Genomic DNA, 130767 nt, shown 5'->3' on the forward strand with positions numbered 1-130767 from the left:
CTTCCAGAAATGCACAACTACTACACTTAATGTATGCTTCATGTACACGCTTTTGCTACGTATATACGTAATAGCAAAATAAGTGGGCCTACATTGGCTGCCTGGCAGAAAGCCAACTGGCAGTGGAAGATCTGAAAGAAAAGTTGAGTGAAAAACGCTTTTGCCTTCCAGCAGAGCAAGGACATGTGTGTTCAAGCATTCTCTAGGTGTTCTCATAGGGACCGTGCTGTTTCCTACAGGTCACAAACATGGAGTGTCTCCTTAATTTATCATAGACAAGATAGTTCCCATACCTGAGAACTTTTCCCTTGCTCTATTTTACTACTTCAGATACAGCATCTAAATCAAAATCTAGCCACCTTCTCTGATGGAACAGGCATACCCAATCCTAGAAATACTATGTATACTACAAGTGCTATAGCACTAAGATAGTGAAAGAACAGATTTACTTCATGGAACAAAGCAGATTAGTACTTATTTTCACACAGTTAAGCTCAAATAGACCCACGTTGTGAAAGAAGCCTGGTCTTGGTTTAGTAGTGCCCACCTTTTTTGCTACAAATTGTAATCATCCTGTTTTCATTATGACTCACTTTCTAAGGATAACTACAGGCACTACAGACTTACTTTCATCATCAGTACTGAATTCATTAGTAGTATTTTATTCAATAGTCATTTCTGGTTGTAGTTGAGATAAGCAAGGCCAAACTGGCCAGTATGCTTGGAGCTGCTGGTCTCATCGTAAGCACAGCATTGTGAGAAAAAAAAGAGAACAGGAATGTGTGTGTGCTGGCAAGGAAGCACATGAGGGCAGAGGGAGTGAATCAGCTGCTCCAGATGCCAAACCAAAGCTTTAACCACTGGCTGTCACTGAGGATTCTATGATAACTTTCACAAGAACAGTTCAATGCATTTCACTCAGTTGTCACTTCTTTCAAAAACACTCTTGTGCAATGGTGTTTGTGTGGAATAGAAGTTGAATTTCACTGTGGAGATAGCTACATTTCAGTGGTGGGTGAAGTGATCCCAGCAGACTTTGTAAAGCACTTTGGGATTCTTACAGATGAAAGGTGCTTTACAAATGTCAGGTATTGTTATACACCACTTAGGAGAAATGTTCCCATTTATTCCCCTGAATTTACTGTTGAGCGTTTTGAGATAATCGCCATTGCTGATAATAACAGTAAGAATAGAACACTGAAAGCTGCAGACTGACTGTGTAGATTTTTCTGTATTCTGCTCGTCTGTAATAGGAGGTTGCATACTGATAAGGAATTTTTTGACAGTGCAATTATGGAGAACTAGCAATTTTTCTCATTATGTGGTCAAGGTGCAACTGTCTTATTTACATGGCTGCACCATTTTCAGCCCAGGGTTATTGAAAAGATTCAGCAAAAGGTAAAGTGCTTTCATGATGATATTCAAATCAGGATGGCCCTCTATTTGGGCCATTTTTTTTATTGTATTATCTCTCTATATTTGTCTAAGTTCTATTCACCTCATTTTATCAATAGTCTATTCAAATGCAAGACAGATTTCTAGCAATGCTTATCCAAGCACCTGTTAGAATTTCTTGGAGGGATTTCACTGTTTATCTCACCACAGGTACATATAGTTTTACTTTTTTACTTTATTTAGCACAACAGATTCATAACATAGTCCAATACTGACTATAATAGGAATGTGAAAGGCTGTTTTGCCAGGTAGATTAGTAAGCTGAAGTTGCTTATGTTCTCTTTTATATCACTTACTGCTATGCTTTAGCAAACCAAATGGTCCTTTTAACACTGGAAAACTATCCTATGCCAGCAGTTCTCTCAACTGTATAATACCTGAACATAAAGACTAACATTTCCTCTTCATCATCTGCTTCCCAAGTCTCATGTTTCTACCTTCCAGTTGGTTTATCTCACTAACCTATGGCTCTGTCCCTTTCTCATCATCTTCTCCTGAACACTGGGGAGAGAAAGAAGTAAAGTCTGTATTAACCCACTAGTTGATGCTGACAAACTGGTGCCTAGGAGTCCTTTTGGAGGTAGTTTTTGGCTGAGTAAAAGTGGGTGGAAGACAGAATGCCCAATAAGAAATCATGTCATCTAATGTGGGACTCATTTTTTCAATACCTTGCAAAAAATGTATGTGCAAGGGAGCTGAATCTATCTCTAAGGAAGTCATACAAGCCTCCCTCCTGTTTTAAGTATGTTTTAGTACCTTTAGAGAAAATGTAAAAGTGTTAAAATGTGTAGGACTACCTTCTCTCCTAGCTAGCTAACAAGGACACTTTCCTGGCTAATCCAAAAAGTCTAGCTCCAGGGGAAAGTGTTAAATGCTTAAGAAAATCTTAAGTGTTGCTGAGGTCCATTTTATTGTTCCATTTCCTTTTCAAGAATTCTGAGAGTGAGCTCAGTGCAGTGGAGAACTTTGCCCACTGCACTTGTGTACAGGATTGTGGCTATGGCTATATGTATCCTACGTAAATTCCCATAAATCCTTTCTTCCTAGAGTACTGACCTATCTTTTACCTTCAGCAGCTCTGGTCAAAATTACCATAAAAGATCAGAGTGCAGCTTGCAGGTCACTGTGACCATAATTTGGCCATGCTAGTATATTTACTCTTGTTAATAGAGTTTAATTCTTCCTATTCTTCCTTATTGCTGCTTTTGCCTTGTTCTCTCCCTATGGAAGTTTAACCCCTGAGTGTCCTTGAAGGAAGAAAAAACTCAGAATTCTGGGAACAGTTGATAGATTTGTCACACACGGAAGGAAGAAAGAAGCACACACAGATCTACAGATTTAGGCACAGAGGAGTAACAGAAGTTGATACGGTTTTGTGGGCTAACCAACAATCTGTGTAAAGGACTTAAATAAAAAGAAGGCACTTTTTAGTAAGAAAACTAAAGAAACCAGTGAAGCAATCAGAGTTAGTCAGATATGTGATTTAAGACGCAAGGAAAGGACTTTCTGAAACCTCCTGCAAAAGGAATTTTAAAGATAAAGATTTCCTAATGTCCAGACTTAGCACAGCAAAAACTAAATGCATGAAATGTCTTTCAAATACCAACACTTCAAGTAATACAATATTCTTGAGTGTTTAGTTGAATAAGCAAGTAAGCATAAGAAGACTCATGTTCATGATATGATAGATGGTGGATTCGCCTAACTCTTCCCAGAGATTTCTTTATGGAAACCACCAAAGAACCTCTGTAATTTAATCACCAGCCACTGCAATTGGCTGACTGCCTGTTAATTGCTCAGATGATTCCCAAATTGTCAGACCAACAGTCCATCCAGTGATTCATTGGGCTGTCACTCTATATAATGAAAACAACAAATATAAGAAGCAGTGGCTAGAATGAATCTTCCCTTGTAATGTCATCCCCAATTTTTTCTCAGGATCCAATCCATTAAAATTGTTCAACCTCTTTAAAAGTTAAAAATCTCATTGTTGCTTGTCTCACACTCCTAAAGAGCAGTTTTAAGTTATACTCCAAGGTGATTCTGCAAAAAAGTCACCAAGGAAATACATGCTTTGATGGATAAGCCTAAAAAGTTTGGGCAGGGATTTATCAACGTTTTATTGAGTATTTTTTGTTTTATATTTTACTGACAATATGCAGTGACCACCCATCCACCCTTTCAAAACAGCAAGGTTGTGCCTTGTCACTATTTCTATTCTGCAAAGTACAGATACACAACTTTTTTTGCAGTCAGTGTTTAAAAAGTATTTCCTAACACAAGGAACTAACATCCTCACACTTTTTTTCTTTTTTAGTGACAATTTTTCCTCTGTGCCCTATCAGTGAATACTTCCAGTCACACTTGTAACAACTGCTTTTACTTCCCAGGGCCTAAGGATGATCCCACAAAGCCTCCCTGAGGTTTCAGCCGATGCTGCAAAGAGACAGAGGCTGTAAAGACAAATTTGATTCCGGGTCTCTGCTTCGTGGCTTCTCTTTCAAAACCTCTCTGTACTTCTTAGGCAAAGCAAATGTCAGAGCGCAGACAATTCTGTACAATTAGAGATATTTGTACCACAAAATGTACTCTTTCAGGATATTCTTGATATTTTTATGAGGTACTACAATTAGCAGAGCCTACAGCACAAAATCCTACATTGTGCATTCCACTACCTTTCTCTGCATTTCCCATGAACAAGAATGCTCTGACAACACTACCTGCTAGCTGCTTCTCATTCTGCAGGGAAACCTATATATCTTGGCAACTCTTAACATTTTTGGATCTTCAGAAACGTTGCATGTCCTAAACCTAACACAGTAAAAAAAAATAGTGGCAATTTAATTTACAGAAAGAAAATGTCATAATGGACAAAGAACAAACTGTGACAGCTATATTCGCAGGCAGATAAAATACCTTGCCTTTTAAAAATTGACTTCATGATGTTACAGGCTTGTTTAAGAGTACATGTAACTAACCTGATATCCATCTTAAAAATAATCTTACTTTCAGTTCATTTATGACAATAATATTCTTAAGCATGGAGATATGGAATAAGCTCACTGGTGTGAATTTCAAGGCTTGAGTGCTGCTGCCATCTACATGGCAGGAAGACTATGAACCGAAACAAACAACAATACGTTTGCTGCATTTTACTTGGCACACTGTTTGCCAGTGTGGCTATAGAAAATCAAGTTATGAAACTGGACAGAATATTTGATTGCCTTAAGTTTCTGTGTGTGTGGGAAATTTGTAGTGACTTAAGAGTTCTCCAGATCCGTATTAGTAAGAAGTTTACAAATTATTTATATAAAATCTGAGAATAAATAGGAAAAATACAATTATTTTACTAGTTCTGGATACTGTTAATATTTTTCTGCTGAGTATTAAGCTTCCAAATGCTAAAAATAAATACAAAAATAATTCTCTCAGTTGCTGTAAAAATGGAGGGAGTGATGTACTTAATTAAACGACATATATTACTTGAGTGATGGTACTTTTCCTGGCTATCTTACTGACTATATTGCCAGAGGAAGAAAAATAGCTTTTAGCTCTACATTGTGAGACACTTAACGGGAAATCAGGCTGCAAAGCTCTGGTCTTTAGCTGAAGTTTCTAGAACTACATAAAAAGATAAGTGCAATTAAATTAGTACTGTGTAACAATTTCATCATGTATACAGTCCACCCTAAAAGGAAACAGCAGGTATTTAGATATCCTAACGTTTAATATTGTTTAAGAACTTGTGCTGCTTCACTTTGGCAGGTATATTTGTACTTACTGATCATACTGTAGCCAGGACTCCCATATTCATCAGAAGGTGGAGAAGGCAGTGTTTACACGAGGTACCTTTGTCCTGCAGCACAGCTCCTGGTCACCCTTCAGACTATCCAGCAGCTGCCATTCGAGAGATAAACTTCCCATGGTCCTCGATTAGACAATTCTGAGTTATTATTTTTTTTACTTTGGTTGCATCCACAGATCCATCTCAATCCATCTCAAATAATATTGTTGAAGGATCTGTAATAATAATTACTTGGGGATCAGTGGACTCAAATCATAAATCAATGGAGTCTGTAGTAATACTACCAAGAACTCTGCCAAGCACTTCATACTGGCTTTTCCGTGAGTGAGGGAAAAGGTAAAGATCAATTCTCTAAATTCCTCTGCATGCTTATATCATACAAGAATGGCCTGTAAAAATCAACAGAAATATCTGAAACAGGAGGAGCAGGACTTTTTCCTCATAGAACTGACATCTATTAGCTGTTCAGTGTTGGCACAGTGACTTTGAGATTTATGCTCTAGCTCATTCCCCTAACTTGCTTTCAGAAAACATACTCTTTCAAAAGGAGTAAAAATCTGAAGTGATGCTCTTCGTTACACCCTTTCCCATTTTGTTTCCAGAATTTTCAACACCTTTAGCTCAGTCAGATATGCAAAATCATTTCCATTTACAGATTCCTGGTGCTTTTTGGAGCTTGTGGCTCTGTTACACAGTAGTCTTATTGAAAAGTTTCACTCTCTTCTCTCTGAATCTCGTATAAGTATTTCAAGCTCTACGCCAATGTACTTTAAGGGCATTTTCCACTGTACTGGGGAAGAGCCTTGTTTAATAAAATACAAAAAAAAATACAACCCAGGAATGGAAGTACATGAGATTTCAAAATGTAATGGCTTGTATTTAGAGCTATAAATGAATGGTTCAGTATTTAGGGATGTTTTCAGGCAGAAATCTCCATCAGTGATCATTTAACAAGTATGAATCATTTGGAAAATTCAAAATCCATCAGATTAAAGAGATGTCAATGACTTTAGGCTTGGGCTTATAATAAAGAATCAGTGGATACTTATTTTTTTTTAATATAACATATTATAAGCATAACTATAGATATAACATATATAGCTTATATATAAATATAACTAAACGATTTGAAAGCCAAATGTCTATTTTCAAGAAACACCCTTTCATAAAGCATACTAAAGCTCCAATTTTGTGCTGAGATAATATTGGTGTAACTGTGGCTTGCCACCATCTTACATGATATCTCACCTATCCTCCTGGCCTGAGCTGCTTGTTACTCCTCTGTTCCATGCACTGAGACTGGTGTTCGTGTTGACACAGCCTAGTCATATGAGTGCAAACATAAGTGAGGAGACATAAAAACATAGGCTGAAGTGGGGAGAAGCTGCTCTGTTTAGTGGTAGGATGTCCTAATGTTGCTTAAAACACTACGAATTGATCATTTGACTTAAAAGACCCTATGACTTCCGGAGGAAGCAAAAAGTAAAGCCTTGCTCCCCAAGCAGTGTAGGCTTTCATTAAACTTTTATCCCATACCTAAAATTTGGATGGGTATTCTAAAATATTATTATGTGACTTCTTTTGGTAGGAGTCTTCCAATGTAACACAACAGAGAGATACATTCATAATTACCTTGCAACTTTGTTGTAAAATCAATCTCCATAACAGTGAACAGAATGGTACATCAGAGTGCATTAGAACATAAATATTTCTTCAGTTATTACGGCTCATGAGAAACAATTGCAGGGGGTTAGTATGTGTTTTTCTACAGAGATCTAAAATCATCACTTTGATATACAAAGATTTTTCGAAGCAAGAGTTTATCCTGAGCACATACTGTATAGCTCTTGCTTGAAAGGCATCCAGAGCACACTGGAAATAGGTTCATTTTACTGGGACATAAATGTACCTAATAGGAAGAATTCTTGTCTTCCTGTGGTGGCTTAACAACCGATAGGCAGCTCAGCACCGCCACACCTCTCTCACTCCCCCTCCTTAGAAACACAGGGGGAGAAAATACAATGAAAGGAAAGAAAAGCTTGTGGGTTGAGATAAGGAGCAGTTTAATGAAAAGGGAAAAAAAAACGCAAAGGTCATGTGGAAGCAAAAGGAGAAAAATTATTCATCCAGTTCTTGGAAAGCAAGGCCTAAGTACACTCAAAAAGGCCAACGCTTTCACAGAGTTCCCCCTTTCACCTTCTTTCAGCCAGATTTTATTGCTGAGCATTACATCACACAGTACGGAATATCCTTCGGTGAGTTTAGTTCAGCTGGCCTGGCTCTTTTTCTCCCCACCTTCAGCCCATCCCCAGCCTGCTGGCCTTTGAGGCAGCAGACCTGGAGATACAAGTCCAGAGCACAGCTAACTCCATCCTAACCAGACACAGTACACGTACCTCGCTGATACCGCAATTGTAATTAGCGCAAAGCACACACAAGCACGTAGCAAACACCAATCGTCATCGCACAACCCGTTCCAAGGGCTGTCTGTATTGGCAGTCTGCTGATGTGCACTGCTTTAATGAATTAAAGACAAGCAATCAAATATTGTGCTGCACAAATGTAACTGCTGCCACAGCAATACTGGGTGTTATGGACAAAGCCAGTACCTTGAGCTCTGACACCTTTTTGAACACACAGTTATTTTTAAGAATACCTTGTAGAAATGGCTTTAGGAGATTTGCTGCTCTTGTACTAACAACATGCAAGTCAGTAGATACTGATAAAGCAATAAAGTTGGTAGTGAAGGGAGACGGATGTTTCAGTGCCAGTGGAAGATTACTTAAGCAAAATAGAGATGACTGCTGATGAGGGTGTGTGGTGAAGAAGATAGCAAGGTTCAAGCTTTTGGTACATTTGGTTTACTGTCTGCAGATTTTTTGTAGTAAGTTCCTGTAATCATACTTGTAACTTTATTTTCACTTTCTTTATATTTTGATCTTTGATTTTAGCATAAAGTTTGAGATGGGGGTATATGTCAGCTGAAGGCTTGTACTGCTCTTGGCTGTGTAGAACTTGCATTATGCAAGTATAAATATGTCAGTGAAATTACTACAGACATCCAGCATGATAAATGAAAGACTGAAGCCATACCACTCCATGTCTAGATTGTTTAGTCACCATAATTCAAATATAAGCCTGTATAAACAAAAGGCATGGTTTATCTATGAAATTGACCCCTAAGAATAAGGAAAGCTTATGGTGTGATTTTTGGGTGGTCCTGTATGGATCCAGGAGTTGGATTCAATGATCCTTACGAATTCCTTCTATCTCAGGGCATTCTGTGATTCTATGAAAGCTCCTCCTGAAACATACCAAATATGTAAAACACATTGACTTTTCTATAAAAGATGTCATTTTATGCATGGTATACATAATTCCAAAGAAAGAAAATTAAATATCTTTATCTGCCCTGGGCTTCAACCTATTTTAATTGCTGTATTTTCAGTGGAATGAAATTCAAATACTATTTCTTACGATGTTGCAGTCAAATTCAAGCCATAGTAATAACAGCAACCTGGTTTGGTCACACCTACAGCCACGACATTTCCCCACAAAGAGGACAAGGATTCATTGCCAGAGGATCTTGTTGCACTAAAGAAATCCAATTTTCTAGATAAGGCAGATTATGGCTAACGTAACAGGAAGCATAATATCAGGCTATGATTTCCACCATCATACAAATCCAAACAATGCCATCTTCAAGTCTCTTTGACTTCATTAGCCCTCCTACTATTGATAATACAGAAAGCAAATGTGCTGCTCAGAGAAGCAGACCAGCAGAAATCCCTCAGAACTCTACGTGATATATGAGTCTCATGAACCGCAAATATTTTCCAAACACATTCTTTTTTTTTTAAAGGACAAAGATATGTATCTTCTTTTCCCCCTGAGCACAAACAGCAATTCAACAAAGTGCATCAGTTGAGAACTCAGATTGGCTTCTCCCACTTTCATACCAGAGGACCTTTATTCAGATTATACTGCTGGCAGTATAAAAGGAAAGTTCAGATGCTAGACATGACCAGACTTAAAATCAATTTCCCATGCAGACCTGTGAGCACAAAGTTGTTTATATTTTATTGTTTCTAAATATTCCAGTGCATTTTCATTTAAATAATAATAAAAAAAAAATCTCTATTTTTTCAAATTAGCCAAATGCTTTCTATTAGTGTCAAAATGCTATTGGCAGTAAAAGTGAGAAGAAAGGAGAGAAAAAAATAAGTTTGATTATTTAAATTAGTTGCATTCAAAAGAATATTCAAACTGAAGCAAGTTTACAGTCAATCAGTACTTGGAATCACTGCTGTAGCTAATGAAAAACATCTAAAATAAGGACTCAGTATTTTCTATGTTAGAAATATCAAATTAAATTGAATAACTAAATCTATTAGTGAGAGAAGTGTGAATTGAATTCAGTAAATCAGCAGAGAGCAGCTGACATTATGGAAGATATTTCTTCTGAAAATGAAGGTATAAAATAATAACCACAGTAAGCCACCCCATGTCCATTCCACCTTTATCTTATGTCTTGGCTGCTCTTGTGCATCTTCGTATTCTTTCAGCTAAGTGGGGTCTTCTAACACACCTTACAGGAGCACACCTTAGATATCCAGGGATGTGCCTTCATGTCATCTGGAAAAGAAAGAAACATATTTTGTTAAAAAAAAAAAGAAAAAAGTTATTTGAAAATCTTTTTGTAGATTTAGAATCTATATTTTTGTAATGAAATTAAGACAGCATCAGCACAGTGGTGTTAAAAAACCAAAAAATCGACATCCAGAAGATTTCTATTCTTTTCACATCATAATTGCAATTTACATGAGGAAATATGGAATCCAAAGTAGCTTAAGAGCATGCATAGCCTTCCTCAGAGTTTTTCTGTGAAACAGTCCTCCTCTCGTCTTCTTCACCTTTTCGTTTTGAATGAAACACTTTCTAATAGAAACACAAAAAATAATTTCAGTTTATATCTAATAGAGGATTTGCATTTCCTATGGAAAAAGCATTTTCAAATTATATATATATATATTTCAACAGAAACAATCCAGTGTTAGCTGTAAACAGTAGTAGTAAGAAGCTTTATTAATAAGGCATTAATAGCTAAATTTGTAAGGAGTAATCTCAGTCATCAGTTTTTAGCTTCATGACTTTCTCCCATTTAATTCATACATATTTATGTATTTACAACCTGAATTTAAAGTATTACTTAAATTAGAATCACTGCTTATATACATTCAGCACTCTTTATGAGTACATGAAACACGCTGTTCTTTCCCAGCCTAATGGCTATCTTCTCAGTTTGTCCTATTGTCTGTCATCTATCTGCCTATCTATGTCTTAGACATAAAGAGAGACACATTTTCCTGTTGTCAACTATATAATCTTCTGGTTTTACAGTTTCATTTACAAGGTCAAACCAAACCAAACAAACAAATACTAGCAATGCTGAATGATGATGGGACACAGCAACACATTCAATACAGTGAAATTCTTATGGGCCTAATTTCTGCAATTATCTCCAGACACTAGCATTTCATACTCAGCTAATCAGTATCTGATCTTGTTATATCTCCACATTTTCATTTCTATTTCCTGCAGTTCAGCCTCCAAAAGATTGTACTTTGGGAGCAGTCAAAGATCTCTCCCATCTCTGTGTCAAGGTCTACCTAGGACATGCAACTATGGCAGACTGTGAAAACTGTTTGTATTTTCACTGTTATCTGTCATATGATCAGAATCACATTCTGTCCTGAAAGAAGAAGGAAAAAATTAATATCTACGATGTTATTGCAGTGAAGATATCACAGAGAGCAATCACGAGCTGCAGAAGGGACCAGCTGACTCAGCCAAACTTCCTGCCTACTGAAGGCCATACATACATTCTTACTGTTTACACGGTTTTCATCCAAAAGATAGAAAAAAATTTAATTCCTACAGCTTTCAGTTGTTGCTTTGTTTTGCTTGATCAAGCTGAATTTTCCTCCATTACCAAAGAAAGCAACAACCTATTGCTTGATCTACTGCAATATCTCCGTTGGGGGAAAAAAGAGGTAAGGGGCATCTGTGCCTATATTGTTCCTTCTGACTTCCACTCAAATCTGTTTTTTTAATCTCATGAGTGCTATGCTTGCAGAAGCTTCTTTAATGGGACTGCAGCACATATGAAAACTAAAACATCTGCAATTGTGTAAACTCCTGCTATGTTCCTCTCAGATTGAGACTGACAAAATTCAGAGCACTTTCAATACCCTTAACTCTTAAGCAATGCCCTACGAATAGGATTATCTGCCTTCTAGGGTTAGGAATTTTCCATCACTGTTTACATAAGAATATTTGGGTGAATAGCTCAGACATAGAACTCAGACATCTAAGTTTGATCAGCTTCAGATTCTTTCCAGGTTTCTGTAAGAGCAGAAAAAATGACTGCTGAAATGGAAAACAATGCTATGAATATTTATTTCTACTGAAGAACCATTCTAAGGTGCAGTGAATTCTTTGCAGCAGTTTAATGTGATTAAAAGTTCTACAAAATTCTGTTGCAATTCCTATTTGATTATTATGTTCAAGGCCAGAGCAGAGTTTGAAAAGCCAAGGCTTTGCATATCAAACAGAAGTAGTCCTCAGCATGTAGGGAAAATGGCAGTGATAAACCTACTATTAGGCATTTGAGAGAGAAGCCCAGTATCTCCTCTGTGTGAGGGCTAAATAGACGTGAGCCACTATCACAGATAATGGCAGCTTGTAGGCACATGAAGGGAGAAACTAAAATCTATTTCACTTAGACAAGAAACTGCAGTCTGACATTTACCTTTGTCCACCACACATGAAAAGTGTTTGCTGTGAATTATCCAAGAGAAAAGTGCAGGTTGAGGGGTTTCATTTCCTACCTAAGTGTAGCTTGGATCACACACTGAATACAAGAAATCACAGGTAAATCTCAGATTGGGCTTTTGGTTAGTCAGATGGATTCCTGCCATCTGAGTATAGGCCTTTTTTTCCATGACTGCTGGAGGCCTATCTCTGGAGCAGTAAGAACATGTACAGGAATATAAAGAGTGTGAAAGTAAAATAAGCAGAGTACTCTTTATGTGATTTAGAAAATTTAGATCACTTTGAAAATAACTTTCACTCTTATGTCAAGGTTAGAGGCTGCACTTTTCACCGGTAGAAAGCACAGTAAACAGATATGTCTACTAATGGCTATGTACTCCAGCCTCACTGATGCTGGTAGGAGATGCAACAAGGAACCGTGTCTAGAAATATTTGGAGTTCCTTTCTGGTATGCTGTTATACTTTCATCTTTTCCTCATCAGAAGAGATAATAAAGTGAAGATATTTCTTAACATCACTTTTGCACATATAATAACATATTCTAAATGCAACAGAGTCTGCAAAACAAACATAATGACAGCTCTTTAGTTAAAGTTTATAAATGATTGTCAGTTGCCCTGACACTGAATATGAGAGAGAGCTAAATTCACAGGTTTCACCAAATCAAACACCAACCTTCCAGGCACTCTTAAATTCCAAGATCCATTTCAAAGTCAAAACACCTGAGAAACACTAGAGAAAATCTTACCCAACTGAATGCCATATTATTGTTTCAATGTTTGCTACTAAAAGTAAGTAGTAAGTTTTAAGTGAATGTAGTCTGTTATCAAATCTCTCCTTTCAAACAAGCACTTCGGTCAGAAGTGTCTTAATTTCTTATCACAGAATTTCATCCGCACAAGGAGCAATAAATAATTCATGTTCCTGGCTCTTTGTTGTGTGTCCCTGAACTGCACAGAGCTGGAAGGCTGACAGCTGTGTCAGGACAAGCACCAAAGATCTGACATGACAAGTGACTAACAAGTTTCTTTCAGTCTATAGTGAAAGAAGACAATGGCATAAAGTGCAAAAACGAAATCCTGAAACAAAATGAAACTGTTTCTTTCTCTTTACCTAAGTGTTTGCTATGAGCTTATTTCCGACCCATAACCTCTGGTCATTTTATAGTACTGCCCAACCCCCTTTACTCCTCACATTCGCCTGGCCATTTACGCCTGTCCACGGATCAATATGAGCAATTCTTGGAGAAATACGATGTCTCCATGACAACCAAGCCACAAATTCTCAGTGGAAAGCAGTGAGACCAGTAGTGAAATCTCCTGAGGTTTTCAGACCTATAAGACAAGATGTCTTAAAATGCAGGAATGGACAGAAACAAAAGCCAGAGTAATTCATTGTTTATTACCAGTTTAATGATGTCAGATGGACCGCACGGAACTCAGTTTTTAAGTTTAGATGCTTTATCAACACGTATTTTTGCTAGCCAACATTCACCTCCTGATAGTTTTTTATCCTTTCCATTACTTCACATAGACATGCAGAATGTAGAATTGGTATTCAAGTTCCCATCCAAATGTGTGCACTTTGCTACGCATAATAATTTAAATCAAGGTTCAAATTAATGTTATCTTTAATGTACATTAATTCTCACCTCAACACTTTCACATCACATTGCTGAAATTCTTTTTCACCTTAGAACAGACCTTGGAACAGATCTTGGGCAACACACACTTTCACACAGAATCATTGTAGAAACCATTGTACAGATGGTTTCTGAAGGATGCACCATGCACCAGAAATAGCTTGAGGTGGTCATGGCAAAGAAATTACATGTCTCTCCTTCCCAAGTAGATTACATATTTCTTTCTAAATCTCATACTGCCTTCTGCTGTACAGCAGTGAGTTCAAGCCAACGTGGCTTTAAAATGAATACAAATTTACAATTCATTGGTTTCAATTATTCTAACGTATACTTGTGTTCATTTCTGTGGAAAAGATGAAAAAGGAATGTAGTTCAAATCAGGTATATGACGGCAGTTGAACTCCCAAGGAATCTTGGAGGAGTGGAGTGTGCTGAAATATAATCCCCCAGACAGGGGTCCTTTCTGGGTTCTGAGATGACTTAGGGGACCTGACATGGATTTCAGACTGCACCCTTTGACTGAAAATTAAATCTCAGCAGTGTTCCTTGGGGAAGGATCAGGGGACTGTTGGCAGCTGCCCCCTGTCAGCACAGGCTGCAAGATTTGGAAATCTCTTAACTAAGCTGACAGGCCACAGAGACGATGAATCAAAAATATGATACACGGATCAGCACACAAAGATGCAAGAGGGTACACAGAAACCAGATAAAGCAGGGGAGGAAAATACTGAGTGAAGAAAGATGTTTAACTCTTTCGTTAATGAGTACTATGTGCAGGTTTCATATATGGTGTATGTGGATCAAGCCCATAGACTATTTGTAAGATTTTAATATTTAGTTGCATAGAATGTTTTAATCAGCTGTGATTGGATGTACTTCATACTTGTTTCCCCTTGGGTTTCATTTAATGAATTTCTTAGATATTCCATAACTAGGAAGATAATGATAGTACATGAAGATAAATCTTTTAGACACCAAAAATAATGCACTTTATGGATGTTCTTGTATTTAACTGAATCAATGTTAAGAGTCATTAAAATGAAATAATGGTTGTGAACTGATTTAGAGAAAAGAATCAAGCTATTTAAAACTACCAATTTGCTTTCCTCCAGAGATACAGTATTTGAATGCCCACTGCTAAGTTTAACTGCAGCATATACAGTGCTTCTAATTTTTCATAACCTCATTCTACCTTCAAAGGGTCAGACATCGCATATATATTAAATAAGAAGTGTAGTCCAAAACTAATTATAATGAACTAGTTGTGTCAGCTTTCTTTTTGGTCATAAAGACCTTATCCTTTCTAAGACCTGAATTCTTGATGAAAGAGGAAAGGATAACACTGTGACCCCTAGAGGTGACCGTTAATTTGACACTGCAGCTGCTAAAAAGGAAACAGCATTACAGTGTGCCTTTTTTACTGACCCAAAAGCTGTGTCAGATTTATCACATGATACTTGGTAACTGCCTTGAAATGGTTCTCACCTGGAGTCTCAGATTCTTCTAAGACACATCTGTCAGGTGCACCCTCTGCATCTTGGAAGTTTGCCGAGTTTGAGCTCTTGTCATGCTTCAGCACACTAACTGGAGCAATGAAGAATGAAAACAGAGAGGGAGAGACGTAATTTATATTTAGAAACAAAAACTTCCTGATATTCTGCAGACCATTCAATGTTGAAGATGTATTTTATAAATACAAGTGATAGACTGAAATAAAACCCAAACTCAAAATACTTATAGGCAGCCATAACACTGTTGAAAAGTCTATAGACAAGAATTCATCTGAGGAGAAGTTTGAGGCACTGGCTCAATCCTAAAATAAGAACATAATCTCATAACCATAAAAAGTGCTATCCTGTTTCATGAAAGAACGCAGTATACAATATCAAAGACTAGTTAGCTGGTTTAGTAATGGCTGGAGACAATCAGTAGGAAGAAAAAAATATGTTAAGATGAAAATATGTTGAATATAACAAGCTAGAATGTGCAATAAAATCAGTTGTAACTCAACATGCAGTAGGATACAGGTGGAAATCCAGTTTAGAGATGGTCAAATTTGATTCTTTTCATTAATTGCTAAAAATATTTTCATTTTTGAGTAGGGAAATATTTTCACGGAAATAATTATTTGTCAATATACAACTTGTAGCCTTCCTAGCTTTCAAACAAATTCCACATAGGTTTTCCTGAAAAGCTTAGGGGTATTTCTCTTGACAGTGTTCATTTCTTTCTCTTCTGCTTTTATGAACCCAGAGCTACATTACAGAAAAGCAGACTAAGGACTAAATCTCGAATATTCAGTGCCCTTGAAACTTTCATTTCTTAAGGAAACATTTCTTAAGGCATTAATAAAGACATTTTTTCTAATATCTTTAAAAGTAAGCAATGTCCTAGACTTCAAGCTAGACCATGTGGATGAGGAGCACAGTGGCTACAATTCCAGTTCTGTCCTGTATTCAAAACAAGAAATGTATTCCCTTTTTGCATTTGATGGATTTTTTTTTTTATCAGATGAATATTTGCTGAACAATTAATTTCAAAGCCCATTTAAATTTTCCAAAAATTTGAGTGAATTAAAAAAGCCTCAGTGTACTATTCAGATAGGAAGATGTCAAAATGCACACATTCCACTTTGTTATTTTGTACATTCCTTTGGTTTGCAGCTATTGACCCCAGGTCATCAAAACTTCCCATAATTCTCAACTCTGACATTTACCCAGAATCCATGTGAATCAATCATGCTTCAGCATGACTGTGGAGGCAGATCCTTGAAAATACAACATTACGACATAATAAAATAATAAAATCTATGACACTGTACATTTCATCTGGAAAAAAAAAAAAAAAAAGCAAATTAAAAGAAGTTTAAAAGTAGATTTTGCTAAGAATAGCTGCCAGAGATGGTAAGCACACAGCATACAAACTGCCTAGGAATAGCAGGAACACAGGTTACATTTCTAAGATTACAAGAAATGACAGTGGACTTGGATCAGTGGTCAACCTCTCCACATAAGGAATAACATTAGTTCATAACTCTGCCATGGAAGTGTTGACAATACAACCTGCATTAGGAAAACCGACACTGAAGAATAACTTACAATAAATATGTTCTTTTCCATGAAAAACTATGATGTGCAGGAAAAAAAAGTCTTCAAAGATTTTTGTGTTTTCCTCGGATTTTTACAACATCTAAACAATTTTCCATACCATCTGAAGGCTGGCATTCCCACTTCAAAAAGAAAAACTGGAAACCACGAGTTTGCATATTATATTTAGACATTTGTTTTGTTCCCAATTTATTACAACACTTTTTCTAAAACAGTTCATTCTATCAAGTACTCAGCTCTGTTGTGCTGAGTGATAGATTGAGCCATTACAGCAGCATGAATTTATAAGACAGAACTCTTCTGAAGCAGAGCAATAGGAAAATTTCCAACAGAGAACTTTGTGGTAAAAGGGCGAAAACAAAGCATACAGCAGCACCTCTAGAGAGAAGGAAAAATCACAAAATCACCTCTCTAAAAAACTAACACTGACCAAAAATTCAGAATCAGCCTTTTGAAATGGAAACCTCCCAGTTTCAGGATGAACTGCGAATAATGTTTTCATTCAGCAAGTGACTCTGAGTTTCTCTTGGGTCTACTTATAAGAAGCAATATAATTTGAGCTTAGTTAAGATAAGGGATTCCAGTGGAAGAACAACAACAACAACAAAAAACTGGCTTGGTGTTTAATTTAATATGTAATGTGGTGCTGAAGCAAAATATACACCTCAGAAACAGATCTTTGATGGGGACAGACCAAACAGTATAAACTCATTATCATATATAACACATTTTTGATTCAGTTCAGCTCATTCTGTTAACTAAAAGAATTGAAATGCTTAAAGCAGGGCTACTGGGTGCACAGTTTTCTAGGCATCCCCACAACCAGACATGAAATCACATCTCTCTGCTGAGATACATGCGGAACATGCACCAAGATTGACACAAAATGTGTCTAAAAGTTTAGCAGAGTAAAGGCTTTGGCTGAGGCCTGGGCCAAACATGCAAAAGTGACATATAGAAGGGTCTGTTAAAATACTGATGTAGGGTTGTGGAAAGAGCTTTCAGTTAAACACGACTTAGAGGTATAAGGAGCAGATAGCTGTAAATCAGAAAGTAGTGGGAAGGCTTGGAAGAGATAACGAAGAGATCTGATCTAGTTCTTTATTCTAATGCCAGAAGAAACACCAGATAGGCTGAGAACTGGTAATGATGAGATGACAGCTGACATAGACGACATCAGAAGGACACTATGAAGTGATGGGAGATACCAGAGAAGATGGAGTTATAGAAGCCCAAGAAGGACAGAAGTGAGATGAGAAAAAGGGATCAGGAGCAGAGCTAATATAACCTGATGTGATGGAAAACAATGATGAAACTTTCACTGATGGCAGGTAGGAAAGGAGTTACAGGAAGAGTTTAAAAGGAAGGAGAAAACAGAGATGGAAAGGGCTTTTGCAGAGACAGAAAAGCAAACCTCAATTAGCTATAGCTAAAGTAGAAAGAGCTGATGGAGAATGGTGGTCATCAGGTGAAAATGAGGCTGGCAAGAGGACCTTTCAGAAATTCAGGCTAGGACCACTTGTGCAAGTGAGGCAATGTATCTTAACCTTGTCACTTACCCCAGTGTATGCATATCTTCCTACATAAAACTCAGGCAGATACACTTCACAGTACCCTAGTTTATGATGTTACATAACAGTGTAGTGAGAAAGAAAGGGATTTAGGCAGATGCCTCCAGGTCTTTTTTTTTTTTTTTTTTTAAACATCAAGTTACATGCTCAATTTGAAGAGGAAAGTACCTTAAAAATATCATAGAAGATGGAAGAACAAAGGGAATTGAGAAGTTAAAAATAAGAAAAGAACAGTGTGGCCCAAATAAAGTATGAAAGTTTAAAAAAGCATTATATAATTTTTGAAAAAAATATTTTAAAAATTCCATTAAATAGATATCTACTTTACTGTGTTATAGAATTTTATGCTCAAATGTCAGTAGTGGAAAGATAGTTCTGAATTTCTCATTCCCAGGACATTGGTGGAATTTCAGAACTAATGGAACCATTGACAGTACAATCTTTACTTGTTCTGAGGATACCCTGTCCTATACTGGGTTTAAATGAATCCTAACATTACTTTTGATTCCATTTGAAAGATAATTTGTATAGCTCAAGTGATGTAAATATCTAGAGTGTAAATAAGCCCCAAATCTGCAAGTCAGAGAAAAAAGTTAAGCATCAGCCATTTCTGATAAAACGACCCCAATTATTTTTTAGCTCAGTGAGATGTAATTTAAGTTGCTACATAGATAATAGAAATTACTCTTGTTAAGTAAAGTAAAAGGAGAAATTTCATGGAGTCAAATTACATCAAACAGCCTGTTAAAATGAGGTACATCTTCCTTGTACGGAATCAGTCCTGAGAACTGCAGTAATTTTTTCCTGATACATATTAATAAGCTCTTAAGAATTGTTTACTGAACTTGATTGTCTTATGTTCTAGCACTAAAAAGAAAAAGACAGGCAAAATAGGTGTAAAATTTAGAATAGCAAATGAATGATATCTAAGTACTCAATGAAACATTCATGTAAACAGTTTCCAAATATTTCAAATGCAAAAAAGAAACGCAAACAAATTATTTCCATAAAAATATAATGAACTCATCTGTGATAAGTCTATGAAAGAATGGCCTTTATGTGAGAGTGCTGCAAAATGATAAGCTCTTCTTTGTGAATTTGTACTAATCATGGCAACAGCCAATCACTACCTTATTTCTTCATGTTATGTTTGAAGCCCTGAAAGCCTTGTTCCACTCAGAAATGAATTATCACATACCAAACTCCAAGAAACCTGTTCTTTATACCAACTTGCATAGGGCAGACATATTGGAGAAAGCTTGCAGAACACAGGTGAATCAACAAATAAACATTTCTTTCTAACAAGATGCTTTGTGTATTCATCAGAGGGATTAATAATTTGAAGAGAAATTATTTAAAAAAATCTATAAAAATATTAAAAACAAAAAACAAACTGTTGATAAGTATTCATTTCCAAAGGGCTTTAAACCAACTCTGCTGCAATGCTGCAATGGCAGTTCCAGGATGCCCTAGGCCTACAGTTACCATATTACACCCAAGGAGCTGGGCTGACAGCTGGGAAATGCTTAGGGTACCATTTTAAAAAGGGCGTTTCTTAGTAAAACTTCATCAGAAATGTCTCCAAAACTTCAAACTGAAACTCAGGTTCCAAAACTAGTCTTCTTTTATTATTTGTTTTGTTTTATATTTCTGTTCCACAAATTTTTCCCACTTTCCCTCAAAGGTCTAGAATTTTTGCACCCTACATCCTGACTTGCTTTAACATGGGAGGCTCTATGTTATACACATAGGGAAGCATCTCCTTTTGTCTGTTCGGATAAGTTCCTGATAGCTTCATGTCAACCCCTCCAGCTCTGGTATGAGAAAAGGTGCACCAGCGCTGTGCATCTCCATGACATCTGTGATTAACAGTCCTTTGTTGCTTCCTCTTTCAACAGCTAAGGATTAGTGGGCTACATTGTTTTTTTTTCCCGTGTATTTTGATACTAACCTAAAAGGAAATAATTATTTCACTAATACAAAAAATGCAAAAGGTACTCATGTGAAATAGTATGGTGAAATAGCAGGTGAAATAGTAGCAGTACTTACTACAATCAGCTAGAAGCAAGAAAATAATGAATCAACTCCAGACTGCAAGGAGCACCTTCCCTTACAGCGGGATGAGAGCAGTGCAATGGAGCAGTGTAGCAGCAGCCTGGGGCTGTCGCCTAGGTGTTACCAATGCTGAATAGAGCACACGGATGACCTCACAGCTTTTGCAGGTGATACTCCTGTTCACAGAGCCTGCTATGGGGTTTGCCTTTGTTGCCACAGTGTGAACACTGTTGAATCATTCTCAGTTGGTATCCAGATCGTTTTCTGAAAAACTGTTGCCTTGCTCTTACCTCCCATCCTGCCTGTATGCAAACTAACCCAAGTCCACCTAGAAACCTTGCTTTCCAAATTGAATTCAACTTTGGTGTTTTTTTCCCAAATCATTTCTCAGGCCATATAACTACTAATTCACTCGAGGGATGAAGGACATCAGTTGTTGGTCCTTTCATAGTCTTTAGTCCCATTAAAAATAAACAAACAAGAAATAAAGAAAGCATTCTACTGACGTATTTAGTCAACACCTAATTGCTGATGGCATGTCATTTTCTGATGTTTGAATGCCACACTCTCTATGTCTCCATTATATTTAAATTTTAAAAATAGAGATTAGGAAAGTAACCCTGCAAAATGTGTAATTCTAAAGTGAATGTAGCATCACACGAGAGCTGGAACAGTTTCTGAAATAACAAAGCATGGAGCTAGTCACATCGGAAGCTAAAGTAATTTAAATCCTTGCATTAAATGCAGTAACAGGTCCAAACACTGACGTGTATTACATGCACAGCTCATTCTGCAAAAATATGAACCACGCACCCAGAGGAGCAGGAGCCAACTGCTGCACTCTGTGTGCAAACGAAGTTCATTCCACTCCCTTCTTGAATTGCAACCAAATAACTTATCTCTTAGAAAAAGTCTAAAATCTGTTTTAAGATTTTTCTAGATTTTAAATTAAAACACATAAACAAAACAAAAACACACTAGAAACTCTATTTTCCATCCCTCTCTATAACTATGAGGACAGAATTACCTCAGACAGGAAAACGAAAATTTTCAGTGATTTTTTCCCCAATATACCTTGCAGTTTTATTCACCCGGAGGGACTTCCCTTCTTCTCGCAACTAAAATATGGCACTGTGTAACAAATTACATTCTCAAAGGACATCCGTTTTTGTTTCATTAGTGCAATGAAACATTCATTCAATTTTAAAGCAGTTGTCTCCATCTTAGTTATGATTTACACCAGAATGTGCCCATGTATTCTATGTACTGTATATAATAAAATACCCAACTAGTTAAATTTGTCTCAGTGGGTTCTGCTACAAGAAATAAAATTATTTCCCATAAAATCCCACAAAGCGTTTATTGCAAAGCTCAGAGCATATGCTTCTGTAAAACTTAGGAGGATTATGAAAAGGAAAACGTAACCTCGAGCCATCCTTAACTCTTCTACCACTACATACTGCTTTTTCTTCTCCATATCCTCTCTAGCCAGAAAGCCCACATGTCTTTTTGACAAAACATGATGTAGGACTGAGTCGTTTAATCAGTTGATTATCATTATTAGCACCTCTCTTTTTTTAATTATTAAATACATTTTTTTCTTATAGGAATTAGGAAAGAAGGCCTCACTGCAGTTCTGGTAGTTACTAAATAAATGTCATCTCCTATCCTGTCTGTACTTCTAAAAAATATGAAGCATATTAGAACAATGGTATTGGATAGTCCATACTGTAGATATAACTGCCTATCAGTACATCAATGTCTTCTCCAAAAACAACAAACAAATTGGGAAATCCATACTTCATATTTTTAAAATTACATTATTGCTAGTTTTTTTCATGAAAGATTTTTTTGGTATTCAACTGTAAAATGTTTTTAATTACTTCTTTTACACACAAGAATTCTAGTTGTTGATTTCTTCAATTTTCTTTCAAAAACCAAAACGAAACAACAATGTGCAGCACTTTATGACACTCACATATCCCTCTGCATAATGTGGATCTTATCACTTGCATATCCTTTCTGTCTCTTGATCAAAGCTTTCCAAAAGGCTTAATCCACAGGGAAAAAAATATACAGAGAATCTTTATTAACCTCTTCTGTCCAGATTATTGTTATTATTTTGCATTATGGCCTTGAAGATGCATTACTGATAGGGAGGTAAAGCCAACTCAGCACAGCATGAAGCTCCTGAATGGCTGCTGTATGAAAGTGGAAGTACTTATTTCCAGGACATTTCTGTGATGCTCCCTACTGTTAAAATGTTATCCGACTTTAAAAGATTTTCAGTTCAATTGTAAGCAGTAAGTAAACTCAGGCAGTACAGTACTGTATACTGAAGAGTTTCACAAACTGGTCAAACAGGCGTTATTCCAAGAAACTAATGTTGTATAGGACTGCTTCCTGGTGGCTGAGACCTCTGATTGGCAAAAGACAGCAGACTTTTCAGTCAGCAAGCTAGTTACCCATGGATGTGGCTTGAGGCTGACACACAGATTGACTGGTTCACACTAATTTACTTCACACAGATTCCATTTATCTCCTAGAAGATCCCCTGGCAGCAGCTTATAATGGCATATCCTAGGATGCCTGCCTGCATGAGTTTTTAAAGCGGCAGAGCTTGATGAATCTAAGTCCAGAAAACAGTTCACAGATTGAGGACTAGGTGCAATCAAAAAACATCAAGTAGCACAGCTGGGACTTGCTAGCTTGCTTGACTGGTTTGAGCAGCTGAGCATTAACTACGCTTGCTTTCCTGCTGGCAGCCCTGTGTCACTAGGACAAATAGGAGCACTACCTGACAAAGAAAAAGGGGGGGGGGGGGGAAAGAAAAAGAAAAAAAGAAAAAGAAAAAAAAAGAAAAAATAATAAAAGAAAAAAGCAAAAAAAAAAAAAAAAGAAAAAAAAATCAAAAGGAAGAGAAGAGGGAAGAGGATTATGGCATTACACAGAACACTATTAACAAAAGCAGGGAAAACTCATTAGAACATTTAATCTTTACGCAACTTGAGGATTATCAAGCTAAATAACAATCTAGTAAGCAAATTTTGAGGCTAGGAATCTATGAAATTTCTTTTGGCCATGCTAAAAGTTGGTAAGAAAAAAAAAAGACCGGAAAAAATCTAAAGCTGTTGCCATTTATTTCCTATTGAAAATAAAATTACATTCAAGCTGGTAACACACGTACTGTGAATAACAGTTACCAGTACGCTGCGTTTTACAGTATAACAGTGAGATATGGGTCGATGTAATTCCTCACCTCCACAGAGAACAACAGACTTCAATAGGAGCAGGCTTATATTTTTAAAAAGACTAAAAACATAAGCTTACACTGTAGCTCTCCAAACTCAGGTAGACAGAGGGTATTTTTTAAAGTCCCTATCAGAAAGGAAACAAAATTAATATTATTGGACAGCAACATTTCACAGCAAATGTACTGTGAGAGATACAAAGCACATTTAGTACTTAGGAGGTTAAAGACTCAGCTGTAGTGCTAGTTGATGAAAAAGTAGGATTAAGGCTTTAGTTTGAGTCTTGACATGATCATGTTGTCTGCCTGCTGTCTTAAGCTTTGAAAAACAGCTGGGATCATCTTCTTCTAAGCTCCAACTCAAAGATGTTTAAGCAGTTCCCAATCCAATTAAACAGAGGTAAATGTAAGGAAGGGCCCTACTGAGCCCAATCATCTTATTTCTTTAATGAAAAACGGCACAATTGTAGGTTACACAACTCCTTAATCTCACTTTAAACCTAACAGACTGCTGCCTTAAAGTGCACATGGCAGGCCCAGTTAACCCAAGCATTCTGTATTGGTGTGCTTAATTTTGGTCATTATCCGTTATTATGTTACTTGTAATCCTAAAAGCCTATGATTGTGTCCAGATATTTGGCAAGGATTGTACCTGGATATGTAGGGATTCCTCTTCTAAAGAGTAATGGATTAATTGGATACTTCTGTATGAGTAGTAGTTGGTTTTGTAGTGAAACTGCTATGCAATTTTTAATTTGTGAACACCGCTTGCTTTCTCTTCTGTCCTTTAAACAAGTTGTCTTTTTGAACATTAGCCACGCTGCTGTAGGAACCTATATTCTCACCACGAACATGATGGCACTACAAAAATAGCACTGCTGTTCATAGTGGACTGTTTACTAAAATCCTTGTCATAAAAATAGAAGAAAGATACAGAAATCCTGCTTTTCATATGGAATTTCATGTTCAATTGAGAAGTAGTTATTTCACACACACAGCCATGTTATAGTATTATTACCTAAAGGCTTGGTGCATTAGGCCACTTATTTTCCATCCAGTCTAAAAAATTTTGAGGTATGCATATGTAGTCATGCAATGCAGTGTAGGAAATATTTGCTAAGGTATTTTTTCAGTGATTAGACTTAATACTATAAAAGCAAAAATCCACATATGTAATCGTTCTGCATTATCCTACAAATACACAACGGGACATTCTCCAACAACATAAAATCAAAATCTTAAGAGGGACTACTTCACATACTGGCTCCTCATCTCTGTAGAAGCAAGAAGAAAATGTAAATGAGCAGGAGTGGACATTTTGCAGTAGCTGTTACATTATGCATGATTCCTGGCTGCACAAGATTTAATTAATGATTTTCAGTTACATGCTTAAATTTTGCAGTGAACTGGTGTTTAGGGCAGCAAACTAGCATCTGACACATTTGTATTATTTTGTGCTTGTTCCCAAACAAAAACTGCTCCAATTAACCGTCCCTTTTCTCATATTGTTGGAAACCTGTTTTGCATAAGAGGACAATGATTCTGGCCTCTGTTACAGAAGCATGACTCTAAATTAATTCAAATAGAGTTACACTTGTGATGCAATTGAGAACAAAATCTGGACATTGCTGATCTGTAAATTAATTATATTAATAATGAATTTTCACCATCACTATCAGCAACAAGAGACATAAATTTGGAAAACAGACCCTTTCACTTCAAGCTCTAGAAAAATGAGAGGACAGGCAAGTAATGCTGAAAGAGTGGGTAGAAGAGAACCTCTCTCTAATACTGCATCCTAACACCATTCGCACGTGTTTGACTTCATACTTCAACCATCAGCAACAATATCTGTAAGTGGAAATAAGGGCCTGGATCCTCTGCTTTGAGATGTGTAATAAATAGGTAAAAAAGACACTATGGACACTGGCAAGGACAAAGGCATCTAAGAAGGTGACTTCCAGTATCACTGTGGTTCAGAGGCTGTGTGAAACCACACGTGAAGAACTGAAAAGCACTGTTCTAAAAACGCAGATGATCTTTCTGTTGATACGTGAAACACGGTACAAGACTATGCTCTTACTGCAGTTAAGTTTCACAGGGAGATGAAGAGCTGACGAGTTACACGAGTACCAGCTCTTCCTAGCTCTTTTTTTTTTTCCCCAAGTATTCAGTCTCTCCAGTTTTTGAGCCCTAATTATTCTTCAGGAATGCTATTCTTCTGTTTTCATTTTTTCTTTTCTTTCTTACGTGCGTTTGTGTGTTTGCTTGGACTTTCAGAAAAGAAACACACGCTGTAGCCAGAGGCTGGCCATAAAATGGTGAAAGTTAGTGAAGTTACATTACGTTCATGGTAACTTCTCTTATCATGTTAGCCAAGTCAGTGTTTAGAGTCTGATTTTTCGTTCATATCTGATAATTAGTTTCTTGTTAATTCTGAAATCAAAGGTTTACCTTAGGGTCTATACAGTGAGAAATTCTCTCTCTTGAACTTAAAATCAACATTAAAAAAAAAGAAGCAGTTATCATAGACAATGTTAAATCAAATTGGCTCCATTGTGGAAACGTGCTCAGTAAAGAAACTATCTTTGTCTCCTAAATAAAACAAATATATCATTTCATGCAACCTCTGATTTTCTGATTCTAAAAGTGGCTGTTTTGTTGCTCAAGTGATTTTCAGCTCCTGCATTAACACCAGCAGGAGTCTGTATATAAAACTCAAAATACTGGAAATATATTTAGGTTTTCTGAAACCTAATTCTTCCATAGTGATGCTTATTTATGCACATTCCTGTGTTTTAAAGGTAAGCATATACTGACTATTTGGAAATGATCCAGCTATCAACAAGAAATTCCATGTGGAAGTGCCCTACCTGTTCCAAATTGTAAATCCTGTTACTCTTCTCTCTTTTACTGGTTAATTTGCTTCTGCTCCTATACGCTTTCAGCCGATCTACAGAGTCAGAGGTGAATCTAGGGACAGTCACATATATCCCTCTACATATTGAAGGATAAAAACAAATTTAGTATTTCAGGAAACAAAACTGCCTGTTCAGGAGAGCTCTAAAGGTTGCACACCAGCTTGTAAGATGAGTGAAGTGGAAAAGCCAAAAGGGCTCTTGCACAAAAAAAAGGTACAAATGTGCAGCACGACCTTGATTGCAGTTTTCAAAGACACAGTGCAATGACTGTAGCATTGCTAACAGAGAACAGATAGTTCTCATAAAGTGTATCACAAAATGCTCACTCCCTGCCCGGGGTACTGAGTTCACACCTGTGTTATCTAGATGCACTTTAACAAGAGCCCCATGGAACTGTTTTTGTTTAATTACAACCTGAATTTGGCCAAGCAAGTAGTGCTTTTTATGTACCCAAATTCTGGGTACGTAAAAAAGAGAAGAACAGATACAGTACGTAAAACAACTTTCCATAATTATGTTCAGAAGAGCTTGCCATCACCAGAATATAACTGGCCCTCTAGATTCCTTCTAATCCTTTCCTAGATATAGTGAAATCCAGACCCAAATCTGAAAGAAAGCTTCAGTTTTCTTAGTCCAAAAATTTGAGAATACGCAGCAGTAGCACAGCTATATGCCCAGTTTCAATGATGATTAGTTAAATGCAAGAGCCCACTGAGGCTCTTGGACATTTCAGTCTTTGCACAACCAAATTCACGGGTAAATGACAAACGCAGGTGAACTTCTAGCTACAGACTGCTCCCAAGGCCTGATGCTTTTTACAGAAGAGAAATGCCTTGCTCTGCCAAGAGAGCTCCACTTACATTTCTACATTTTCAGACCCCATCTCTCGTCTCTCTCAGCCCCTTCCTTGTAAGAGAAACTCAAAAACTGAAACGTCCTTGGTCTTTGCAGCACTGCTCAGCAACCACCAAAAAACATTGGTGCATTATCGACACTGTTTTTTCCCCTAAAGGCAAAACATAGCATTATACCAGACACTATGAAAAAAATCAACGCTGTCCCAGCTGGAAACAGTACATAGACGTAGGATAAAGAACAATTTAAAGGAATTCTATCAATGTGGAGAGTTAAATTCAAATTTACACATTTGGGTTCACAGTGGTATTACCATATTATATTATTATCAAACACTTTATCTCTGTTTATCTGACACTTTTAGTTCCAACCACCACTTCAGGTTTTACTTCAAGGGAATCGCTCCATTATTCAGAGCTAAAGAAAGGTGCAAAGGGGTTTTTGGGAAACAAGCACTTGTTTTGTCTTAGTCCATGAGGAAAGCTATTGAGTGCAAATGAATAGGGGTTACTTTCCTCATCTCATTTTTTTTATTCTTACAATGACATCTAAAAATCAGATGTTATTTTATGGCTTCACTGGGACTATGAACTCTACTGGATGTTTATACACGCTATTTCCTTTAATTTTCAGTATTTAAGAAGTCCAGTTTCACTTAATGCTTTATGTAAAGATCCATCTATCCATTTTCTTACTATTTTTGTTAGTTTACTTTTTGTTTGACTGTTTTTTTTTGTATTAATTCCTGCCTGTTCTAGCCAAATCAGCAAAGCTCTATATACGTAAATCATGTTCCTTTAAAAGATGACGTAACAGTATCTTATGGAAACACCAGCAATAGCTCACGTTAGCTATTCACAGAAACCGATCATGACTGGAAAGATTACTAATGATGTGTTTAAGATGAGTTTTGAATTGGGAATTGTTCCACTATGGTAAACACTGCCCAGCTATCTTGCTATCCTTAAATGAAATAATTCACACTGCAGTTCCAACTAATTTACCCGCTGTCATCTCTTTACGGGAAACAGATGTATAATACTAAACACAGCTCGTTGAAGATCCAAAAAGCCCACAATGAGAGAACACATTTTTTTCTTTAAAAGCAGGTGCATGCATGAAAAATATGTCTATGACAAAGATTAGACAAGAAAAAAAGAGCAATATGTACAGTTCACCTAAAGATTTACACAATATGTAATTATAGGAACAATGATGGATCCCCAGGAAGGCATGAAAATTTGTGAGCAGATAACCATTTGCTAAAATATGAAATAAAACCTTTTCATTAACCTACTTTTATGTCTTCTATATATTTTTCTTTTCATTTAATCCTATGAAATTTGCTCTCGACCTCTCTTGCAGATACACATCCCACAAAGTGTATTTCATGGACATGCAACATTCGTAATATAGACAAAAGAATGACAAATGCCTTTTTTCACGTTGTAAAGTACACCAGTATATGTGCTAGGATGTTTCACAAGTGAAGGCATTTCTCAGACTCTGTGACACAGTGTGAATATTCATTGCAGCACAGCTGTACACAGCATAATAAAAGTGGTAGTAGAACCTGGAGTTAACTCACAGGCGATAGTACTTGGTGACTTCTCTAAAAGATTCAGAAAGAAAACTAACATTAATGGTTTGTTTATACTAGACACAGCTTACCTGTTTGGGAGTGTGGTACACAGCTATACAGCTAAAGCAAATGAAAATGATACACAGAAAAAATACTTGCAAGATACAGATATTACTGATGAATGAGTGAAATGCTGTACTTCAAAATGTCCTGCACGGGACCAAGTAACAGCCTAGAAAGTTAGCCTGCATTTCAGTATCACGCATTAGCTTTACTTAATTTTCAGTGAACAAACAAACCAACAAACCACATCAAGAGAGCTGTAACAGATAAAAAACTGCTTTTAAAGGTAAATAATTTGATCAAAAGGACTATTACGTCATGTTATAATTCTTTCCAGAACAACAAATCTCCTAGCTTCCCATTCTTACTAGAAAACCCCTTGTTCCAACCAGCTATAACGTATGCTTTGAATTCATACTTGTATGCAGTCGTTTTTCTTTACTGCAAGAGAGCAGCTCATAATTTCATTGAATACTGATTTATGATAGAGCTGCACCTACAAAGACAATTGACTGCAAGATATTTAGAAGACAAAAACTCTTCACAACAATGTAGGTCTCTCTCTGAATACAGAGGTTCAGGTATTCTACATATTCTTAACCCAGTGTTTAAAGTACTTCTCTTACCCCTATCCTCTAAACTGGGTTGGCCACATTTCAGGTATGTATCAATTATGATACTTCAAGAATATGTAGTTTACAGCAATTTTTAACTAACTTTAGATTTACTACAGTATTACTAGAGGAAATTCATTTCTATGAAAGCTGTATATTCACAGTACATTGTCAAAGTATTATATATTACATTAATACTTCACTGTGCTTATAAACGTTAATATAGGTTATTTGTTTATTACTATGTCAAGGTTATTCATCATATGCAGTGTCAGAAAACACACGCTGACATCTCATATCGTCTGCTTCAAGGGCAAGAACCAATGTGACCTTTGACACCTTCTTTTAAAAAGGATGAAATCATTCCACAGGAATAATGCTATACTGCACAGCTCCCTTTAGGAATCAATCTGACATATATAGTTTCCAATTTTCCATACTGTAGCATGGCTTGTTAAGCTAATTTTGGCTAATTTTCTCCTCCAAGTTTAGACCAGTAAAACTTCAAAATATTTTTTCTTATTTGGATATTATTTATAATTATATTATTTATTATTCCTACCTATTCACTACAAAATGAAAATTTTGAATAATTGGTTCTTCATTTATTTCACTAGAGACAATCTTAGTTCTGCTTTAGCAGGGAAATCATGCCTACCAGTGATTTTCTGCATCTGTACTGCATCTGTAATCAGGAGATATTTTAAAACTATTTGGGGCTGTCACTGTTTTTCCTTCCAAAGTCTACTAAAATCTCCAGGAAATCCCCCTTCATTTTTATTCGTGTTTCTTGCTTTACAGTTCTCTTAGCACTCCCGTTGTCAGTGGGTAAACATATGTGCAACCGAAATCGGAGGTACAGTTTCTACTGAAGAATACAGTGAATATGTATATTGAAATAAAAAACGCTGGAAAGTAATCTAAAAGAATGGCAGTGATAAAAATGAGAGATTATCTGTGAGCAACAGAGCTCTGCTTTCAGCTGTTTCAGTACCACCATAGTGGAAACCAGATGCACAATTTGAAGGACGAATTTAGATGCAAAGCTACATGTGTTATGACAAGGTATACACATGCTCTTGAAGCATATGTGCATTTGTACAGGTAACTAAATGAACTTCATCAGTCTCAAAGTGAGTACATTTTAGGAGAGAGAGGGATGAGATTCACATGAATTGGTAATTATATTATCTGCACATGATACTGATTTCACTATAAAATTCAACCAAGGAGAATGCAGCATACTTTGACCTAGCTGATAAAAGGTCAGAAAGCAATTTTGAATAATAAATGAGACCTGCTGACCTCATGACCCAAGTCTGGCAGGGTCAGCAGCAGTCCTCTCACCAGATGCTGATGGCAGATATACAGACGCAGACAGCTCAACTAATGAGCTTCCTGCATAAGGGTTTCATATCCAGTGACATTTAAGTGCTACGCAGTATATAAAATAAACTTCCAGATAATCTACACCATAAAAAATTAAAGTGATACTTACAGAGAGGTGTAATACAACATTGTAATCCCCGCTACAGCAATTATTTTACTGCTTCATCTAGATTGCCTTTAGCCACAAAGTATAATACCTTACTAACATTTCCTATGAGGTCTATTCTCTTCATATGTATACAATTCCCATTTGGTGGATGTACTTAGAAGAGGCATAAGTTTGATAGTACCTCCTGTAATATGAGTCAGCAAAAATCCGTTATAAGATATATTCAGTTTTATTCCATTTAAATTTTTTATTTAGGGGGTAAAAGAGAGGCCTAAAGTATGTAAGGCCAACAATGATTTTCTCCTGACCACTTCGTAAACTGTGCTAGTCAGAAAGAGTTACAAAGCAGATTACTCACGAAGAAGACAGAACACAATACTAGAATTAAATATCCATCATTAGTTTCCACTCTACAAAAGGCCTAGGATCACTACCCCATTTGGGTCTGAGCTGCACAGATTGCTATTTCCTTAGTCAGCTATGCTCCAGCTACTTGCATGAATTTGCAGCAATACTTCTACATCTTTGTGTTTGTCCTCCATTAATTAGCAGCTTCACATTAAGCTTCTAAATACCATTCTGGAAGATGTTTTGAGATCTGATCAGCAAGGGAAAATTACTGCTTGGTTATCCCGATATCTAAGTATTTGTCTGTGGATAAAATACAGGAGCTACAAAATCCTTAGGACTTATGTCTTAAAAGTTGCTGTAAATTACTTTTCAAAAGAATGCTCCTTAGATACAGAAGTCTAGAGTCTACATTAAAATTCTACAGAAAAGTAACTGTGGTCTGTTCAGTTCTGTATTACTGTGCATAAGTAGTGTTTAACTTATATAGTGGCTGGTATTTAAGAACTTAGAACCTTTCAACACTGAACAGAGATGGAGAAAAACTGCTGCCTCATTTAATAGGAGAAAGGGAGGCATTATATATCATGAAGATTTTCCTCCAATCATTTTATTTCCTCCAACCTTTCAGTTTAGCTGAACGCCTACATGCTCTTGGCATGCTCTTTATATTTGTCAAAACATTTGAAATTCCATATACTTCTGTGACTTTTAAAAATATTTATATTCTCTTTAAATCAACCAGTTTTTAAAATTACATTTATAAAGAAACCTTATAATTTTTCTTGCCTTTCTTTAAGCTCTATTTTAGCCATATATTTTCAGAGACAGAATCAACGGAAAGGAACGTGACCTCCCCAAAAGGCCATACAATCAATGTATGTAATAACTTTGTAATATTTGCAGAGTTATTTACATTCTTCTTATACTCCCACAGTCTATCAGCTCATCTGAGTGCCGCTGTGCAACTTTTGACTGAAATGCAACACCTGACATTTATAGATGAAATTTACCTCCACAGTGGTGAGTGGCATACCACTAGGGAGAGACAATCTGCATCCATCTGATCCAGGGGCTGCCAGGAGCCATTTAGATCTTTTTAATCAGTGCTGATTAAGGCAAGTCAGATGACTATCCTCAAATTTATCACTGCCTTTAAAGACCTTGTAGCAGCCAATAGCTAGGGTATCCAGCACAAGGGATTGTCTTGACCACATGTCCTCCCTTTGCACTTGTAAAGACTTTGCAAGGAGAATTAAACACTGTCTCTACATAATCTATCCCAATTTTTCACTGAACCATGTGTGTGTGTCCAGAATGCAATTCTTGGACTTGAGTATTGTGTGCAGACACCAATTAAACTCATTGTTAGTGAACTCAGCTTTTAAATCTTACTGCATTCATTTAGGGAACCAGTAACACTAATCAGCTCCTGTACTTCCAGCCTGTATGCAATTGAAATAAAATTTGATTATAAATATATTAGATTATAAAAGTTGCTTTAAAAAATCTCCTTGTAGCTTTGCTTCATGTATTTAAGGCAGCAGCAGACTACATAAGGAAAAAAAAAATCTTACTGCATCCAGGGCATCTGGAAAAGTATTTAGGTTTCCTTGATTGCTTTTCTGCCACAAAATAACATGTGTATTCCAGAGAGTCTGCTAGACTTCCTTAAAAATATTACCTTCACTCTGGTTTACAACTGACATGAGTTCTATAGTGGACAACCACTGTCAAACCAACTTTAACTACTTCCATGCTGTTTTCTCATCCTACTGACAAGTGCCTTGGTATTCCAACATCATACCTCTCTTAAAAAAAAAAACAGAAGAATAACCCTGGGATCTTTGGGAAATATCATAAAAGGACAAACAAACAAAAATCCCTCTATCCAGACTGCTCTGTTTAATAGTCATGGAAGCACAAGTCATTCTGAAAGCCAATGAAGAGTTGTTTGCAAAAAATTCATACTTGATGAGTCCCTAGAGGCTATATGCACCAGCAGAAGCTTCTGCCCAACAAAGTGAATATTCCATTACATACATCACATAGGTTTATGCTGTTTACTGGTAAAACAACGGGAGGCAGAACAGTGCAGTCTGGAATTAGATTCACAGCCCTGAGATGCATTTCTTAAACCATATCTGGAAATATTTTTTTTCGAGCGAGAGGAGGAGCTCCATAGATCTGGCAAATGGTATCACCTGTAAGCAGAAATTCCATTTTGCTTTGCACAGCAGCTTTCTCTCACATATGCTATTTGAGAGCCAGGAGCCAAAAATGCACCCTACAGAGTGGATCTCTGGGACTTCACTATGGGAAGTAGAAGTCAAAAAGGTTACTGTATTCAACTGGTAACGCAATAACAGCAAATAGGCAAATATTTCTCATAGAAAATCATCCCATGCAGGTCCTTCACAGTGAATTTGTTAACCAAATCTCCTAGCTGTGCCCTAATGTACCCCAAAGAATTTTATTTTTGGTACTGCACATCTATGTCACAGAAAATGGGAATTGTCTCTATATCTGTATTGTTTACTTCACAAACCCAAAGGATGCATTTTTACTGTTATTTCTGAACTCTAAATGAGGAAAATGTAAATTAGTAGTGTCCACTAAAAATCAACATGCTTTCCAGACTGTACAATATTTATTCTTCTTAACCTGAAATAACGTATTCCCAAGAGCAATTAACATGCCTTATCTTCTTTCTTTTTCTACTAAAACTGCTACAGAGAAAATAAGAAAATTAATGTTTCATTTGCGCATGTTTGATCTAATCTTGATCCAAATTGTAGTCTTAGTTGCTAATCTTGAGCACAATTACGCTCGAGAGGACCTACATTTGTATGCCCCAGAACAGATTTTGCATTCTGTGGCTTTAAAATTCTATTACAATGTATTTTCACAAACCATTTTTTCCATGAGAAGATTACGAATTGCCTTGATGCTGACCGCGTATTGCAGTTTCGTAATTTGCATAAACTGGTTATTTTTTAAGTAGAACTTTAACTTTTTTATAGCAATTAAACATATTACAATCTAGTTTTATTTCACAGTTTATTTTCGTTCCCAGCAACACATTTTATATGGTTTCCGTTAGTCAAAAAGCAAAATACTTTCTCAGTTTGGGTTTGTTTTTAAGATTTTAAGGCCAAAAGATGAAATGCTAAAAATGCGTGAGCTGCACAAATACTTGTAAAGTTTGTATCTATATATGAAAACTCTTCTGCCTCCCCATATTTTATGCAATTGTCCTCATATCCATTCTTTAACCTTTACCAACCTTGAAGCCCATTTTATATAGTATCAGAAGTGCAGCTCATTTGCAGACAGCTGCAACGTGAGTTTTCTTACCCTGCCCTGCCATTGACCTACAACCTGATTAGAAAGAACCACCTTCTTTCAGTCTGAGAAGTTATTCATTTGCCATAATAGCTCTATTTTGGGCCTTCTCAGCAAAAACAGGCAATTGTGCCCAAATAGCACAAGGTTTTGTGATATCAGCCCCATTTTATATATGGTGACAAAAACACAAGGATATTTCACTAATGACTAGCTCACAATCAGAAAAAAGAAAATTCATAATTAAAAATAGACTTGAAACATAATTTGTAAAAAAATAAGTGTTAGAAATTGATATTTCACATTCATATGAATTTGTTTTAATTTTATTCTTTACATTATGGACCTTACTCTTTGAATCAAATCTAGTTTTCTAGTAGTCAATTATACGAAAGTCAACTTTCAAGTGTTACCATTCCTTGAGAATAAATGAAAACATGAGATGATCAGAGACTATTGGATAGCAGAAGCAAAATGTTTCTGATGAAAACAATTAGTCACAAGCATTACAAGTTGAAATTCAGTTCAGTGTTAAAGAGACAGTTTAGAAGCACATGGTACATTTATCACAGCTCCACAGACAAGTTATTGAGCTGTCTGTGAAAAACAGAGCCAAACAGGAAAGCTTTCAGCAGAAAGCAGTGGTTGAGGTCCTTGATTGATAGAGTTAGATGATGCAAAGCTGTCTGATGGCCTTTCTGCAAAATAAAGTGAAGGAACTCAAGGTCTTTCATGACGATCTCTGACCACAGATGAACAGCTACTTTATTACAGCACAGATTGAGGTTGCACCTTAGTCCATATTCTGCCACTTTTGGATGCACACGGGTAAGTTTTACCAACAATCCACTGTGTTTAACACGTCTGCCATCTTTAAATGGTTTTAAAAGGGACAGTAGGTTGCAGTAGTTAAAAGCTTTGCCTCCTGTCTGTGACTGAAAATAATACAATCATTTTTATCACAGGCTTCTTACTGCAGAGAAAGGGCTGATTGTTCAGGAACAAGTGTCTCATTTAAAAGTAGTAGAAAAAACACCACTGTGCATAAAAGGCAGTAACAACCTGCTGTGCTTTTCTAAAATATAATCTCTCTCTACCCAATATTTTTCAAGTGTGGTTCTGTTTTATACTGACATGACGCTACTGATAGATCTCATAGACTAACTGTATAGTCACCAAAAATTACATTACAGTTGCTTTTAGCAAAAATGATACGTTCATCTCTATGCTTGAGTTATATGGGGAAAATATCCTCAAAGCAAAAGAGTCAATTCTGCATTTGTTAGTGATGTAAAAAATTTATAGCCAATTGCCTGCAGTTCCAGGTTTCCCAGTCTCAGAAACCAATGGGTTCTGCCATTTGAGTCATGGTGTGAAGCAAACATAGGTTACAATATTTAAAATTAACACGCTTACTTAAGCCTTATATTATTGTCTGATATACACATACATAGGAGAATATATGAACATTTTATTCACTGCTTAATTGTCTAAACCCTGCTCACTAGTACTCAGAACATCTCTCTGATTATCCTTTGCTTTGCATACCTGAATACACTTTCAGACTCTATTTTTCAAATGAAGATAACCATCATCTTGTCACTGCTTTCAAACTCTGAAGAGTCATGAAAAAGTAAAAAAACATGGGGAGACTATGCCTGTTTCACACTGTCTGATACTTCTGATTTTTGAACAGCAGAAATTTCCACAAACAATCTTCCAGAGCGTGTGAGTTTGATTATCCCTTCTTTTAGCTCAAGTCCCTATCTCAAGCTCATAGCAAGCTCAGCAAAAGTTGGACTCACATCGCTCTCATTTACACTCTTTTGAAGAAAAAATGTATTTTTAGACAAGTAAGGTTTTTCCTTAATTCTCTCTTTTTCTCTCTCTCTCATTGGCAAGGCCAAGGCAGCGCCACTGATATTTGGAAGACTTTCATTTATCTTTGCAGTCAGTCATATATTTCAATTTGTACTATTCTGTTAGCTCCCTTGTTTCAATGAAGTGCAAGAGCTTAGATCAGAACACCTTATGGTAAAGCCTAAAATACTTATGCCTCCTCAGGAGATGGTTCAGCAGAAAACCAAAGTGTCAGTGGCTGCAAAAAGCAAAATTCTACTGTGGAAAGTTTGTATATGCAGACTACTCAGCTTTCTAACAATTTCTGCTCACAGGTGAGGAATGAGCCTTACTGATGAGCCATCTGTTCAATACATTTCTTCACCACCTCTATCTGCCTTAGTTTTAAAGTCTGCGATAATTACTGCTCCCCTGACTGTCTTCCTCATAATAGTTTCTTCTTTCCATTACCTTGGTTTAATATTTACTTTAGAGGCTGCTGCCAGAATTGTCTCCTGTTATGGAACTCAGTCTTAGCTATCACAGGATTGACAGGAAGAAATCTGTTCTGAAATCTTGACTTGGGAGGGGCTGGTTATAAAATTTTTTAAAAATGATTTTACTATTTTTTCCTCTAATTGCACACTCCAAATATGACAAATGTATCTTGATGTTAAGTCACAGTCACCTTAGATAAGTTTATATAATAGCTAGGATACAACTATCTGGTGAAATAAGGCAAAGTTGACAGAAGAATACCTGCCAGGATTTGGCATTCAAAATAAACAGTACCTCTTATGTCAAGAAGACATTACTATGTAATTCTGTGAGCTACTCAAAAAACAAAGTGCATGCAGTAGCTATGGTTTTTAAACAGAAAATACGTAGACAAGTACATTAATTAATGATAGTATTATTACATTTTGAATGTAATAATAAGCATTTAGGTTTGAATTCAGAAGCTCCTTTTCCATGGTTGTTATGGATAAAAACTTGTGTGCTCAGCTTTCAACTCAGTTACTTTAAAAGAAAAAATACCCAATTATACAATAACATATGCCAATAGTTGATTTAAACTACACTGTTTTAAACACTTTACTTGATTTGATTTGTTTGGATTTATTCCTATCAGTGAATACCGTAACAAGCCTTGCAGGGATTTATGCAAAAGGAGATCTTTAGTCTAGGATTTGCTCCTATAACATGCAAAAGACTTTCCTCACCACAGTGCAACCTGATAAAGAGGCCCTCAATTGCTTGGGCTAAATACTTGAATATACACTGGTTACTATTAACAAGACAGGCGTTAGGAAAAAGATTTCCTTCTTAAAACTTCAATCTGATAGTGTGTATGTACCTACAAAACTCAAAAGAAACATCTAATGCTTTTTCAATTATTTCAAAGCAGCATTTCTCTGTGTTTAATACTGGGAGCACTGTTTTTATATCCTAAAATTGATCTATGAGATTGCATGGTTGCATAAGGTCAGCCTTGGAATGAAATCCCTTTAAATATAAAACACCATGTCTGCTTGAAATAACTAAAGGTGTTTTTAAAATGTGCATTGGCTTTTTCATTTCATTAAGATTTTTGGATGAATCCAGTTGCTAAATGGTTGTTCTAGTAACTGGCCTGTCATCTGGAAATGTTCTTAGATTGTTTTTCTGACACAATGTCCCTGAAAAAAAGTTGGTCAGTGTGACATAGAGAGCACAGGTTTGCCTATCACGCTGATTACTTGATGTAATAGTAAGCAAGCTTAAGTGAACTGTGTGTCTTCAATCTTTCCAATCACTTAGGGATGGGCACCAGAGGATACCATCCATCATCCATGGCCTGAAACATATGGTGCATCAGCAATCTTAGGCTGACCTAAATGATAGTAAAAGCTGCTACACTGTTCACAATAAGAAATTGTTGTTCACTGAATTACAGGTTTGTGATTAGATTGCTAACATGGCCAACTTGATGTATAAGTGAAGTGTCCAGGAAAGATATTCCCTAGGATCCTCTGAAGATTAATTTATACCCTTGAAATGTGCACCAATCACAAAATGAAAAAATACGTCAAGATATTTTTCTTGTGAACAAAAAAAAACACTGCAGTGGTTATGGCTATTAATTTATTTTTGGCAGTTTTAGCCAACAGAATACAATAAACAAGGTCTTAAAGGTTTTTGTTTTCTTGCAAGACATTTACTACTTGATTCCTGAAAACACAGAGCACTACAAATCTATCTTTTTCTATAAGAGACAGCCTCTTCCTTAAAAAGACTGATATATCATTGCAAATATCACACAGCTGGCAAAATACTGAAAATTCTTCATTTTGTATTATTATATTCTCCTCTATTGTTTCTACAAAGCATCTATTTTTAGGATAGTCCACAAAACAGAAATCACACTGTAACGTATCTGACTGCTGATCCCGAAATTATTAATCTTGCTTCTCCTTAAAGTAGATTATGCTCATAATGTTATCCTTAATCAATTTTGGAAAAACGCATCTTCATCACACGATTAAGGTTTAAACTGCAATACCAACTTTGGAGTTACAGGGATGAGCGGAGAGAGGAGGGAGGCTATTACCCCACAGCAGCTACATTTCTTGTATCCACTCCAGGTGACTGCACTGAATTTCACCACAAATGGTGAAATACATGTTTTAAGAGACACAGTCAAAGAGTGAAGAAGATTTCAAGAGCATTGACTTATGACTGTGAACTGTATTAGAGTATAACTAAAAAAAATCAGCACACATCTATGATGACAACCATTCAAGATCTTGTATGAAAAACAGCTTACTCCAGGCTAACTTCAGAGAGAAATTACACCCTTATGAACTGCAAACTCCAGATAAGTGATTTTGCAAATATGGCTATTATATGCAATTATCACAAGAAGAGATTGGAAAAAGTGATTCTCTTTGCTATACTTTTCTATCAGTGTAACACTTTACTGTCCTGATACACGTGAGGCAGATCTTCTTGCTTCTTCTGTCAGATCTGACCTCCTACTGATGCTTTAGATCTTTTTTTTCTTGTGACATAAAAGTCCTTAACCCCATATGAGCCAGCTTAACAACATTCCTAACCATGCAGCTAAATCATTAAATTTCATTACACAAAGGAAAGCACAGCTTTGCAATCATGATCACCTCACTACTCTTCAATGTAGCCTATTGCCAGTAGTACAATTTATATAATATACCATATATCATGCCTTGACATCGATAACAATGGTCACTGGTAAAATTGACTCCTTTTGAACCTTCCAAGAGGTGCTAATTAATTAACTAATTTTTTCCTGTGGCTGAAGGAGGTCTTAATTTGCTAACTTGACCAGGGGCATACCTATTTGATCTCCCTTATTTTTTTTATCAATGTTATTTTTTTTTTTTCTGAAAATGGAGATTAAAACTAGTGCCTGCTTATATTATATCTAAATACAAAAATGTGTTGATTTTGCTAAATAAATCGTAAACCTGACCTGATATAGCAGTGGTAGAGAATAGAATAGAATGCATACCAACTATTAATTACTTTAAAAAAAAACATCTTGCAGTTTCAGATTCCTTCACCCTCCTCACTAGGCTATCTAAGCATCTTCTGGTAGTGCAGCAGGTGATGCAACTAACATCCATCATATGAGAACAATGCTGGCACTTGGTCCTTAGGGAATAAGCAATAGGTATTTCAAGTGCGACAGAAGTTTTCCAAGAGTAGGAAAAAAACATTGTGCAGATATTTACTTTGATTTGATGCAAAATCCTTAGGTGTACTGGAAAATTTTCTGCATTTGTTATCATTTGAATCGACTTTATTTTGGTACAATACAAGAAGTGAATCTAAAATAGATTAGTGAAGAAAGATATGTGTGGACCTAACTTTACGACTTATAAAATAAAAATAAATAAAAATAAAATAAAATATAAAATAAAAATAAACTTATAAAATAAAATAACTTATAAAATAAAAATAAAGCTTCTGTTAAAACACCTGGTGTGGAATAGGAATGAGAGCAGAAAACTTTGAACAATACAGCTATGAATTCCCCAAATTTGGAAATCTCTTTCTGCTATTTGCTTCTACATACCACCTAAACATGAAATACTATTTCTGTCATTATCTTTTATCTGCTTTGAAACAATGAAATAATCATTACGTGAACGCAGAGCTAAAGAAAGCTTTCTATGAGGAAATAAACTGGTTCAGGTTTGACAGTATGCTCAGCAAATTAAATCTAGGATTAATCAGAAAATAATGTAGATTAACAGATTTTATGCATTAGAGGTCCTTCACATGACTGAGTGTAAGGCCACTGAAGCTGCAGATGCTTGAAAGAGATGCTAGGAAGCAACTTTTTAAAATTCAATAAAACAAAACCAGTAATACAAAGAAGAGCATAGACTGAGGTTTGCTTTATGTTATAAAAAAGCTAAAATAAAACCAATACTACTCCAATAACAAGATTAATCAAAGCATGACATAATCCATTAATTACACATGGCACACTAGTCTGGCTTCCTAACTGTCCTAGACAATAGAAGTCATAGCTACCTGAAATCAAAACCACTCAAACCATTTTACCCCTTACAATAAGAAACAGACAGAAAACACAGCCCAAAAAAAGTACTGCCAACTTCTTCCAAACCTTTTTCAAGCAGGGCACATAAACACAGAAAAAACTCCCCTAACCTAGGGAACTTCCCTCTTTATCTTTTCCCCTACTCCTTTCTCAGAGAAGCATCTAGCTCTCCAGTCCTTCTCGTGTAGGATTTAAGACTCTCATACATACATCCTGCTTTTCAGTTCATATTGAATCCACATGCAGTGTTCCATTACAGGCCTGAGGCTGCATTTGACTTTTTTTTTTTTTTTTTTTTAAAAAAAAAAGATTCTGTGAACTTCTAACAGCAAAGTTAGAAGTTAATTATTTTATAGGAAGAAATTAATAAACATTGTAAGAAGGTGAATGCAGAGCATCACCTTCAGTTCAGAAAAAATAGTGGAAAACTACTCTAAGTATTATGTTATTGATTTGTTCTGCTCTGCAGCTAGTAGCATGGAGCTAAGCTAATACTCATAATGAATGCCTATACATAGGGGTACTTTTTCTCCCTACTTTTCATGATAGACATATAGAAAATTCTCTACTTCACAAATATTAGCAGAGATAGCTCCAGAGGAGGAGCTGCTCTTAGAACTAAAGTATTCTGTGCACTTTTTTTTTTTCCTGTTGTTTTAGTCATTATCATTGTAGTGAGTGGAATAAGGACAAATAAACTGTGCTCAGTGAATTGCTTACAGTACAGACAATGGGCAACTGAGAATCTGAGCCCTTAAATTCTGGATATTTTAAAGTTAATATAGTAGGAGAATAAACTTCAAAATGTAATGTAATAGAATCTTTAAAAAAAGATTTTTTAGGTTCTCCATTTTTTGATTAGCTCATGTTCATAGATAACGGTGAAAAGAAATTCTGACATATAAGAAATCAAACTTTACTTTGTAATCTACACACTTATTTTCCACATTATGTTCACATCTCTTACATTTCTAAGAGAGCACCAAGAGGCTTATTTGACTCAGGGCCCTGTATTCTCAGTGATAGAATTAAAAAAAGGATTCAAACTAAACAGTAAGGATTATCAAATGTGAGAAAACTGAAAACTCTTTGACTAAGAAAAATAATTTATGCAAGGACACCTTCAGAACAAGGAAGCGAGGTGTGACAAGAGGTGGATCTTCAATGAAACAACAGACGACAGAGATGGCTAGGCTTATTTCAAGACAGCTAAGGTACTACTTCACACAAGAAGTACTTGCCATTCATTTATATTGAAGCCTCAACTCAGAACCAACTTCCATGTTTTTAAGTCCTGTACAGTAGTTTGCTTTTACCAAATAAACCTTTAAATAAATTTCAGAAATAGACTAAAAATGAGCCAGTGACAATTTTGTCTACATAAGCAAACGTTTTAATTTTTAAAGCTCGAAATAGAAAGTTGTTTGAAAATTTTCCTGTTCAGTATGTAAATACTGAAAAAAGCACAAAAACTATATTGTACATTTGAATTCAGAATATGCGTCATCCTTAATCCTTCCTTGACCAGTGTCCTAGAGCAATCCTATCCCTCCTAATGTTTTGGAGGAGTCTGAGATGGCGCCTGTACAATTTGATTTTGTGTAAAAATATGCACTAAATCTGATTTCTGCTACATTAAGGAGTTCTCTAGTAAAATATATGATGCATGGAATGAAATAAGCTGTAGTTCTAGAATGAGTCTTTAAGCTTGCTTCCTTTAATACTTGACCACTAATATTAAAGACTACTGGATCAAAATACAGTTTTAATTAGATATATAGGAGATGATACAGTAGTATAGATAAACCACAGGTTAGATGCTAAAATATAACATTGATTTGTATTCTTTTACTGGAAATAATTGTAACATGAACCTAGGATATAATACACTCATTTTTAATGCATATTCAGTACAGAAGAAATCTACTGCTATTACCAACCTGTACTTAAAGTCTATTCATCAAAAAAAATGCTAGATTAATTTGTTTGCTCTTTCAAAATCTAAAATGAGATTACAAATAAATCTCATTCCAATTAAGTGCTGAAAAGTTGATTATACAATCATTTCTTACTTTGCTTGCTGCTAATGTGCACACACCACACTGGTCAGAGTTTTTTTTAATGGCTTGAAATAATTCTAATAATTTAATGAGCTTTTGTTAAACAGATGAACTTGTTCAACACAAAGGATAAAACTTCAGTTTTGTCTACAGAATATTCTGCTCCTCCTGGCTAATAAGAAGAGGACAGGGAAAATAAATTCCATTTTATAGATAACATATCATTTTTAGTTCAGAGTGAAAATATGCTTGTTTTCCACAAGTGAAACCCAAGAATCTTCCCTGAGCAAAGCATGTTTCAGGAGTTTACAGTTTCATCTTACTGAATAAAACATAATTCATGTAATTCTCTGACTGCTCAAATCTCTGATAATTATGAATTTTCCTCTAGGAAAAATATGTATTTACTCAGAAAGAAGTTGAAGCATTTTAAACTTCTTCCCTCACACTACTCAAAAAAGTTGACCATATTTGTTTCATTTCAACTCTTATCAAATTTTTGACTTTGACTTTTTCACTGTTTTTGCAACTCCACATATCTTTATCTTCTTAGATTAATTTTGATTTTAGAATCTTTAAAGTATAGTCAATCTTCTGTATCAATAATCTCCAAATCATTTCCCATATTCATTTTAAAAAAATCTGTAAACAATTTCCTTAAGTGAACTGTGCCTTACTTCCCTCTCTAACAAAACGGGTAGATTTATTATCCTTTTTCTTTGAAATGTCTCTAACTTCAGTACCTTCTTAGCTCTATTATCTCCATTTTTATCACTCTGGGTTGGTGGGGTGACCTCCTCAGATTTTGCTAGACAATGAACTGTAAAAGATGCTTAATCTCCATACCCTTGATAAATTGAACTAGTTTGAGAAAGAAGCAGGAAGTACTATTGGTTCCTCTTCATCAACAAAAATCTTTAAAGTAGTCTGCATGAGGTAAATCATCTTTGCTTCCTTCAAAAATCTGCGTATCAAAAAAATATAATAAGATTCGTGAGACTCACAAATAGGTTATGAAAGCTTGCACAAATCGTTCACTTGCTTTCCTTTAGGAAACCTGCCATATTGAATGGAGCTTTTAATTTTCTTTGGCTTTCTTCCAGATGACTTGCCTTGGTCTTTTTTTGCTTCATGTTATTTGAATGAGCATTTACAAAAAAATAATAAACCTATGTTCCACTTCAAAATGTACACTGTTAGACTCTCAACTGTTTTCACATTTAATCTCTTCTCTCAATTTGGAAGAGAAGAAGGTTATCAGTACTAGTCAATATGTATTCATCAAGGTTATGGCATCTCCTGCTCCGGAGATATTCAAAACCCAGCTGCACTCCATCCTAATGCCACCTGCTCTAGGCAATCTGCTTTAACAAGAGAGTTGGACTCAATCTCCAAAGGTACCTTCCAATCCCAATGATTCTGTGATTGTGAATTTCTTTCAAGGAGAAATCATGCACTGACAAAGTGTTCTTTTTACTACATCTACAAACCAATCTCAATAACCTTCATCATATCAGAAATGAGATCAAATTCTACTCCTGAAAGTTTTTTAACTAACAGCCAATTTCTTGGATTTGATTTCCTCTAGAAGACTGATAAGCTGCTGCACATACATTGCTATGTTTCTATTAAAAATATTTTTTCATATTTTATTTAGACTTTCATGTCAACTTTAGTTTCTTTCTGCCCATTATCCTTTCCCTTTTAGCTGTTTATCTCCTTTTATTTTTTTTCTGGTGACTGCTAGTTCTAAGATATTCTAACTGGACACCTTTTTCCAGATTTTGCTTGATTACTTGATTACTGTTGGATATAGAACTAAGAAACAGCAAGAAAAACTGTTTCAAAGAATGAATATTAAATATGACACGAATTAAATCAAAACTTGAAAGTAGTATAGTAAGGGAAGTATAAAGACATCAGTCATGTTTTCAGCAGTCAGGCAATCAAAGCTGAAGTTTTCATTGAAAGTAATCTCACCGACAATCCAATTTTTTTTTGTATAAATATACAGCCAAAAAACTCACCTCCACTAATATGAATAAGCAGGAGACTAGAGGAAGAAGACAATAAAAGAAAGTATCAAAGATAGAAGAACAACCCTTGTCCTCATCTGCACTTTCTTGACAAAACAATAAGACTTTGCAGGCAAGCAAGAAGATTCACTTGTTATACAGACAGATTTCCTAAAAGATGTGCATGAAGGTCACATGAAAAGTTGCATGTGCCCAGACTGATTTCTGAAATTAAGATAAGTGAAAGCCTCTGCTGCAGCTCACTACACATATCTATGTGAACAGAAGCTGTTATATCTTGGCTTGCATTGATTTATCATTAATGAGGAAATAGAATTCTTTATTTGTAGATACGTAGATGAGTATTTGACAATACTTTACACTAAATTCTAAAACTTAGACTCTGCTCTCATGCTGGTATTTATCAGAATCAGCTTGTTCTTCCTGCAAGAACTTATTTACTTAATTTATTAGTTTAAAAAGCTCCAAAATCACATACAAAAGATAAGGTTATAGATAATAGCTTTCAAATATACATACTTAAAACCCTGAAGAACTATTAGTTTCTCAAACTAAGGATTTTTAAATGTTAACTAGAATTTATTGTAATCAAAACATAGCAGTGTAATCCAAGTGGCAGTTAAAATAATATACTGTATTTTGGAATAAAGCACAAGTCTAGTATTTGTTTTTAATTTTCCCAGCTTTCAGTGTTTCAGAAATATCATCTGCATCAAATCCTCAATTTAATATTTGATCATGAATACCAGAACACAAAAACAATTAAAACAATTTTTCTGAAATATAATTGAATCCACATTCATGTATTTATTCACATTAAACAAAAAAACTGAGGCACAATGCCAGAAAAACTTTTTTGCTCTACTGCTGTCTCAGATAATATAATTTTGGATCCTTATGCATTAGAAGAAATAGGCATCCAAGGATGGCACATAGGAAAATGCTTCAGTGCATTAGCTAAAAGGAATTTACACTCCTACATGCAACACTCAATTGGAGGGGAAGCTAGTTTCTAACTTTTACCTTTGCAAGTGTTTTGAGATTTCCATTAGAAAAGAAACAATTCTGTAGAACTTCACAAGAAAAATCACTGCAGAATGCCCAGTGGGCTCAAATGAACTACAAAAGGGACTATCCCTTCTCCTTGTATCCAATCAGAGGACTATTGGATGAAACGGAATGAGCCTTTCTGCCATTTTTCTAGTAGTCTAGCAAGTTTGGCACATGATTGGGTATTACTACGTATGTATGTCATAAGATCAAATACTGCAAATTAAAGACAAAAAAAGAACACCAGCAGATTCATTTCCTCTTAGTTTGGCAGTGGAAAACAACATCTTTAGTAGTACCATTAATATGAGTTTATCAGTGTTTAGGAAAAAACAAGACAAGATCAGTACAATGTACTTCCTCAGAATTACAAATAAATGTCAGAAAGAAAACAAAACAGATAAAACTTCAGCTTCTCTGATGAACAGAACCAAAGTTTACCAATATACTTGGAACTTGTTCCAAATGATCACATCTCTGACACTGGAAAATTACAACTGTTTGCATTTATATTTCCTTTTAATAAAATAGGAGAACGTAGTAGGACACAGCTAATGCCCTGTGAGCAATAATCTGTAAAAACTTTAAAGATAAGAATGCCAAATCCTGAAAGTTCTATTCAACATCTTAAATAAAAATTCAGTTTACTTCAGTAGCAACGTAATGAGTAAATCAACATTAAAAAAATCTTGGGAATTTATTAATTCCAGTAATACAGAAATTCCACACAGTATAATGATTCTGATCTCCACTTCTACTCAAGGGGTCAGAGCATGTTCCCGGTCTTGAACTATGACTTGAACTTGAAACAATATTTAACCTTTATCTTCACGTTGCACAAGATGACTGCTACTGTGCCACTCATCTATACAGATTTAGTAACATATAAAATGACCTATGTATCAAATGAATGAGTAAAACCAGATATAATTATGTGTCTCAGTAATTACACTGACTGGACTCAGTCCTGAGCGAGTTTTAAACAATTTCTACATATAATTACATCCCCAAACCAGTTTTATTCTAACCTACGAAAAATCCCTGAAGATTTTGTTAAATTCTTAATAAAATCAGCAAGTTTTGCAGTGCCTATCAGTAAACCATAATAGGCTAAAACAAGATTACTTGCTTATATACTGTGATGAATATTTTGGGATATTTCAGTTACAGTGCATCTTCTCTCAGACTGTACAGCAATAAAGTGATCCAAAGCAATCTCAAGTGTAAACAAAGAATAAGTTCATACGTAGAAATTACTCAAGTGTTTGCAGTTTGTTATATTCCAGCAATTCAAGTTTTAGAGAGACCATACTGTTTTGCTGCCTGAAACAAGTATTGGTTTTAGCACCCTGAAAGAAACAAATACACAAATTTTTTTTTGTGACAGGCACACACATCCAATGAGATCATAAATTAGTTTCCCAAGAGAGGGCTCACAATTAAGATAGGATCCGAAATACAAGCCATTTTATTTTAAGACTCAGCTAATGGATTAGGGGGAAAAAGAAGGTTTAGTTTCATAATATAAAATCTAGCTCAATCTTTTTTTTTACTATAAACATTAGCACCACTGTAAAGTTGCGGAGAGTAGGCTTCTTGTAAAATGAAATGATCTAATTGTAAAATGCATTTGATATCTCCTTGCAGAGAGGTTATTTCTAAAAGAAAAATAAAATATTCTATACTAGATTTCAAAGTTATAACGTCAAGCAATTAATTTTTAGTGCTAAGACTGATGTCATGGAAAAGAAATTTGTAAAAATTTTAATGAGGTTTTACTGTTCCTATTTCAAGCACACTGCTTCCCTTATGTATTTACAATACCAGAATTATTGTTTGTAAGAAAAACTGCACAAGCAAAGAGACTTTATCTGTTCTTCTTTAATGTTGAGAGAATAGAAGTCCTTTAACTCCCCAGCAATCATTTGAAAAAAACTATAGGTCTGCTAGCATCAGAAGTAGGTCAGTAAACTTGTCTTGCATGGTAATAATGTATTATGAACTCATTCTGCTAACTTCTTTTGAGTACTAGAAGATGTTCTGCTAAAGGAATATATCAATAAATTTTGTACTTATATAACAAAGCTTTTAACGTATTGCAAATTCATCTGATTAGCTTTCCCAGTCTTTGGCCATGTCTGCAACTTACCATTTCCATTCTCTAATATAGCCAATGGCTCTCTGCAGGCTGCTGTCTTTCTCAAGGTTGTCATAGTCCTCTGAACTTCTGCCAACAGCACTGCTTGCATTGCCTCAATAATCTGCCATAAATGCAAATTATTATTGGATGATACTGATAATTCAATTTCATAATTTTAAACAAATACTAGACAATGTTAAGACAGTTCCAGCAGATGCCATTAGAAAGTTAACTTTTACCATTAGACAGTGATAATCACGTGGCTCAATATGAATAACCAAATGTTAACTGGATAGCTGTAAAATGATGCAAGTTACGAATTGTGACTATTCTTCACAAATTAAACATTCATTTTCCTTAGTCTCAAAATCAGAACCAACAGTCTACTGCCTCTTCAATACAAGGGGGCCACTGCAATACTTGTTACTGAAGAAAATATCTTCATTTGTATGTTTGCAACAGTGATTTATGAACTGAATAAGAACCTCCTACTCTGATGTTTTTAGAAGTGTAACGATTTAGAGAGTAACGATTAGTTTGGTCTCTGAAAAATTTTGTTAATATTTTGCTATAAGTAGTAATCTCCTATTCCTCCAGCTTAATCATGTGAATACAATTTTTTTTGCCCAACACGAAGAGTAAAATTCCCCACTAACTCCTCTTAACCAAAAGAAACTGCTGTAAATATGGACAGCCTATAAATGGCACACGATACGTGTTGCACCACATACAGGCTTTAAGATAATGCAGTTTGTAAATGATATGGCAGAGTTACAATTTTTACTTGCCTTTGCTTAAGCAGAGAAGCCCAAGGAGAACTTGGGAAATTTTAAAACCTAAGGCATTTCTAAATCACATTGAAACCTTTCACAATGGACCCAGGTTTTTGCATTTCCTGGTCAATCTACATTTCAGCATAGCACAGAATGGCAGCACGTGTACCTTCTTTTAATTTATTATGTCTTACAGAGAGCAGATAAAGTTTCTCACCCCCCCAGGTAGTCATTCTCAACTACAAGAAACTTACTGAAAGACAGAGAAAATATAAAGTTTCCAAGACAGCTTACACCATATAAATGTGAATTTAAGTTGCATATGAAAATAAGTTAAATATAGAATATTTATAATATAAATATATTTGTTCATTTTTATATTGTGTAAATTTATGTTAACAAATTAAATGCAGACTCCCTCAAACTGCCTGGAGGAGTTTCATCTCACTAATCAAGTATAGTGAATTCACAGGCCATCCTCAGTCACAGTTCTAGCCACTCTTATAAATTCAAATCATTAAGCAGAACAAAGGCTTTTAGGTGTCCTTCATGACAAAATATCTTATTATAGACAAGAATACCCTGGTCAGGTCCACAGTGTGAAATTTCACAGCAAATGAACCCAGTTCTATGTACTGTTACATAGTGTAAACCTTCACCTTGTCATAATAGTACTTTATTTTACAAGGGAAACCAAAGGCAGTTTCCATTTCCTCACATCCATAAAACACTGAGCTTTGGTGATTACAGATCCTACTTTATATCAGACTCTTACAACGTATCTATAGTAATTAAGAGACTGAAGCCCTGAGAAGTTTTCATTGTCTTAAGAAAATTCTTGACAAAACGAGTATTTCTGACAAGAATCACACAAGGAAATTGTGCACATTACCTATTTCTTGTGTTTTTTGATCTGCTAAAAACATAATTTGGATTAGATATTCATTATCTGTTCCATTGTTGTGTATGCCATCCAGGCAGCATTTGTAACATGTAATTTCCTCTAACATCTTAGAGTAGAATAAAAAACCTGTTCCAAATGGCACAACATGATATTGTGGAAGCACCTGTATGTCTCTGCAGGCAGCCTGTCTATCATTCTGTTGAATCCACATTACCACAGGGCTCGCTGTGGTTTCACGTTTGGTTTTGTTCTCTCACTGTGTTCTCCCCAGCAATCCACATACCTCATCTGACATTATCACAAAGTTTAAAAACCTCATGAAGATTTACCTGTTTTTAACACAAAGCACATTTAAGTGAATAGTTTTAGTCTTTGACATTTTCCAGTGCACTCTTAGCACCCTTCTGGATTACACGTATTGGCTATCTTGTTGGCTAATGTGTTTTTATTATCCGTGATTGTGAAAGACGACAGAAATTATGCTTCTCTAAGGTTATACCTGATGAAGTATAAATAGCATATGTCCAACTACAAACAGAGATATTCAAGGGTAAAAGGCAATTGCCTGACTATCAGGGTCTGCAGCTGCAATACCAGAGAACAATTCAGAAAGATAAGTGAAAAGTTATATTGGCTTTCCTTTCTACTCCTAATCAATTATTTCCAGGCATTACTATTCTCTTTATAATGACTGGGCTTGATGAGAAAAGGCATTAGACATCACCCCTGGTTATTGCTCAGACCATAACCTCTGCAGGGTTGAGCCTTCCAGAAGCTGCCTCCCAGATACCTCCATAACAGTCACATCTGTGAGCAAAACCCTACAGATCAAAACATCAGACTTGCAGTACCCAATTTGCTTTCCTCTAATTTAAAGCTCCTACAACAAGAACAGATAGATATATTGGGGAGGGAGGGGGGAGGTGGTGAAGGGCGGGAAGAAGAAGCTGTGACCTACCATGCACTAGCTGTAATGATTTTTTGAGCAGTTTTTGGGCGTAAATTAATTTCCTTCCTTCTAAAGCACAGTGGTATGGCTATACAGGGGATCTACTGGGCAGCAACTATCAAGAGAATTATTATTGTTTAGACACTAATAATGTAGTCAGTTGGCTACAGGTAAAGAATCAGGTACTGTAAAAAGAAATGCATTCAGAGCTTGTTAGGGAAATTATTGCAAACTTAAGCAACATCAATAGAGAAGATAGATCATCTTATCAGCAAGGTTCTTGAAATGAGGTGATCTAACATTTTCAAGTAAAAATCTTTGTAAAATATTTCAGATTCATCCACCTTATTTTAGATATTAATAGAAATTAAGTAACTAAAATAATAAAAAAAAATACAGATGTTTTGCATAAATTAATAGAAAGAGATGAGAAAGCCCAGAGTCTGAAAATCTGAACAGTTTCTATTCTGTGTCCATCTTTTCCCATAGATGAAAGAGGGAAGCTAAACCAACTACAATCCTCATGCACATGATTACTTCAGAGATTTAAATATGACATCATTAGTTTCCCTAAGGGGAGAATTGGCTAGCTAATTAGAGATAGTGCAAAGTTTCTTGCAAAGAACAGGAATACCTGCTGACAGTTGGGGGGGGGGGGGGGGAGAGGTTGTGAACATCTAAACCAGGACCCAAATGCTATACACTGAAGCTATATAAACTGTTTTTCTGATGATGATCCTGAATTAATACAGCCAAGTTCTAACAAGATCTTATTACTTGGGTTTATATATAAGAGGACAGTTTTAAAATTAGAACTGTCTCATGACTAGGTATATCTGAACTAGTAGGAACAGATGCAGGACTCCTATTGCTGATGAAGGTATTAGTAGTTGATGTGATTAAGCAGACATTTCCATATGGGTGTGCTACACCACAGTGGCCTGACAGCATCATACATAACACAGAGGCAAACTGCTGAGGACCCATAGACTGATGTGTGCCATAAAAGTATGATAGACTACTTGCATGCTGTCATGAATTGAATCCTTGTTTATAGAAGCAAAGACAGGAGACATTTAAACATCTATCATTTAAAGGAGCCTAGGAATAGCAAAGGAATTATTTTAAAAGAAAGTGCCTGGTGGAAAAAAAAATATCCTTATCTCTGTTAGATTCAGCAACATCAAAGAACTACTTGTGTGCTGCAGTTCGACCATTTACTAAATATTTCTTAGAAATTTTGTTTTAATGTGCATTCTTTGACATAAAAAGGTTTCATAAAGCACCAATAATATAATAATGTAGAATATAAAAATAAAATATAACCAAATAAGATAACGTAGAGTAGCAGACTATTTTAAATATAGAAAAAGGACAACTAAGGGCAGAAGTACAATCACCACTACCTCATTATTATGTATTTCAGGGCAAGTAATTGTGTGTGTGTGTGTGTGTGTGCATGCACACTTCTAAAAAGGCCAGCAAAATTTCAGGGTAAGGTTGGAGTGTAGCAACAAAATGCTATATTTCACTTGAAGAACAGGAAAGCGCGTTAAAATCAGTTGGGGAAAATTGTTGGAAAAATATTTTAAAAATACATGCATTTTTAAAGTTTAAGACAAAGACCCTCCCTTGGCCCTTCACTTTCAATAAGTCAGTTAGTCAGTCAAGCCATGATCAATCATTTGCAGCAGGTTCTTTCTGTTTCCTTGCTTGCACAGAACCTGTTACAGTACAATAAGAAGATGAAGAATCAATAAATGGCAAGTCCTTTGAGTCATGTCTGAGAATCAGTATCCTCCACAAAAAAATAAAATAAAATAAAAGAAGAAAACTTTTTTTAAAGCAGGGTAACTTGGGCTGGATGTACATGACCGCTTAATCAGGCTGTTCAGGATTTATATGTTGGCAATGGAATTGTTGGTGTATAAAGAGAGCGTTAATGCCATCCAATTATTGATAAAACAATCATTTTATGTAAGCCATGGGTAGCTGAATACTCATTACTGTTGGTAACACAAATGATTTCGAATATTATATTTACAATAGCTTAAAGCAAACAAAAAACTGTGCTACAAAACTGGTTTGCAAAGATCGCTGCAGCTACAAACCACTGTCTGAATAATGTTAAAATGTGAGTAGAGCTCATAGCATGGTATTTGCAGTACTTCACAATTTCACTGGATATAAAATCTTTTCAGAAGAAAAAGATATGATGTAGCTTATTCCAAATCTTATCTTCCTGCAGACTAATCTCCTTTGGCAGATAAGACCATTAGCATTGTATAAACTGATCAGGCACTAAATTCATCGGGAAATATAAATACATAGATCTTACATAATCAGCTATGCTGCAAATGCTAGTTTCATGACTATATAACTCTACTCCATAAAGAATTTTAGCAGCTGGTCAGGCCAGCAAGGGATTAAATGGATTTCACGTGACAATTGCAGCTATAGAAACTAAGTTATTATTTTCCTTTTTTTCATTAAAAAAAGATTCCAGAAAGAAAAAAATTACTATAAGAGAAGTGGGGCAGTTTGTGAGGGAAGAATGCTAAAATAATATGCAAGACATGTAGACAATGGAGATATGATAAATAACCGTTAAGTTCAAGATAAAATGTTGAATTCAACTGGATATATTTACAGAAACCATTAAAATCTTTCTCTAACAGAACAGAGATCTACCACCATGGTGCCATCCCTTGTGTCAGCCCTGGAAAATATTCATTCAATTGAAAACAAGCAAAGTATTGCAGTCAATTTTAAAAGTAGCATCATAAAATAGACCTTTTACAGTTATTTCCTTTTCTAGAGTAAAATCCCTTGTGGATGCAGTATCATGTCTTCAGTTTCCTAATTTTGAACGTTAATTGACTCATACATTTATTTAAATGCGTATTTCCAAAATTAAAAATGAATTCTACATTTCACTCTTCAGACTGCTTCATAGTTTCCTGTGAATTCTCAGGAAAAAGCAATTTATCTCTACAGACATGGGATTTTTCACTAACACGAGCTTTCATTGACACACCTTCAGCTGACCTGGAAACCTATAACTTACACTGTTTTCTAGCTCATTCCTGAGGAGTGCTCTAATGCTATATATGGGATTAATTTTATATGCCCTTAAGAATGCATTTTCTGTTTCCTGCATAATACATTAATGTATGATGATGCCCTTATTATAGCCTTTATAAGTTACATCTAGCCATCGAAGAACAGGTAATTCATTACTAAAACACAAGATAAAATATCATTAAGTATGCTTTGCTTGATAATTGCTATTCATTCAGATTAAAGAACAGTTGCTTTCTCATATTTAAATATGTACTGAAAGGCAAGATAGTTTCATTAGTAGCATATCCCATACTGAAATTTTTACTGATTTTTGAAGATACTAATAACATGAGTTATGTGACATTTTTACCATACATTACTAACTATTGCACTGTATGAAAGATTCCAAATACTGAGGTCAATATTACCTAAAGATTTCATTATTGTAATTAGCACAGACTGCTTCCTACCTTTATAGACTGGTCACTCCAACAACAAATGAGTTTCAGCAGTGAAGCATTCGCAAAATCAGAGGAACGGCGTCTACTCTTATCTAAAAAACATGTGCAATTTATGAACTGACAGAATACACAGTTGACAAAAAGAAGGATACTTCACATTTTGAATTTTTCACTTCAGCAACATAATGATTCAGCGAAAATAATTTCTCAGAAAACATTTTTATCTCATAACATAAGCATAAGGCATGCATACATTTATTCTCATCCAACATCATTTTGGTTCATTTTGTTTACAGTGATCTAATTATCTGCAAAGAGAGCAAACCCATCATGGCTTTTAAACATACTATACTATGTACAATCTAATGGTTAATTTAGAAGAGATCTATGCAACTGTGCAAATTTATACAAACCCAGGAATTTATGCTTTGTGACTAGCAAGTCTTTGAGCATTTCAGTGTTCATTTTGTAGACTTGTACCAAGATCCTTCAAACAAATTAAATTTGAAGTTTATAGGATATGTTTCACATAGGACAAGGCTAAGTATGAAAGAACTGAAAATCTTTTTTTTTTTAATTAGTCAAAAATCAACCAAATCTAGAAGAATCAAAGCTATAATACCCAGATTAGTAGGTAAAAATGTAATTCTCCTCATTTGATCCTTGTAAGTGTATGACAATAAGAAAGAGAAAACAGGCTCAGATGGAAAAACATAATTCTATTCTACATATATTGCTCCCACTTCCAGCTTGCAGCAAATTTACCTTAATTCAATGAAAAGCGTATCTACTGATTCTGTAATGCGGTATGCTCATAAAATGAGCTGTTCCACAGTTTTAAAGTTGCTTATACAAAGGAAAACAATCAGAGCATTGACAGTTTTTTATTATTCATGCTATTATGAGGTGGTGGATCCTCTGAACTTGGAGAAGAAGCTGATGAAGAAACTAGAAATAACTATGTTTTGGTCTTTTCTACATCCAGTGCTTATTACAGGATTCTCTTCCTCAAGATCTATGAAATGATGTAACCTACAGTTTTAAAGAAAATGCCTATACTTTTAAGTTGTAAGATCAGAAAATCATTTTCATACACTTCTGCAGTTTCCAATTTCTACGCGTGACTTTGTTTGTCCTTCTGTATAGAACAACTAAGAATCTGTCCACCACATTTCATTATGTTCTTTCTCTTTTGTTAATACTTTTCAGATTTGATACTTTTCAGATTTGGAGCATGTAACTATGGTTTTTGCTAGGTAAATTCTACAATAACTTGTATGTTTCTTTACCAATAAACAGTAAAGTCTAAGCAAAAATACACTGAATTACATTTAGTGCAGTTAATCTGCCCAATTTGCTTTTCTGCTTACGGGCAACAATATTTGTCTGTGGTGAAAAATGTCAAATAACTGCAAGCAAAACTGGAGGGCTGCTAGTTATGAAATGTATTCCACATATTTGTGTATGGCTTCTATTATTATACATTGACTTTTTAGGTGCTTTCTAAAGTAAAGCACAATTTAAACTATAAGCATTTAAACATCACATGTTCAGTCCACTTCTTCCTCATTTAGACTTCAATAGAGAAATGTCACACATCTCAGGACTTTGCAATGAGGTTCCTTGCCAGGCATAAATCAAGCAAATTAGTTGTACGACCCTTTGAATCCAGACACTAATATCTGAATGCCAATACAATATAATGTCTTGAAAACAGGAAACTGATTTGGTTTTGGCAACTCTAAGTGTTAAAGCAACACCAAAATTCACAAGCAACCCAAACACACAACACAACCATCCATCCACTGAGATGGTTCTTACTAGCTGATAGAAGAGCTAACCTGAAGCAACTCCATTGTAAACAAAGTGATCTTTCAACAAGCATCCCTGAGATTGAAAAAGAGTACAGGAAACAGTACCCTATCCAACGTTATCTTCTGCTCTCATCCAAGCGGACTTCAGCTTTATGTCCATGTATGTAAAAATACATTGAAAGATCCTGTTCTAATGTGACTTTGTCATTAATATTTTAGTAATCTCTACTTCTGTGCAATTTATCCATTTACTTTTTATCATCCCTTAACTTCTTTTTTCTAGCAAGTATTTTTGCTATCATCACAAGTTATATCACATAATAACTACAGCATGTCTAAGAGAGAAGAAAAGATACAATAAAAGATGATTTAGATGGGGTTTTCAAGGCTTATTTACATACCAGAAGGTCAAGCCATTACTTAAAAGAGTTCATGTTAGCAGTTTAGACAGGACTTAACCTATAACAGGAACACTATCTGCTAGGTAACTTATTGTGAAAAATCTACATTCCAGCTTCTATTCTTTGGTTCACTGCATGCTGTAAGAACAAATTTACAGTGGCCTGCAAGCCAAGATCAGTGAATGACTGTCTATGGGACATTAGCATGAAGAGATTACTTTATTTTGCCTTAAGCCAAAAGTCTAAGGGCATTATTGAACAGTCAAGATAACCCTCACATTACTAAGGCAACAGTTTGCTTGAAGGGTTGTATATATTGCAGGGTGGGCATGTAACAGTGCTGAGGGAGATGGGGGAGGGTAAAGATGACCATTTCATTATATTTCAGTTTTTCAGATAACTAGAAAATATCTTAAGAAATTCAGCTAATGTGTTTTGCCACACAAAATGTTTCCTTGAATACTGCATTGCTTATCAGTCTACATGCTTTTGTATGTAAAAATGACACTCACAAAAGAAAATAACAGATTAATACAATTTCTTTATGAACATCATTAAAACTAAAGAATATATATATATTCATTATTGAAGATAAGCAATATATTCTAGCGATGAATTATATGCAAAACATAACACCATAAAAAGCTAGTACTGCCATATTTCCATATACTTACTGCGTGGTAACTCTCCATAGAAACTGGGAAATGAAGATATGGCTGCTTCCACATTTTGCCATTTGCTGTGTACAGATTCTGGTTGCTGTAGGCTGAAAGAATATGAAACTTGAATAAAATCTGAACATACAAAAATTTTATGTTTGATTAAAGGTGGATATTCATAGAGTCACAGAATGTCTTGGATTGGAAGGGACCTCAGGAATATGAAGTTTCAATCCCAGTCACAGGCAGGTTTGCCAGCCACTAGATCAAGTACTAGACTGGATTGCCAAGGGCCCCATCCGACCCCGCCTTGAACATCTCTAGGCACAGACTATCCACAAGCTCTTTGGGCAACTTGTTACAGCACTTTACCACCCCCTCAGTGAAAAACTTCCCTTAACATCTGATCTAAATGTTCTTACTACCTATTTCACTTACGTATGATATAATTTCTCTTCAAGAATAATTTGAATTTTTCACCCTCAACTTGCTATTGAAACAGTCAAATATCCACAAGCCCAAGACCATCATCGAGATGCAGGAACTATACATACAACCCAAAATATTTTGATTATGACTTTAACATGATATAAAGAATTGCATTAAGATAAAATTTTCATGCAGTATTTGGGTCATCTTTCTATTACATAGCATAAAAGTCTAAAAGTGATAGCTTTATTTTATAGCTCTTTCAGAGTTCTAAATTTTCATTTAGAATATGGCTGTAATACTTGGGATTTTGATACAGAGCTAGAACTTAGGAGACTAACATGTATATGAATACCTCTTTAGGAAAACCCTTCAGTACTTGTCTCTGACTAATTCAAGAATGTAATGAAGAAAAAGAATGAAAACAGAAGAAAGCAAGGGAAAAGCCTTACACTCTTACACTATTTTAAACAATGTTCTAAATACTTTTCTATAGTGACTCTGAAGTTATAGCATTTAAAAATATTTCATCTTTAAAAATCAACTAGTAAGTTGTACTGTTACAAAAACTTCATGATACTAAACTCTGAAAACTGTCAGCTTGAGCACTGTTATAGATGCAGATATCAAAACTAAGATCTTGTGATAGCTTTTTCCTTTTTATATCCCACTTTTATAATGACATTTTTATGCAAGTTCCTTTATTTTCACAACTGTGATCAAATTGCAAAAAATTGCAGATTCAAAAACATCTTTATGAATAATAGTTTATAGACTCATCTCCAACTTCTTCCAAAATCAAGCTTTTCATACTTTTTTCTTCTTTGGATTGCAAACTGTTTATTTTTTGAAATGCTCAAATCCTGTTGAAAGATACTTTATTTTTATTTGTTTTTAAAACAGTTTATTGCTGGTTTGATAGCATGTTCAAAACTTCTAATCCACTGTTCATTGTTTTCACATCCCAACAATTTTATTCATGCAGTCGGGTAGACAGTATTAGACCACTATACTACATCCTGAAACTTACTGATTGAAGTCATTACCTAAAAACTTACAAAAGCTCATCAAGAGTTCTTCAGCCCATGTTAACTGAGGGTGCTTAACAGTCAAATTCATGGTTTACGCAGAAACAGAAACATACACATGCTGACAAAGACAGAATTTCTGCTCAAAATAAGATTATTTTCATCCAAGAATACGCAATAATATATGAACTGCATTTTTCCAGTTTTGATTCTCCAGATTAAAAGTGTATTTACTTAACAGAAAAGAAAATCCTTTCGCTCTGCTGTAGTAATAAAATCAGATATGCCAAAGAAATTTAAATTTTATTATTATATTCCCTGGATCTAGGCACAGTTGTCTGTCAATGAAATAATTCTCCCTATAGACCAATGAGTATTTCATTGCCACATGCAAAGAGATACAGCATTAGCAGAAGAAAGTTAGAATCCTAAAATCGTAAACCACAAGGCCATGGTAGTATTGTAGTAGTAACATACCTGGACATCCAGCTACACTGCTAGAAATAAATGTGCTCATCTATTAATATGAAATTGGGCAAGAATTTGAATACCAGCTACATACATATTAAGTATTTACTCACTGGCTAGTCTGTACACATTTTTTTAACCTGCTCTGAACTTAAATGTTATAAAGCTTCACATTTCTTGGATTTGCACTCATGTGCCAACAGAAAATAAACTTTCACAGGATGGAAGGTTATATAGCTGTGAAAATGAAAATACTGAAAAGATAGAAGAATTCTGACTAAAGAAAATGAAATTGCTTTTTATCTTCCATATTAGTAATTGAGCTAGTAAGAGTTGTGTTACTGCAGTAATAATTAGTAAATCAGGACCCTTGCAAGCTGTATAAAACATCTTATTAACTTCTTCAGTAAATGCTGCAGCAAATTAAAATTCAGTATTTAGTTTTTCCCTTGAGCATGCAGTAGTTTTAACTCAATCAACTGCTGGAGCAAGTGTGGCTACTTTGTACTTTTAGAAAGCAAATTGTAGAAAGTCACATGTTCTTAGTTTCTTTCAAACTCTTAAAGAGGCAAAGTGCATTATTGTACCACAACTCAACATAAACAAAGCTCATTTCAATCTTGAATGCAAAGTGAACAATGAAAGGATATATCATACAGGAAGATTTCAAGAAAAATTAACATCAACTGTGATAATTCCCTCAGAGAAATCACAGAGGAAAAAGTTAAATGAATGATGAATCTCAGTATCACATTAAATAAATAGTCCTATTCATACTATGCTTAGAATTAGGGGACAAAAAAAGAGGGAAAGGAAACTTACAGACCACATATCAAACATTTTGTAACAGTTTTTGCAATATATTGGAAAAAAATACAGTCTGAAGAAAGAGCCATGATGAGAAAAATACTTTGTCATCAGCAGTACAGAGGAAAAGGCCGGGTGACTAGAGCCTTTCAGGTCTGTGTTGATTCACCTCATGTAGTCTAGTTCTGATCTAGTTCCCTGAAAAAGAGTGCTATCCTTCTATATTAGGAAAAGAAAAAAGCTTCTTCTCAGTTATTTTCCAGATGCGCGAGAGACAAAGAAGGAAAAGCCTCTAAACTTAGTATGAGTGTGCAAGTACAGCCAGGACAAAAAGAGGAATGTTATTTCTACCCAGAAAGAAAGCACATGTTATTCCTGCTAAGGAGAGCAAAAGGAAAATTCAGAGCTTAAAAATACACATAAATATTACATAACAATTTAAAAAAAAAAAAAAAAAGCATAGGGAGAAACTCAAGAGCTCTTATTCAGATGAGGTCATTTTTTTCTATACAGCTTTCATAATTTTATGGAAGAGATGTTCCAAATACAGAGTTTATGTCTGGCAAAATGTTCAAATCTAAAATGTTTCTATATTTATACATCTCTGCCAGAGCATTGTACAACAAAGTGCAAACAAATTTTGTTTGTACAAAAAGAAATTGAAGTCCAATCTGGAATCCTGGAAATATCATTTTGTGTAACATCTTGCATTGAGTATGGAACAGCAGGCAATGTAATAAGCAAGAAGAGCAACTGAGAAATCCATGTATGTCTTGTAGGATCTTGCATATCTCCTGAGGCATCTTGAATGCCTACAGCTTTGTGGAAGATGCACAGTCCTTTGCAGCACAAGGATCAATATTTTTTGTTCTTCCTATTGCCTCTAGGCTATAGCATCAACAACACTGAAGTTAATTGTCCCGAAAATACTAAATACAGACCAACATAGGTTTTCTGAATGACAACAGTCTGTGGACAGACAATATCCATTGCCTGATTAGTATGCTCTATTTGGCTGTGTCAAATAGTGTTGAGCATGCTATTTTTTTCCCCTTAATGCTGAAAGAAGCACTAAGTCAATTAAATTTGTTTTGAGTAACAAATGCTATTTGGGATCGTTCTTACAACACGAGAATATTACTTCAGATAGGATAACTAGGACAGATTGTTTTTGGCTCACATTTTGTTTATCTATGAAGACAGGGTAAGTATATTACAGGAAGTGAAAGTCAACACAGCGCAAATGTGTTAATGCGTCCAAATATGTCTTAGGAGACCTCATTACTCTCTTTAAACTCTGAGAAAAAGCATTCCCTCTTAAAGACAGGATGTGAAGTTGGATAGCTCTAATTCTTCTTCAGATGAAACAAGTTTACTCATCAGCTAAATAGAAGAACAGGTATTTAACTTTCTTGCAACCTCCTTTCATTTTAAGAGCATTCTACAAAACAAAGAAGAAAGCAATTTGCTGTTAAGGAAGACAAGACAAGATTTTCTTACCTTTCAATTTGACTCGTATGTGCTGAAGGCATGTTAAAAACTCTGTTGATTAAAAGTATTCTGCTTAATAAGAAAAAAATTATTTCAGCTCCCTTTGTTCCGTAAACATTATTCACTGCTCCATCTTTCTCACCAGTGTGCCCTTCGGTTGCGGCAAGGTACTTGTTTGATAAATCAAGCACTCTTTTTGAAAACAAGTTGCTTGAAGTGTGTTCTTCTAGCACACCACCATCAGTACATTTCCATCCCGGCAACATCAACGAGAGGTGGCTTTCATTTGACACAAGTCCAAAAGCAACTGGGCTCTGCAGCCTTAAGATATCTAATTGCCCAACACAAAGATTATCTATTTCTTTATCTACACCCCAGGGTAAGAGACATGACAAAAGCAGTTTAGCTGTATCTGTGGTGATGTTCACATCAATGTTTCCTGATGGCTGCATTTTAGTCTTTCTTGAACTCTTCATTTTTTTCTGTCTTTTTACGCCACCACTTTCTTCCAAAGGCCTAATTGTGTTAGAATCTATATTGACCTGGTTTGCACAAACAGTACCTACTTGTCCATCCACTGACAATGTGAACCCAGCAGTTTTATTTCTTTTTAATGTTAGTGCTCTTTTCTCAGTAGTACTTTTGGCTCTTTCTAGAGCATCATAGTTGTGGAATGAATTTGATGACTTCAACCCACAGAGTTGAGATGACAGCAGAATATCCACAAGTTTTTCCAGATCAAATAAGAGAACATGAAAGTTTGCGTTGTTCCATTTTGTCTTAACTGGTAAAATAGTAAAGGGCTGTTGAATAAGGCTGTTATCTGTTACCTGAAAGAAAAATATTTAGCATTCAAACAAATCCATAGCATTTTGTAGTTTTGGAGATATCAGCAAAGTTGCACAAGGAATAGGCTAAATCCATTACATCCCCCATTAAGTTCAACGTAATTGCATTTATTCATTTGCTACTTCAGAACAAGATTTTTCTTTTAAATAGTTTATGCAAAGTGACATGCTTGTAAATATTGTAATCAAGATTCTCTAATGACTTTGAAATATAGAATAGTCCAATAAATTTTTATTGCAGAGGTCAAAATACATACTTTTTTTGAGACACACTTCAGATGCTTTTGTAGAAAAGCAACTATTTTAGTTCACAGAAATCACTGTGACTCACTTTGCCAAGGGGAGCTTTCTGAATGTGCTAAGAGAATCACCAAGTGTTAAAGTCAAATTTTGAGATGGTGACAAAACGGCTATCAGAATCCTGATTTATTTGTTAAAGAAGTACTTCTATCTTCAGGAAACAGCAGACATGAGTATAAACTTCATTTTGATTCCTTTACCTTTTTTCTTTAAGCATTTACAACTCATATGCTTTTATTGTCCCGCACTAGCCTATGCTCTCAGTACTGTGTTCATACTAAAGATTTCATCTTTACAATCATAGAATCAGAATCACAGAATGGACAGGGTTGGAAGGGACCTCAAGCATCATGAATCTCCAACCCCTCTGCCACAGGCAGGGCCACCAACCTCCCCATTCAACACTAGACCAGGCTGCCCAGGGCCCCATCCAATCTGGCCCTTGAACACCTCCAGGAACAGGGCATCCACGACCTGTCTGCAGCACCTCACCACTCTCGGTAAAGAATTTCCCCCTGACATCCAACCTAAATCTCCCCTCCCTCAACTTAAAACCATTTCCCATAAGCAAGCATGTGCAAGCAGAAACATAACAAAGGAGCAAATTTTCAGCCCAGTGAAGCTTTTGTAGAGAGGCAATAGTGTCAGAGGAAAACAGGATTTTCTAGATCATTTAATTTCTATTGTGACAATCAGAAATACTCTACCAGTGCAAATTAAGAGCTGTTTCTGCTATGCGTATGAGCTGAATCTTACAATAAACCATCAGCTATTAGTTAAAAAAAAGAAAAATTGACAGCTAAATTTAGTTTGAAAATGATGTTAACCATTTTCATTCAAGAGTACTCTTTACATAACTCCTTTTACATTACAAAGAAGTTTTGTAGGATTAATTGTTCCTGATCTGTTACAAGAAACAAACAAGCAAACAAGAAAACCACGAACAAAACTTTTGACCCTATTTATTCAACAAGTTATTTGACTATTTAGTTTGGAGTAATAAAATGACCCGATGTTCTGTTAATTAGTGAATGATATTAAAAACAGATGAAAACACACTCTAAATACAAAACATTAAGCCTCCCTATGGAGATCCTTAGATAAACAAGGGGTTATAGGATAATGTTCATGCTTTTTTTTTTCCCCACCATCTCTTCCCTTTAAAAAAAATGTAGTTAAGCATTAGGATTATTTTCCATCTTTAATTATACTGCTTCCTAACACTCAGGTAAAGTACACACTGGAATTCACAAACTAGTTCTGAAATAAATAGAAGATTCATACATTTCTGTCTGTTTTATACACTTATATTTTGTTGATTCACATTTAGAAGCTTTTAGGAAAAATCGCCATTCGAACTAGAAAATATCTTGACAATGTCAATTGGTTGAGGAATCTGGTGATGCTACTGGGTGTGAGGTCACAATAAATGTTTATTGGCAATTCGAAAGCTTATTGACATTGATCCTAAAAGCATCTACCAAGTTGTCTTAGCTCTCTGCAATAGGCATTTCATTTCAGTGAAAGCAGGTGGACATCTAAAGCTACAAACATAAAACACTATTTAGGACATATGGACAAGCTATTCTCTCTAACATAAGATGACAGAAAATGGAAGGAAGCCCATAAAAATAACTGAACTAGAGTGCTGGGAATAACATCTGATGATGGTTATTGAAAAGTAGATTAAGTTATTTACATTCTGAATGGTGTATTTGTTAAAGTTCCACAAGTGTTTTACAAAACTAGATTTATTGGCTACAGATAGGTATTGTCATTAATTATTATTATTATTTTTATAATAAACACATGAAAAGTTTAATAATGGCATCAGAAAGTAGGCTAACAGCAGCAATAACAAAGAATGGACTGCCTCTGAGCCATGTGGTCTAACTCAGAGTTCTCCCTGTTGTCATCACACAGGTCTTGCTTTTTTTTTTTTTTTGTGACAATTTTTGTTCAATGCAGTTTTATTTAAAGTTTGAAAGACAGTCCTGGGTTAATGTGATCACATTCTATATCCAAATATCAAGCTATTCAAGCCTTATTCCCCAAATGATTTTCAAATTATTACATTAAGAAGTCCTTCAATAATACAAAGGCTTCCTTCAGTTCTGCAAGTTAAGTGACAACTCTGTGTTGTACTACTAAGCATAACCCACAGATTTTGATAATCACCAATTTCAAAGGACAGTATAGAGTTCTCCTCTTTTTCTAATTCACCCTTGCTAATTAAAAAAGTATTTTTTATATAGCCTACCTTCTGACTCTTCAGTGATGAATACACCAGCTTTCTTTTACCTACCTCCATTAGTAGCAATTAGGAAGATTACTTTTAACAGTCTTCTGAAAACTATTGTAGGGACAAAGCTTTTCATGGTTTTAATAACTTGATCTAGATTTTAAAATCTAGCTACTGTCCTTTTCACCACTGTCAAAGTGTGTGACTCTAAAACAATTATGAACATTCAGATGCTCCACTTGACTTGTTTATAAGAATTAGCTGAATATGCTCTCCTTCTGCATCACTAGCAATAAGTTTAAGAAATCTATCTGAAGTATATCTGTACCAGTCAAGAAAGACAAATTTATAAAAAAATAAACATTTTCATGAAGTGTAAGAACTGAAACACGAAGCTAAAAGTGTTTTCATTGACATAACATAGCTAACTCATTGTTTTAAATTTAAAACTAAGAAGTAGCAAGTACTTCATTTTTATCTGAAAATGGTGTCATCGTGCATCATTCCAAAAGCACCATCAACCATTTCAGCTAAAATGTTTCCTAGTCACAAAGTATCAAACAAAGCTTTTAAAGACTTATAAAATCTTATTTTAAACATTCCCAATCCCAGTGTAAGAGTGCTGCCACCACCACCCAAACCAGCAAAACAACATTAGATGCTAAAGTTCAGTAGTGAGGCCAGATATCCCTCATTCAAAAAAAAAAACAAACACAAAGCTTTTCACATCAATGACATTCATGCTAGCAATTAGAATTCAGAATATTTTGCTTCTAGGAGAGGCTTGCATTCACTGAGAGTGTTCTCTTTGAGCCTTCACCTGTGAGCTTTTAAAGAAGCATGGCTACAGACCAAAATGATACCACATTCATGAATCTCTTGAGCGTCGTTTCTGACTGAAGCACAGCTTTCCATATCTAAGAAAGAACAGGGATTCAGGAAAGCTTTGAAATGGCAAGTTATGTTCTGTGCATAGAAACTATAAGATAAGAGATCCCTCATTTGCTGCTAAAGGTATTATAGCCAGGACACAAGCCATTGCAACAAACTGAAAAATCTCTCATTTCTTTTGACATGGAATCCCTTCCTGCTCCTGGAAGATTATTCTTTTACACTCCTCCTTCTCCCTTTACAAATCTTTACCAAATCACCTTAGCACCAGGACAGTATTTTTTTCTGTGGGATTTGGGGGCTGCCTTCTCCATAGTCATGAAATACATCAGTGTTACCTTAAAAAAGTTAAATGCATACACATTACAAAACTTTCACAGGAAGTAAAATTCGAATCTTATTTTATCTAGCTGCCTTTTCTCTAAAGGCACTTTCCCACTGGGATCCTCCTTAATCTAGGAACACTGTTGCACTTAAAATACACACGTCCATTAGCTGGCAGTGACTCTGTATTGTTTCAAATCCTCGTGTATATGTACTTTATTTTGCGTTCCACTTTTCTTCACCAGAAGCACTTTTTTTTTTTTTTTTTTATGAGTTTTGTGCTAAAAATACATTTGACAAAAATGGTCTTGACGTTCATTTTACACAAAAGAAATAAACTGGCAAGCAGACTTTGGAAAGTAAACCAGACTCAAAAAATACTTAGGGGTCACTTAAATACCACTGAAAGAAATAGTTCTCAAAGTGTGGGTGGTATCAACTTCTACACAAAAGCATGCCTGAAAGTATTAAATGCAATTCTTATATCCTTTTGGTCTTCTTTATCCGTTGTACATATTTTTATATCAAACATAACATACAGCTAACAAACAGGCCTGAAATTTCCCAGTGCCTTCAAAGTGAATCAATAATGTAAACGTGAGTTAGCCTGATGAGAAATATCCATCCCTTCCTTCCTACGCTACTTCTTCTCCATCCTCCATTGCACAAAAATAGAATTTAGTTAGATTTTGGGTGCAGGTAGTAGTGATTTTTCAAAGTACTGTCAAAAGAAAGATTCATTAAAATAAGCACTGCTTCTGATTTTGGAAGAGCAAGGTATAATTTCTAAGAATCCTGAGGATTTTGGTTTTGTTTTGTTGGTTTGTTTTTTCTTAGCAGATTTAAATGTTGCTATTTTCACATATACACTCTTAATAGACTACTAACACTCACCCAACAAAACAGAGCATTTAAAGTCCATGATAATATCTGCATCAAAGGAACGAGAATTCCACTTTAAAGAATAAACAATCCCTTATTAAATATAAGTACTGATAAGAAATTGCTAATTAATCAAATACCGTCATCCTACTTATGTGTATTCAAGGAAGACAATCTGTAAACAAAAGTTCACATATTTCACCATTCCACACGTTTTTAAGCAAAAAAAAAAAAACAAAACAACTAAATCATTAAAACTGCTCTTTACAGTAATTACAGACAGACTATATTTCTGAAATAGTACCAGAGTGTGAGACGAAACTATCATTACGCTCATTACAATAAAATGAACACTACAGCGAGGAAAGATGAGGCAACAGAATTTGCCAACCAAAATTTATTGGAGGCTAAGAATTTCCTGTCTCTTGATCATGACAGTTAACAGGATGTCAACACAAGTTCAGAACTAATTTTTCTCAGAATCATGACCCAGCACTGGTCTCTCTCCAGGCTCATAAGAAAAGCACGGAAGTGTCATACAGCCGATTATAAGAAACCATCCATTCCTCCTACCCCCTCTTTTACATTTTTGGTTCATGTATCTGGAAGAAATATTTTGACTGAAGCAAGATTATTACTCATAGGGATCTTAAAAATCCACTTGTTCTGAAAGGATAGCTCTACTCTATTCTCCATTATGTTTAGTCCCCAATAGCAGGAAGAAACAAATGTTACTGCCTTTGTGATGTCATTTGTTGTATTTGTCATTTTAAAAACAGAATATGGAATAGCTTAATAAATGGCTTCATCTTCATAGGTCCTTTTCTCTTCGATCTTTTAAATGAGATGAATTACAGATACAAGGGATGCTCTGAAAGTAACGCCTCCTATTTTATTAAGTTGGCCAACAACATCAGAGGTGGATGTTGGTGATATGGCAGTACAGGTTGAACCTACCCACCAATATTCCATTACATGTTATTGCCATGTGACAGATGGCAGCAGAGAGGCTGTCTGACAAAATGGCACCTGACATGAAAGCGTAGATAAAGCAAAACATTTTTCCTCCGTGTGGAAAAAAGGCACCCATGGGCATTCATTAATGTTTCTTAACATTTCTGAAGACCAACCATTGAATGTGAGCACAGTGAGGTGATGGGTGGTGCATTTCAGCAGTGGTGACAGTGAGTCACCTCCACTGGCACAGATTTTTATGAGCGCAGCATGCATGCTCTTGCTCATCTCTAGTAAAAATGCATGGTTAACAGTTGAAAAAATAGTTCTAGAATTGGTTCTTTAAAATAGTATTATTGTTCTCTTTGTAATTGTTGCAGTTTTCACAAAAATAAATAGGAAGTCTAACTTTCAGAGCAAACTAGGTAGTATATATAAGAGAAACAACTATGTTCCAGGGACAGGTTTGCAGGCACAATCTTTGACAGTTTTGCAAAATAGGAAATGTGGAATTCTCATGGAATTGTCTCAAAGAAAAATACATTCTAAAAATGCACAAAATGGTTGGCACAGTACAAATTAAAGCATTAAATTCATTTCTAAATCCTCTGAGCCCTGGGCTGCTGGAGATGGTAGTCGATAGTAGTAAAAAAAAATTGCCTCCTTGAGATGTGCTTGGTGGACAGCAGCTTGATGATTGGCAGCACAAATAGAAGACAAACGAGAAAGCCTTCAATCTGCAGCTGATGCACAGGAAGAACATGGGGAGCTGAGTTTACAATAGAGAAAACATTACCAAGCTAATGGCACAGGCAATCATTTGACCACCATGCATCTCTGATAGCAGCAGGGCATCCATTTTCAGTTAAGTGTTAGAGTACCTTTTTGCTTTCTCTGACCACTGCAGGGGTAAAACAACCTATGCGTGAAACCCACTGACTGGTAATAAATTACTATATTGGATACTTTTTGTTTTCTTTCAGCAATGACTTTACTGTGTATTCCTGCTATCATTACCAATTAAAGTGGAGATTGCGTTAGCAAGCTATATCTAACTGTATATCAGTCCCTATGCTCCAATTGCTTTAGCAAGTATCACAGGGTCAAGAGGCTCCTTTGACCTTTATCATCTAAGTCTCTCTGACCACTCACTATTTGAAGCAATCTCAGCTGAACAGATGGACACTTTTGCAGATTCTATAAAGCTTAGAATGTAAAGATAAATGAAATTGTGTTTGGGGCTTCAAACTAGTTTATGAACATAAAATATTGCAAGCAAGTTTCACAAAAAATCTCAGATTACAAATAGCGTTTCTTAAATTTATACTATGAATACAACACCTATCAACTACCAAATATTTGTAGCTTCAACATATAAAACTAAAGGCTTGATACAGCCTTCACAGATAGTTATCATGAAGTTACTACTAAATATATAAAGCTTAATGGTTCATTAATGAAAATTTAATCCAGCATTTTTCTGTGACTTATACCAACTGTTCCAACAGATCATACAGTGGAGAAATACTAAAACAGATATTATAGAGCACTCAAATAGCGCTTGGAGTTTAATTTCAAATTTCCCTGATCTTAAGCATTCAAAAAGCTCTCTAAATCAGTACACAAAATTTAAGTCACACAACACTTAAAGTGAAAGCAAAGTTCATTGTGATGTCTGAAAAACTGGTAATAAGTATAAATTTTATATAAATCTTGTTCATTAATGACATTGAATAATCTTTTCAGCTAAATTGCATCACAAATCTGCATTGTTATGTTCATAATCTTAAGTAAGAAAGGTAATGCTCTCTTAACTGGATTCATTGTGGAAAAATTATTAAATTGGATGAAATTGAGGGGTTTTTGTTTGTTTGTTTGTTTTTTTACACTGCTTTTGTTTTCAGGAAAATAATCACTTAGGAAGTAAAGTTCTGACCTGCATGTTCTGCTAGAGTGTCATTTATGTTTTATACGAATATTGCCTTAAAACATTTTTCGTTCTTTTTTCAAGCACAATCTGAATTCAATCAACAATTCAAATCAGTCTCACTAACGATGAACCCTATAAATATGCAGCTTTTTTTTTTTCTTAGCTTTGTTGAATCGATGAGAAATCCAGGATATGGGCAAAGATGCGTTTGGTCAAAAATGCTGCAAATTATAGGTGTGCAACTAAAATGGCTAAAACATACACCATTTCTAAAAGCCTGCCCAGGGATGAAGGATGAAAATCATCAGTTGCTCTTTCACCTCCATATTAACAGGCAAGAAGCATCTTCTATCCCAACAGAACTCCTACAGATACATACACACTCCCATGCCTACCCTGCTTAAGGATCCCTTCAATTTAGGGAATACAAACAGTTTATCACTAGAATTTTCTATAGTCTCCTAAAGCTGGCACAGACAGGCTGGAACTACCTACTCCAAAGCAATGCTGTCTTTATGCACAGAGGATCACACAAACCAGAGGCATTACAGGTCAAACAGGATCCTCTTGAGAAGGACATACATAATTTTCAATATCATTTACCCTTTTAGTACCTTTAACAAAGCCTCTCAGATTTTTATTGTAGAAAGAATGTCAAAATGAACTGAGGACCTTCCACTTCAAAATCAGACTCACCGTCTACACTGACAGTCTGTGAGCCATGAAAATTTTAGATGGTAGGAAAGTATGAGATTCTTTTTTTAAAGGAAGACATTAGTATTTGCACATTCAGTACATAAATTATGTCAGCATCTTAACATACCAATGTAGAAGTAAATTTTCTAACAAAAAATGATGCAACTCTAGAAACATATAGATTTCAGAGATGGGTGGCAGTGAAAACTTCCTCAGCATTACTCAACACTTAGGAAGGAAAGCTGTAACATGGAACATCCACTGTGGTTCCTACATAATCGACTGGACAAACAGTGCCATTGTAATCCACAGACATGATGCTTGCACCTGGGAATTATTGTACTGAATCATTTACTGGATGAATGCACACCCAAATATTTGTGAGAATAAAGCTGAACAGAGAAACCACTAACATAACTAAAGGAGATTAAAACATGGGAATATTGCTTTGTTCCAAGAAGGACACACGTATGTAAAAATTAAGCTACCAATATTTTGCTAGCTGCTGACTCCAACTGGGATAATGTCTTTGCCCTGGGATTCTCTGATAAAACTTACCTACATGGAACTGCTAGATCAAATTCTAAGCAAACGAACACTGGTTCACATTAGTACCAACACTAGTAATTTTGCAGTTAAGTTTTAAGTAGTATAATGCAGCCTAGCCTTGAAAATGTCATTCTTAAAAGCATATGAAACTACAGACTGGAGTTTAAGATTCTATAGGGAGGTATCAGAATAGCAGCTACATCCCTGTACCCTGTATTGAAAAATAAATATTGAGACATACCTGGTTTGTTGATTCATCTTTCTCAGAACTACTGAAAGAACAGAACCTGGCCATCCAAACAAATTTAGGTTTGAGGATTAAAATGTAGAAAAACAATAGAAAAACGGAAATGTATGCACAGTTGTTGCTGCTTTGTTGTCTCTGTTGTTTTAAAATTGAACCACAATTTAGTACTTAATTCTCTAATAATTAACAGAAATGAACTAGTTATCAGAAGGAAACTGGAAGACAGTGAGTCTTTTCTTGCTGAGTAAGATTTGGTGTTGGTTTCAGAAGTCATTTTGCAAGGCCTAGTTCCATGATTACATTTAAACTCTCAACATATTTCTAAAAAAGTTACCACTGTTTTTAATAGACAAAGGAGTACACCTCAGCAAAGGCCTGCCTGTGTTGCTCGCTATCTGTATCTGTACAAGTAAAATATGCTACAATATCACAAAGGTAGCCTTTCCTTTTATTCTGATTTGTGGCAATGAGTGGAGAAAACACCAAAATCAACGAATTCATAACTTGGTAGAGGGGTTCATAAAACTGCAGTAACTTCCAGCAATGCTGGCACGTGGTCCAAGCTATCAGTCTCTCAGGATCGTGATGCCCTTTGACTGTCACCTATTTGATCTAATAATTCTGAAGCGATTCCTTCATTGTAGTTATGTTGTCACATTGGTCTCATTGCGTGCTTCACAGGAAACATGGTGCTGAAATGCTTTGCATCTGCATCACGGGAAATCCATATATAGACTTGTTTCTTTGCTCATTTTACTATTGCATTTAAATAACTTACTATCATATATAAATATATACACACACACACTCATACATATACATATATATAAATAGCTTCTGAACACAAATCTATATATAAAAAAAAGAAATAACCTGACAGAAGAACAAAAAATTACCCTTTTCCTGTTACTGACATTCTCCCACTTGGTGTTAATAGTTTAAATTAAAGTGATCAAAAATCTGTATCTCTTGTGCTACTCTAGACATCAAACTGAAATAAATGGAATACACACCTAAGGTTCCACAGTTTACAGTATCTGATTTCATATTTGAAAAGTAATATTTTGTATTTATGTTTATATCTCACTTCCACTATTCTATCAGACTTCACACTGGTAAAATTTACCTTGTCGTGATTTTTTCCAGTTTCCCAATAATTAAATTGCACTTAATAACTTACTAAAACAAACGACTGCTGTTGTTCCAGTTCACTTATGTCTTGCTTATTCTAGGCAACATAAAGTAGTTTATTATTTATCATTTCTGTACATTCTATTGCACATTGATTTAAGTAATTCTATAAAAATACTAACTTCCTACTGAGGAAATACTTTTGTTTCATAGGCATCCTGCTTACACATATTTTGTTTCAAACAATATATATGCTATCACATACGTGAATGGGAAGCTCTGCAGAACAAATATTAGGTATGTCAACATAACGAATTTAAAATGTGCTTTAGCACTGTTATAGTAACTGGTACTTTACTCCAGTTACATTTTCTTCTAACAGCTCCATAAGTCCAATGACTTCTTATGAATCTTGTGTTGACACTTCAGAAATTTTGACTTTCTGCACCATTCTCTAATGGTTATGTGCTCAAAGATTCGTACTTTAAGGAAATGTCAAGTGAAATATATCAAGCGGTAAATATTTCCATAAATTTTCCTATAAAAATGTATTTCTTCCCCTTCATTATCTTTCTCATCTCACATAGCTATGAAAATGATCTTAAAATTATTTTTTCTAATCTAGCTCTTCAGTAGTATAATTCAGCAGATCAAGGATTTCAATGGAATTTGACTTAGCAGTGATCGCTCAAATTGTAGAAGCATCTCTTCTTCCTATATCCTTACATAAAGGAAGCTCTAATTACATTATTTAACCATGCACTAAAAATAGCAATGCATGATAACAGATTTATATCCAAATTACTCCAACTAGCAGCTGGAAAATTTTCTAATGTGAAATGTTTGTGGAACATCAGGAAAACGGATTCCATTCAATTTTTATGTGAAGATTTAATTGTTTCACATAAAGCAAGGCATTTAAAATTTTTTTTTTTTTTAAATACTCAGTTTCATTTTCAAGAATAACTGATTTAAAGGTATAATAACAGCTAGTTCCATACAAACACCACAAGCACACAATCTAGTATGTAGTCTATTGTAATTAAGACCAGAAGGTTCAATACCTATTGCTACTGGCCAGGTATCATAGCAACCTTATGCCATTGAATACTACTGGAAAACTGTTCAGCATCAGCAAGACTATGCTTCAGGAAAATCTACAATGGCACTACAGATTGTCAACATCTGTGGGGGTTGTTACAGAATGAACAAAAAAAGAAATCCTTTAAAAAACCAACAAAGCAACAATAACAACAAAGAAAAACAACCGAAAAATGATAGGGATATGGTAGGATCATTAAAAGTGATATCAAGAAGGAAAGACTCTCTTTGTCATTAGTTATATAACTTATGCATCGACATCCTAATATCTATCCACATAAGCTGGAGTTAAAATAACAATGTTACCGCATTGCATTCATAAATTCTCAAAATATTTTCTCTTTTTTTTTTTTTTGACTCATTATTTATCATTAGTGTTAATTTGAAATCACAACAGAATCTTAAAATAATATTTAAACTCCCAAAAATGAATTCTAGATAGTCTTCTATAAATCTGCAAAAAAAGAAAAAACAGGTTACTATGAACAAGAACCCAATATTGATTTTTCTGCGGTGCAGTAAAGCATCTCCATTCTATTTGGCTGCTGTCAAAGCCACTCTTTAACAGCTGGAGTCAAATTGCACTATTTACAGCAAGAACCCTTGTCAAGTGGACCATAAGTAGTCTAACAATACGCTATTCAAATGGCACTTTGCCGCACAAATTGCTGACTTGATGAATACCCTATGTCAATGACTAAGGCCAATATAAAAGTTTCATTTTTATGAGAGATCTTTACATTCACATACTAAGTACAGCTTTCTTGAAGAGCTATTAAACTATATATTTGGGGTCTTCTGACATTGAAAATAATTAAAATCTGTTTAAATATACCTAGGGTATTTGACAATACTAATATGGATCTTGCCTTAACTGCATTTGTCACACTCATCTGTTATTGGTACTCCCACTGGCACGTGCACCACAATAAGAGAATTAAAATGGTCAAAACACCATGAAATCAAAGCATTCTGCCTTTGTATCTGTGATTCACATGATGACAAATGTTTTGAAATAAAGCCTTTGAAGCTGGTCTGCTATGTGAGGATATTTTTCTTAGGATGGAAGAAAGAGACCATTGTCTTGCAGATGGGTTTTTTGTCTCAAATATATTATTAATGATAAAAAAAATGCAATAAATATTAATCTTGCCTATGAAGTTCATGTGGATCACTGTACAAAGTAAGTATTTCTTACAAACATAATGCTGACCTGACAGAATAGATGGAATCCTAACATTTTTTGTTACATGAGTCTTTGAAACTGAATTTTTATGCAGACTGAAGTGGAATTTGTTTGTTTTTGGTAAAATTGGAGTGTTATTATCAATTTAGCATGTTAACTTCCTATTATACAATTTGTCAGAGAAGCAAATGGATAATGAAATATTGATTGTATACATGCATATTAAAGCATCTCAGATTTTCATGATAGTTTAATCTGAGAGGACATTGTATACAATATGGCATGAAGGCATTGAACTCACTTATATCCATGGAACTTCCACTAGCTTCATGAAATCAGATTTCAAGGATATATTTAAAGATGTTAAAATGCTGTGGTTCAAAAAAGTCAATACAAACACTTGGAAAAAAACTGAAAAAAGTTTCCAGATCAAGAACTATAAAAAATGTATTTTTCTTAAGAAGCCCTTGATTTGGACTTCATAACAAAACAGCTTCAACTATAAGAAGCCACATGGTCCCTTTGTGCAGTCCATACCAGGTTTCTAGAATAACATTATGCAGACTTCCATTGTTCACTTAATTGTTATGCTCAAGTTGGCTACATCCTATACATTTGGCCACCAGCATCTCCCACACTGATCTACAGAATCTGGTCTAACGGGGTTGGAGGTGAGATGAAATGCTGGATGCAAATAGTGGCAGAGTTTGATGAATGCTGTTTCTCCAAGTACAGACATTTCTTTGTTAGGGAATTAGACTAACATGACTGTAAGGACAAAAAAGAGAAGGTGAAAGAAAAAAAAAAGTATGTTGTCAATCATAGGGAAGTTTAAGAGCCATCAATAATATTTTCTAAGGAGTTTTCATTAGGGCAAGATAACTAATGAACAAAGTTGAAAGATGAAAATAGAATATTTCATTGCAGATTCAGAGCAGTCAAGACACATGCCTGATCAAGAAGAGTGCTATAAATTATTACAACTCTGTCACCTCTTGTGACATTACTTCAAATTTAAGATCATGGTAATCCACAAAGTACATTAAACTCCTCACTTCACAATTTGCCAAAAACTACTTTCCCATATTCCATGAACAGCACATTCTTTTTCTTAAACACTTTGTTAAACTCATGCAATTTGAAAATTGAAATATAATATGTACAGCCAAAACACTGCTCCAAAGTCATCTATTATAACTTTGTTATTTCTCTTTGAAAAAGCTAGAAGAAATTATTCCTTTAACTAAAGTAACAGTGAGATCAGATTCTGTGTCAATGGCCAACTAGCACACCATCTGCCCCACAACATGCTCAGCAGGATTATGCTTTAATAAGACTTTTCAGAAAATGGGATCAAAAAGAACTTTAGAAATCAGACTAAGATTAGTAAAAGGTCAAAGAGAAATATAAAGAGTTGAACAATTATAAACTCAAAGGCATATTTAAATTGTAAGGACAATTAGGAAAAAGACCAGAAGAGAAAGTTTACAATAAGGACTTGGATTAAGCCATCCCTTATCAAACTGATTTTTGGAAAATCTAGTATTTTGTTTAATGCTATTTAAAGAAGGAAAAAGCCAGAAACCATTCAGAAAGCTGTTTCCACATATGAGTTGAAGTAAAGCATTTCTCATCTTCCCGTGTTTATGAGAAGGTAGTTTTGATCTACATTCAATGGCTTCACCTATTTTACTGCAGGGAAAAGCCATCCTGAAAAACTGGTAACTAAGAAGGACTACGTTTGAACAAGCAAAGTTGAAGTCCCATTCTTAAGATTCTTTTGTATCAAGAGTTCAGTTAAATATACTTAATTCCTGGTATACAAACTAAGTGTCAGAAACGGTACCAACCTTCGTCTTTCAGTCTGAATAAGGGTTATACATATTGTATTTGAGATTGCAACAAAACCAAGGTTGTATTAAAATCTGGTTTTACATTGAGCAAACACAGCCTTTTAAAATATCTACAATAACAATTAAAAACATATTTAAGCAATAAATAAAAAATTACTATTGCACTTTCAACTTTATTTCTCATTTTCTAGTATCTCTTATTAGTTTTCTCGGATTTAATGGTACATTAGTAGTAGCTACAGTAAGGTGTTTCCATCTATTGCTTAAAAAACAACAACAAAACACAATACTGTAACTTTTCTATCTGTAGCAATTATTTAGTTTAATGATATCAGTGAAAAATTGTGAGAGAAAGCTAGGTATTTTTCCTGGCTAGATCACTCCTGAAGACTGATATATACATTTGTGGCCCAATATCTCACACAATGAACTTTCTTTTTTTTTTTTAAGCAATAAAGTGCCAAGTTTATTGCACCAACATCAATGAAAGGCACTTTCACTCTGTTCTCCATAGTTAACAAAACAAACACCAAGTAAAAGCTACCATTGGATAACAGAAGAAATCGGCCTCTGTAGAAGAGCAGAAAAGACACGAGACTTTTCCCAAGACTCATCCACCTGAACTGGCACATGCAATAGCTCTGATGACTCATAGATGCAGTCTTAATTTAGGTTTGTAAGGAGATATGCTCAAACTGTGCTCAGCAATTTGTTCTACGTAATAGTACTGAACAAATAGGAGCAAGGCTTTACAAACTTAAAATCAAGGCTACACAACACAAATGCAGGACTACACAGGGAAGGTGAAAAGTTAAAGAACTTGGATCACAATTATTTCCTCACACATTAATTTTCATTCTTACCTTATCTGAAGATTTTTCTGTCTGAGTAAGATTGTAGATCATACCACGCTTATAAGAGCTGGAGGATTTGTATTGAACATTTTTATTTCTTCTAGACTCCTGAGATACAGGATGTAGAGAATCCGCCACTAAGTATTCTGACTCTTCAATGGAAGAAAGGATTGCTTTTGCTACTTCACCTGTTTCATGCCGTTCCAGAGTGCCTAGAGAAACACAGGTTGTAATTTTTTAAGAACTACAGTCTTTCACAAGGCAATTTGTATTAGTATATTTCACAGGAGTATGCAAGTCAAGAAACTACACTTACAGATTAGCCAACTAAATCCTTACTCTCTAGATCTTAGAAAAGTAGGTTCTATTTCACGGTTTAAAAAAAAAACTAAAAACTTCTTTAGATGTTACTGCAGCAAATATCTTCAACTTCAGGAAACATAGGATATTCTGTATATTGTAAGAAGCTAGATGCACTTTTCAAAAGGAGAAAAGGAATTTTAGAATACAACTTGCTCAAAACTGTCATTTGTCTTCTTCCCTCAAGCCTTTGCTATGTACATAATTAACAGTGCAAACAGTAATACTTATGTAATATTTTAGTGCTGTCCTCTAGTGTTCTAAATTACAAACAGCAAGGGAAAGCTCAATTTTTTCCCTCTGAAACATTTTAAACAGTATAAACACAAATACAGCACAACTAGATTGAAAGCCCAGAATACAAAAACAGGTTTTAAAGGATTGTTTCCTCACTTGTGTGGATATAAAGAATCTGATTCCTTTAAGCATCATATCCATATTATAAATAGATTTAAGTGCTATTTCTCTAATTAGAAGAATTTGTCTCTTCTTCTCCAGATATTTCCTCAGTTTTACTTTTCATTCTTACCATACTTTCCCTATTCCTCCCAGTGAGTGAATCAGAAAAAAGGTAGCATATGCTGAATGACAGCTCCTTATTTTAGGCTTCTTTTATTGCAGCCAATGAAAAAGAAAAAATCATAGGGCCTAAAACCAATTAACTTCTGACAGGTGATTTAATTCTCTTTACTTCCTTCTTGCTGTATTTTTCCACACTTCATATGATTTCCTAGGTTAGTGCAAGGGAATTAAATGCTATCAAGCCAGCCATGGGGCAGGAGGCTGACGTTACTAAACAGAGCAAGATTGTTTAATTTTGTTTGAAGACAGCGGAACATCTCTTCCACAGTCCTGGACTGTTCATGGGTCAGTCAGATAGACTGAAAGCCACTCAGGTTTGCCCTGATTCCCTCTGCTTTAGGTTACATGCCCAATTAGAGTTTTCTTTCTTCTTCTTTACACATTGTACAGTGGGCTCCCAAGAATGTAATGAGGTTCAACAAGGCCAAACGCAAGGTGTTGCACACAGATCAGAGCAGTCCCAGATATGTGGACAGACTGGGATAAGAGTCCGTTGAGAGCAGCCCTGTGGAGGAAGATTTCAGTGTCCTCTCAGAGGTAAAACTCAGCATGAGGCAGCAGTGTGCACTTGCAGTCTGAAAGCCAACAGTGTCCTGGCTGTGTCAAAGCAGGGGTGGCAGCAGGGAAGGAAGGGGACTGTTTCCCTGTGCTCTGCCCTCTTGAGGCCTCTGTGTCCAGGTCTGCAGCCTTCAAAACAAGAAGGATGTGGAACTGTTGAAGTAGATCTAGAGAGCCACAGAGATGATCAGAGGGTTGAAGCACCTCCCTTCTGAAGAAAGGTAGAGAGAGCTGGGCTTCTTCAGCTTAGACTTCAGCTTTCCAGTACGTGAGGAAAGCTCATAAACATGAGGAGAACTGGTTTTCTACATGGTCTAACAAAAATAGGACAAGAGGAAACAGCTTTCAACTAAAAGAGGAGAGATTTGTTAGATGTTGGGCAGAAATTCTTTACTCAAAGGTGACTGGGCATTGGCAAAGGCTGTTCAGAGGACTGTAGATGCCCCATCCTTGGAAGCATTCAGAGCCAAGTTGGTTTCAGAGCCTGGGCAGCCTGATCTACTGGGTGACAACTCTGCCCATGGCAAGGGGGTTGTAACTAGATCTTTAACATTTCTTCTAACCTAGCACTCCATAATGCCTTCTCAGTCCAACCCTAGCCCTAGATATGGCCTTGCTGAAAGATTCCCCACGTATTTTTCATAACACTCTAGAAGCAAAACATCAGTCTGAAGATTGCAGAACATTTAACTATAAACAATTGAAACAGTTATTCATGACACAAGGAAGCACGTATGTTAGTTACCAGTTCAATAAATACAGCTTTAATGTTAAGTATCAAACTAATCTTGAATAGTTTTAAATCACTTCAAAAATAGTGTGGTTTTTGTATCTTTTGTAGTTTCCATTTATTTACATGGAAACTACAAAAGATACAAAAACCACAATAACACTGTTTGACAGAACACATCAGTCACAAAACATTTCTCAACAGTCACCACTGTTATCTATGCATTTTTACCAGTGATTACTGCATAGAGCCAGCATGCCATGCTCATAAATATCTGCATGGCCATCCAGAACATTGTTTGACTTTCATGTTATTGTCACCACTGCTGAAATGCACCACCCATCACTTCACATCCACAAGTTGGTCTCCAGAAACATTCAGCAAACTTTGATGAATGTCAGTGGGTGCTATTTTACTATATGAAGGAATTCAGTTTCACCCCTTTGCTTCACCTGCACTTCTGTATCAGGCACCATTTAGTCAGATTGCTTCTCTGCTGCCATCTGTCACATGCCAACAAAATGTAACAGCATACCAGTGCAAAGTTTCAAGCTCTACTGCCATACCACCATCACCTGCCTCTGATGTCGTGGGCCAACATAATGAAATAGGAGGCATTACTTTTGGAATAGCCCTAATGTTTTAAACAAGCTCTTATATACCATGTATTTCCTATAGGAATTAAACTGTAATTACTCAATTCCTATAAATAAATGAAATAAAACATGGGAAAGATATAAAAGTATTAAATATCTACTATATCCTGAAATGTTTTTTCTCTTAAGTTTGAATTCTTTGTAGCCTCAAGTAATACAACATGAATTTCCCTTTTCACTGCTACTCAAAAAAAAAACAACCATGTAACACTGAAGTTCTAACAGTAACACCTGCTAAAAAATATTGGACTGGGATTGAGGGATCTCATACCACACGTTTGTGTGTATAAAACTTCTTTATCACAAATTATTTCTCTGAAACTCACCCACCTCTTTTAACTGTAGCATCACTTCAGTTATTTATGTGACCAAGAGCCTCTATACTCAGGGCAGAAAAAAGCAATGCAACTGACTCTTTGTCCACTACAACTCAGTTGAGTGCCATAGATTATTCTGTAATGTCGCAGAGGAAAAAAAAAAACCAAAAAAACAAAACCATGAGGTTTGATTTCTTTTAATATCTCATTTTATTCAACTGCCTCAGGATTTGCAGCCAGAGACAGAGGTGGTTACAAAGCGAATATTAACTGTAAGGAAAGCAACATTTCTAAGATCTTTGAAGTCAGACCGCCTATGAGTACTTAAAAAAAAAACACACACAAAAAACCCTACCAGTTGCAAAGCTTCCAACATTATAATATTTAAATATTTCAGGAGCAAAACCTACATACATAGGTACACACAGGATCAAGGAAGGATTATGGAATCTGTACTAGACTTGCATGAGTAAATATGCTTGAAAGTATTAACGTATTTAGAAATAATACAGTTATTCATTTAATAATATTTTGGCCTCTGTAAGCATGCAAACAACTTCCTGCAATGTTCGGATCACAGGACGACCAAACCCAACATAAAAATAGTTCTCTCAAGTGTAGAGAGCTTGGCTTTCTCTGCTATCTGCTTCTAGAAGTCTCACATCTTCCTGCGTTTTCTATATTGCTTTTATCTGTGCAATTCACTAAATATTAAATACTTTGAAATAACAATAAACCTGTAAGGTTTAGATTGTGATAAATCCTCAGTAAATAAAAAGAATTTTCAGGGCCTGGTATTAAATTTAATAAATAATATGTAAAATCATGCCTTAGAGCTTCAAATACGCAAAACAGGCTTTTGCTAGCTGCTGGTGAACCTGAATATACCACACCACACACAGTCAAAGGAATACAGTAGCTAAGTGGTTTATTCTAGAAACAGTCTTTAGGTAAATGTTCTCCAGATATGGAGGAAAAGGAAGTTGAAGAGCAAGGTGGTAGGAAAGAGTATAAGTGACACAAGTCCCAAACTTGTATTTTAAGTAAAGAAAACCTAGAAATTTTATATTGGGAAGTATAAAATGACAATGGATGAATGAGAAAAGATAGTGTTTTCTGCATAGCAGCATCACTACTGCCGTGACCCCATAATGCACACACAAAATACAGGAAAAGTCTCTCTCAGACTGTGACCATGGCAACCAAGTCTCCTGAACAGACAAGAGTGGAGTATTTCATCCTCCTGGGCAGCTTTGGACCACTAGATGTGACTAGCTAGAGACTATTACAACATCTTATTCTTCTTCTGGACCAAGTAGTACAAATTGGGTCTCTGGGTGTTAGTGCTATCTGCGCAGTTCTCTGGATTCTGCTCTTACTGAATAATGCATTTTTGCTGGGGAGGTCATGCATATTATGCTGTCGCAAGACGGGGCTTTCACTGGCATCACATGACCTGCCATATCATCAGGCTCCACTGCTTTCTGTTCGCTGTCACAGCTCAAGTATTGAAAAGACATTCTCAGTATTGCAGTGCTACTGTGACCTAGTGACTCAACTGAGTCTCATAGCATAAGTAATCTGTGTGCATGAAAAATGGTTTTAGAATTGATTTTATTCTAAAAGAACACATAGTCAAGAATGAACCTTTTTGTTTAAATTTACTAGTGTCCAAAACAAAGAACATCTCACATTTCGGACCAAGTATCACCTGCCAAGTATTAGCTGTTTCTCAGTGTTTTATTTTCTGTCAAGATACTCCTTTCACAGAATCACAATGACACTTTCCATCCTTTATCATCTTAAAAAACTTCCAACCACATATTTTCTATTCTATCTAGTAGAATCAGAAAAACAAATATTGCATTCCTCACAAGATTTCTATTTATTTTAAACAAGTCTACTACTCTCCTTCAAGACCGTTCCAGCACTTCACTTGGGAGGGTGGGAAAAAATCTCAATTGCTAGTTCTATTGCTAATATCACGTAGCATAAATCAGATGGAACAAACTCTTCAGAAGTAAAAATATACATTCCAACCAATATCAAGCCTAATAAATATGGTCTAAAAAATATATATGTAGATTGTTCCAAAAGTAATACCTCCTATTTATTTCCATGGAAACTACAGCAGATGCAAATAGCATAGTAACACTGCTGGATAGAGAACATTCTCAGCTACAAAACACTGCTTTCTACAGACACCACTATTAGCTATGTTTTTTTTTTTTTTTTTTTTGCCAACTAAGAACAAGAACCTGCATGCTGCAATCAAAAATCTACCTAGCTTCCAGAACATGGCTTGTCTTTTATGTTGCTGTTTTCACTGCCGACATGCACCACCCCCTGCCTCAGTGTGCAGATAGCACTGCTTGGTCTCCATCTTCATTAAGCAAGACTCAACGAATGTCAATGTGTGAATTCCTCCACGCAGAAAAAAATGGCAATCTCACATCCTCGATGTGGAAGTGCCTCTGAAGCAGATGTCATTTTGTTAAACTGTCCCTCTGCTGCCATCTATTGCACAGCAACAAAATGTAACAGCATACTGACAGAAAGGTTCAATCTCTACTGCCATCCCACCAGAATCCGCCTCTGACGTTGTGGGTAATCTTCCATATAATAACATAGGAGGCATCACTTTCAGGGTAGTCTTCATAGGTGGGATGGATCAAATAAAATCCAGCCTCCTCAAATCTACTTATTTGTAGAAGGATATTTTTCTAGAACTTCAGCACTGAGTGTTCTGGAGGATCACGTAGAGTAATAGAGGAAAACAGACTTGGCAGACACTGCTGTGATTTTTTTTCATTTTGAGGATTTACATCACACAGCCCAACTGCTGAACATCGCTGACATTTTCAGACCTGCATTAACGAACTTGTCAGAATGTCTTTCAATCAAAGATAGTAATTGAGAACAACGCAAAGAAAGCCTCTGAAATATTACATATATAGCATAGGTTTAATAATAGGCAAAAAAAAAAGAGCAGTTATTCAAAATAATAGTTGTCTCAAGTATTCTGCTGCAGAAAAAATACTCTGATAGAAGAGCCATTAAAACTCACATTTGTTTCTTGACTCCGCTTAAGTTATCGTAAACAGCAAAGGAAAATACCCTATAACAGGAATTGCTGAAACATGGTAAATGAACGGAGATGGATTGAACGGAGGAAATGAACAGGAGATACACAGGCAGTTACTCTATTTCTACTTTGCCATGTGAAACGGAGCAAGAAAAAGAAGGCCACCCTCTCAGTGTCTAGAATTGAGGTCTTCCATAATACATTTGAACTCTTCTAACTACAATGGCCAAGCAAGAATTGGCAGCTATCAACTGTTAAGAATTCTTTTAAGTACATATAGCTAATTCCATGCATTACTCCACTGAATATCCATGAAGTATACACGGACTCATGATGTATGAATATACATAATCATTCTCTACATAAACGCATGTTTTTAGCTTCCCTAGATTGAGGAACAGAAGTTTGGTTTTGAGACATACTCATCCAAGCTGCAGTACCTTTTATTATTCTGCATCTCTAAGCAGTTACTGAACAAAGACTCAAATTTAGACAACTATAAAATGTTAAAGTGCATGCTACTGACTGACACAAGGCTTACTTACTCTCGCCTGATGACATGAAAAAGAAAAAAAAGTTTTAAGTTCAAGCCTTACAAAATAAAAAACTCTCTTCAATGCATATGTATTTTCATTTTTATGAAATACGTTGAATCATTCACATTTTCAAAAGAAGGTAACTAATAGAAGTTTCCTGATCATTTGCCTTTTAGAAAAGAACTTAAGTCTTTGCTTGGTAAGTCAGGCTCAGAGCAGAGGACATTGAGGGGTGCCATCAATACTTTCTGCGTCTTCCTCAGGATGGGGGAGTAGAGAGGGAGATGCTGATCTGTTTTCTGACTGGCAATAGGATGAGGAAAAGACTAATGCTGCATCAGGGGAAGTCCAAACTAGATATTAGGAATAAGTTCTTCACCAAGAAAGTAGTCAGGCACTGGGAAGAAGTTGATACATCACTTTCCAACTTACTACACCATCATTTGCACTGTTACACTTTTAGCAACGAATTTCTGCCCAGAGATGCTTTCTTAGAGAAACATTCTTTTAACCAGAATTTATTTAACATTGCAAATTCATAAACTTCCTTACTTCTGGCCAAAGAAGTCATCTTCTTTCTAGTTCATCAGCATGAACAAGGTTAAATCGCTGCCTGCAAGGTGTCCCTTTCTCTAAGGATACCTCTTACATGTGAAAGGAAAGAGGGCAGACTGGAAGTGAAGATCTCAGCCCACATGGTATTTGCCTCAACTGTTAATGTTGAAGGTCAGAACACAAACTAAGAACAGAAGAGCTAAAATCACTGGAGCCTTTTTCCAAATGCTGAAAGTTCCCTTCAGGAAAGAAATAAGCTTTTCAGTCCTCAATAAACACCTAATATTGCAAAGAACACTTAATATAAGAGCCACAGTTTCATAAGGGCTATTCTTTATAGTTTCACAGTGATTGATGAAATTATGTGCAATAGAACAGTTTTACATCATTATTAGGAAAATCAAATGACTATTTATTCTAATATCAGAAAAAGTGAAGTAAGTAGTTTTTGTATAAGCAAGCAGACTTTGAGCTTATTCACAGATATACATCTGACAAGGTGAATCTTATTTAAATAACTTGCTTATAATACTACCATTATTTTGCTAGCCAAAAGTTCAACAAGGATTTGATAAAAAAGACTTGATTGGCTTTTCTGTCAAGTAACACCTATCGCAGAAGTTGGCCATTTACCACTTCTGAAGACCAGTGTCTTATTATCAGTTACATCAAGTTCATTACCCTGCCCACATGAACTGCACAGAGACCAATCCGGTGCCTTCTACCTAACAAAACGATTTCACAGTTACTGCATCTTACATTCACAAGTGTAAGCAACTTGAATTTCTGACCACGAGCACAAGGCCTAGAGACAAAAATACATTAGCCAGGAGAAAGTAAATGAGTAAACAGATTTCTAAGTTTATATTTATAGGCTGTTTTTTGCACCCAGTAACACGGCACCATGCAGTATTTTTTTTCCTGAACACATGGTGCTTCAAAAAAACATTGCCAGATGCAGTTACCAAGGAATCTAAAAAGTGAATTCTGTATCAGTCAGGATCTTCAAGCTATGCAGAGGGCATTGGAGGAAAAAAGAAAAAAATAGTTTGACTGCTATGATCTTGACACTGGCTGTACCACAGCCTCTAGCATATGAAAAGCAACCATGGGATTTATCAGCTAGGCCATACTCATCCACTCAAACATAGCTCTGACCGATGACCTAAGGATAAAAAAAAAAAAAAGAGAGATGGAAAGAAAAAAATGAAAATGAAAAATATCAAAAGAGACTGTAAATCACTAACTTGTACAAGGACAAAAGGGTTAGAGAATTGTAATTATGGTTGTTTCTACAACTGCCTAGGCACAAACGTACAGTCAGTTATTAAGTTTACTTTGATACAGTTGTGAGAGTTTCATTAAAAATGTCCAGATTATATCCTTACAGACACCAGAAGAAACCTAAATCTTAGGGTTTTTTTTTTTTAATAGTTTAATCAATTTGTTCTGGAGTGAGTAAAGCTGTCGGAAATACTAAGTGAGGGTCAGCTTACAAAAAGGAAAGGAAACACCACGTATTCTGCAGCTCATATAACTCTGGCAGAGCTTATCACAAACTTGGAAGATTTCTTGTTGACACCAGATGGAAAAATGTTGGACCACAGATATCCACAAGTTAACTTTGAACAGCTTTTGAAGACGTTCCAGTCTGTCTGTCAGTCAATGTGAAACAAGCTTGGTCTACAACACCATTCCATAAAGTCTTCATGCCTTAAGACACAGTCTCATAACTGAATGGAATGCTGCTGTGAAATACAGTCAGCGTTGATGTCCTCCTGGTGTGAACAGGACCACTTTAAGGAAAATAATTACATAGTCTCATTACCACTTCTGTTTACTCAAGAAGACAGCCATGCAGACTTCATGTCAAATATCAGCATACAGACTCAACTTTCATTAAGCAGCAATCACAGCGTTTCACTGACCACTATATGAAGAATTAACATAATGCTGAAGTGACAGAAATGGAACAGAACAGCAGAGAAAATATCACTAAGGTTTCTTGCATGTATATGATGCAAGAGATTTCCCTTCAAACACACACCTTAGTTACGCAACTACCTACATTGCTTTTAATAATGTTTTTACTCTTTCATAGCAATTTGTTTTAACGTAAAAAGTGAGGGCTATTTGCTTCTCTCTTTTTAATAAAATTGCCCTGCATGTAATAAATGGTACAGAATATTGCACAAGTAAAAGATAACAGATCCATAAACAGTTTCAGATGTAAAGTTAGTCATAAACAAAATAGTCAAGCTTTACGTTACAAATTTTATTTCCCAACAGCCCATATTTCAAGCAACTAGTAAAAGCAAGCTAGTAAAAAATCATAATTGCCATTAGCAGAAAGTCTTGCTCTATAGCTATAATAACAGAACAAAAGGTCTGATTTAACTATCTTATTCTGTCTTAAACTCACAATAACCACATAGTTGAACAATAAAATAAAGCAACACTTCCAAGACAGAATAAAATACAGTAAATTACTAGAAGTTACATTCTGCAAGAATGATGAAAAAAATCACATCCAAGTCAAAACTAAACCTACCTTCGATAAATGAGGATTGCTTTGCTACCTCAAAACAAAGAAGATCCCTCTTTTAAGCCTATCTACTATTTCCTTGCTCTCAGTGTGTATTAGACAAAGATGTAGCTCCATTGGCAGGTTTCCACATGATTTTTTTTTTAACCAAGAAAGAAAATATGATCCTGTTGTTACATCTTATACCAATTACCTTTTTAAAAAAATCTCAAATATATCAACTCCTCAGAAAAACATAAGAGCAATATAGATTACAGCTAATTTCCTTATTGAAGTGGACTTCAAGTGGTGGCTATTGGAAGAAATATTTTACACTTTAATTAGAACAAAATTTGTTATTGATTTTCATATTCATCTTCCAGCACACAAGTTTGGAACATACCCTGTGCACATGCTATTTTAATATTCCATATGTATTATTAGATCAATATTTATTGTCATGGAAAATATTCTACTTTAATGGGAACTTACCATATCCATATATTAAAATGTAGGCAAAATGTTTGCCTACACAAATACTAATTCATAGCATCTATTTCATTTTCCATATCACTAACCACACGCACGTTCAGCAGCAACATTTAAACTTACAATAATTTCACTTCATTGAGTAAATCAAAAGTACTTAAAATGAGATTCAGTTCATCTTATTGGGGACTTGTAATAGTAGCAGCAGGTAATTTGTTTTCACCCCCTCTTCTTCATGCTCTTCTTGCAGTCAATGGAGAAAAGATAAGCCCTTCTACTTATTCCTAATTTCTCCTAAACATTAAAGACACAGCCTAAACTACTAGCTGCTAGTTACTAGCTTATATTTATAAGCATAAATGGATGTCCCTAGTTCAGATGAATTCCAATTGAAATTAACTATAACCTTGTTGGGCTCTATCAAAAGAGGGGTGGCCAGCAGGGACAGAGAGGTGATTGTCCCCCTCTACTCTGCTCTTGTGAGGCCCTACCTGCAGTACTGCGTCCAAGTGTGGAGCCTGCAGTACAGAAAAGACAGGGAGCTGTTGAAGAGGGTCCAGAGGAGAGCCACAAAGATGACCAGGGGACTGGAGCACCTCCCCTGAAGACAGGCTGAGGGAGCCAAGCTTGTTCAGCCTGGAGAAAAGAAGGCTGCGGGGTGACCTCATTGCAGCCTTTCAGTACCTAAAGGGAGCCTACAGAGAGGAGGGGAAATCAACTCTTTGAAAGGGTTGATAACTGCAGAACAAGGGGAAATGGTTTTAAGTTGAGGGAGGGGAGATTTAGGTTGGATGTGAGGGTGAAGTGCTGGAAAAGCTGCCCAGAGAAGTTGTGGATGCCCCATCCCTGGAGGTGTTCAAGGCCAGATTGGATGGAGCCCTGGGCAGCCTGATCTAGCATTAAATGGGGAGGTTGGTGGCTCTGCATGTGGAGATTCACGATCCTTGAGGTCCCTTCCAACCCTGTCCATTCTGTGATTCTGTCATTCTGTCATTTAATGTGTTTCAACATAAGCCATCCTCAAATGACTATTTGGAATAATATAGGCAACCAATCGTACTCAGATTGTTTATCATTTATGAGGCAAAAATAAAATCTTTGACAGGCTAACAAAGAGATGGATACAGGCTGCACACAAATGCTGGGTTAGATTTTAATCTGTATGACAGTGTTTTTCCCACCTCATAAGAGAAACAAAAGTACACTTGGTAAGAAGAGCCTTAAATTTAACTTCAGAATATTTTTTGAAAAAAGTATCAGCCATCAGTATGTCACTGAAATTTGGAAGATAAACTGTAATATATAATAAAAGCTTTCTTTTGCTTAAGGATTTGTTTTCTTAATTACCTGATAGGACAGCTCTGAAGCTAAAGTGGTATAGCTGAACAACTATCAGGTACTAAGAGTCCCTGAATTTTTGTGAAGTCATTTGTCAAATTCAGAGTTACTGCTGACTCTACAGCAATGTAAATACTGAAATATTCATAGAGATTCCTTATTTCACATCCCCAAATTATAAGCAGATTGGCCGTTTTCCCAGTTATCCATTATCTCCAGTACAGTAACAGCGTTCAGTATTTTTTTTAAATGCAAACAGTGATGTATGAGGCTGACACAAAAATTGGGTCCTCTGCTGACTTCCATTTAGAGGCAAAGCCTCAGTCATGAAACTGCACACTCAGAAGAGGAAGAAAAAGAACCAAACCACTTTTTGACCACAGGAACTACTAAAACTATTCCATGTTCAAATCCACGATGGAATTTGAGCACAAGGCTATTGCTAAGAGTACTCTCCAACTATCTGGGAACTCACACGCAAACAATTCTGCAAGTGGTACATGCACATCTGTCTGTTCAAATACTGACAAATGAAAACTGTATTAAAAGGCTTTGCTTCTGCTGAGTTTTGTTTGATACACCATTCTCATACATCTAAACAATACTCTGCCTGCCTGGGTGACACTGAAGTATCTATACGGTTCTTGATCTAGGTCAGGCCAATTTCAAGGATCAATGCTACGACCTCTCAAGTTCTCCCATAATAAAGATTTAATTTACATTAAAGCAAGTATATCCTGGTTAGCTTAGATGACATTTTTCAGCTACCAGTGCAGAAGTGGAATAGAAAAGAAAGTTGATATAGGCTTCTGCAGCAAATAACTGCATCCCTTATGCTCCACACATTCTTTAAAAGTAGTGATTGCAACCCGCATTCCAGCCAGTGGCAACAAGAAACAGAAAGAGTAATTTAACATACTTTTAATTGACCCATTTAGAATATGTAATATGTGAGCATCCATTTTACTTCCTGTCAAATGAGCACCATTTTCATGGCTAAAGGAGAGAGAATTCAATGCATACTGCTTTTTGCATTCTTGGTACCAGTACAATCCTATGGTACTAAGTCCCACTGATTTACAAATTATTCACTGCACTTTTGTATGATATTATCTAATCACACTGGAATAAAATTGCAACTGGCATATAATCATCTCCCTTGAAGCATTTTAACTGCTTGGGCTGCTTTAGTCATTGTATAGGATAGACAGAATAACTGATGCAGAACAAGTTAAAATGATAGCAATGATAAGGACAGATTAATAAGGAAACAATAAAAGTTCCATGGTTCTTTGTCACATCTGCCAAGCTCTACTACAGTTTTAAATGCAACTGAATCTTCAGTGAAATTTAAATGACCTTTAGGGACATCTCAGACTCAAGTTTTTATATACAGCTTATTCACAGGATTTTGAAGCACCCTTCTTAGTTGCGTATGAAACAAGGAAAACATTCTACTTCACAATTTCTCCCACCTAAATTACATACTGTTTTCATCATCAATTTTAGAAGAGGAAAAAAATTTAGGTGGAACAGTTAGAGGCTGTTAGCATCTTCAAACACCATAATCTCTATTAAAAATGCTTGTATTTATGAATGACTGCTGAGTTCAGTTCACTGCAATGCCAGCTAATCATTCAGTCATCAGAATCTGACTTAAATCTCTATGTAACGAGTTATAGGTAAGCTATTATATTAGTGACGTACCTTGAACAATATAGAAATTTTAACCTCCCTAATTAATCTAAGATGTTCATAAACATCACAGACGAAACTTCAAGTGAACAAATAATCTGATATTACCTGTTTCAATTTCCCAAACATAAACAGAATCATCTTCACACCCAACAATTAGCAGATTCTCAATGGGGTCAAATTTTATCTTCTTCACAGGAAACAGATGCTTTCTGGCATGTAAGAGACAAACTTTCTTCTGAAGGTGTAGAACTGCTACTGAGTGATCACTACACACACAGCACACTACACTATGATACTGCAACTGCAAAACAGAAGAATTTTGTTATCAATACTGCATCAAAAGTCATGATATCATTGTCGTAAGCCTGGAAGTTATTTAGTCATTTATTTCCCAGAACATACTAATATTGGAAAATGCTTAATTTCAGACTACATCTCCAAGTCATTTTTAGCAGGCAAGCTGTAAAACAGATCCCTAGATCCTCTTTTGATTTTTCAAATGTAAGAATAGTTTAAACACCAGTACTTGGCCTGTAAAAGCAAAGTTGAACATGGGAAGTTCTGTACTACCATGTAGAAGAACATCTTTACGTTAAAGGTGACAGAGGCACTAAAAGGTGTTGCCCAGGGAGGTTGTAGAGTCTACTTGTATGGAGCTATTCAAGACTTGTCTGGATGCCCACCTGCGAGTCCTATGGTAAGGTACCTGCCTTAGCAAGGGATTTGGACTCGATGGTTTCTTGAGGTCCCTTCTAACCCCTGTGATTCTGTCGTTCTCATAGTAATTTTTGGTGATATGAAGGAATTTACCTGATGGAAAATATCAGCCCCATAAATGAACTGGATCATCATCCAAGTAATACAGGTAAATACAGTTTATCTAGATGCCAGAAAAATTGCTTAAGAGCCTTACAAGCATTAAGACCTTGAACTAGCCCTTTGTGAAGTATTTAAATACATACCATTTACAAAGATTTGTCAGATTGAAATACAATTTTACGATCATGATGTGAAAAAGGATGAATAGACTGTTAAGAAGAATTAAATCCATCACCATTTTAGCATTTTTCTGTACCACTGAAATTATAAATTAACGAAATCAACACCCTGAAATTAAAAGCAGCTTTCAAACAAAACAATTAAGTGAATAACAACTGCAAATCAAAGATCAAGTGCCACAGGGCAGAAGCATGTGTATTTATTATAAATTATTTATTATTATAAGTATACTTACTTTGCAGTTGTCTGGAGATCTCAATAGCTCTGTCACTGGACCAGATTGCAGACTAAATCGGTGCAAGATTTTTCCAGTAAATATATCCCAGCAGATCACAGTAGAATCCTGGCCCCCTGATAACAGCCAGCTGGGATCAAACCTTACTGAATTACCATGTGGATAAAGTAAACATGTAACTCTGCTACTATGACCATTCAAAACTTTATGAGGTAGATTACCTGAAACAACACAGTAAGTTACTTATCTTCTTTAAAAGTAGAAGTTCCATATTTGACAATACATTTCATAAAACAATCAAGAGATTCAGAAGACTAATTACAACTAAATATTCATCTAAAGAGTTTTAAGAAAGGTAACTTCATTTAACAATTAAACAGATTAAACAATTGTGGACACATTCTCTCTAAAAAAGGAGAGCAAAGATGTACATTCAGACCTTCATCCACCAGAAAGCATCTTTTTTTATTTCTGAAGTGGAATTATCTTTCAGAGGGAAAATGACAAAGATGACTGCTGCCTCTATGATATCCCACAACTCTAATTCCAGTTGACTCCAATCCCCACATCCATCATAGGACTAGCAGAACCAAGTCGTCTGGTAGTGATTTGATAAGTCACCTACAGGGAGCTGCAAAGACTATCATAATCTATTTTCCTCATTCAGATCCTGAGCCTCACCTCCACTTTCATCGAATGTTTAAAGGGATGACTGAAGGGAATGTTAGAAACATGAAGTCTTCCATGCGTCATTCAGATAGTTAAGCAAAATTGTTAATACTTACCTTTCAAAGATGCATTTCCTAGAAATCTTGCTCTTGCAGTTTCTAGACCTAGCGTTACGAAAATTTCCCCATTTTCACATCCACACACAAGCTTATCCAGACCAGGTATGTACACAGAGGAAGTCACAACTGCATTTTCAATTCCATCTTTAGACTCGCAGAGATGATCTATAATGCCCTCTGACACTGAATGGGCTTTATTGAAATTGTCTTGAAGAGTCCATGTTGTTGAAATTGGGATTTCTAGAGTGTGGGGAGAAAAAGGCAGGAACATTATTTGTTTAAATTCAAAAGAAAACCAAAATGTATTTTTCATCTCGCAACCACTTCTAAACTTATCCCTCCTGCTTTTAGGTTGGAGTTAATGGTTGTCACTCCAACATGTTACATCATCTCACTAAAATCCTTTATTTTAAATATACCTGTCTATGAACACCGTAAGCAGGATCAAATAAGCAAATTTCCATGACATTTGGTAAATACGTGCTTATGAGCAGATTGAAAAGAAATAGAATATTCATTCATCCAACCACATGAAACAGAAGTGTCAATTACTGGACACTCCCTGTTGGTGTGTTGCTGCTGCCTACAGAGAATCACCACACAGCGGATGGATAAACAGCAATTTTTGCCATTAAGAATTTTCACAAGTTTTCATGATATGCAGACATAACTAAAGAGTTTGCACTGAGAGCATAGAGTTACCAAACCTTTTGGTGAACCATCAAATGTAGATGCAGGAACATCAGGAACATGCCACAAAGTGATTCTTCCTGAAGCTTCACCGGAAAAAAGAATCTTATAGAAAGGCTCCTTCCTTTCATTCATAAAGCCCATGACAAAAGGGAAACTCTGCCAAAAATAACAGCAAGTCAAACTCCTGATGTGGAAGAGGTGATAAAATAATGCAATAATGAATTTCAAATTCCAAGTTTGAGATCAGAAGACATTGGAAATATCAAAAATGAAACAATACACTCTTCCAGAAAATAAGAAAATAGGAAACTCCAGGTGTATTTCCTGTGAGACATTTTAACTTAGAGTAGGAGTGTACTTTGGAAATTGGTGCTGCTTTTTTGTGTTTTGAAGTCATCCTGGAGTACCACATCAAGACTCCTTCTGGCTGAAAGTGAACCGAAAGATGCATGCAGGAGCACAGATGCTGCATTTCAAACACAAAGAGACTTGCCAAAAACAAGCCAGAAAAAAATGCATGCTGAGTAGCATGGATTGAACAGTCATCAGCACAGTTTTCCTCTAAAGAGAAGCTTTAATTGTGTCAACACAGCTAGACTGTATGCTCCTTGAAGACATTTTAATAACATCCCCATAAGCAGGATGCGTTTTATATACAACACTGAAGTTTGGGAGTAAATTTCACAATAAGCAACTCATTATGTAACTCAGGTTACAATCTAAAGAGATGAAAACAGACTGTCACCAAGGGAGCTGTGTCCTGTAAAACAAATCCACTATAAAAATTATTTAGGTGGTAAATATTTGAGGAAAAATATTAGAAAATGGCAGCAGACATTATTAAAAAATGCACATATTTGGGGGAAGTAAAAAATATGAGCTTCCTTCTGTAACACCCTAGCATTACTAAGCCATGTATTTTGGCTATTTCTTTCTTTTTACCAAAAGGTATCTGACCTTTTGGCATCCTTCAGCGGTTATCCCACTTTTGCACACAACAAAAACAGTTTCTTAGAGTCTCTGGCTGCCAACAAAAACAAAAGCTCACTAGAAAAAGCCTATATATTTGAGAGTGTCTCTGGCCAGGAACAAGTGAAAAATAGGTATCTATTTGAGATCTACATAAACTGCTTAAAAACCTGTTTAACTTCATTCACTGTAAGTTCTGTCAGTTTGCCCACACTGCAAGAGTTAAATGTATGACAACGACTATGAAGGCTTGATATAACAGTAATCGGTATAAGATGTCACTGACTCAAAACCGTTCAAGTCAGGACAGGCATACACTGAAACATGTATGCATTTCTTACTAGAACAAGAATGAAATAACCTCGTTTTCTTTGCTTGCCTTTTTTTTTTTTTTTTTTTTAAAAGCAGATGTGAGAGTAAAAGGTTCTAAAGCTATTTTAGAGTGCTTTTAACTTAAAGAAAACCTCTGCTTCTTTATTAAAAAGCAGGAAACACCTGTATCTGAAAATGCAGGATTTCTGAGAAAAAATTAAATAAGCCAGAATTAAAGACAACACTGCAAACATCTCCAACTTTATAAGTAAACACATTCATATGAATAAACGTCCTCCTTGCGGTTTAAGTCAAAAACCCACACTTACAGCACTTAAATCTTTGTTGCAATGTTGGAAATTACGAACATGCATTGAAGCAGCTTTTGAATCTCACTGTAAATCTTTATGAATTTACCTTATTTTCCTTCACATCAGTAAAGCAGAGTAAATGAGGATAAACAGTTTCTTTCAGCACCTTCGCATCTGCAGGATATGTGCTTTTGGAAAGTCCACTGCATAATTCAGAAAGAAAAGATTTAGAAAGTCTTTTTTTCTTTTTTCTTTTTTTAAAGGAAGGAGAACAGCAACATCTAAGATCCGCAAGTTAAATTAAAAGTTACCAAGCAATTACAAGCGACTTTGTGAAATCACAACGCCAGCTGCCCAAGTTCTACATGGCTAATCTTATTCCTGTGTCCCCTGCTGTGTCAAACAAAGACTGAGAGCTGTCAAATTCAGGGTAAATCTTTGAGTGCCAAAGTGTTTTTGTTCTGGTTTTTGATCACTTGCAACATGCAGAGATTTTCCATAATAAACCTCCCAAAGTTCATCCTGTACCTGAACTTTTTGTGTGAATTTCCCATTTGAGCCCACCTGTTTAGCAGCTGGTAGATGTAACTGTAACCATCTTCTGTCCAGATGATAAGCCTGTAAGCTGCTAGTACTTCTCCACCAGCAAAGCACTGACCACTCTTACAGAACTCAGTACACAGCAAAGAGAAATCACAGTAATCATAGACCTAAGTCCCAAAAAAGAGTGAAACACAAACAAACAATATTGACACAATCAGATTCATTCAAGCTAGTTTTAGGCAAAGGATCAATAAAAAGAACATTATCTTGACTCTGTAGTTCGACTACCTCTTTTAAAGCCAAAGCAATATTTATAACATTAAACTAGCATAATGTCAGAATCAAACCATACAACAGAAAGATAAACTGAAAAACCAAAAAACAAAAAACATTAAGGGCTTCTGCTATGTTAGAGGATTTTAGACAGAGTTTAGTTTGTTTTGCTTTGCGTTCATTATTAATGTTTACTGGACTGTTGGGTAGAAGCAATGAATTTAGTACATAACAATGACATTGAAGATTGATACATGCAGTTAATGCTTCTGTTCTTATTCTTTATGTATTCTTTAACCAATATTCTGCTGATCTCAGCAGATTTTAGGAGAACAGATTTTTCTTTGTTTGTTGAACAACAATTTTTTTTTTTCTCATAAATTAATTGAAAGTGAGGAGATTTACTTGGGAGAGTTCTTGTAGCTTTTCTGTTTTGAAGACTAGAAATAAAATAGTAGCTTATTACCTTTGGCCTCCCCATCTTAAACAAAAACATGGCAACGCAAGATATGGTCTTTGTCTATGTTCCTAGTAGTCTTGAAAAGAGTTTTCTTAGCCACATTCTACAACTTACTCCAATGGCATGAGGAAAACTTTCAGAATGAGAATTATTATGATTTATATGGAGCACAGGACTTTTAGATTATTTGCCCAATGTTTTCATAACCATAGAAGTGAGTTGAGTCACTCAGGATACATGTGAGTCTCTCTCACGGCACGTGCTACATAACCTTCTATTTAAGCAGTAATATCATCATTATCTTTTCCTTGAGAGGTATATATTTATTAAAACAGAAGTTTAAAATAAGCCACTTGCATATATTCTGCTGTTTGAAGCAGCCATATAGATAAGTACACAAACACTATAAGAAACATGCATTTTGTGAAAAGCATCACAAGTTTATAAACAGGATATTACTCTATTTTTCCATGCAAAACCTGCCCATTCTGTACAAGAAAATTATCAGTGCTTTTATACTTTTTTTTTTCCAAAATAGCCCAAGAAGAAACTCAAGAATACCCTACAAAAGTGTTAGACAAAGCTGACTCAGCTCTATGAACTCCAGCTTTCCACACCTCCAGAGGCACCTGAATCAGACATTAATAGTCCAAAATCACCTTCAGAAAAATATCACAACACCAGTTTGATCTTTACTGTACCACAAAGTGTGCTGTAATGCACCCAATGCTCTAAAACTGGGGGATACTGAAAATAATCCCCTTCCTACAGAGCCGACTTAATATCAGTCTTCTAAAGCAGGAATACTTAAAATGAAAACCTCAGTAAGACAGTTAAGATAACTGAAGGGAAGACAGCACACATCTGACAATTAGCAAGCACTAATTTTAAGGGAAGCATTTACATGTCAGAATTGATTACATCAGCTTTTCAAGGTTCTTAACAACCAAACAAATATAATGCTCAACAGCATACCTGCCAGCATATGGAAGACACAACCAGAAGGAGCCTTTCTGTGTAAGTGCAAAACCGTATTGCTCGGCAGTTCATACAGTCCAGAGACTTGGACTCCTTTTCACACACATTTTGCCTCTCCTTTGAGCAGAGAAGGAAAAAACAGAGCTGTGATTTATTCCAGACAGCTTAACTTTCACTTTTAGAATAGAAAGAAACTATTGAAAAATCACGTAAAACAACATATATTTCCTAATTAAAAGACTGGAAGACAGAGTTCACAAGCACTGTATAAATAAATTACATTCTGCATAACTCAGATCTTCATCTATGATTATACTGGAGTTACTTTAATTATTGATTAAATGATTAAAAAAATTACATTTTCTGCTTTGAAAGATAACTGCCAGTATCATAACTTCCCTGAAAAGGGGTATGCTGGTTACAGAATCATTGCACAGTAAGAGGGCAAACCATTCTTTCATTTCACCTCATATTAATATCAATTCAATCCAACAATATTTGTTAAAATTCTGTTCTCTAAGCAGCTGCAATAACTTGATTTTTACCAACTCCACTCTCCTCTCTTACAAAGAAAGTCCCAGGCAGTAAAATAAAGGAAGCGCATGGTATGGTGCTATGTGCTGATCAGTTCTTACATTCCCCAGAATTTCTACAGTGTAACAGTATTTTTTTTCCCCTGGGAATGTTAGAAGGAAGACCCAAAACATTGCAGAACAGTCAAAAACATATCATGTGAACACTTGTACAGTATCAAACTTGACAGACTGTCCTGAGGGGCCTGATCCTATCAATTAACAAGTTGTGCAGTGGCATGCTCTGCAGTTTGTCAAATAAGGCAGTAATGTATTATGGATGCCCCAGAGAAGATTGATGACTTTTTGCCACTTTGATGACAATCCCTAGTACTTAGCTATAATGCTCTCATCTTGCGAAACCAGTCCTCAGAGTTTGACTCCAACCCAGAACACCATTTTTGACTTTTAGCATCTGTGCAAGTCAAATGACTGCTGCTGAGAATACTGACAAAATTCAACAGAAACAGGCAGTCTGAAGATGGGCAAATTGAGCACTTGACGCAGCAAAAGTATTTTCTAAGTGAAGACAGTACTATGAAAAATATTAAGAAGTATAATCTAAAGAATCATTTTGAGAAAAGTAACAAAGATGAAGAGGGAGTACAAAGCGTGGGTTTTTAAGAGCTCATAGCCTAAGGAAATATATGAACACTGCAATGCCATGGCAAAAACTTGCCAATAGCCCAATTAATTCTAAATAGCAGTAGGAGGATGAGTTTTCGGGATTTTGTAGAAACTTAGAGTGTAGGGCCTTCAAAAACAGACAAAATTAATCAATCTGGATTAAATCATAGTCATAAGATCTTCACTCATTCATATTCTGCTTCAGTGCACCTTCACGTTTATGTTATTGTTGCAATTGTCATTTCACAAACTGACCTGTATGCTGGTCAAAGATGAAGATAGGTCCCATGCTTTAAGAACTCCAGTTACAGACACGGCAACCAGTGAGTCTTCTGTGAAAAGATAACAAAAGATAATCAGTTTGAAACAGAGTCCAAACCACGCCTAAAAAAAAGAAAAACCTTGGCATAGACACTGGTGTGCTACATAGCACTCAATCTGATGGATTCTACAGGGCACTGTTTAAACGAAATATGAAACAGCTCATTCACACTTAGAAATACAAAGCATGCAAGCAAACAGTGAATAATTATTTTGTCCAATCACCTATATTCCAAACAAAGATAAAATAGCAGTTCTGTTCCGTAATTTTCCTGATATTACCAAATTAATTTGTACTCATCTCCAAACAAGCTGCTTACAGTTGTAGAGGTCCTTTGTTTTTCTCTTTATGGAACAAAGAATGAAACATGACCAAGGGTATTATAGACACCTTAAGTTCAAACAATGAAACAATGTCTTACGTATAAGTGCATTGTACAACATGACTGAATATTTGTTATTCTAGTAAGATCCCACAAGTTATACAGAAATGCTTCATTAAATTCACTGGTCTGTACTAATATCTATGCTGCATACCTTGAATTCTTGCGGAGCGAACAATACACATACAATTTATCCAATCAGAAGACTGAGAAGACAAAGTATGCAGAACATCCAAAGTCTTAGCATCAATAATAAGAACATCTTGATATTCTCCAAAACAAAGAAGCCAGCCTTCACCTATCATTCGGAATGAGCAATGGTAATACTGTGCAAGTGGAGAGAAGAGAGTCAGCATAACTCAGGAAATGTGCATGCACATCATTCACATTAAGCATATCACAGAAACATACTCAACACTCCGAATTACTAAAAATATACAGTGAATTACACACATGAAATGGTAGAAAATTTTGGTAGAATTGCAAGTGTTCCACCTACATTTATAACAATTTAATAGATGTTTAAATTTCAGAAAAAGGGGACTTAATACTGAAATTGCTATCTGCCCTGTCCAGCAACTAGGATTTTTGAAGTCACTAAAGATGTTGATTTTCATTGTAAATTGCTAAACAGTTTGGTAGTGATTTCTGAGAGCTCATCTCCTCCAAACATCTGATAAAACTTCATTTATCAAGAAGGACAAAGACTGGGGATAAGTTGGGTAAAAATGCAGAGGAATCATATTGAATTTCCAATTATTTTCCAGGAAGAATTTCTACTCCACAAGATATTTTCAGTATAATACTAATTGCCCTCCTGTTCAAGAAACCCATTATTTCTCAAAAATCAAATAAAGAAAGGAAGAACACAGAGCAAAGGGCTTGATAACAGGGCACAGAGTGACTATCTTTTTTCCAGGTGTTTTATATGTTCAAGGATATTTTTCATACTTCCAATTTGGGTTAGATAGTTCTCAAAGTATCAGTTAACTAATTCAAGTCTGAAAATAAAGGTTCCATGAATAACTGGGAATAGGATAAGTACACAGAAATGAACAATCAGATGGAGAAATGCTCAGAAACAGGAAGAATTTGCAACTGTTACTCAAATATATAATTGGATAGTCCTCAGTGTATACAATCAATCAGTCCTCTAATGAGAAGATCCCACTTCTCTTAAGATCCCACAAATGGTTAGCAGTTGACCTTGGTGTTAAGTTTCATTGCAAATTGGAAGTATTGTTTGAACTGCTTGACATCTGCCATTTATATTAGAACTATTGATGCTGAACAAAAGGAACATACTAAGCCAGATAATGGCAACCAAAATGTTTTTAAATAATGATGCTAAAACAGTACGCACTACAACTCTCAGACAACATTCTGTATGAAGTGATACTTTTTGAACTTGTCACAGGAGAAAAAAAAAGAGAAGAAAGCATAAAAACACTCAAAAAAAAACCCCACAGCCAAACAATATAAAAGAACAAAACAATTACTAGTACTTGAAGACTGTATTTTAAGAATTGTTTCTTGTCCTAGCTACAGAATTTTCTTAGGGAAGTTTTGTTCTTAGGTGCTCACATTGTCCTTTTGCCATCTTACTGTGCTAAAATCATAGACCAAAAAAGTCATTATCTAGTCACAATTGCACTACTTCTAATAGAAAAGTAACACTATTCTGAAAGTATTTGCCTACTTGAAGGAGAAGAACTAAGCTTTTGCCTCTGTTCTTCACAGAAACACACAAATCAGCAGATAATCAGCCAGGTCACATCTGCCTGCTTCTTTGTGAAAGATCTCCAAAACTATTAAAATTTAATAAAGCAATACACAACACAGATCACACCATACTTCAAATACATAATTGAACATTAATATTATGTGTACTTAAACACTAAAACCATGTTTTCTATCACGCATACAGAAACACTAAGTAGAAAAACAGCTTACTGTTTTTGTACACGTATGCATACAATAAACAGATTGTTAAGAAGCTATTCATCTATAGTTTCTATTTTGTGATTTGGCCATAGTCTAAGAGTCACATGAGAACTCAGTGAAGTCTCAGATTGCCATCATTTGGAGATTTAATTCCACAGTAGAATTCTTCACTGAAGATCATCATTTTAATTAACATGAGTTCTGAGCTCTTTTACCGGTATTTCCACAAATAAAAGCATCTCTGAATCAAACCCATGTGATAGGCTCTAAATCACATTTTAAACACCCTCATATTCCAGTTCCAGTATATATTTGGTGTATACCTTATCCAGTCAAGGCAGATACTTGAAATGATTTGAAGATTTAAAGCAGTTTGGCCGGTGAGAACAAGCACAACAGTAATCTACCCACAGAATCACAGAATCACAGAACTGTAGGGGTTGGAAGGGACCTCCAGAGATCATCAAGTCCAACCCCCTGCCAAAGTAGGTTCCCTACAGAACCTGCCTGTACCCCCTAATTTCTGCAATGAATGAAAGAGCGTTTTTGGTAGTGAGGCAGAGCAGTCTTGGAGGTTAGTCATTAAGGAATTTTTTAAACCCATTGGAAAGGTTTTGATAAGATCTTCAGCAAACTCGCTCACTATGCCTACACTGCTCGTGCTTCAGAAATAGTTCATCCAAAAGCCAGCATTAAAACTTGAAGCTCCCATGCTATTTTAACAAAGGACAAGAGTAAAGATTACAAGGCAACTTTATTTCACATCATATTTTTAAAATACATAAATGAGATCGCATTATCACATTCTAGACACGTGGCTTAATGAGAATCAGTTTGATTTGATTAAGGAATACCAAGTCATAGTTATTTTCTCAGAAGGAATCTAAAAGGAAAAATAACATACAACTAGTATTGCAACGATTTTCTATGAATTATGTTTAGAACTGCATTAAAAAATAATAAAATTAATAGAGGAAAAACTCCTCTTGTAATGAAGGGAGATATTTCATGAGAAGTTTCTATACTTACATAGATTGCTGTATGCCTATAAGGAAGCTTTGTTTTCTCAATGCACAGTCCACTAGTGACATTCCAAACACACATCTCCCTGCCAAAGATAACTTCATATTATTCTCTGTCATTTCTACTCAATTGGATGGAATAATTTTGTGCCAGCAAGTTTTTCTTTAGTGCTGTACTTAAGTGCAGTCTGGTCATTTATGTGGCTTTTTGTTACAGATTACTGGGTATGAAAACGTTGCAGTCATTAGCAGGGCATGACATACAGTATCTGTTGCTTTTTGTTTTGGTAATTACACCCTGCTACCTCGCAGCAAACCTGACTTTAAGGCCAACTCTGGTCTACAACAAATTGTAGGTATACTGCCATTATAGCTTGTCAAAGCGTCACTATAACTATCATTCGTTGGAACGACATCCTCCTGAAAATGATTCATTCAACTGAACTTAAACCACACGTTTGAAACACAATGCTGTCATCTTCTGCTGCAGGCTTCAGCTCTAGGGAGGAACTGACGCTCTCAGTGAAGAAGAAACAGTGCCACCATGAGGCTGCTGCCGAAGTCTCTCGGCAGCCCTAATGTCAGTTCTACTCCGTAACATGTAGGAGCTGTTTTAGAAAGTCTCATCAGCGAGCTTTCCTCCTCACTGAAACACTGGTCAACATGCTACTGAACTAGAGTACAACAGAAAAAAACAACTATTTAAATGTTATAAATGAATTTTTACCTGGCTTGTAGTCATAGCTCAGCAATTAAATAATAATCTCTGCTTCAAATTTTAAATAATTATATCCACGATTTCCCAGATTACAAAGGCATTTTTAATAAGAAAAGTTTTAAACATTAGGGGGAAATATTTTAATATATCAAAAATACTTAGTAACTTGTATTTTAATCTACTCATTAACTTAATTTTTTTTTTCACTTTTGCAGGAGTACAATCTATATATGTACTATGTCAGATTTCATAGAGCAAAAACAATAACTTTTAGTCTTCAGTAATCATTTCAAGGCAGTGAATTACTTCTTGTTTATATCAGAGTACATGGAATGTTACCACTTCAGGGAAATTGCTATAATACATACAAGCACACACAAATTAGAACAGAAAACAGCTTCAGCATCTGTACGCTGCACTTAATTTACTTTGCATATAAAAAAGGAAGAAGGGGTGCAGCACATTGATAATACTGTCTTACAGCACATTCCACAGGCAGACACAGGACGAGTGAAAATTTATGAATAGCAGGGAATTGAAGGACTCACAGGCCAGGAAATAGTTCAATTCCATATCTCCTAAAGAGGAGGTTTCCTATTTGTACTTCTCAACTTCATATTGTAACCTTCCAGGGATAAGTAATAAATGTTCTGCATTTACTCACCATAGAATTTAAGCAAGCAATAGCTCTGTAGTTTGGAAAGTAAGTATTTAAAGCAGATTGAAAACTGTTTAAACCTAGCAATATTCATTCCAAGCAAGCCCTATATGACAGAACCTTCAGAACATGAATGTATGTATCACATCTATTGCAAAAACCTCATTTGTTTCTTAACACATTTTATCACAGCTTTTTTGGAAATAGTATCTTTTCTTCCAATATGATCTGGAAATGATATTGCTCTAAGAGAGCTTCAGAATTAAGATGAATGATTGGTTCACTTCTTAACTCTCGAACAGAATTATCAGTGAGCAATCAAAAACTGGTTCTGTAGTTCTCCCACCTTTCTTTTCTGATGAATCCTAAAAGCTTAGATTGACGCACTGGGCAGACAGAGGTAAATAGTTTGATTAAAACACCCGAATCACATTGCTCAGTTAGCCTCTCCTTGCAACCTGAAGTTTGAGAGATCCTAGTAGCTGGATGGAAAGGATAAACAATGTTCTCAGTGAGAAAGTAGAACCCTCAAGGCAACAAAAATTGTAGCTTGGAAAGGGCAACAAGTGTTCATCACAGGAAGAGGTTTTAACAGAGCTGCCTTGTTAAGTGAAAAAGGTGAACCTAAGTTGAATGAGGAATATCATCAAGCTTCAAGACAAAGTCTTCTAAGAAAAGTCATTAAGGAAGTAAAAAACTAGCTCTAAGTGCTTTCAAAAGCTGAAATCTTCAACAGATAGGCTTCAGATTCCAGCACAAAGGATTATAAAATAACCAAGAAATAAAAACTCTCATATGTTACTCTGGCAGTACTGCAGAAATTAGTTTGATTTAAGTAGAGTGCCAAATCACAACAAACATACAAGAAAAGATCAGGAAACTCAAGGGTCATATACCAAGACAGCTGATGCAATTTAAGTAAAGACAAAGAACATTAACACCTTGTATTCAAGAGTTGTTTTTTCTGTGCTTCCAGATGTGGTCACTGAGCAAGCACAACCTGCATCAAGTACATGAGCCTCCTTCCTGATTCAATTCTTGAGATCAAACTCAGGAAGAAAAAAGTCATCATGATATTAAAATTCTGAACCTCCCAATCCCTCCCTCCACAGTCTGTTATTCTCCATTTGAATGGGGCCTGACTCTTGAATAACTCATTCTCCTGACTGTCAACTGGTTACCTGAACTTGCCAAGCTCTTTATTGCTTAAGAGATGAATTCTTGGTTAGCCTATTGTATACAAGAAATAGTCATTATCATAATTGCTATTCTTTTTATATAATCAAGAAAGTGGATTAAAAACTTTCTGCCAAATGCAGAATTTGATCTATGTTTGATTTACATTTCATGATTTGAAAAATAAATTGAGTATTCAGTTACCTACCCATTTTCAGTAGCACTTACTACATATGGCTGTTTCTCAAACTCTCTTGCCTTTGCCAAACAAGTTACAGAAGCAGTATGGCCAAAGAGAATTTCTTTAGATGAAATCTAGGAGAATAATACAATGGTTTAACTTAAACAGAGCACTTTATAAACTACGAAGATCAAAAAGCTAGTAAATCCTACTTGTAGACATTACCAGTAATTGACAATGTGCTTTATATTCTTATGTTCTTCAGCTATGTTTCTGAAATATACAGAGATGTGTACAGATTATGCAATTTTGCATGCTGCCAATAGGAATTATAGTCTTTAACCACTGTAGTTTGGAAACCTCTCCTGAAAAATTTCTGGAGTGTCAAATGTTATACAGCAGGCAAAGTACAGAACCTCTCTGGCCTACACTATGCTGCAAAAGGAGAAATGGCAAGTGAAGCAGGGAATTGATAGAGCAAAGCACTTAAGCATGTATTTAGTACTGTGTGTTTAAGTAACACCTCTGACTACAATGAGCTTCATCTCATGCAAAGATCATCATAGGAAAAAAGTAGCAGCATAAAAGCATAAACTAAAGTGTCATGTTCAAACTGAAATGGCACAGCAAAATCCAAGAACAGAACCATCACTAAGAACACAGAATAAAATTTTGGAATTGCTTTGATTTCATTCTATTTTCAGAGAGATGGACATGAAATAGAATAGTAGTAACTTGTCAGTAGTTTTGCAGTTTAATTATATCATAATTACAATATTTCATCTTGAAATGACAGGCCATACTCAACCACTGTATTAAAGAAAAAAGATTTCACAGTGTAAGAACTGCAGTAGTTGTATGTTCACTTACAACAATTACAGCACATAATCTCAAAATAACCCATAAGTCAGCAATCATCTATGAAAATTTTTCTGATGTCTGTAAATTGTTGGTTACTCATACAGGTGCTTTAACATCTACAACTTTGCTTCATAATGTATGGCTTATTATAGGAAACATCTTTAATAACTAATTTAAAAGCAAGAGCCTAGGGAATTCCACTGTTGATAGTAAAAGGTAAAACCTCAATTCACCAATTTAGTAGAAACAAACCTTTAATTCTGATGAAAGATCCCAGAGACATATTTGCCCCTCTTGACTTCCTGTAACAATAGTCTGCTGGTCATCTGTAATCATAATGGCAGTGATGCTGTGAGAGGGAGCAATTCTCCCCCACACTGCCACAGCTGGTATTGATACCCTCATCGCTCACACCTGAAAACAGAAACAAGTCAAGGTGAGCTGACTGTCAGCCACATGGAACGTAGGAGAAATAATTAAAATAAACAACCACCAAATAAGCAAAACAAAACCACAACAGAAAAACACACAACACACTTGAGAAAAAAAAAAAAAAAAACCACAACCAAGCAATTCAATCAGCATTTGAAAATGGGAGCTCAGAAAATCTGATGAAGGAGTCTGGCTGTTGCCAATATCTCATTAACGCTTTTATTAATAGCTTGAGAAGAAAGGACAGAGAAGGGCTGCTATTTTAAATCTGTGCTGTGCCAAAAAGGACAAGTACTGTTACAATATAAGCGTACCCTGCCTTACATAACATGCCTGATCTCTGGTGGGCATATCCCACTCTGTTTTCTTGCTGACTTAGTTTGGTAGTACTACCATACTTCCCCTATCTCCCCCTACCAGGGGTGTTAATCATGCTCTGCAGCAAACTATCAGAGCGCAGAAGTTGGCAGGTGAAAATGGGTATCAGTAAAGAGTTTGTGGTTCCTCAAAAGGTAAAGGAGGATGAAGATAGCAGTGGCTGGAAGGAGAGAATGGATCGAGGGTGGTCAGGAGAGCAGAACCTCCTAGAGACAGAAGCAGCCCAATAGGAAGGTGTGAGGCAGAGACATAGCTGGGAAATGAATTGTTGAACACAACAGTTAATTCATCCTAAATCACATGTGCCTTGTCCCAAAGATTTATCAGCACAATAATTTCAATCACTAGTAAGAAATTGGACCTGTCCAAAATGAATACTGGTCACTACACTCTTGTGAGCTAAGTATGTAAGAAAATATTCCAGTGTACGTACAAACAACAGTACTGAATATTTCCTTTTTACAAAATATTTTACTTCTCCACATATAAAATTTGACATTTGTTTGTTTTAGAAACACTTCAGCCCTCTGTACTTCCTTCACTTCAATCAAAATAGTTGATAAAAATGCTACCTCAATGATCTCATAAGCATTCTACTGCATTTTTCTTGCCTTCAGGTTCCTGCATTCCAAAGTGTCTAACATCTTTCTAGAGTACTCCCAACAATGTCTTCGAAATGAAAGCCAGCAAGTGGCAGAACATTATCTGGTACTTCAATAGACAGTTTTACCTAATGAGCTTCTATTTGTTCTGTTAAGACAAATATTCAGGGAACTTAACACACACAATTTCATGCTTTGGGTCATCTTATGTGAAAGGACTGGTTGCCAAAGAAAGGCATAGATGAGCAATACCTAGCAGTGTCTTTACATGAAGTATTCCCACAATAAAACACCACGGTCTACCCAAGCCCAACTGCAAACTACTCCAGTGTGTAAAAGCTGCTTCAAGATTCCCCAGTTAAGTGGAGTACCAATACTCTACCCTATGGTGCTCTTTCATTTTTCCAGGAAACCTATACAGATGCTTCAGGAGCATCTATTTATCTCCTTCCCTTTCAGTTTATTAGAAAATAATGTCAAAACATTGTTGTCTGCTTCTAGCTCTTGTCAGGAATGGAGAATGGTGTGAAATGGACTTGTGCCAATCAAACAACTCCACAGAAAACCAAAATTCTCTTAAGCTTTAGTGAAGGCAATTTTGATTCCTACTAGCCCAAGAAAAATGGACAAATAACTGAAGGAGTCTCAGTGAAGAGAAGTGACTGAGCTCAGTGAAGACAGTGACTGAGACAAAGGACTGAAATGGTTGGTATGGCAGTCTATCAAGGCAGGTCAACCTACCATACAATGTCAGCCAGAACATCAAAAGCAGAAGAGGAACCTCAGAAATTAATTACAAGAATTTCTTTGGTAACTCACACATAGCATATTTTCTAATCTCGCTGTGGGTATGCATAAAAATATTTAGAGAAGTAATTGATCTCAGCTTTAGAATGACTTCTCTCAAACTTATTTTTATAAATTTCTGGATATATTAAGTATAATGCTTGCTGAACAAGAGTAAAGTCTTTTGCTTAGTGTCCTGAAAAGGAAGGTTTTTTATCCAAAGTATAAAAACATATTTTTAGGTATTGGCTAGACAACAGAACTTCACTATTATTATAATCCTTACAGAATGGTGTCTTCTGAGTTAACTATTGAGTGATAAACCAAATCCTAGCTCTTTAAAGTGTATTTTCTCCTGCATATCACATAGCCACTTGTGCCATGGGAATGTTCAGTTAGTGTAAAACACCATAGAGCAGCAGATTGCAGGTTCATACTGCATTGAATAAAAACCTTAAGTCATATTTTCATGTGAGAGAAATACAGAATCAAGATCAATACTCTTAGCACACCTAGTGCTGAGCAAGTGGTGTGTAGTGGAATTAACTACAAATTGAAAATTAAAATCCCTAGAATTTGTTGTCATTGAACAGGGCTGCTCTGAAAGTAATGCCTCCTATTTGGTTGTGTTGGCCCACAACATCAGAGGCATACGGTGGTGGTGCGGCAGCAGAGGTTGAACCTTCCCACCAATATTCCATTACATTTTGTTGCTGTGACAGATGGCAGCAGAGGGGCAGTCTGATGGAACAACACTGTTTGAAGCAAAGAGGTGGAACTAAATACCCACCTGCAAAAGAAATAGCACTTACTGACATTCATCAATGCTTGCTGTATGTTTATGGAGACCAACCAGTGGATGTGAGCACAGTGAGACAATAGGTGGTGCATTTCAGCAGTAGTAACAAGGATCATGAAATGCAAGCAGTGTTTTACATGGTGATGAACAGCGGATTGACTAGAATGTGACACAGCATCAGGATGTTCCCCTCTGTCTTCCCTACCTCTGCGTGCAAAGACTTCTGATTGTCCTTCCATTCTACAGCAATCGTTGGAACAAAAGGAGTGTTGGGAGGAAGTAAACGACCACCCCAATGACTAACAATGGACCTACAGCAGACCATCACAGTGCTAGCTGACAATGAAGGTAGCCAGATAAGGCTACATCTGTTGGGCAATCATTAGGAGTGGATAGGATGATGAATTTGGGAATGTAGTGAATACGCAATACATGTGAAAATATAACCTGTTCACAAAAGATCAAATAAAAAAGTTCAAGACAAAGTGCTCAGCAAGAACGGTGATGAGGGGTGTCTTTTGGGATAACAAAGTGATGATTCTTCTGGACTTCCTAGAACACGGACAAACCATCAGCGGTGACTGCTGCATCATGATGCTCACTAAGCTGAAATTTTGAGCTTCCAGAGTCAGGCCAGAGAAGTAGATAAACTCTCTCTTGCAACACAGTATGGGCCAGACCCCATACGAATTTGAAGTCCATGGAACACATTGCCAGTCTTGGCTGGACTATCCTATCACACACACCATATAGTCCAGATTTGGCACCAAGACAGGCCACCTGAGCAACATCTTCCTAGGAGCAACATCATGGTAGCAGCTGTGAAACGGTGGGTCACTCACGCTGCTGCACATTTTTACAAGCATGGCAAACAGGCTCTTGTTTATTGCTGATGAAAATGCATAGCTAAGGGTGGTGTTTATGTTGAAATAGTGTTTTATAGCTGAGGATGTCCTCTATCAAGTAGTACTATTGTGCACTTCCTATCTGTTGTATTTTCCATGAAATAAATAGAAGACATTACTTTTGGAGCAATCTAAGATAATCCATTTGTACATTTTCAGACCATAACTGTTACGATTTATAAACAGATTACTCTGGACAAATCATTCTAAAATCCTTTATATGTAATTTTTCACACAAACATTTTGCACTTTCGTCCTTGTGTTGTGACTGAAGTGGAAGAGAAACAGAGGGCAAGGCATACGAACTTGCATTAATATTATTGTCCTTAAATCTTCCTCCTCTTCTTAACTTTAAGATCAAGATATTGATGTACAAGATAAAGAGTACTTTGCATAAATGTTTTGACTCTACAAATACCACAGCTGCCCTAGAAATAATGCATGCTTATTTGCACAAATGCACATATTCACACTTTGTCTGAAAATATTACTTTTATCAAAGGTATGTAGTGTAGCTGATAGCACCTAGAGCAAAATTTCTTAAAGCAAGTGATTTATCAAACTATTCCTTTAAAGAGGTAAAGCATTTCCACAAAGTCAAATACTGCCCAAGGCATGTCTCGCCTGCATGTAAGCTTATCGGCACATGTTAAATTCCTCCAGCTTTGCCCATTCAGGCATGTCTGATTCACAGTGTTAACTCATAATCCAACTTTAAATCAGGTTCCTCAGTCATGTTCCCATTTCTCTCTGCTTGCAACCTAATCAACTCGTTTGTCCTGCCTTCCTGACTGCCAGAAAGTACTCCCTCATAACTGTAAAAATTTTTTTGTTCTTAGTTAAAAATATACCAGTTCATTCCATCTGTAACGTCACATCTCCACCATCCTGCCCCTACTTTTATGAACACATCTCACCAGAAGCACAGCACAAGCCTCTTAACTTTGAAAATAATCACAACTTGTACAGCTTAGAGGACTTCAGCTGCACTGTTTTAACAAATGTAGACAATTTATACAGCATCAAAACTTCTCTTTGAGATGCTGAGTACCACTGTTGCTGTAGAGAAGCTGCTATGTATTTAGAAGTCCATTCAAAAACTGTAACGGAGCAGAGAGGAGGGGCTGTGATCTTGGACATCTTCTTAAGCACGTATTCACACCAAGTTCAACAGAAAGTCAAGTGTTCTGTTTTGCTCCCCGTCAAGTCCAGAGTTTACATTCAGTATTTGGCTCTGCATTTACTTACAGGCAGACCTTGCTCAAAAGCATTAAGGAAGCTTTTAATTAATATGCGGAAAAATATTAAGTATATGGAAAAATATTAAGTACAGTTATAGGAATCATTTCATTTAAAAAAAAAAAAAACATTCTGTGTGCAGACTTCAGAATTCATTGGCTCCAGTGCCAATCAAGGTCTTTATAACTAGGAAGTTAACTTGCCTGAGATGTAATCTCAAATTGTTCAAGCAATAAAACAATGGTTTTGGCAGAATGCTTCTTCTCATGGCTACAGAACATTCCATGATAAAAGCAACCAAACAGGAATTTATAACTTATCTGGGGAAGGAGAAAGACTGCATACATGAAATCAAAGAAAAAAAATCAGGAGCCCTTTCCTGGCTTTTTACATTTACTTATTTTGCATTTCCTAAGCAACCTGCACTGTCCACATGGTCAGTTGTTGCAAAATCCAGTTACATACGTAATTATCAGAGCAGGCAGAAAAAAAAGAATGCAGAAATTGTTACACAATCGTGGAAGAACAATGAGATGAGAAGCACTTAGCTGCTCGTTTTGGGTTCAGAACTCAAATATTTGGGCAAACTGATTAACAGTAGCTATTGAAATTTTATGAAGGCAACATGCATGTTCAAGTCCATGAAATTCTGTTTGCCCGAGCATTTATAGACCTGATAGTTATATCAAACAGTGCAAGTTGCCCCTTCAATCTTCTTTAGTTTTATTATAATATTATGGCAAGAAGCTAAGTTTTAATTAGAGACTGATAGGTATTCACAACAAACCCTTATGGATTTCTGTCTATTTTTTGCCTTTATCTGTCATTTTATTAATATTTTAGTTGGTGTAAAAACTTTACTTAAGTACTGCATTGACTTGCAGTCCCTACATTCTATATAGCTATGACAACTCTCAGATTTTTTCTTGTCCACAATACAGACCAAGTCCAACTAATAGGCACAAATACCAAAATATCGTTACAAGGTTTTCTCTCTACTCATGTGACATAATGCTGTATTTGCAAGCTTTCTGACATCACGTCAATGCCTGCAATGCTGCTCACAACTTTGCTATAAATTGCTCTTCAGAATGCCATTGTATTTATGAATCTGAACACAACAATATTTTGCAGTTCATGAAGCTGCAGGGTACAAGCAGGTTTTTATAGGTTTAAGCAATACAGTAAATTAGAAAAGAAAATGAAATGCTGAGAAAGAAACTTAGAATAGAAATTAGAATACAATGGAGATGAAAAGGCTCCAAGGAAGAAGACTGTTCTTTGTCCCACCTCTTCACGTTTTAATATGCTTTTCAAGAATGTGAACCATCACACACCTTTCCCTCTACTTGGCTCTTTGGAAGCTTCCCCTCATTCTCATTCTGAAGACCCTGGCTGCCACTACACTGCTAGTTTAAGATTTAATGGGACTTCTTCTGAGACCTGCCAGGTCTCCACCTTCATCAGCCAGAGGAGTCACTGCTGAGTGACCACCAGATCTCCCCTGGGGTGTGACTGCGCTGCTTTCACAGTCCAGGGGAGCAAGAGCCTGGGACCAGGGATCAATACAACTCATTTTAACTAGCGAGAACCACCTAGTAATACCTTGTTTGTATTTCTTGAACGAGTGACACAAGAAACACTTATTTCATTCCACACAGTAATTCACCACAATCAGAAGGAGCACAGTAAGGGCAACACCATCACCCAGCTGCTGATTACATCAAAGGTTTGCAGCACAAATTCAATTTTATGATGTTAATCTCAGCCTGCCACTCAGAAATTTTCTCTGAGGGATATGATTTTTTTCTCTGGATTTCATTTTAAGAATGATTTTCTTCTTCAACAATCAATAAAGATATGTTTTCATCAAAAGACTCTATCTTGGCAGAATTCAATTGGCCATTTGAAAAGCTTTTGGTGACACAATATTAATTAAAATAGTTTATGTTGCTCCTAAACTGGAAAATGGGGCAGCAAAAAACCCTCGTGCTGTACACACTGTTATGGGGTACAGTAGAATAACCTTCACCTCCTTGAAGTTAGCACAGCCCCATAACTTTAAGCTTGCTATAAAAGCATTGTGAGACACTTTTTCCAAGCACAAAAAAAAAACAAAAAATCTTGCAAGATTATAAAATCCCTTTCTTCCACCATCATTAAATGCTTCAACAACAAAAATCTTGGATGTGATAGCTGTCTACACTTTCGATAGCCATTAATGCACGTGAGCTAACAAACTTGTTTTTAAATAACATACTGCATATATGCAGTTCATTTGGAAAAAACATACAAGTGCTCAGAGACGTAAAAATGTAATTGGAAAAATTCTATTTGTTTTACTGTCTGCAATTTGACTATCCTAACATCCTATCTAATAGAATATTTATCTATAAGAAAAGGTTTTGAGCAGTCCTTCAAGTGCGTGAATTCTTGGCCTCTTCTAAAATCTGAAGTGTATAAACAGTATTGCTTAAGTCTTCTGGGGAGTTACTCATTCAAATGGTGAAACGTGTCGCTAAAATGGCTTTAGGAAACTCATTCCTCCCTTCTTACAGGAAAGCCTGTGGGAGAAGACGGCCATCAGCACCTGCAGAAGTTAAGCTTTGATTTCTACAAAGCTACATCTTACTGACATAAAGACATGCTTTAACCTTAACTTCTATAAATGTTATTTGTACATTATGTTTATCTGTAAAGTTTTTTCGTTTTTAAGTGCTGCTTCCTGTACTAGCAAACAGACAGCTTCGTGGATTTTTCCATTAATTATGAACAACTCTGCTCAGATGAATTAGTGTCTTTTAAGGCATTTAAGATTCCTACATGCATCAAAGGGTCTGCTAAGGTGGTTCCACCTCCAAGTTTGCGACCTACACTCCTAGGAAAACACAGAGTAATGAACTTCAAGTCTGTGTCAAGAAATCTCACAGATAGAAGCCAAAGTCATGTATCACCTACAAGAGCTTCAATGAACTTTCATTTTTATGAAACACCGTATTCTGTAACAAACTAGCCATAACTAAGTCTACAGAATTCATTATTTACACTGCTTTAATACAGAAGAAAATCTAGCAAGGTCAAGACGTTAAACCCGAAAAACTTAAAACCCCCAAGAGAAAGGCAGCAAATATGCATCAAAGATTGAGTCATTCAGTTTGTCTTCCCTGAGCGACCTTGAAGTCACTGAAGATACATCATCAGAAGGGTGTTGGTCTGGGTTCAGCTACACTGTACTCCAGAATGTTGAAATAACAAATAAAATTGGAATCAGATGCTAGAAATAAAACATTTCACCAGCCTTTGGCTTTTATATAGTGATGCAATAATCACTAATTAGTAGTGTAAATCAAGCACATCATCATGAAGGTTTCCCACCTGTGACTATTTGAGAACTCTTTCCTTTTGCTCTTCAGGTACTCTTTATCACCAAACAGGTCTGTACACAATGTTCCCTGCTGTGGGGCACACAGCTGTTTAGTGTAAACAGCCCTGAATGATTTATAATATACACACAGTCAGACCCATACAAATACACAGTTTATTATGAAGCAAAACCAAAGTCCGAACCTGACTCAATCCTTTGCAACGCACAGATTGCACTCCTTGTTACAGTACATTTCTAATTTTAACATTTGAAGTGTTTAATGAGAAGCTTGCTCCTGCCACTCCACCAGCCTTAAAAGCAGCACAGACCTCTGGGGCAGAACCAGCTCACACAACAGCAGTTTCTGTAACGGGCATTCCTAAACTTCACATGCCCTTAACGAAGGCATTAGCAATTTGTTAGTTACAAACATATTCAGGAAACACCACTATGTTATGTAATAGAATGATAAAGGCTAGAAAGACCACTAAAATCACAGTCCAACAACCAAGCCACACCTCTGATTGCTTGAGACCATATCCCTCAGTGCCATATTTATTCTTCCTTGAGTGCCTCCAGGGACAGGGACTCCACCAACAATCTGGGCAGCCTGTTCCAGCGCCCAGCCACTCTTTCTGAGTTCTTCCTAATATCCAACCTGAACCTCTCCTTAGGGCCATGCCTTCTCATCCTGTCACCGCTACCCAGGAGCAGAGGCTGAGCCCCATAGCACCACAACCTCCTTTCAGGGAGCTGCAATCCGAGCAACGACTGAAGAAAGACCACAGGGTTCTAATTGAGCCCTCTTGATTAACTGAGCAGAATTCCTAACCAGAACCACTGCTAAGAAACAAGGTACGGAAGGTGTATGTACATCTCTAGATATTTTGGAATCTGAACACCGACATCAAACATCACAAATTAAAGTTTAAATACAACACAAACACAGAGCCGCTGCTGACAGATACGCAGACAGGCCAAAACCAAATACAAAATAACAGTTAAAAGAAAAAGCAAGTTCCCCAGCCGGCCAGTGGAAGGAGGAGGGTGGCAGAGGCCGCGCACGGCGGATCTCGCCCTGCCCACCTCGAGCCCCGTGCGGGGGCTGCAGAAGCAAAGGCTCGGGCACAGCGCGCGCCTCGCCTGGCGCCATGGGGAGGCTGCACTCCGCACTCAGCGATGCGCTGACAGGAGCCAAACCGGGCCGGCGCAGCCCCCTACCTGGAGCCGCTCCGAGCACCGCCAGCGAGGGAAGCACCGAGAGGAGAGGCAGGGAGCGAGGCCAGGCTGCGTCCTGCTCCAGAGGGTGACACACGGCTCTGCGCTCGCCGCCGGGCGTGGGACGGCGGTCGGAGCAGGGCTGGTCCGAACCGCCCGCAGCTCGCTCCGCCCGCAGCCCGGTCGGAACGCAGAGGTGACGCGCTCGCACGGCAGCTCTCCACCTCTATAGCTCGAGGGGAAAGGACAGTTAGCCTGAAGAAAGGAGAAACAAAATAAGAAAACAGGAAAAACAAAAAAGAAAAAAAACAGTACACAGAAAATAAAAAGTTAAAAGTGAGCGACGCGAAAACAGCTCGTCCGTCCACCCGCCCCTCGCTAATGAGGCGAGGTCGCACCCCAACCAGGGCAGGTCCGACAGGTGAGCGCCCGCCCCTAGGAGCAAACCCAGCCGGTGATGGAGCACAGGTGATGTTTAACTACCGCACAGGGCAGAGCGGTATTGCGCTTCTGCTCGCGGCAGCGGGACGCAGGTGTTCCGTGAGGGGCGGGCGGAGCGCGGAGCGGCCGCTGTGGGCTCCCAGGGGGCGCCAGGGGGGCGCTGCGGGGGACCGTGATTCCAAACAGGTGTGGGGACCGCGCCTGAGGGCAGTGCGGGGCGGGGGGTACGCGCTGCTCAGCTTGGAGGGCTTAAAGGGAGCTTAGGTGGGTTGAAGCGATTAGCGAGCGAGCGAGCGAGGTGTTGGTTCGTGAGCTTTTCTTGTTCTATATGGCAGACATAACGTAGCTGAGACCTGGAAGTTGTTCCTGTGAGTATCCAGTACGGGCTGGCTGCGGTGTGTGCTGTGAGTTTGTCCCAGACGCTGGAAAGCTCTTACGGAGCTGTGTAAAGGGCTGCAAACAAAGCCGTGGGAGCCGGTGTTACTAAAGAGTTTGTGTCTCTAGATGTACTACTTCCTAACTTTTTTTGTTTTTACATTTATTGAAATAATACTAAAATGTACAGCGACTGCGATTGCAAACAGGTGTGGGGACCGCGCCCGCGGGCTTAAAGGGAGCACAGGTGGGTTGAAGTGAATAGCGAGTGAGTGAGAGGAGAGAGGCTTGTTTTTTAGTGCCTACAGTTTTCACATTTTAATGCAGTTACCACTGCGGTGCCTTATGTGTGCTGTCTTTATCATTGTTTTATTCAGCTGATGCGTATGTTAGGGATATTTCTGTAAGATATCTGCTCTGAGATAAAAAATGATGTTCCAAAATACACTGGTATTGTACTGGTGGTTGTAGTTTTCATCCCTGGAGCACGTTATGGAGGTCAGTAACAACAAAGAAAAGAAGTTTGTAGAACTTGTGGAACTTTGAAGCATGCTTCCCTCCTATCCCCCCACCTAGTTCTGCAGTTCAGCTTTTGCAAGATTCATCGTTTACTTGGAAATGTGTTTTATTTCTTCTAAACAACTTTGTGAGAAAGAACTTCTGATACTTCTAATGCTTTTTCATTTTGAGTGATTTCACATATGGAACTTACTACCATTGAAAATAGAACCCTGGTGTGAATGGAGATGTTCAGTTAGATTGCATCCCTACAAGTTATATAAAATTAAATATGGTATTTTACGTGAAAACTTCTAGAAGTACTTATTCTGGGCTTGTTTCTGGGTTTTTGGTAATAGTCATACTAAAAACAAAACGTACTTATTGTAGTTTATTCTTAGCAAGTGAAATACTTTTATGCCATTTTTCCACATGAACTCTTGTCCCACTTTGTGTGAAGTATGAGTCAGGTGTCATTGCTGACGCTTTTGAGTGCTATTTCTGAACGTGGCTAAAACTGATTCTGCTCTTGAGCTCAACAGAGATCACTTTTCTCTACTGAAGAAAAGGTGACCTTTGGACTGTTGGGAGCCAGAAGGCAAGGACAGTTAATAGGTCAAAAAATGTGCAGAGGATAGGAGTGTATGCAGTGAATGAAATGGACAATGGGAGAATCTCTCCTGAAGGAGGTAAATTGTGGGTTTGTTTCTTTTGCTCCAAAAGCAAACTTCCTGCATTAAAAATACAGTCCTTTTTAGTTCTATTTCTTGAATACCGTTTTCATGTTCAGTTACAGATGTGTGCTCTGAACTCAGCTCTTTTCCCAGTTCTCTGTCTGATGTACATACTACTTCTTTTCCCTTTTTTTTTTTTTTTTAAATTCCCTTTTATTTTTTTTTTTTTTTTTTTTTTTTTTTTTTTGCTTCTGTGTGTTTTTTTTCATTCTTCTGTTGAAGAGAGCTTATTTAAGTTCACTGAGTGCTTCATTCAGAAATGCTATGTTTATTGCCAACTTGGACACCATGCTATGCAGAAACATCGTGCAGCTAGCTTCTACATCAGTGTCTTATTTTCCCAAACTGTAACTCAATAATTTATTATTGTTACTGTAACCCAGTAATTATTTTCTCCAGCTTTCTTATCTTCATCTCCCTGGAAGAACTTTCCCTTTTATTTGAATGAGCAGCAATGCAACTTCTGTGAACTAAAGTATTCGTATGGTCTCATTTAGTAACCAAAGCTTGTTTTTGAGATGAATATGAGCAATTAGGGGTTAACAACATTGACAGGTGTCATGTACCAAGGTGCGAAGCAGTTGTAGCTTAGATTGCGGTAGGACAGAGTTGTCAAGTAGTGCGAGTTTATTGTATTAACAGATTTTATGTCAGCATTTCACATAATAAATGTCAAGTTTTGTAGCAACTGAGCTATTGTTTTGCTAAGGTAAGCTCTGGGTTAGTTCACCCCTCCTGGAGACTTAAGGATGCTGTTGATTAAATCAGTGCTTTTATGAGAATAAATGTGATTTCACAAATTACTATTGCATGAACAGACAATGGAAGTTGCTACTTGTCACAGTATAGGATTAAACCAAGGCAAAGTTCAATCTCATGTCATCTCTTTTGGTTTGAAAAATGTATCTTACTGTTTCTTTTCCTCCCCCAAAAGACGCTTCCATCTCTAGGTCCAGAAGTATGATAGTACCGTGGTTGTTACTAATACGTGCGTTTCTGCTTGTTTGAGGTGATGGGGCATGAACTGAAATACGCTTTTTGTGACGCTAGAGGGAGCCGGGGAGAAGATGGAGGAAAGCACCTCTGTTTAATTTTCCTGAGAAAGAGGAAACACAAATTCGATATTGTTAAACTGGTGTTTAAATAGATTAAGGCTTAAGTAGAAGTACACATCTTGCTTCTTTTATCTCAAAGCTACTTTAAAACCGTTTTGTTTGACATATTTATTTTTGTGTTTTCTTGAGGGAAGAATGTGAAGTTCTTATCTTTTTAATAGTAAATCATAAAAGAATTTGTGGGGTCATTTTTCCCTTTAAAATTCCTCATGATGAACAACATAACTGCACTTTTCCCTGTAGTATCCCTGTAGCATCTAGTGCAATCATGTGACAAAGGCAAATATGAAAGCTATTTGTGTTTCCAGGAGCTTTTCACATACTTTTCACATATTTTTGAGCAAGGAAAAGCGTGGGAAAAAGACTTCCCTTTTTCAGATGGGCAGGAAATATTAGTGCTTGTCTTTAGGGCATAAGATGGTGTTGGAAACGAAGGCTGAAAATGCAGAACTGTTACAGACAGATAGAAATGATGATTTTTAAAGGGAATGCTAGAAATCTAATCTCTTATGTTTGCTAAATAGAGGTATGTACAGGAGATGAACACTGATTGTTCAAATGCTTTTCTTGAATACAAGAATTCCAAAGCTAGTTGAAAAGATTGCAGTTCTGGAAAGACAAAGGAAGAGGCATGTGGTTTAAATGTGACCACCGAGCGTCCCAAACATGGGCAACTTTTGAAAGCAGTAAGAGAACACACATGGAACTTCCAGCACGTGCAACTAACTTTAGTCTGGTTTACAAAACATTCTGCTAAATCCCAACATAGTCAAATTAAGGTTGTCTGACTTACCTGCCTGCTTATTTTTGTTTTTAATTGTATTTATTTTCATTGTTGCTGGAGGAGGTACCTTTTTGCTCTATAATTCTACTGACACAACAGAGCTAACTAGCACTCCACTTCACCTCTAATGCAGAAGGATGACTGTATAACTATACGTGTAAAAACAAAGAAAATGTCACCCACCTGAGATTTAGGAAACTCCTATATTTAGGAGATAGGCCATGTTAAAAAAATCTGGTTAATAAAATGAACAAAACTGGGTGTCTGAAGACAAATCTTTTGAAAGCAGGGTACTACTTTTATGTTTGCAATTGAAAATAATTTTAAAAACAATCTAATTTTTTTCTTAGGATTATATTTAAATCAAAAAATCACAGAATCACAGAATTGTAGGGGTTGGAAGGGACCTCCAGAGACCATTGAGTCCAACCCCCCTGCCAAAGCAGGTTCCCTACAGCAGGTCGCACAGGTCTGCATCCAGGCAGGTCTTGAACATCTCCAGAGAAGGAGACTCCACCACCTCCCTGGGCAGCCTGTTCCAGTGCTCCGTCACCTCACTGTAAAGAAGTTCTTGCGCACATTTGTGTGGAACTTCCTGTGCTCAGTTTCCAGCCATTTCCCCTTGTCCTGTCTCCACTCACCACTGAAAAGAGTCCGAAAAAAAGAAAAGAAAAGAGTCCTGAAAAGAGTTCACAAGATAATTTGGCTTTTTTTTTTTTTTTTTCCCCATGCCAGGCTTTTCACATGTTGTTTGTATCTTAGTGGTGTTTTAAGAGGAAAATAAGATGTGGAAACAATTGATGTTTGTTCTCTATCATGTTCTTGCAGTCCTCCAGAACAGATCAGGCATTCCACTAGGTGTCTGTAAATGTATAGGAAAGGTCTAGGAAGTAGCTGTGTGTGTGCACATCAGAATGTATGAAACACCTGGAAGAGACCGGAAATGTTTCATTGGGCCTCTGGTGAGCCTTGGCCCTTTATTCCTCTGGAATGACAGTGAGCAGTTGAATTCCAGTAGGAGCAACTGGTTTTACACAGATCAAACTAATGATGAAATAAGAATTCTTTAGAAAATCAATGGTGACTGACAATAGATGCCAAAAAGCAGATATACATTTTTTTTAGTTTTACCTTTCTTTGTGTTAAGGCATATCTCTACCTCTACACAGACTTTCTGCAGTATGTGACTTCATATTTGTAAACAACTCCATCACTGCAGGGGCTTTGAGTCTGAAGAATATCCAAGCTGCATAAACATAACCATCAGTATGGGATTCTCTTCTCAGTCTGTACATGGCTCAGAATAAGAATGGCTAAGAAAAGATGGCTTCATAATATTCATATAGAAATGCAGTTCAAGGAAACTGTTCCTACAAACCATACTGAAGTATCAATTGAAATTTGGCTAAAAGTTTTTTGTGTTTTTTTTGCACTGTTTTCTTCATATTATTTCTTATACCATGGAATTCTTAATTTTTTTTTGTTTTATTTTCCTTCTCTTGTGAGAACTGAGCAGTGATCTTCCAAATTCTGACACTCTCAAATATGCTTTGATCCTCATTCTTCTTATGCGACAGGTTATAAATCATGTGTTTGTGACCATATTTGTTGCATTACAAGTATCCTGTAGAGAAAGAACTTCCTGAGAAGAACAATGTGTGGTTCTAATGCCAAGTAGGTAAATAATTAAACTGAAACCTCTTTGCTTTCAATGCTGAGCAACTCCAAATTGTTATTACGTGCAATTTAAGTCAGTACAAAGAAATACTGTAACAAAAGTACTGTTAAAAAACAAAAAGCAACAGAACAGATTTCCATATGTCTTACAGAAGGTCACTCAGTGATGTCAAGTATCAGCTTGATATCTTAATAGAAGCATTGTACCTTGTTCTCTGTTTATACTTCTTACCCATTGTGGTTTTTACATAGTTTGACTAGAAATGCAAGGCAATTAATTCTGTACTTTTTAGAATATTTTCCTGCATTCTTGATTCTAGACACAGATCTGCATTTTGAGAACCTGTTATTTCAGGCATTAAGAAATGATAAAATGGAGGAGGAGAACGTAGGGGGAGGAATGACTAAGTGATGAGATATTTACTTGAATGCACTGAAACTATTGACTAGTGAAACACACTTGTCATATTGCAGCTTCTGCTCTTGTCCTTCAGCCAAATGCTGTCCTGACTGCTTGTTTCTGCTCAGAGCTCTCTGCTGTTCTTTTGTTAAGCATAATGCTTTTTCAAAGTGAAAGGCTACCTATGCTAAACATATCTTCAATACATAGCAATGCTCTGCTTGTGTTCAGGTAGTCTCTGTGTATTTCCTGCTATGTAATCGTAGCAGTTTTCCCAGTTGCTTTGACATCATGGCAAATAAACAATGACTTGGAGCTGCTGGAACCCAAGTATTCAAGAAACTAATTAGGGAACTGGAAGATTTAATTGCACGTATTTTCCATTAGTAGCTTGCTTCCATCTGTAAATGTAATCTTTCTTGTGATGATCCTTCATGGGTGGGTTTCTTGGTCTTTTTCTGTTGTTGTTTTTGTGATTACTCACTGAAATTGAGTTATTTTCTAGATTTTTTTTTTTTTTTCAGTGTCTGTGCTGGCTGAGCTTTCCAAATTATATGCTTATATGCATGCTGTGCAGAAGTCAAAATGCTGGAGAACAGTGATTACACCTCTGTTTTGAGCAAATGCTTCATAATTTGGTCCAAATTTGACATCAGAATTGGATTCTCTATTGAATGCTAGACTTAGCTGTGCTAATTTCACTGGGACTCCATTTTTTTGCGTAAGTCTGTCTCTGGGCAACTCGTTCAAATAAACGACATTCCAGGCAGAGAAGTGTAAGCATATTAGTCTGAAAAGTAACTGTGACAGCTTTACATTATAATATAGTAGCATAAAACTAAAGCCAGTGTTAGACACTTACATGGTACCAAAACAAAGACCAGGTACATCCTGCAGAGTGACTGCAGACTTTCATGGAGCAAGTTGTGCACCATATTTGATTGCGTCATACTTATAGAGTAGGCCTTTGTGTTCTCGAATTGTTGAGGTTGGAAGGGAGACTTGAGATAGTTTAGTCTAGCATTTCTGCTTCCATGGGGCCAGTGAGAACAGGTTGCCCAGGATTGTGTACAGTCAGGTTCTGAGCGTCCCCAAGCATGGAGTCTGCACATTCTCTCTGGACAAACTTCATTATTAAATTACCTTCATGATAAAATATTTGTACTGTTCAGATGAAATAATTAAAATTTGTGCTTATTATCTCCTGTCCTGTTGTTAGGGAACAATGAGAAAAGTTGGGCTCACTATCTCCTGTGTTTATAAACACTGATAAATTTCCCCCAGTGGCTTCTTTCTCTTTTTCTCAACATTCACCTTTCATTGAATTTTTCTTGAGCCTCAAACAACCTCTCAGTAGATCCTGAGCTGAAAGGTCTAAGTCTCCTTTTCTGCCCTGAGGATCTGATTTCTCTACTTAAGACCTAAGAACAAAAACCAGATTGTATGGTACAGACTGAAAAAATTCAAGTTTTTCATCACTATATGAATATATATTAAAACAATTTTAAAAACAAAAAACAGCACCGTTAATAACCCAATTAACAAGCACAAACAGTAAAAAATACCTCAGTTCTTGTAGTAATTTTGGTGTTTTGAGCGTGGTTTCAAAGTCAAAGATCACTGTGACAGATTATTTCTTATCAATGCAAAGTAACCGGGTATAACAATAGAATTACGAGTTCATGGGGTGCATTAAAATTAAGCTTGTCTCTGTACTATTTATTTGCTTTTTGTTTTAGTAAATTAAGCCTACTTTTACATAGCTGTAGATAATGCAGAAAAATAGAAGTTCTGACTGTGTGAACCAATGTGTAGAATACTTAGGTTTTTTCAACAAAGTATTAAAAATGAAAGTTCAAGAAATCCCAGAGTTTGTTCCTAATGAAATCATTTTGCCATGTTTGTTATTGCTGGACAGAGATGGCTTTCAGAAGTGTTATTTAGACTGGAGGCAGCTGTGTATGTCAGATAGACGCTGAGGAAATGAGGGAGAGGAAACAGCTGTAATTTTTCCATTCCTTTTCCATCTCTGGATGTTTATTGAAGCAGAAAGAATTTGTCACTGGTCTTTTAATTGGCTGGATTTTCTCCATGGAAAACATGGGAGGAGTGTGTAAGAAAAGTAAAACACGTAACACGCTTGTACTGAAGGAACAGGAGGTGAAGTGTAATTTAATGTTCACCCAGACAAACCATTTAAAGTTGTCTCCTAAATTATCTTCCTTCTGGAATGGAACTTCTCTCTGTAAAAGGTAGGTTTTTCTTATCAAGCAGGCTTCTTCTCCTGTACAACAAATTTAGTAGCGGCTATTTGAGGCACCTTCAGAGACTGGATGCATTGTTCATTTATGTGAAGGGGGGGGGATCCTCCTTGTAGTGCTTTCTTCAAGGGAAGTCAAGCAAGTGCTGTGTGTAAATCCTGTGCTCTTGCAATGTGATCAAACTGCTGCAGAGTTTGGAGCCCCAGTCTGCCTCTGGCTCGGTGACAGTTTGCCAGTCTCTCTGTTTGCCCTGAAAGTGAAAGAAATCTTACCATACAAAACACAGTGAAATTGTTTAGGTAGACGTTTTATAAGTAGGTAGCAATTCCACAGAGCACTTGAGGGTATTTAGGTAGATAAGCAGGTGGATGTCAAAAATAGGGCTAAGCTATGGGGACCTCAATAGTATAAAGCTAAATATTTAAAATTTGCTTTTTTAAATTTATTGGAATTAAATCAAAATTATGCCATTGAAATGCATGATACAAGTAAAAATAGCAGGGCTGCAGTGTTGCTTCAGTCAAATATATCTGAACTGGCTTGCATGAGCTGATAGGGCAGGAAAAATAATGTTTATTTGGATTAAAGACTAAATTAAATGAAATTTAATAGTCATATACCAGATCTGAAGTAACGAGCAGGTTTCCATGTGTAGGAAGAATCTATGTCAATCGCAGCACAATTGGTTCCAGGGAAGTGGGAGTGACACTACAGAGTGGAACTTACAGCTGTAAAATAAATGAATCAAAATTCAAGATGCAAGTTTTTAAATTGGTAAAGTGTTTGCTGCAGCATGTCTTTTCTAGCAGGCAGAATAAATACTGAATGAGAAGTACTACTTAATAGGCTGCTAGACATTAGCTTAGATTATGTGAAAGCTGTGAGCTTTATGTTAATTCTACTTAGAATTTTGAGCTGTCATTATGAAGTGAAGGGTAGTGGACAATAAAGAACAATCCAGTCTCCATTCTACCTTTGTATGGGATCCATATATTTATTAAGCTCAAATAAGCTGTAAAACAAACTTTATCATTTTTTCCAAAAGTGTTTTAAGAAATAATATTACAGTGATGTTTACATGTGGAAGTGTCTACTTTGTTGGTTTTTTTTTAAAACCATTGAAATAGCATTGTTTTCCTTAAAAAAAAAAAAAAATAATAAATTATTAATTGTATAATATCAAGGTATGAAATCTTTTTTCTTTTATAGTTAAAAAAGGAAGGTTGGATAAAGCAGCTGGTAAGTCTGAATTCCCTTTAATTTTCTGCTGTAATTTAATTTCATATACTTCATAGTAAACTAAGTGACTGCCGTGCATCTCAACAGGAGTTCAGCACAAAGCAACTGAGGAAATAAAAGTACTTTAAAGATAAAAATTAAAAAATTATGGACTCTAACAATTTGTTGTTTTAAGTTGCTAATGATTTTCTTTCAATCAAGTTAAGATATTGCCATTTTAAAAAGTAATTTTACTTAATTTGATCTAAACTGGTCACAAATCAAGAGAAGCTATTTAACTTCGCTTTCTTTTCTCACATGGCATTGACCAAGGGCTCCCATTTTTGATTGAGTATTGCAATAATAGATTTGTGGAAGCAGAGTTGGTTGTGTGTGAACAAAATCTGTGACTCCTTTCTGCTACTGGAGTAGCTGAGTAACAACAGTCTGTTTTGACTGTTATTCTTGAAGGAGAATGCACTGTCTGCTGTAATGTAGAAGGCAGCTCTTGTATTTTGTTACTGAACATAACCCATGAAATCTAAAGAAGACTAACTAGTGATAAAGCACTGAAAGGCAGTGTCTGTATCCAGAGAAAAGCTAGAGAGACCATGGAGCTCTTGGAGAAACAGTAGTTCTAAAGGGCAGATGACAAATTTTCAAGTAAGAAAAAATGGTAATGCAGGTAGATGGATTTCTTTAGTTTTTATGCTAGAAAATGAGCTGGAAAGATAAAAGTAATCAGGATTTATCACTATTTTCAGTGGTAATATGGTTCATTGCTCTACCTTCTCTATTGTTTCCTTTAAAGGAGATGAATTTTTATTTTGGGTGGGATTGCTGTGGAGTTGTTTCTTCCTAAGTTTAGAAATGGGTGCAGGTGTTCAAAGATGTTAGATTAAATGTTTCAGGTTGTTGCTTTTTAGCAAAATGATTTAATGGGAATTTGTTTTGAAAATTTCTCGCAACTTAAGCTGCAAGCTTCCAAACCATATTTTCATTTTGCAGCTACAAAAGATTTTGCAAATTTCACCTTTCGTCTCTATTAAATGGAGTAATAGGATAGTATGGGAATTATGCATTGTTGACACCATTTCTCAAAAATAAGCTGCTGTTCTTCAACATCTGTACTGACTTTGTCAACAGTGTGTTTAAAGTAAAAATAAAATGTTTGAGAACAGTGATGTGCTACATTACAGAAAATATTGACAGCTGTTGGTTTTCTTTGGAAGAAATCATTACTTAATGCCTTTTATTCCTTTTGTCAAATATTATCAGTCCTAACTAATAAGGTACACCTGGAGGGTAAGCAGACAGAGGCAAAGAGGTTGCCCTTCTCCTTCATGCGTTTTGGTAATTGCGATGTAATTTAAGACAACCCATTCAGGAGACCATTGTAGATGGAAACAGCTTCCCTCTTGCTTGGTGGCTGATTGACCTTTGTTAATACAGCCAGCTCAAAAACAACTTGTTTCTTGCCAACATCTAATGTATACCTTGACAGTAGGTTTTCTTTAAATTGCTGGTGTTGTAGAATATTGGAGGCTAACAATGCTTGTTCCATGCGTGCTGGCTGAAAAGCCTTTCTGAACAGCTCAGCTCCATAAATCAGGACAACACAGTATGCCCTCTTACACCTTAGATTTCTGTGGGATGCCTTGTTGTGGGTTTGCCTGGAGTAGAGTTAGTTTTCTTCACAGAGCTTTGTGTGGTGCTGTGTTCTGGATTTTTGATTTGAAATAATGGTGGTAACAAAATGTTTCAGTTTTTGCAGAGCTGTGCTTACAGAGTATTTAGAGTGTTCCTATTTCTGGTGCCACAATGCTATTGAGGAGGCTGGAGTGCATGCAAGAGGTTGAGGGAACATAACCATGAGGATTCTTCCAAAGGGGCATTCCATAACTTACAATGTTGTGTTCCTCAATAAAAGCTGAGGTAAAGGCAGAGGAAATGAAGGATGTCTGGAGCTATGGCATTTTGACTTGAAAAGAAATTGTTATTAGTTGTGAATCCTGCTTTCCTAGAGATGGCTGAACAGCTGTGTGCAGACAGGAAGAAGTGAAGAACTCCTTGTTTTGCTTTCCTTGCAGGCACAACTTTTGCTTGACCTAATAAACTGTCCTTAATCTCAATTTATAAGCTTTCTCACTATTACCTTTCTGATTCTTTTCCCTGTCCCACTATGGGAAGGAGTGAGAATGTAGCTGTTTGTACTCATCTTCCTCCTGGAGTAGGGAGCAACAGGCCCAGAATGGCAGAATAGTTCTGCTTTTCTGTCAGTGATAGTTTAAAAATTTCGGTTTTATCTGCCAGCTTTTTAAGTCCCTTTTTATTATTATTTTAGAAAAGTGTTTGAGTTTCTTTGGGACAATATCTGAATATTTAGCACCTGTAACTACAGACAGAACTAGATTACCATACAAAGACATGACAGAACTGCATCATGACAAGTTTTTGGTTGTGCCTTACTTGAATGTGAATGCCAAATAGTCAATCACCAATATTATTGTATCACTTGAAAATGGAAGAAAATTTGTGAAGAGTACATGCTGGTTTCATACAAAATCTGTCAGGGGAATTGGTAAATAATCTGGGAAGTCATGTCTGGAATCTGATCCCTAAACAATTGCTTACATCTAGGATAACATTATTTCCTACCTGTAATAGGATTTTCCTATTAGAATATCATATATATATCATATAATATCATTATAAGGATTTCCTTCTTCAAGTCCATGTGTCTGAAAGCAATCACTGAACGTGTTCTATGGAGAAATAGTGAAGTCTCTGTAACCTTCAAATTGAATGTTTCTGGCTTTTAGAGTAAAAATAATAAAAACAATTTAGGTCTGCAACTAATTTTTCTTGTTCTTTTACAGAGGCATTTGACACCTATGTTGTTTTGAAAGTTCAAAACCTGAAAGGCACTACAATAGAAAGAAGGGGAAGTGAACCTTGCTGGGAGCAGGACTTCATGTTGTAAGTTTCAGGCAGTCCTTACCAACTGACTGCATCTTTGGTGTTTATTGTCTCAGCTATTGATATTGTGTGAGACAACTTACAACCTGTGAAAGCAAAGGAAAAATTATTCTAGTAGAATAGGCTACTTTCTAGGAAGGCTACTGACAGCTGGAAATCGTCCCACATTTTTTTCAAGCATCAGTTTGAGGGAAAAAAAAAGCATTTGGGAACAATGACAATTTGACTGGCTTTTCCAGTCTGGTGCTTATATTGGTAATATAATATAATATAATACCAGTGCCTGGTATTTTGTATTCTGGGTATACTGAATATGAACCTCCTCTGAATGTGCTGTAAGACACTGACTCAAGGTACTATGATAAAGAGCCACCATTTTCAGTTTAATGGTTTGTGTATTCATTTTATTTTATTTAGTGAAATTGGTGCTGGTGAAAAAGGCTTCACTGTAGAACTGTGGAAGAAGGGCTTGCTCTGGGATAGCATGTTAGGAGTTTCATGGATTCCTCTTTCATCTGTGGAACACGCAACAGACGTAAGTTGACTTTCTGTGACAATGCAAAACAGTAAAATCCAATGAATTTCTTGGGTTTTTTAGTCTCAGACTAATGTAATGACATAATTGATGTAAATTTATAGTCTCTGCTTGCTTCAGTCTCTAGTACTGAGGGTATAGAGCAAATGTGACTCAGTAACAGCTGATATCCATTAGCTGTTCATACCCTGGAGAACAGGCTCTCATACAGAATCAGGTGTAATTCAGTAAGTGGGTTAGAGTTCATTTGTACTCTCATTATTAGGCAGGAGCACTTTGGACTGTGGGATTTGAGCAAGGGAATTTCAAATTGCTGTTCCTGGCCTGACTTTTCACTATGTGACCTTGAATAAGAATATGTTAAAATGGCCAGAAAAACCCTGTTGTGCTGTCCCATGGGAATCGACTGCCATGTCATAGAGGGGAAGAGAAATTTGCTCTATGGTAATAAGGAAGGGAATATTATAATGAGGACATAAAGAAATGTAAGTGGAGAAAACCCATCAGTCCCAGAAGTTAAGTATCTAGCACAGTCACAATTAGCCACTGGAGAAACCATGCTTGCTCTCAGGCTAGAAAATCAAGAGAAAGATTTCAAGGAGTAAGTAAATACTGAAGCAAACTGCAAGTGCTGTGAAATTGTCTGAAAGGAATAAAAGTAAGAAGAGATGCCTTATGCTGATACTCCTCAATTCTCACACCCATGCATCTCTTCTATGTAGTCTGTGGAGTCTATTTTCTAAAAAGAAAGTAATCCTGAATTAGGGAAGATGGATTAAGTTCAGCACGTGAGCTGCCCTTCACCTGTTCCTTGCACATAAAAATAATTTGGCCTAGTAATTACTCTGTATAAGCTTTGTTCTTCCTTTTTTTTTTTTTTTTTTTTTTTTTTTTTTCCCTGTGAAGAGTTAAGTGATAAGTTAAAGGAGAGTAAACCAGAAAAGCTTTCTTACAGCATCCCCCTGATAAGTTTCATAGCCATCTCTCCATAGAAAATAACATCTATACAAACTGACATTTTGATGATTCTACTTAAAGAATAAGGGTGGGGGGGAAGGGGAAGGGGAAGTAAGGTGTCATAAAGGTCTTCACATTGAATTAAGGGCAACTGGATGGATAATGCTTAAAATCCTCTGTAGGCATATTTTTTTGAATATTTTTCCTAGGAAGGTCCAGGTGCCTGGTGGACGCTGCATTCCAAAGTAATAAAAAATGGAATTGAGATTCAAGGCACAAGAACCCCAACTTCACATGAGCTCTTACTGGACGTCTACTTTGCAATACCATTTGGTGAGTTAAAGACTGGGAAGGATGGAAGGGAAGCATCTACAAACAGCACTGTCAAAAAAATTTATATGGAGATACTGAGAAGTACCTTTCAATGCCAGTTCTTAAACCATTCTGTTCTACTTTAAATTCCTAAAATAGAGTCAAATGGTAACTTTTCTATAGATTTTTAAATGGTTATTTGTCATGAAAGCATCATATAGCATTTCAAAAGCTAAGTCAAGTCATCTTAACATTGTGTTTTTTGTGGTTTTTCTGTTTGTTTTTTTTCCCCATTGACCTTCCACAATTTTCAGTGTAGGATTTCCTTCCTTGCTCTTTGGTTGTGCTTCTTTGTGACTGCTCATATGTGTATCTCTGTGTATCTCTGTGTATCTCTGTGTATCTCTGTGTAT

The 130767-nt window shown here is 36.1% G+C and overlaps 2 protein-coding genes across 9 annotated transcripts in view; one reads left to right on the forward strand and one right to left on the reverse strand.

Moving 5' to 3' along the window:
* Positions 1-9054: 9054 nt before the first annotated feature.
* On the reverse strand, positions 9055-116153 carry WDR72 (WD repeat domain 72). 7 transcript variants are annotated; one of them, XM_042824647.1, is made up of 20 exons: positions 116072-116153; positions 106598-106759; positions 105512-105618; positions 102759-102837; positions 99940-100111; positions 99337-99413; positions 97880-97999; positions 96193-96338; positions 95735-95831; positions 94051-94192; positions 93341-93583; positions 92556-92671; positions 91427-91622; positions 77903-78105; positions 61915-62735; positions 57698-57789; positions 54818-54900; positions 48668-48779; positions 15222-15320; positions 9055-9895 (listed from the first exon to the last, which is right to left on the reverse strand). In XM_042824647.1, exons 2-20 carry the CDS (start codon positions 106748-106750, stop codon positions 9840-9842), a joined length of 3114 nt encoding a protein of 1037 aa, XP_042680581.1. In that variant the 5' UTR covers positions 106751-106759; positions 116072-116153; the 3' UTR covers positions 9055-9839. The 7 variants fall into 7 exon arrangements, with proteins under 7 accessions (XP_042680581.1, XP_042680576.1, XP_042680580.1 ...); XM_042824642.1 differs by having other exon boundaries at positions 92556-92776; XM_042824646.1 differs by lacking the exon at positions 102759-102837 and having other exon boundaries at positions 92556-92776; positions 105532-105618.
* An 8114-nt stretch (positions 116154-124267) lies between these two features.
* Positions 124268-130767, forward strand: part of UNC13C (unc-13 homolog C) — a 165428-nt gene continuing 158928 nt past the window's right edge. For both annotated transcript variants that reach the window (XM_042824602.1, XM_042824603.1), the window contains exons 1-5: positions 124268-124344; positions 125563-125592; positions 128451-128550; positions 128968-129085; positions 130252-130375. In XM_042824602.1, the coding sequence (XP_042680536.1) occupies positions 124323-124344; positions 125563-125592; positions 128451-128550; positions 128968-129085; positions 130252-130375 (394 nt within the window). In that variant the 5' untranslated portion in view covers positions 124268-124322. The remainder of the gene's footprint in view (positions 124345-125562; positions 125593-128450; positions 128551-128967; positions 129086-130251; positions 130376-130767) is intronic.

Source organism: Centrocercus urophasianus, unplaced genomic scaffold (genome assembly GCF_019232065.1).
Source record: "Centrocercus urophasianus isolate 14NV4802_14NV808 unplaced genomic scaffold, USGS_Curo_1.0 seq_23, whole genome shotgun sequence".
Taxonomy (NCBI): Eukaryota; Metazoa; Chordata; class Aves; order Galliformes; family Phasianidae; genus Centrocercus; species Centrocercus urophasianus.

Bases quoted from the DNA above. Each gene is read 5' to 3' on its own strand.
- WDR72 (XM_042824642.1), bottom strand. From the start codon at position 106,750: ATGAGGGTATCAATACCAGCTGTGGCAGTGTGGGGGAGAATTGCTCCC. The intron at 102,838-105,511 runs GTAGGTAACTGA...TATCTTTGGCAG, and splicing joins GTAAGTGCTACTGAAAATGG to GGAGATGTGTGTTTGGAATG. The intron at 100,112-102,758 runs GTAAGTATAGAA...CCACTTGCACAG, and splicing joins ATAGGCATACAGCAATCTAT to TATTACCATTGCTCATTCCG.